The following is a 144179-nucleotide window of genomic DNA, read 5'->3' on the forward strand; positions in this document are numbered from 1 at the left end:
GATATCCCCTGTCGCTCTGAGCTTCACGTATCCACTGTCTCCGGCCTTTTCCTTTGGCCGTGAGTCTCCTTCTTTAAACAGCGATCCGTATTGTTGGGCTCCCTGTGATCCGTGCCCACTTCCAGCTGTCAGAGTCAGACCACACGGAATTCCCCTGGGCCTCGGAAATGTCACATCCACAAAGGAAAGTTTAGGAACATGACTTTTCCTCCTGCTACAGTCTACTATCGAGGCACTGCCACTGCTTCTACAACAACTACTACAGTGATGCTACTTTTTGAATGATATTTTTGTGGGGAATTATAACACCACAGTATGTAAAAACAGGTCGAAATGTATGAAAATTGTACATTATTTGTGTAATAAAACTGTATTTTGCTTATTATATAATTCAATGAAATGTTTGTAAGACGCTATAATATCTGCACACTATTATTTCATGATTGTGAATACTTATATTCACCTTATTCCGCCCCGCCCACTTTTGCCACTTTTTGCGTTGTCTCGGCACCTCGTTGTCCAGTCACTTCCGGTCGAGCGCGAAGCCCGTTCATTTTAACGGAGAACGAGGGAAAATATTCTCCGCTCAAATCTGATGTTTAGTCGATTGATTTGTGTAAAATGTCCGATGTTCATTTGCACCAACAAGTCAACACTGCACCGTTTCTCTGTGCGGCCTGAAATCGGCTTTGTTTTCGTTTAGTGACTGATTTTAAGGGGACTTTTCCAGTCCCATGTTTTTTATTTTTTTTTATGGTTTATTTGGTAGGGACAGTGCAAGTTAATGAACAAGCCACACCGGATTGTAGCCTTAGGCTAATTTTCATCCGTCGTCCCCCATGCGCACGCTCAAACATACATCCTGGCCTATTGTACATGTTTTTAGTGGTAGGGGAAACCGGAGTACCCGGAGGAAACCTACGCAGACACGGGGAGAACATGCAAACTCCACACAGAAAGGCCCCGTCCTTGGTGGGAATCGAACCCGGACCTTCTAGCTGTGAAGCACAAGCACTAACCGCTGCGCCCGCCCCTTTTCTCCTATTTTAACACATAGGAGAAAAGGGGCGGGCACAATTCATGGCGGCGCCCACGCGAACCTCCAGAATGAGGTGAATACTAAATACTCATAATTTCTATAATATTTACAAAGCTTTCGTAACGTTTTTTAATCATTTATAAGCATCAACATACTTGATGCTTTATTTCTGGGACCATGAATATATTAACCATTCCTGATCATCCCTAATCTTAACCAGACACATGCCTTTTAGCGTTCCAAGTCCTGTACCTGTTCCCTTCCCAGCGCAAACCCTTCTCCTGTGCCGGGCCAAGCCTCTATGTCCTGCTGTCGTTCCCTCCGCTATGCTATTGAAGCTCTTAATGAAATATTTGTGATCAATAAATCCACTTAATTTTGCCTCGTTCGGACATTTTACAACAGGAATATTTGTTGATCCTGGTTGGTTTAGCCCTCACTTCTGATTGTGACATCTTTCCCATTCTTTGTTTTCCCAGGCGAGGAAAACAAAGAGGTATCTGCTGAGACACAGCAGGGCCTGGAGGACGTAATGTCACAGTACGTCGAATTTCGATTGGCTGATAATTCGCTGGCTGTCAATCATGTCTACAGCCTGACAACACAGGGGCAGCTGGATCTGTAATGCAGGCACTGAGGAGCAGTTTGCTAGAGGTGTGTAAGGCACTTTTTAATTAGGAAATGACAGTTACACCTCAACAATACCAATATAAGCAACTCAACTGTACATTATACAAATCACTTACACATTAAGACGGCTCACCACTGCTTATAAACGACAATAGTCAGTATAAATGTCTTACTAATGCATCACAAACTGCTTAATAGTGTAGTAACCAATACAATGCGAGAACTTATTACAAAGTGCAGTATATAAAACAAAATTTGCTTTCATCACGCAATGAAGAGAATATTTTGATATTTTGAACTGTTATTACATGCTATGTTATTACAAAGTCCACATTGCTCGTTGGTTTCAACTACTGCACATACTACAGTCCAAGAGCAGGATGTTTAGTGAACCCGTGATCAAGTTAATTGTACACAAATCAATCAGGAGTAATGAGAGCGCGGAGCCGGGCGTGGTCATAATCCACTGCATGTGTTTAACTTGTTTCACTTCACACGCCACGGTTCGCTTTTCCCTTCAGTCAATGACCTTTCCATCTTTAACAGGTCCGGTGCTTGACAGAGAGGAAATTGAGTTTTTTGATCAAGTGGAGACAGCGGTGTGGTGTAGGCTACCACAGAAACCCAGAAGTGGAGGGAGTACTCAAAATATGTTCTTACTCAGTGAAAGAATAGAGGAGCAAAATATTTACTCTGATCTGAGTTTAATGATGTACTGTTCCAATAACCATCACCAATAATATTTAAAGTTCAAGCTACTTCCATGAATAAATGTATCACTCCTATTTGCTCAGTCAATATTAGGCTGCAACAGAAAGGCACATCTGTATAAAACACTTTGAGAGACAGTTCCTCTCGATTCTGCATGTTTTCTGTGATTCACATTACGGTACAGAGTTATAAAGTGATAATAATGGATGTGTTAACCTTTTAAACCATTTTGTTCAGGGTCAGATGAAAGACGTTCGAAGCTGCTGCCTCATATATTCCTGATGTCTCCCCTCTTCTTGCTCCGGCCGTGCGACTGCGGTTCTGTGTGACATTTGTGTAATTAAAGCCAAATGCCCGTGCCTCTGTTAGAGCTGCAGCTGCGTGGCTTTAATTCCATACAATCAAAGTGTCCGCTGCAGCCTCGCACTGTCACAGCTTTACCAGGGAGATCTGCCACAACACGGATAAAAGAGACGTTTATGAGCAGTGAAGATTTTTCCAACTTTGTTACTAATTTTAGTGAAGTGCGGTTGCGGAAAAAACGGCTTGAAATCACTCCATAGTGCACTGTAATGGGATTGAACTGCAGAAAGTGTCATCTTGGCTTTTCCATGGGTTGATCTTTACCACTTGTTTCTGCACTAAGTGAATGGCTTGGGATTGTAAAGCGAAAGCATCTGAAAAAAAAAAAAAACATTTTCTGCTTTGTCCAGTAACAAATATGGGATGTTTCCACTGGCATACCCTACCCAGACCAGTGCCTGGTCAACCAAGTTTGGCGAGCTTTTCCATAACAAAGGCCAGTGCCAAACCAGTCTGACCAGGTATACGTTTTGGGACCGGCCTCTGGCTGTGGCCAAAGTGTGCTAGCCCGTGTCTGATGTGACGTGAACAGACACTGGCCTCTGATTGGCAACGAGAGAGTGATTCTATCTGTACAACGTACTGCTCTGTGGGGGCGTCAAATGCGGGTGTTTGTGTGGTGGAAACAAAAGCATGTTCTGGGTAGAGTCCATACCCAGAACATGCCACGATCTACATCGCGCACGCCACGATATGTGGAATAGAGACTTTCTGCAAGCGTCTCCACTGCAGGCCAAGGCCAAACTGGTCTAACCAGGCATACGTTTTGGAACCGACCTCTAGCTGTGGCCAAAGTGCTAAACCGAGACTAACGTGATGTGAATAGACTGCTTGGGTCTGACTCACTATTAACATGCAGGTATGATGTTGTGAAATGATATTTCACAACATCATACCGCTGTTGAAAAAGGGGATTTTGCCCATGATAGCATTTAGCCGCTGTTAGCATCACGCGTTAGCTAATGCTAGCTAGTGTTAGCATAACTTTAGCTGGTGCTAGCATAACATTAGCGTGCTGCTTGCATTCATAGTTGTCTTTTAGCTGCTTCTTTCCTCTAGTATTTGCCTTGGGCCTTGGCACCTCTGAATAATTCCATAAAACCCACCACATGTTACATGTGTTCTTTTCGCGTCTCCCAAAAACTTTCAGGCCGTCCTGTTGTTGCTTCAGTGCAGTGTGTGCATCTGTGGGGGCTTCGCCCACAATAACCGTGGGCCTTGTGCTTGTGGAAACCCTTGCGTTCTGTGTAGAGTAGATACGTGACAAGGCGAGTCCATGGACCGAGGCGCACGGGATACAAGTGTGTTATGTGGAACCGTGGCTATAGTGAATTATTATGAAATATTCCTATATATTGGGCCGTGTCACGAATCTACAGTTCGGACATCAAAATCTACATCTCCAATCTCGAAAGGTCAGGTTAAGGATTGGGTGGAGCAAAATTTCAATCCCAAACCAAAAAAGACATATTTCACAGGAATAAAGTCGCAGCTTGAGTCACTGCTGCTGGGCGCGCAGATATAAAACCTGTCAGACACATGCGCCAGTACAAGAGCTTATACCATTCCCAATGTTGACACTTGTGGAAAACACACAGCCGGGTGTTACCTGATATTCTGCACCCCCGTGTCAGAGGGTGCGCTTTTCCACAACCTCCTGACCCCTTGGAAGGCTGCGGCTCCCCCTCCGAAAACGCAGAGTACAGGCGTGTTTTTGTTTTTGGCCCGTTTCCTTCTGTTATGACTGGACTACATGTGTGTCAACTATGAAATGAGCTCATGGTCGAACATCAGTGAAGACTATTAGGAGAAGTGTAATTGTTCAAAGGGAAATGTCTCACGGTATTGTAAATACTCTTTACTCACGGACACATATGGAGCAGATGGGGCAGAATAATCCAAAAGTTTCACTATACACAGCTTTATCTTTAGATGTGATGTGGCCATTTCCAAACTGCATGTTTTCGAGTGGAGGTTGCATAACACCCTGAGATTATTTTTGTGCAGTTTTCCTTCACTTTCCAAACCCCCTCGGTGTTGTTACGTTGCAGAAATACAGACGTACACAGGGTTAGCGCTGAGCCACACATCACAGGAGGCCTGTCTCTCACAATAAAACCCTCTTGGTTTCATAAAAGAAGTCGTAACATAAAACGTTCCAGTCTCTTAAAACTGTCTGGTCGTCTCTGGGCTGCTATTCCACTGGGCACAATTATTTCACTTTTTTGGGATCAAAGTGTATAATTTTGAATGCCACAAGTGAAATGAAGCCAATCTGATCCTGTGTCTGGCAAACAATGTTCTTCTATTCTTGACATAAATATGCATCTGAATTCACATCACTCTGTATCTGATCATTGCCAACACTGACCAAGTGGGTTCACGAAGTAATCATACATCTGTATTTATTCCTGTGTTACGTAAGAAAAATAATGGCTTACACTTGCATTGCGCTTTACAAGCTTGACAAGCTTCTCCACGTGCTACTCTTTAGTCATTATTCATTCCTTTGTCACTGGAATTTATAGCCACAGCTGACCCAAACTGACAGAAGTGAGGCTGCTGATCTGCACCATTCAATCACACACCACATTCACACAGGCAGTAGGTGAAGTGTCTTGCTCAGAGACCCAAAAACAGTTTTTACCAGCTGGGGTTCCACTTTGAGCCACTGTGTGTTTCCGTGTGGAGTTTGCATGTTCTCACAGGTTTCCTCCAGGTACTCTGGTTTTTCCTTACACTCCAAACATGTACAATAGGCCAGGTTGAGTGTGAGTGTGATATGAGATGACAGATGGATATTAACCCATGGCTACAATCCGGTGCTGTGTGTTTATATGAGTATTCATTAACATACACCGTCCCGTCCAAATAAACTATTAACAAAACATACATATTATTTGTTATTATCCTTCCACAGAGACTGTGCCTTTCTGTCTTATGGATAACAGAATTTGTCTCGGACCATAAGTGCTAAAAAATAACACATTTTACCACCAGAAGAGAAAAGTATTGGATTCAGCCTGCAAGAAAATACTAAAGAAATAATTAGAAGTGGTTGGAAAAGTCTCTGAACACACTGTATCACTGACTGAGTGGGCAGTCTCTTTTCAGAGAAGAGCCCTTGAGACTTAGTGCAATCGTTAAACTATTCTTAAGTAGCCATTAAATGAAGAGTGGGATTGCCCTGTCGCCTATGGAGCTAAGAGTCAATCTACATGAAAGTGATTTGCCAAGACGTACACACACAAATATACTGCAGCGCTAACGGCTAATGGCTCAAGTGGCCATGGCTTAACGTTATACAGGCTCTAAGAATGCACAGTCATCTCCAAGACCGCTAATACATCCTCCTTAGGATTTAGCAGGCATGATTTAGCCCACTGTCATATTAAGTGAACTATTTTAGACTGAATGAGGCCAAGCATTTAGCCAGTATTTTATCATCACATAACTAGAGCTGGATTTCATCGCCTTATTTCAAAATCCTTTGGTAATTGTCGGTCGTAAACTTTATAAGGTTATGTTTTATGCACATGGGTGATGCCTGATGCAAATGTTACTGGCGTGGAGTTTCTGCCACAAAGCTTTAAAAAAAAAAGTGCAATATGTTTATGAAGACTTAAAAACAGGACTGTTGCCGAGCCCTTAACCAAAGTGAGAGATGCCATAACCACACTGCACATATGACCGTGTGCTGCGGTGTTCCACTTCACACCGGCCAACTTTCTCCTCCCTGCCGCCCCTGAGCCAGCAGACATAAAACACGACACGTAATCACAATGTAGTGATGTGTTAGAGAGCATGTTTATACTTGAGCAGGGACGGGATCGTTGCATGTACAGCAGAGAGCCATCTATGTGTTCCATTGGCCTTTTCAGAGGAGCCACATATTTCATTCATTCATTTAATCTATTCGTAAATTTAAAGTAAACGGCATTCCACGGGGGTATACAAGTGAGACAAAGCAACCACACAGTTCATTGTCATTTATTAACCCCAGCATTTATAGCATGGGTTTTGATGTTCAGACCTGTAACTGTCTTGAAAAAATTCATTGGCCGCTGACCTCATGCGCCTGGATGCTCGAGACTTTGTGAAATGAAAGAAATATGAAAAAGCCTGAAGAAGTGTGCACCCATCACATATTCCCATGGATCTAGACTTTCGGTGGTGACTGGTGTTAGGTGATAAAGCCGTGTTAAAAATAGTCTCCAGCCACTGCAGCTCGATGCCACCACACCCTTGCTCCACAGGGCAGTTTACTAAAACAGCTCCCAGACCAACAAGCAGACAAAGAAGACCTATCACATAAACACAATGGGAGGAGTAAGAGTGGGACGTAACTGCTGAATTGGGAGGAAATCTCTGCGACTGAACTCAAGACCGTCTGCAGGTATTTGCACTGGACGGCCTCATTTTGAAATGTTCAGACCCAGCCCAAACTGTTGAGATAAAAACAAAGTTCGACCCACCTTATCTGAGAAATGGGCTTCAGTTTGCCGACGCAAACCTGCAAACGAAAGGAACATGAGTCACCACAGCTGGTCCCCGACAAATTGTGTAAAGTGTATGGATTTGTTAGGAAACAGGTTAGGTTTGTAACAGTAACAAGCTCTTGCCCTGTTATTTGATCGGTGCCTACTTTATTAAAGCTGCAGCGACTACTTCCAGCCTATAGCACGTGCTAGTTTGGCATAGGTGTTGTGCTCACCTTTGGTGTAATTATTCAAAGGAAAAGCATGTGAATGGTACATTAGCCCAACAAAACATAGCCTGCTTTGAGTGAGGCTTCACCTTAAAGGAACAGGCCACCATTTTTACATACTGAGATATGTTCTTACCTGAGCTTAGACGAGTTGATACGTACCTGTCTGGTCTTTGTGCGTGCGCTCAGTCACGCAAAACGACCAAAGATGATGTTAGCATTTTAAAAGAACTCCATGGAGCTTTTTAACCTGGCACCCGCCAATTATCGTCTCATTCAGGTGATCTGACTACAGATTTCAGGTGGACATACGCATCTTTATTGCCTTTCTATGAATATTGTGTCAAGTTGTGTAAATTAGCGTCAACTTCCCCGTCCGTCTACCGCAGGACAAATGTGCAATATTAGCTTCCACCTCGAGCTTGAAAGGCGAAAGAACAAAGATCCCAAAGATGCTTTGTGACTATGTCTGGTTTCTCTTCCACTTCTTTTATCCATTTAATTATTTATTTATTGCATCACTAAGGTGTTGACTTATCTGTAGAAAATGTTTACACCGTGATTGAATTACAAATAGCCCTTTAATTGAATGCCGTATAATGATATTTTAATTCACATTCCATTCAATACACTTACCAAACACTGTGAGAAAAGCCTCTGCATATGCCAGGATGTTTTAGCCGAACAACAGCTGACCCACAGTGCTCTGGGAGGTAACCCGCCCTCCCACATCCCCGCCCCCCCTGCTGGTCACTCATGAATATGCCTCTAATTGAATTCACTGGAGACAAACAAGTGTTAATTGGCAGGATAACGATGAGCGCGGCCAACTATTCAGACACTGTCCTTCAGAAATCAGCAGCCGAGGCCTCCAGCTCAGCGCGGGCCTGTTCTTCCCAGCAGGAGGGGGTCTGTGGAGGGGAGGGGGGTGAGAGGAGGCGGGACGGGGACGCTAACGCTGCCTTTGTGCCGCTTTTCTTTAGGAGGAAGCAATAAAGCAATAAAAGGCCGCGGTGGTGTGGGCCGAGTGAAGGAGGGGCCCTCTCTGACAGATCATAACTGCTAACAACCAGCGCAGTGAGTAGTGAGTCTCTGTGCGCGCGCCAACCTCTGAATCACTCTCCAATCAGTTCTCACCATTGTCACTCCACCAGACTTCAATATAACTCCTTTTTTTTCCTTCAAGCAAATGCAAAGCAGGTATGAAATAAACAGCCATGCATTATTTACCAGCGCAACTTCAGACATTCTTTCCACTGTGATTTGCAAACGCTGGAACGGCCTCTGGATATCTGATACGCCGGTTTCGTTTATTGCATATGTTTAAAATATGAAGAAAAATGTCACCGCACCGAATTGGCCTTGTTTTTAATATGTAGCTTTATTGAACGTATTACGACCACAACGAAACCAACCGAAATGCTCACAGCATCAAAGCGTGATTCATTTACTTTATTGCAGCCGTAAGCTAATTCAGGAGGGTCAAGAGATCATTTTCAGTTGCCAATGATTCGCAGTAGCTAAAGAGGCTGTGCTGTTAACTAAAGCTTGCATGAAGTAACGGGGAAGGACTTGCGCTGTTCTGCAATATGGCTGAGTGTCGTCTCTTTATCCGTGCTGAAACTGAACTCCTCCGAAGCACTTTCCTTGTTTCCTCTGAGTTGTGTCAAATTTGCGCCGATGTAACCTTGCTCTGAGATATGGCTGCTCTGATCACCTCCTGCAGTCGGACGGATGAGAATAAGTCCTCATCCTTGGGCTCTCCGGAGGGACCAGCAGCGCGGCGCTCAATCACCTCAGCGTGACCCTGGGCCCGGAGACAAGTTCAAAGATACACTCGAGCTATCTGCATTTGGTGCTAACTAGGACTCTGTTATTTGAAGTGGTAGCTCCGGTGGTTCTCGCACTTTTCGCACCAAATAAAGTTAGTGGTTTTCCAAGTGGCACCAGGACTCAACTTAAACTAAATTTTAACTAAATCAGGTCTAAATAAATGCACGTTTTTTTTGTTTCTGTGTTCCACATGGTTTTACTGGATGCTTTTGTATGTCTTTGCCATGTTTTTGGAAGACTTTTTCACTGCAGAGAGTCAATGATGGTCCCGAGGAGAGCAGCTTTTTAAAAGTAAACAAACAGCAGTTTATAAGCTAAAGACATTTGAGACACATTTCTTCTTCTGAAACACTGCAGAGGAACCAAGAGCTCCCCACAGTGGAGGCACAAGAGGCGCTACAGTAAACAAGGAAGGGACTAGCAAGGAGGTAACCGGGCAAGACTCACAGCTAAGCCACGCATGCCTACTATCACTACTGTTGTTCCGGCTAATGGAAGGCCCCCAGCCAGGTTTCCTTGGGATGCTACGGTTTCCTCTACCTCCAAAAACATGCGGGTCGACCCACTGTCGCTTTTGTTGTACTGTTGTACAAATAAAGCACTTAACGGGGACTTAAATAGACCAAAACCTGGACTTTATGATCATATTAACTCATTAACAAAACTGTATCTATCTAAACCAGACCTGGGCAAAGTACGGCCCGCGGGCCACATCCGGCCCGCGAGATGATTCAGTCCGGCCCATAACTTGTAGGGCATAAATTCATAAGCATGTCAAAAAAAAAAGTAAGTCTCTAGCTCATTCCTGTGCGGAGTTGTGATTTTTTATTTTTATTACCAGAGTGCTCACTCCAGCCACTAGGGGGCAGATTAAATAAGAATAAAAGTAAAGAATTCCACAGGTGTCCAGCAAAGGGCACTGGCATAATAAGATATAAAGATATAAACAACACATTGTGTGACTTGCAAGTGGGAAATGGACAGTCTGCCCCTGGGCAGCTGTGGCTACAATAGTAGCTTACTACCACGGAGTGCGGAGTGAATGAATATTGACTACAATGTAGCAGAGACTTGTGACACAGGCTTGTAAAGTGTAAGCCGTTTTTATGAGGCTACAGTCCTGCCAGGCTCATCATTATAGATTATATAGATATAATCTATAGATATTGAAATAATTTATAGATATTGAAAAAAAGTCCTCAATGTATTTTCCCAATCAAAACATTTTTTTTATTTTGGAGCTTTTGTTCATGGACCCCAGCGATACACTCCCGATATATTATACTTATATCCCGATATAAGTTTGAGTTATTGTTGGTGCGGCCCTCCGACTCAATTCAGGCTCCTCATGTGGCCCCTTATGAAAATGAATTGCCCACCCCTGATCTAAACTAATAAATGACTCCTATGTAGCACCAGAAGTACCACTGATAGTGATACATGTTTGAATCACTAAACAGATTCAGCTTTGGAGTCCACTTTTGCAACCATGGAAAACTGCTGGACGACTGAGAGTAAACACAATGACTTACTGGGTACTTCGGTTATAGTCGATTATTAGCCATTATTGTATTTTTTGCTCATATTTTTTTGCTTCTTTTATCTTTGCCGTTGGGTATCTGAAAATAAGTCCCTTGTTTCCTCTGGGGTTTGCAGCGCAGCACTCAATCACGCAGCAGCGGCAGCTTGACCCTGGACTGTGGTCGGAGTTCAAAGCTGCACCATCACCCGCAAGCATCCGTCCAATCACCTCCCTGTCCCTCCAGGTCCATCGCTGGCAACTGTCTCCATCGTCCCATATATCACAGGTGAGCGCTGCCCATAAAGAGGATTACTCTGCAGGAGACTGTGCATCCATTTCCACCATTAAACTGGATTCAGGTGCTCTCCATAGGCGTCCGCTGAGTAATGGATACCCCTGTGCCTTTCACTCGGCCTTTCTTATCTACTGTACAGCTCACACGCTCGCTCAAAGTTAGGCCTCACAATGTTCACATAGAGCTTTGCTAGATCTGAGATTAAGAGAGGAATTTTAGACCACGACCCGTTTCGTGCTGCATTGGCCTCTGCTCCATGGCCAGTTGTTATTACTGCCGTCTTCTGCAGATGTGAGGAGAATCTCGATTTGTTTCAAAAGCTGGATTTTTAATCCTCTTTTAAACCTAAAACTAACTCTCGCTTCAAACGTGGTCAGAACTAGAGAACTGAATTGACGATGCGTTGTTGCAATAGTGCAACACGTCTTTCCTTAAAAGCTTGTCTTCTGTTTTAGACCTGCATTATATACTCTTTATGTACACTTTTTGAGACTCAAAGCAGATTGTTTTGGCACTTTATTTATAGGGGGAAAAAAGTGTTTGTGTCAGTCTCTACCTTCTGATGTCATACATTTCTAAAAACTGCTCTTCCTTGATTTTTACCCTTAAGAATCTTTTCAATGCTCATTGCCATCACTACAAAGCATGTCTTGTTAAAAAGTAGAAGTCATTGTTATTAGTCTTAGTAAGATACTTCACTCCATGCCGTCCACAAGAGTCAAAAGTATTTGTGTTTATTGTACTATTTTGTTGAAAATGAGACTAAAACAGTTGCCGTAGTATCCTGCTAAATATTTCAAGTAACACAGACAGCCATAGACATTGAAATAGTTATCAGCTCATTCCCCCATAAATGTCCGTAATTTCTCCTCCGTCCCTACCAAGCCCTGGTGACACTAAAGCACTAAACACGATGCTTGTCTTATGGGTTTGGCTGTTACTTGAATGTGTCATATGAAGTCATGTCTATAGGCTGTAACATAGCACTCTACAAAAGGATGATGGAAACTTTGGTCAGAAACTGGAAGTCCAGCCAGTCCCGAACCCCCGAGCAGAGTGACTCAACAGGTCTCTGTAAGTGTTAACTGCACCCAAAGGTGGAGTGCGCTCCGTCATCTGTGGAAGTAGAGAAGCGTAAATGGCAGGGATCTTAGCGCAGGTATGGCACAGTGGACAGAACTCTACTCGAGGTTTAGTATGTTGAAACTGAGGGTGCAATATTGTCTGATGATGCTACATTTATTTTTGACAAGCCACTGTTGCATTAAAGCCGCTGTACCTGATATCTCTCTTCTTTTTCAAACAGCCACAGAAGTCAAAAATGAACTGCCCCAAGCTGTTTCTAGCTCTTGCATTACCTCTTCACTACTTAAACATTACAAAAATAACATTTATAGAAAGTGTATATATATATTTCTAAAGTCAAAACCTCTTGCACGCTGACTTCTAATGCCACAGCCTTTTGTGTGTACTGTATTGTGTATATGTGGTGCTGCCATGTGTTTGAAATGAACCGTTCCAGAAGTGTTAAATTATTCCTGCACGAAACTCAATCTATTCCCCCTTCGTCACCGGGTACGGGCCGTTTGATCCTGCCATCTTGGATTAGAGCCGTCCCTCTCTGGACTGCTGTGCCTCTCTCTCTCCCAGTCAGCCTCCTGTGCAGAACACAAACAGCTAAACTACTTTACCTTTTTCTGACCAAATCTTTTGAAGGCCAGAGCAGAAACATTCTCTGGGGGGGGGGGGGCTCAGGTTTATCATCAAAGACCTCCAGTAGGACCAGAGCACTGTACTTGTCATTTACTGAACATGCAGCAAAGGAATGTTGGAGTTATAGCATAAAGAAGAAACATGGTGAGGAGTAATGACTTGTGAAACATTTGAGAATAGTTTTGCTGTAACATACCTCTTACTCTTGTATTCATTTTTAACTCTTGTTTGGAGATACCAGATGGGTGACTTTTGTCTCACATCAAGAAGGTGCTGGTATCGATTATCCCCGTGTTTCCCAACCTTTGTGAGCCAAGGCACCCTTTTTACAATAGAAACATCTCAAAGCTATTGCATCTGTGTTAATTTGGTTAAAGAAGAACTGAGTAACTTGTTTACCTTAATAAATCCTTTTATTAAAGGGGGGTATTATGCAAAATCGACTATTTCAAGCTTTACATCATGTTATTATGTCATTCCCTCATTAAAAACATGCCTGAAGTGTTGCCTTGGCACATTCATGTATTTTTGAGTAATCTGTAAAAACTCTGATGGCGGCCATCTTAGGGACAGGTTTGCCTGAGTCCTCCTAGGAACGCCCCCACCTCCTGGAGACGCCTCCGAGCTTTCGTCACCAGCCGAGTAACCAACCACTGCTCCTCAGCAGAGCCCCCTCCCCACTGATGCCACAGTGTGTGGAGGGGGCGTGTCGGAAAGGGTCAGAGGTTCTTAAAGAGACAGAGGCCTATTTCAAGATATTCGCTACAGCCATTTTGAGAGAGCAATTTTATACAAGGCAGTTATTCTAATTTACTGCATTTACAGACCAACAGAAGGTTTCGTCATCATTGTAGTGTGCTATAGACTGGTGTTTAGTGATTGAAAAAAGCATAATACCCCCTCTTTAAGGCTTTAATCTCCCCCTGGTGTCTCTGGCCACAAAACCACACTTGCAACTTTGCCTGCACCGGGTCGGAGCCACCAATACACACTAATAGAATCACTAATAAGAAGCTAACAGGCTAACGGACAAAGCTAACTGCGGGCTCTTAAGCAGTGTTTACAGCCAACTTTTAGTCTCCACATGGTGGCTTTATGCAAATGAGTGTGCATCTCGCTAGGGCAGATAAACAGAAAGGAGTTTTGAGTGACGCAAGGCACAGCAACACGGAGGAAAGCTGCACATTTTTCCAGCCACAGTTTGTTCATTTTTGAGGATAACTCAGGTCTGGATGCTCTTGTAAGACGTTTAACAAACTGTGGAATACATTTTTGTTTTTAACTTCTACGTCGGAGTCCTGCAGAAGTGTTTTCCTCATTGAACTGACCCGAGTCATACAAGAGAAACTAGCCTCGTGGCCTCACACTGTGCCTGCTTGGTTACGGTATGAGGCCGGGGCAATAAGTCAGGCTCTGTACCGTTCAGTTGGTTTAATATATATATATCAAATGACACGCCGATCAGTCGAAATTTCCACGGTACCCCTGGTTGGGAATCACTGGGGTATCCGACCTGGTAGCCCCTTTCCACGTGGAGTTTGCATGTTTTCCTGCTGTCTGTTTGTGCCCCAACCCGGTGTGAAAGGACAGGTTTGTCACAGTCAGAAGTAGCCCTTCGTCTAATCTGTCATTTTGTAGTGCAGCTTTCAAAGTAAAGTATTGTTCCAGCGGGGAAATTCGTTCCACTTGAACCAATGTCCATCTCCAGATCTTGAGCTTCATCTTGATTGGGTCGGGATTGGGGGGAAAGGAGGAGCCCCATCCACACAGCTGGGAATCGAATTTGGGACCATCCTGCTTGAAGGCGAGTTTGCCACCATATGCCACTGTGCACAATGAGAGATATTAAGCAGACGTACTTAAACAAATACTGTATTTAGTCATTCTTAAAAGGAGATGATTTCAATTAAACTACTTCGCAAAAGAAATTAGAAGTACCAATTGTCTACTTGACATTTTTGTCCATTCTACCCTCCTCTGGGCAGAACACCTGATTACAGAAGACTCAGAAAACAGGGGAATTCCCGCGTCGTGGCGCAGTATCCCAAGGGTTGCACGGAAAACCATGGAGTGTGTAATTACTGGCCTGAAATACACGCTTCATTATAGACCCCACACAGAACCAGTGCCACCGCACCGACGAGGCAAGAAAACTCAAATTATGAATGACGTCGAAGGAAAGAGCTGCTTCTATAATTGCGAATCAGTCTTTAAGTTTTATGCACAGTTTGTGTTGTTCCAAGGTGTCATTTTGCATTACGCTACGGGCACGATTTGGTCCAAAATCCGATTGCAACATAAACCACAAGCACAATAATTAGATTTTTTTATGACTTGTTGAACTTAAGTCTAACGCAAACATTCACTGATCCAGTCTTTGCGTGTCACACTCCATCCCTCCCTTTTAGCCGCAGTGAAGTCATTGAGCCAACACTATTGCATTTATGAGCAATTTGAACACGATAAATTACACCCAAGTAGTTGTTATTATGGATGTTTTCACGGTTTGTGTTGGAAAAGACATGTTCTGTGCATCTTGTGTTTAAATTTTATGATTGGGAGGTGCATCTGGTTCTGTCTGTGTGGGACAAACGGATGGCAAAGTAACAGATCTTTAACATATTTGGAAAGTTTTTGTGGAGGTGTCTTGATGCTGCGCTACATCTTGTGACTCAGCACCACATTGGAACTGAAGTTGTTAAAGTAGTCGGAAATCTCCACCTCTCCGCGTCTCTTTATTCAGGCACTGCAGCCTGGACTGACCTGACGACACAAATTATGAGACAGGTTTATCAGCCTCGCTGTGTAATAGCTTCAGATAAGAGTTCAAATTGGACTTTAGGACACAGGCCAAGACTTTACTCAAAGTTGGAATTGCAGCCGTCAGAGGTCGACACGATTAAAGGAACAGGTCACTGATTTTCCATACTGAGATATTTTCTTACCTGAGCTTAGACGAGTTGATACATACCTGTCTGGTCTGTGCGCGTGCCTGTGGAAGAGCGTGGTAGCTTCTAACTTCACCACGTTTGGAGCTTTAGAAATATACTGGGAGAGGTCAAATGCTAACAACATCTTTGGTCTTTTTGCGTGACTGAGGGCACACAGTTCTTCCATACTGTGATATGTTCTTACCTGAGCTTAGACAAGTTGATACATACCTGTCTGGTCTTTGTGTGTGCCCGTCACCCCGTTTGGAGCTATAGGAATATACTGGGAGAGGCCAAATGCTAACAACATATTTGTTTTTTGCGTGTGACTGAGTGCACGCACAAAAACCAGATAGGTACGCATCAACTCGTCTAAGCTCATATAAGAACATATCTCAGTATGTAAAAACAGTGGCCTGTTCCTTTAACACAATACTCAACCGATACCCACAGACTATCATGCTCACATTCATCCAGTGGCTCTAGTAATCCTGGTTTAAACCGTGTCCACACGAAGTCAAGCTCACGACAAAACGCAAAAACATTTTATCAATCCAGCGAATCATCCTCATGAACCCAGCATTTTAGGGATCGGTAAACGAACATTTTCCAAACCCAGAGTGGAAAGATCTCAAAAAACTTTTTACGTTACGGCACATTGTTACGGCATCTCCGTAACTTTTACTAAAACAGGAACATCACCACGCCAGTGTTGTGTCTGTTATCCATAATCTACAGACCTTTATAAGAAGCTTTACTCCGCTCCTCTATGCTTCACCGCAGTCCACGAGCCACAGGTGACAAGTAGAAAAACACACCAGAGTTAGCCTCCAGTCAGTCTGTGTTTTGGGACTGACAGTAAAAGTCCGGTCACCAACAGTTTTTCTGCTTTATTCCCCTCTGAAGAATAAACTCACCTCTTCGTCTCAACCGTTTCATTTTCACTGTTTACATTCCACAAAAGTTTACTCCGCATGCGCGATTATCTGTGGTATCGCCACAGCGCCTCACACAGGCCTGGTAGATGAAGCGCAGCAGTTTTATAGACATGTCTGGCTTCATTTAATGCACACATTTACCGAGATGGCACCGTGTTTACAGAGAAAGCTTCTGAAATTATTCGTGTGGATATAGCCTCAGACTTGCTCTTGTCCAGGAGTAATCTCAATTCAGGCCTTATTTAGCCCTAATTTAGTCCTGGTTTGGTCCTGGATCAGTTCTTACATTCACAAAAACATAAAAAACTCCTGGACTCCTGGTAAAACAAAGACAATGTACACCATGTGAAATTTCCATTGGTGAAACCTGTACATAACACACACATCATCAATCAGGAATTGCAAGTGTGTTCAGGTCTTCTGTATTGTCTAGACTCCTGTGTTCATCTTCAAACCAAGACGAATCCAGCAAAGAAGTCTATTGTGCTACTAGCCTCAAGGTATGGACAAAAAGAAGCACAACCATTGCGTAAGAGTGGAGTTTTTCTGTTTTTATCTCTGCAGGAGGGTGACCGACTCAAATATTTACCATTTAAAAAACCCTGGCTGCACTGTTATAAGATTAGGCCCACATCTCACACACCGACGGTACAGTGGAAACCAATGGAGTGTGTGTCATGCTGCGCGTAGTCTACAAAAACCTGCATGTTCGTAGCGTCTGGGTATTTCCAACTATCACCGATGCGCTACACAGCCTCCCTTATTTTGGTTTCCGCTTCATGAGCAAGTAGGATGATTTGAAGCTTTCGGTGAAGTTATGCCGGTGGTTCAGAGCGGTTTGTTGGTCAGTGATGCTCTCACCACAAGCCCAATGTCAGCACTAAAAATACATATTTTTACGTTGCTCTCTGTAAAGCAGAGAATGACCTCATCACAACAATGTCCACCACAACGCACTGCACAGGAAGGAAGTCGGTCAGTGAGCGATGTCACACAGTTGATAAAAATATGATGAAAGAACCATAACATATGAGGCAATACAGCAGGAATTATAAAGACAAAATAATAGTTCATCTTTGAGGTTCAGCAGATTTGTTTTACTGCAGAGAGTCCGTACTGGCCATTTAAGGAAACGTTTTTTAAAAAAGTAAACAAACAGCTTTTGAGACCTAAAAATGTCTTCTTCTGAGACACTGAACCACCATACCTGCAGCACAGTGGAGAAGTCACAAGAGGAAACAAAAAAGTGACAAACGAGGAGGTATCCGGGCAAGACTCGCAGCTAAGCCATACAAGCCTTCTATCCCTACTATTGTTCTGAATAATGCAAGATGTAAGATATGTCTCGTGGCAGTGTTAAACTTGAATGTTATGATGTTGCTCTTTCATTGTAAGCATACCTTGAGTTGTATTTGAGTGGGGAGCGCATGTTTGAGTAATCTTTAACACTCATAGCAACTATTCGAAGTGCGGTGATGCCTGCTTCAATTTATTAGTCCATACCCACCCAGTTCGTCTGAGGCCCCTTCCCTGGCCCTAACCAGGACGTGCTGTTCTTGCCCAGGCTTTGATCCGTATGTGTCCAGTTGTCTTGTTTAACTTCGCAAGATCGAACCACCTGGATCACTGGGAGTTTACGCTGTTTCAAGGGGAACATTCTTACTTTTCCCAGTGCCCATCAACCTCAGGTCTGTCTGGTCTCGTCTGAAACAAAATCTTTTGTTTTATAAAAGTATCTCTTGCTGCTTTAATTCAAGCTTTTAGCCCTCTTTAGTTTATTACCGCCCTGAGCCTTCGGGCAACGCTGTGTTCTTGTTTATGTGACATGAAAGGATCAGCCTGCTCCGGTGCTCAGTTTGTCTACATTTCCCGAAATATACAAATTAAATCCCAAATAACGTTTGGGCAATCTATAAATAAAAACAGAACGGGACGTCTGTTGACTATGGTCTACTGAGATTACGTGTTTGAAAGAGAATTTAGAAGTCGGTAAGATACATGGGATGTTTGTGATCATGGGGCGGATTTTGAACATGGGTTAATCTATTAAAGACCCTTTTGAGATTCAGTGTCTTTTACATTGTGTGAACTTGTTTAAAATTGTTGAATTGATTTGACTTTTATCATATTAGGTTAGGGCTGGGCAATTATGGAAGACAAATAATCACGATTATTTTCCCCATATTGATTGATCTCGATTTTCTATTCAATTTTTTGGTTTAAAAGAAAAAAACACGACTTAGCGCAACTTTGTAGCTGATTTTACATGTAAAATCACCAGGTCTTCTCCTCTGGCCGCCGCATGTGCCATCCTGTACTTCCTGTTTGTTTGGGCCGAGTGCTTCCCTGGGATTGACCTGACAGGCGCTGCAGCATCCATATTTTTTTCCAGAATGCGACAGGACTGGCCAATTCTCCTCGATTTAAACGCACCACGTGATTATCGTGATCGACCCTTGTTAAAATCACGATTAGATTAAAACTCGATTAATTGCACAACTCTATATTAGGTCATTCAATCCTTGCAGTGTAGCTAAAACCCTGCCCTGCAAACATGCCTTGGGTTCATGTCCCACACTGATGGTAAATTAACTTCTGCATAAGACATTCAGATTCCAGCCTGTTTTCATCTTTTCTATGTATGGAATAGAGTTATTTCTCCAACAGAGGCTAAATCAAACACTCTCCTTTGGCTGTGGCTTTGAAAAAAGGACAAACTGGCCAATAATCCCTGGGTCATGTTCTCTCAGTGCTTCGGCTGCTCCTCTGATTGACTCCAGTAAGATGTGAAATCACCCGTTTTATACATTGATGGCAGTCGGGTTCTGCCTGTGACTGCAGCTCCGTCTGGGACTGCATTGTGTAACTTGATGATTCATTGGAGCTGTCAAACCTCCTTAAATGTCTCTTCGCTATGGATCTCAGACATTCAATTGTGCAAATGTCAGACGTGTTTTTGAGAAAAGTATTTTAAGTGCACATGACAGGTTGCTTTTTTATTGTAATAATTCTTTAGTTTGACGGGATAATGCCTTTGGTAGGTATTAATCATACTTTCACACCAATGTTAAGTCAATGCTAAAATGTTATCCTGGATTCCCACACACTGTCGTGCATTTCTATCCTGTTTATAACCAGGAGGTTCCACATCTGTCTCCCATCCATTTGTGTGTTTGTCTTTCAAGTCCCAGTGACACCTGTTCAGCCGCATATTTATTGTTGCTCTAAAGGATTGCCTCAGATTTTTCCGGCCCAAGTTACTGTAATTCAATACACACAAGTGCCTTACAAACGATTGGCCATAAAAACGTGACTGCGGGGAAGAGACGAATGAACAATCCTGGTTTTGTTTCAACATGAAAACAGTGGAGCTGAAGTGACTGGACCAGTTAAGATGCCACCGTCTGCGGCTCCGGTCTAAAGTGGTTTTGTAGTTGTTTTTTGAAGTAAAATAAGCAGCAAAACTTCAAAGACTGGCTTTAATTTTAGAAACAGTACTTGCCACGCTTGTAACGAGTTCCAGTTGTAAGTTATAATAAAACCGACCGAACTTTGACCAGACCCTGCACTAAGATGTAAAAATACAGTGTGAGGATTTTAATATGCTCATTCTCATCAGCGAAAAAGTTGTTGTTTGGACATGTGACAGACAATTACACAGACATGTGTAATTTAGATGAACATAGAAGCAAAGGTGCGGACTCTGACTCGAGTTACTTGTTCAATGACTTGATACTTGAGTTGATAAAATGGACAAAGACTTGACTTGGACTTGAACCAACTTACAAACAGTGGTGTAGTCTAGTGGGTATATATATTTTTTTTTTTATGTATTTTTTTTTTTGTGTGTGCATATTTTCCTTTGAGGGGGCACAGTCGGTTGATTCCCCTCTCACAGTGCCTGACTGCACTGTGCAGAGAGAAAACACTGACCACCATGGCCAGCTCTGCTCTGCACCTCTTGTAGGGCGACAGAGAGAGAGAGATGAACAAACGTTTGGTTCAGCAGAGACAGATGCAGTAGCGGCGCAGCATTGTCAGAGTTTATGCAAATTAGCCATTTGGACTTAATTTTGTTTACAGGTATAAGCAAAAACAACACAAAGCTGCCTTCTTTTAAAGTGGTAAATATACTTAACTTATACAGCACTTTTCTACCTTTATCAGGCCCAAAGCGCTTTACAGTGAGGAACCAGTCACCCATACATGTCATTCATGTCATTCATACACCAATGTATGCAGACACTGGAGGCAAGGAGGGTGAAGTGTCTTGCCCAAGGACACAACAACAGTGTGCATTTGCGGAAGCTGGGATTCGAACCGACAACCTTCCGATCACAGGACGACCTGCTCTACCAACTGCGCCACCGTCGCCCATTTCAAGGTGTTATGTGCATCGTTAAAAGTCAAAACTAACCGTTTTTCTAACCCATACATGATTGAATACTTGCCTGATGTGCAGAATGAGCTCCTCTCTGATCACTGCGATTGCCCCTATAATCCTGCATAGTCAAATATATAAGATGGATTTGGGATGGAATATTATTACAATAACCTAGTATTTAACAGTGAGACACTGTGCACTGGCACATGGCTTTGCTCCTGATCTGTCTGACCTGCGCCTCTGCTGCCGATGGGCAATGTGTTGGGTGAGAGACAGAGAACGAGGGAGAGGGAAGAGATGCAGGCGTCCCTTGTCTTGTATTCAGCATGAACTTTGTGCCGGTCTCTAAATGGACAGAAAGCGCCAAAATAACACTGAGTGATCTATATCTTTGCCTAATTTGTAGTGGGCAGACGGTAATCCTGCAGGCAGTGGTTATACTGCATAGACTACACCACTGCAAAAGGCTTGATGCTACTTATTCACTACTGACATTAGCTTTAAAGGAACATGCCACCGTTTTTTCATACTGAGATATGTTCTTACCTGAGCTTAGACGAGTGGATACGTACCTGTCTGGTCTTTGTGCGTGCCCTCAGTCACGCAAAACGACCAAAGATGTTGTTAGCCTGTAGCCTCTCGCAGTATATTCCTATAGCTCCAAACGGGGTGAAGTTAGAAGTGACCACGCTCTTCCATGGGCAGGCACAAAGGCCAGACAGGTACACATCAACTTGTCTAAGCTCAGGTAAGAACATATCTCAGCATGGAAAAACGGTGGCCTGTTTCTTTAATAAAGTGTATGTGATGCAGGGACTTGTTCCCACCTCACACAGTGATGCTTGAACATACAAACCCATTTAAAAAGCTGTTCAGTGGAAATTTCAAGCACTAAGTAGCAGACATCATTCATGTTCTGTTCCCCCATTTACACTCTTGCTTAACCGTAAAGACTCTTCTTCATTTCTCATCTGTAAAAGGTTACACTAATGGCCTAAAATAAGTCCAGCATTTCACTTCCTTTAAACTTGTGCAGCCGCATCTGTGTTGTTCTGTCGCTTCATCATGGGAACATCTTAATTTACCTCCATTTTGAATATCTGTTTTCCTTCTCGCTGTACCTTGCACACGGCGCTCTACAACAGGCTCTGTGAAGACGGTTCGCCAGTCGAAGGTTAATGCCTCCTAAAGAGCGGCCCATTAGCTCTCACTGAGACAGAGGAGAGACTTAAGAGGTATTTATGTGTTGTTCCCATGGCACAGGAGCCAGGTTTGAAACTGCGGTAAGTGAAGCTGGAGTTGGGACCAGACCATTTGTATTCCACGTTATTCCATGATGCGATGTGGATTCTATCACCTTGTTATTACTGTGTTGTAAAATGAAGCAAGCCCCATCCTGTCCTGCCTCTGTGAAATTATCCAAACCTAAACCACATTGACTTTTTTTTATGTCTTTATCTTTGACTTGTAGCTGCAGAAACCAATCGGCCAACACGGTTTACCTCCGTTCACAGCCAGAATGCGCACAAGTCCAGGTGTCCTGCTCCGACACCTCGACGTGGACCCGACACCTTTTAACGCAAACATCTGGATCGACACAGCATCTGGAAGGCGACAGGTCCGCCTTTTCCCTTTCTCTGCCCAATTAGCGCTCCTATACCCACCCCTCAGTATTCCCAATTGGAGCGCCAGGTCGGACACGAGAAAACATGAAACGAAAGCCAATTTGAAAAGTCTAATCTCCTTCTTTTTGAGCTTATTTTTACAGTCCCCAGCTGGACCTGCAGGAGATCGGACTGTGTGGAAGCAATCACGAGCCGCTGAGAAATTATGTCCGAATGTTACAAAGCCCGGAGGAGCGACTGCGCTGAGTAATAAAGACCCCATTGAAAGGACTGAATGTTTTGGGGCAATTGGCTCCAAATGGTTGTTTCATTTGTTTTTATTTGCTAAAGACAAGGTCGCGTCGCTGAAACAGAACCACTCGGGCCTGTGAAAATGTGCTACATGCAGATCACTAGACCTCAAGAGCCACTTCAAAGCTGGCCAAGACTGAAAAAAACACACACACAAAAAGCTGCATTAGAAAAGCCAAGATGTGTTTTTTTTTAAGTCTTTGTTTTGTTAAAGGATTGTCTTACAGCCATGTGCCAGGAATTACCCTGACCCGAATGCCTTTATACTTTTAATAGTGTTGTTGTTTGGGAAATAATGTTTTAACCGTCCGCTTGATCTGGCCGTCGTCTGTGTTTGGATGTTTGGAGAATCACCCACTGGAGGGATTTCCACAACAAAGGAGTCACATCGTTTAAACAAGACACGTTTCCACCAAACTGTGCTGCGTTGTTGACTTTATGTCTATTTATTTGTGTTCGGCGTTTAATCATCCACACGGAGCAGACGGCTAATACATCTGCGTGTTGGCAGAGTCGTTAACACTCTTTCGACACGGCAACAAACAAAAAAAAAACAGTGTGGGTTTGATTCCCAGAACAGATTGGGCTTTTCCAAAAATGCTCCCCAAAAAGTCGATGTGAAAGCAGTTCTGTATATTCAGAGTTCTGCTCATTTTACTATGTCTTACCTTATTGGTTATACTTTATAATAACTACAACTTATTTAGCCTTAAAGGAACAGGCCACCGTTTTTCCATACCGAGATATGTTCTTACCTGAGCTTAGACGAGTTCATGCGTACCTGTCTGGTTTTTGTGCGTGCCCGTGGAAGAGCTTGGTCGCGTCTTACTTCCCCACGTTTGGAGCCATAGGAATATACTGGGAGAGGCCAAATGCCAACAAAATGTGTGGTCTTTTTGCGTGACTGAGGGCACGCACAAAGACCAGACAGGTACGCATCAACTCGTCAAAGCTCAGGTAAGAACATATCTCAGTAAGGAAAAACGGTGGCCTGTTCCTTTAATAAATGATGAGTTAACACATAATTCATCATGAACAATTCATTAGTTAAGTGTGACTAACACTTAATAACTGCTTAACCTCTTAACCCCCGCCTGAACTTTTTTCCCCAGTCCTGCTTTACCCAAATTAAAAAGCTTCTCAACTGGAGCTCACAGCCTCATTTGAAAGCTAAGACCTACAAAACTGATCAAACATTTTTCCTCACGCTGTCGTCACTTTTTTGTCAGACTTTTAATGCTTTTTCTGCTCTTTTTCTACTCTTTCTTTTGTCACTTTTTGTTGCTACTTTGATCCTCATTTACGTCTCGTTTTTGACCATTTTTTTGTTGCGTTTATGGTCACCAGTTTTGTCTTGTTTTTGTCGCTGTTTTGAAACTTTGAGATTTGGGTAAAGCCGAACTGGAGAAAATGCGCTCTGTGAAGATGGGGGGGTAAAAGTTTAACAATGAATAAGTGAAGTGTGTGAAGAACTATTCATTATGAGTTTAGCATCGACTGCAGTAGTTAAGTAGTTATTAAGTGTTAGTCTCAGTTAACTACAGTAATGAATTGGTCATGATGAATTAAACTCTTCTCGCCTGAACCGAGAACATTTCTCCAGTTTGGCTTGAACCAAATCTAAAAGCTTCTTGAAAAAAGCATCAAAAGTGCAACAAAAAAGCCACAATGAGGCAACAAAAACATGACAAAAAAGCCCTAAAGATATGATGCGAGGAAAAAGCTTAGATCAGTTTTCTAGGTCTTAGCTTTCAAATGAGGTGTTACCCTGGCCTATAGGCTGTAACCTTTTAGATTTGGGTAAAGCTGAACTGGAGAAAATACGATTAGTTAAGGCAGAGGGTAAGAGATTAAGTGTTAACTCATCATTTATTAAGGCTAAATAAGGTGCAGTTATTAATAAGTGTTGCCATTTTATTTTGCATTCCCTTATAGACTTATCATTACTTTATCACTAGTTTATGTTACTTGTTGCACAATTGCACCAAGAAAAAAATCATGGTTTGTGAAAGCACATTCTGGTCCCATCCTTGGATTAAGTGTGAGCAATAAAACTGTTCTCCTTATTTTCTTATATATTTGGTATTCTTATCTTTAGGCCAACGGAGGATAATTCTCATTTAGCCACAATGACTTGGGTCTTCTCAGTGCTACTTTTTATAGATATGGGGGGATTTTCTCGTAAATCCTTGTTCCTTTTACTGATCCTGTCCCTCGGTTTGAGAACCAGACAGACAGTCAAAGAAAATGATTCATTCTCCAATACATCTCCTCAAGTTCGCCCTGTCCCCTGCGTCGTCCGCTTTTAGGTTCTCCGTTGCTACTTGTGAAATGTTTATGGCTTTTGACTGTACCATCTTTGACCCCTCTGTCCCCCTGTTGTCCACTCAACACCCTGTCCCGTTGATGGATGCACCCCGGCGGGACGAGGTGGCCCTGTGCTTTCATCAGGAACTCAGACCCCGGCGCTATCGGCCAATGGGACGTCCCGCCTGTGCTGCCCCACCTGAAGATAAAACAGCCATGTCACCACTGGACAGATGAAACAAGCCCCCTCTTCACACTTCATACATCAACATTATACCGCCTGACGCAAAGCATGCTGGGAGGATGACAAGATGGATGTTTCTAATCTAGGCAGTAAACACATAAATTATGAGAGTGTACCTAACCAGGCGCATGGCAAGTTGGATTTATCTGACGCTCGAGCCCATAGTTTACATGCTGTGTTTTGGTTGAATTTACAGCATCTGATCCAAGCCTGCGAATGGCAAATTAAAACAATATACAGTATGTCAGAAAGTCGTTCAACACTGGATGAATTATAACAGCCTGCGTAAGATGTTGCTGTATCTTTCATGTTGATGGAGAGGCTTAAGAACTATTTATGTTTTTGTGATCCCGACGTAGGCTACGGAAAAGTCTTAAGTAGATGGAAAGTTATGAATTGCTGCTCACTCTCTCATTCATCACTTGAAGACGATGTCTGAAGGGGGCCCAAACTTGTTCTCATTGAAGGCCACATATCGAAGTGTATGCGTCATGGAGGGCCACAGATCTGTGGTCAGTGCAGTTTAAACCGAGCTCCACACCTTTATTTAGGGCTGGAGCTTTAATGCCAGCTCTGTCTCACAATATAATTAGAGTTTTTGAAGTTTTAATTGTGTATAATTATGAAACTTGCAGTAAAAAGTACTATCTCTGGAGCGGAATGGCAGCACAGCGGTTCGCGCTTGTGATTCACAGCAAGTAGTTCCCGGGTTCGATTCCCACCTGGACTGGGCCTTTCTGTGTGGAGTTTGCATGTTTTCCCCGTGTCTACGTAGGTTTCCTTCTGGTCGCAGCAGCTCAGGACTGACCCAACATCTGATCTGCTTCATTTCGTTCAATCGAAATTCTCTGATGATCGTCATGGCGACATGTAAACCAATGCAACCTCCCTCTCTCTTGGTACAGCTGAATTTCTGCCTTTTTTCTGCAAACTGCATTGTGGCTTCTGTGTTCCACATTGTTTTATTGGATACTTTTGTACGTCTTTGCCGTGTTTTTGTAAGGTTCAGAGGATTTGTTTTACTGCAGAGAGTCCATAATGGTCCTGAAGAAAGCCATAATGGTCCATAATGGTCCTAAAAGCAAACAGGGGTGCGTACCTATGTTCCCCGGGTCCTATGTTCCCCGGGTACGATTTTTTATTCGTAGGGGAGTTGGTACATTAACCGATCACAAGTTATGAGTAAAACGGCATCAATGTATCAGTCAGCTTAACCCTGACCCTGCCCTAGCCACTAACCTTAAGGATAGTGGGCTGGTGCCTAATCTTAATCAATAGTAGTGGGGGAACATAGGTATCGGGGAACATATTGCTGACCCCGCAAACAGCTAGCTTATCAGCTAAACCCATTGGAGACCTAGAAATGTTTTCTTCTGAGACACTGAAGAGGCACCAAGAGCCCCCACACCTGCTGCACAGTGGAGGCGTCACAAGAAGCGCTACAGGAAACAAGGAAGGGACCAACGAGGAGGTATCCGGGCGAGACTCATAGCTAAGCCATACATGCCTTCTATTATTCTGGCTAGTGGACGTTCACTGGAAAATTAAACATATTAACTGCTAAGCTATTCCCAGAAGATGGTGAAGGACTATTGTGGAGAGGAGGGAGCTGTGCAGGAGGAAGAGGAAGGAGGAGGTGGAGCTGATCAGTGCAGGACACCATGCTCTCAAATAGGGACAAACCCAGGAGGTACTGCACCGCTTCACAGGATCAGAGGAGACTGCAGGCAGCCAGCCGGTCGCAGCTGCCTTCACCAACGCTCTGGTTACTTACAAAAGTCTATTGCAACATTTATTAGTTCTCGTTGTCTCGTTTGCTTGGACAGGACGCTTCAGATGTTGCGGACTCCACTCTCTTCCCGCTACCCCGTACTCTCTGTCCTGTGATTATACATGACCGTTCTCTTCTCCTTTTCAAACACAGCTCCGCCACCTGTCGCCCTTCTGCCACTTAACATAATGTGCCGTGAATGCGCGGCTTGCGTTGCTGTGTTTCCATGACTGTGGGGATTACAGTCTTCAGATGCCCCGCGCTCGTGCCTCTGTTTATTTGCAAAGCCCAGGTCTCTCGCCCGCCTCCCAGACCAGCGGCGTATCAGCTCTAATTACTGCACTCTGAAACAGGACTCCATTAAAGTCAATGGCCTTCATTAAAGTGGTATTAGGGGACAGATGCCTTCGCTGGTGGCAAACGAGGAGCACTTGACCAGACCCACGAGTGCCTGAATAAACAGCTTTCTCTCTGTCTTTTTTCTCCCCTTCGAGACTCCAATCCAGATTACAACCACCTGGCTCCGCGTCCTGCCCGGCCCCGTGCCCCAAACATTTTAATCATGGATGAAATTCATTTATATGCTGCGATAATTGTGTCTAATTGTTTCTTTGAAGGAGGGAGAGACATCTGGAGAACATATGGTGCAGTGTGCTCTGTAAGGGTGACTTTGTGCCCAGCAGGAAGTCCAAGCCCTAATCGCCTCGCTATCAGCAGCAGCCTGTGTAAGACCAGAGAGTGTTTTAGGCTGTGGGGAAGGGTCTGCTGCCACTGCTCTGGGAGGACTGCGAGGAAAGGCCTGTGCAGACTAAAGGAATTCAGCAGCTGGACTTTCAGGGCTACAACTTACCCATATGGACCACAGATCTGAGGGTTCACACACTGGCTGGATCTTGGTTAGTAAAGTGCACACCCACAGACTCCATAGCTGTGTTCACTGTGTTTTACTTGTTTCCAGAGCCCACTGATGACAAGGGACACACCCCTCTGTCTTATTTAGAGAAAGCAGCTGTGATTGTCTAGGATTTTAAATATTGCCTTTTAAAGCAGTACTAAGTAACTCAAAAGCACAGGCCATAAGCACCACTGCAGGTGTCGTAGCATGTTGCATTTTTTTACTCATTAATTGTCTGTGAGAGTAAATACTACGCTGACAGAAAAGACAAAGGGAGAGAGGGATATTGTACATCCAATTACACAATGGAGATATTTTTTTTTTACTCAAACTTGGTTGTGAATACTGTTTAAGTGGCGCTAGCCCGCAGTTATGCACGGCCAATGTAAGTTGTGTTTCAGTCACATGTATTTTTAGATACTTGGCTTTCAAATGAGGTATCACACTGGCATGTAGGCTGTAAGCTCTCCTGTCAATATGATTTGAGATTTGGATATTTAAAAAGCCAAATCTAGCCTTTGCAGCGGACCTGGCAGCCCTGGCGTTAGGACCGATTATCACCCGATCTTTTTACACCAGGGTTGCCAGGTCTCGGCAGCCAAACCTGCCCAACAAAATATCTGAAAAAAAAAAACGCCCAAAATCCGCTGACATACGGCACAGCAGGAATTATCAATGTTTCTGTACTATTTTACAGAGCCATGTGCTCCTGCAATGATGACAAACCGCCTCTTTCTACGTCGTTAGAGCCTTTGGATGAGGTTTTGTCATTTGAAATAGTGATCTTCATAAAGAAATTTGCTAAAAAAAAATGACATTGAAAACAGTAGGGCAAGAAATGCAGTTTACCACAGTCGTAAGAGGTGATTTCCCCACTGATAGCATGAGCCGCTGTTAGCATAACATTAACCACATTGACTTAGTTGTCTATTAGCTGCATCTTTCCCCTTAAATCACAGCTTATACACAGCACAATGTTTAAACCTTTAGCCTATGATTCAGAAGTTCTGTTTACACTTAAGTAGCCACACATGTCCATCATATCAGCCCTCCCATCACCTTGAATGCTGCACTCAGGCCTCCCCTCAGCCGCCCTTACACACCCCTTGTCCCGGGACACACACACAGTTCCCATTGAAGCCCTGATTATTTTCCTGTAGCCCTCTCTTGAGTGATATCCTCATTCACGTAGAGAGGCTGTCAGTCAGTGCTCCCGTCCACACCTCTGAATCCGGGCTGGTCATTGAGTGGCGTTGATGCTGACATGTCACATCTGGAAGCTCTTCTCCTGCATGTGCTGCATAGACATTTGTGGCGCTCTCTCTCTCTCCCAGGAGCCCTGACGGTGTAATAATGTGAAAGCAGAGACTCGGATTGCAGCACTACAGCTCTGGGCTAATGAAGGGGGTCTATGGCATCGCTTTTCCTCAATAGGCGGGATTTGAAAGAGATCAAAATGGTAGCAATTTGCCGCCAGTGTCATGTTCTGCTGCCAGTCTTTAGCACCTCGTTTGTTCTTTGAGGAAGGTCACAGAAGTTAAAGCTATTTTGGAGCGTCAAGGACAGTTCTCTGTACGGGACGTCCCACGGAACAGATCTAAATAATATATGCTCCATGCAAGCGTTTGAGATGTAGAAAGCAGCAGACTTAATTTTTTTGTCGAGGAAAAAATAGAAAATGTCACTAAGGGGTTAACAAGAGATTAATTATATCCATGTTTAGACTATGGAGAGTAATTTATCATCAAAGCAACTAAGTTTAACCACTACATAAATGATGATTGTTGTTTGTTTACTCTTTAGCTTCTGTTGGTTGAGCAGCTGACTCTTCGGAGTTCACTCACTCATGTTGAAGTCTGTATGTTTTGAGGGGTGGAGGATATCCTTACAATGAGAGAGTGAAATAATGGTTAATATGTCTAAAGGCGGATGAGGTCATTTTGTTACGTGAGAGTTTTGGAGCACTGACACGCGGCGATGGAGTTTCAGACGGCAGATCTGTTACACACTCTAAGGCAGGAGCCCATTGTGCACCGTAGACCGGTTTCATTTAAACTGGTGCAAAAAAAAACAACATATCACTTAATCTGTCTGTGGCTGCGGTTGCCAAGAACACTGTCCACTCCTGGTGCGATGGAGACAATGACACACAAAGTCATGAAATTCATTGTTTGAATAGTTGTAATTGAAATTCAGTTGAATGAACTGGAGACTCAGGGATGCACTTTTGTGACTTATTTATTAACCTTTTCAATTACAAATTAAAAGAGTCTTGTTTTACTACTTAGTAAAGCGAAATGTATAAAGTTTGAATGAGCTTTGATTACAAGTAACAATTTCTATAGGCATGTTTTGTAATTTTGTAAAAAGCAAGGCAAGGCAAGTTTATTTGTAGAGCACAATTCATACACAAGGCAATTCAAAGTGCTTCACAGTTGCATAAATACAAGAAAGCAAATAGAATCAATAAAAATATCAACATAAAATTAATCAACTACAGTAAAAGGCAAGTCATATGTCATATGCATGGGCAAAAAGAACTGTTTTCAGCCTGGATTTGAATATTGTCAGAGTTGAGGCCTGTCTCACATCCTCATGAAGACTGTTCCAGATTTTAGCTGCATGAAACTGAAACGCAGCCTCACCGTGTTCATTATTGACTCTGGGAACCACCAGGAGGCCCCTCCCTGAAGTTCTCAGGGCCCGAGATGGTTATACGGCTCTAACATGTCAGAGATGGACTTGGGAGCTAAACCATGAAAAGACTTGTAGACAAGCAGAGCTGTTTTAAAGTCTATTCTCTGAGTGACAGGAAGCCAGTGCAGAGACCGGAGCACTGGACTAATATGGTCGTATTTCCTGGTTCTTGTCAGGACTCGAGCAGCAGCGTTCTGGATGTACTGTAGCTGTCTGATAGCTCGTTTAGAGAGGCCAGTGAACAGGCCGTTACAGTCGTCTAGCCTGCTGGAGACAAAAGCATGGATAAGTCTCTCTAAGTCTGGTTTTGACACTATTCCTCTGATCTTAGCAATGTTTTTCAGATGGTAAAAAGCTGCTGATGTTATTGCTTTGATGTGGCTGTTCAAGTTCAGGTCTGAGTCCATGATTACTCCTAGATTTCTAACCTGATTTTTTGGTTTTAGAGAGAGAGACTCAAGGTGACTAACACTTTGTCTTTGTGCCTGCGGGCCAAAAACAATGCAGATAAAAGCAGATAAAAGTACATACAGCCCCTTTTACGTCAGACATACTCTATCTGGTTTTGATGACTCTTTACTTATTTCAAAGCTGTAAAAGGTTTTTTCAGCATCTGCTTTTAAAAACATGTCATTCATAGTTTTTTTTTTTTTATGGTCCGCTCCAAACTGGTAAAGGTTTAAGTCCTCGCCACAAATTCTGAAATGTGTACTTCCAAGGGCAGAAGAAAAAATGGGCGACGTTAGAGACTCTGTTTTTGTTGGCAGGGGTCACAGTGCAGTATTCATCACGCACTGGCAGGAGGTTTGTCATATACAATCTGTTGGTGTGCCAGTAGTGTTGGACCTGCTAATTACACGACAGTAAAATTAACACTACAGAGCCAAATACAACTGCAGTTAAAATATGTCATGGAAAATATGTATCCATGAGGAGCGAGCGCGGGCTGACCAAATATTCATATATTTTACAATGTTGTAATGTCGCTCCCTGTGAAAGCCATACAGAGTTGTGTTTTGTTTCATTCATGCATGTTTTAGGATCCCGTACTCTCTCTTACAGCTCATTTTATTTCATCACTCAAATTGCTCCAACTCCTCCTTTTATTTATCTCCTCCTATTTATCTGGCCGCTGTTGTCTTCAGTTTTATTTAAACTGTACCAGCAGAAGACAAGCCTGTTTGGGTCAGAATTTAATATTTTCCAAAGACAGGATTATATTATTGGACAAGTTTCGCGGCGAAGACCAATAATTTGTGGCATTTAAGATGATGAAGTGTTTGTTTTATTGGACTAGACTGCTTTGGATGTTTGAGCTCTGAACTGTCTGACTAGACACGTTTGGGTTAATGGAAAACGTGAACGCTCCGAGTAAAACCTCCCAGACATTGGGGGGAACAGGCAAACTCCACACAAACTCCTCACAGGTCCAGGAATCAAATACAGAATGTCCTTGCGCTTGATGAGAGTGTGAATACAAAAAAAACCTGCCCAAAGAGTAATGTAGAGCGGTCATTCCCAACCTGGGGGGCGCCTGGATTTGCAGGGGGCCCCAGAGCTTTGCCTGGTCAGAGGGTCAGGTCATGAGTGATGTTATTTGAGCAAATCATGTGGTTAAAAATGATCAAATATGACTGAGAAAGGACTACATGCGCATTTAAAGGGGCCAGATGCAAGTTAGCCATTTTATACTCACTACTGCCACCTCAGGTCATACATGTAACTGCACCTTCTATATTAAGCTCATGCATGACGGCAATTCGGAACTTTTTGAGTGACAGTGCAGGATTTTAGAGGCAGTTGTGGTGAACAGGTCTGGGCTCATTCTACACATTAGGACATCGTTGGAACATGTAGGGGGAGGAAAATACATAATTTTGACATTTTTGAACTCTGTATAGTCCCTTTTACACTCCCATTCCAGATAAATAGTTTGAAATAGACACTTATAAGCAATTGTTTTAATGTTTTGATACAGGGGCGCACTGGCCATATGTCCATTCTGGAAGAGCACAGAAGGGCCACTGGCTCTAGGGCCACCAGTCCCGCCTCAACTGAGCTTTACCCAAATCTAAAAGCTAAAGAGAAAAGCATCAAAATAGCGAGAAAAAGAGGATGAAAACTAAACAAAAATGTGCTGGAAAAGCAACAAAAAAGTGACAAAAATGTGATGAAAAGGCAACAAAAACATGAGAAAAACACGGACAAAAAATCTACAAAAACGTGATAAAAACACAACATAAAATGATAGAAAAAATAATGAAAAAAAATAATAATAATATGACAAAAATGACGTGACAAAAAGTTACCATCACTTTTGTAGGTGTTAGCTTTCAAATGAGGCGTTACATTGTTGCTCTCCAGTCGAGAAGCTTTTAGATTTGGGTAAAGAATAAAAAATGAATCTAAAAGGAATTCCGTGGAGTATGGTGTACCACAAGGTTCAATTTTGGGACCATTATTATTTATAATTTATATCAATGATTTTGCTTCTGTTTCTATGACCACCTTTCCAGTTCTTTTTGCTGATGATACCAATAAAAAAAATAAAAAAAATAAAAAGTCGACCTGGGGAAAATGCACTCGGTTAAGGCGGGCGGTTAGAGGTTAAAATATGTATTTGTGGAAGTGCACAATTACGCTAATTTGGGCCAGGCTGGTCAGAGTCCAGGGCTGTTTTTCAGTCCCAGTCCGCCCCTGTTTTGATACCTTTGAGGGGGTCAACTGGTGGGCACCGTAATTGAATGATGTGCACCTTGTGATCAGCGTACACCAACAGTGCTGAAGGAAATCATTTGGAAGAAGAGCAGTTTCAATGTAGTTTAATCAATGTGTGGATCTGTAGTCCAAGAGACACAGCAACATCTCCAGCAACATCTCAATGAAGACGAGCTGGTGACACCCCACTCCAAAGTTATGTGGCAAGCCTGTCCTTAGAAAAAACATTCATCTTTCTTCAGGTAAATTCACTGCTAAAATACACAACACATTATTTATTGGGTGAAATGTTCTGCAGTGCGGCTTGACACAAGATCGGCTCCACGTACAGTTTACAGTATGGATGCTGGTGCAACACGGTGACTTTGTCTGCATCCACTTATCCCTCGTCGAACGCTGTTCCTGTTCGGCGAGCGCACAAAGCCACGGATCGCGTTTCAGGACATGCTTTTAATGAAACTCGACCTGAAACACGTTTGTGATTGGAGAACAAAGGCTCGGAGAATCAAACGCGGCTACAGAGGTGACCCGCGCCCAACCGCCCTCGCGGCCCCCCAAAACACCGACCCGACGGAGCATCCGGTTACCATAACAACACCCCATCCAGACCGGCTCACATCTCCGCTTACAATATGTTATGAAAACTCGGTGACGTATGGATAAACTATAGATTAGGCGGCTTATGACTTCCAGAGACGAAGGAAGCAAACAGGCAGCGCTACCGAAGAAAATGAAAAGAACAGAATATGTAGCAGGTGTTTTCTCATCGAGCGTCACACGTGCTAAGCTAAAGCAGGACTTGGGTGTTTGGTAATGTTCGCGGCGGCGCGTTGAACTCTGGGAGAACTGTTGTTTATAATGACACGAGTGGCCTTTAAGTGGCTTGCAGCTGGTCGTCCTCACATCGTGCACTTTCTGTTTCTATTTTAAAATCGGGTTGAAGCGGGACGGCTTTGGCTAATGACCCCAGCTGCACCATCTATCAGCCTCCGAAGGGGGACGTGAATGCGCACCAGACAATTGATCAAAGTACAGTGCGGGTGAACATACTTGACGTTTAATAATCATGCAAAGTTTCAAAGGAAGCGATACCCCTCATTTAAGGGAGCATTTCTTTGTTCATTTTGTTGAGCCGAAAGAGTTCTCACAGCAACTTGGAAATCAAAACACCAGGCTGCAAGAGTAACGTTAATGAAGTTCATTTTGACTTTTAAAATTGTTACGTGATTTTGAAGATTGCCTTGAACCCTTTGACCAGGGCAAGTAGACACTAGAAAACCCATTGGGACTTAACATCTTGACTCCCACCTGAACGGATCCCATTTTCTCCAGTTTGGCTTTACCCTAATCAAAAAGCTTCTTGGGAAAAAACGCCAAAATAGCCATAAAAAATGAGAAGAAAACAAGGATGTAAACGCAACAAAAATGTGACAAAAACTAAAAAAAAAAAGACAAAAATTCAACAAAAAGTGACAAAAAGGCCAACCAAAAAGTGACAATAATTCAACAAAAATGTCACAAAAACTCAACAAAAATGTGACAAAAAAAAGAAAGAAAAAAAACATACAAAAGGTGACAACACAGCAACAATGCGAGGAAAAAAAAAACAGTTTTGTGGGTCTTAGCTTTCAAACGAGGTGTTACACAGGCCTATATAATACACAAAGAGGACAGAATGCATTTGGTTTAGGCGGGTGGTAAGAGGTTAACCATGTGCTGTGAGATGAATTCCAGTGAGATTTTTTGATTTCACAAACTCATGAAAGAGTCCAGTGTCCAGCGTTCGGCTTGGGGACCCTTGTGTTTTGGGCCAGTCCCGTGGCAGCATCACACCGGCCACAATAACAAGCACACGAGGTATGCTGCTACAGACAGACAAACACAACTGATTTTTAAAAAACTGAGTATCTAATTGCTTCAGAGCTTTGTTTTGCCGTGATTGGCAAATACAGAACAATGTCTGCTTGATCCAATCAGCAGCAAATACACCCCAAAAAGTCCCAAACGATTTAAACCGGAATCTTTCCAGATTTATTACTGCACTGATTAAACTTGCAGTGTAATATCAATCTGGCTTTTCCCAGGTTAAGTGGAGCTATCAAGTTCAACTAAGTGAGTGCGAAAGCCTCCGGTACTTTTCTGACTGATGTGCTGCACAAGAGGTCGGATTAAGAGAGAAATGTTAATGCCTTTTATCTCCATATGCTTGAGATACTTCATTATCACGTTTGTCTCGATTAGGCACTTTCTAACAAGTTTCTACAAAAGGGGACGTCTGAAATACGCAAAACGGTCATCTCCAAAAAGTACATTTAACCCTTTAAAGGGCACTCATAAGGGGTAAAAAAAAAAAGGGTGGGGGGGTTGCTGGCACTCAGGAGATGTTTGAACGATCTCACCTGTCATAGGCAAGAGGTTTTTTTAAGTGGGCGGAGTCATTCACCTCCAATATTGTTTGCCTAAAAATAAAACATAGGAACATAAATGCATAGTCCTAGGGTTTATTGGTTCTTTTGTCAAAGAAAATACTGTAAGTATGAATAATAGGTGCAACGGGCATGTGCAAATATGGACAAAACTAATTCACTTTAGGTTTAAGTGAACAGGGCGTATGATCAAATATGGTCCCTGCCTTTTTTATGCTGTAACTTCCCTTATTTCAGTACATCCTCCAAAACCAACACATATGTCATCACTTAGCACAATTATTCACCAATAAAATGTACAAGCTTCATCAACTTACTATGGTTCATTTTCAAGTTAAGTAAAGAAATGTCCCATGGATTTAGCTAGACTTGGGTCTTTTTCAGACTTCAGAGAAAACAGGAAGTTGAGAGCGCGACCAGTCTCTGCTGATTGGTCAAAGCCACAGTAGTGGGCTCTGTTATGTAGGGTGATCTCTTCTGATTGGCTGAGTGAGGACTACATGCTTCTTTACCTTACTGATGTGCAGCAGGGAGGCCATGTGTAAAGTGTGCAGAAACTACCAAAAATAGTCACTTGCCCTATAAAGGGTTAAGGTCAATCATCTCACCTGCAAATGCAAAAGAAATTTCACGACGATTCTCGACTCGACGCTTTCTCATTAGGACCCACACCTGCCTCCCCATAGCTCCTTTGCCACAGTAAACGCTGCTATTATGATGTAAGCCGACTGTGGGGCACATGTATTCACCATTAGCGTGAGCAGTTACAGCACAAATCTCTTTTAAATGATCCGTGAGGGCTGAGAGGTGCCGGTCTATTACCGACTCCATCGGGACGCCTGTGTTTGGTGGTCCACTGCCCCGAGGTCCGAACCGGGACTCTGCACCTGCACCGCCATCGAGAGGCAAAACAAACAGGCCCCTCCGCCTAATGGGGCAGAGAGATAGAGAGAAAGACTGTTTTCTGTATTTACTGTAAAGACGTGAAACAGAGCACAATGGAACCCAGTGGTGCGAGTGGAGGGGTACGGCAGAGGGGCACTGTCGGGGAGAGGGACGTCTGGGCCTCTTTTCTTGGTCAAGTTTGAAGAGATACAAAAAATAAGGATGGACGAGGAAAGAGTTAAGTACTTTCACACTCATGTTGTTGTTGTTAAATATACTTGTTAAATATACTGCAATTTAAAGAGGCTGAAAAGTCCTGCATACACGACACTGTGAGGCCCGAAAACTGTGCGACTGCATCAAAGCGGGACTCAAGGACGCCAAGGTAAAGTGTTTCCGAAACATGAGCAGATCCACATGGTCTAATATGGTACAAGGTTGTTCAAAATGAGCTGTTTTTAGGGATTTAAGGTAATAGTTGGGATTCTTAGAACTACAGTTGCAGAGTGGATGGATTACTTCTAATAAATCTGGTATGGGTTGAAACGCCAGACCTATTCTTGACCTCCTCTACCCTCCGAGGCTTTAGTTACGCTGTAAAATATATTTTTGACTGGTTTATGGTGAGCAAAATGTGCAGTAAATTTTCTCTTGTGTAAATTTTATCTCAATGTAACGCAGCACTGAACGGCTGGATGTTTGTTACTGTGTTTCCTGTGGGTCATGCCCCTGAAGTACAGTCTGGTAAGATATACTGTAGTAGATAACATTTACCTCTGTTGTGTTGAGCCGTTTACCAATGTCACTGTGTGAATTTATGTTATATGAAAAGGCGTACTAAATATGATGCAGTCATGTACAACATATGGACACAGTGGTGATCTTAGGTTAGGCTTAGATTAAAGGCTTTTTTGTAAACTTATATAGCGTAAATCTCCACCACCCACTGTGTACATTGTAAACACAGCAATTTACGGAAAATTAGTTTTATGAAAATGTTACAAACCATTTGTGGAAATAAATGTTGCCATGACAACAAACTCTGCATCGCTGTGTGAAAGTTGTAAAAGAGGTTTGTTAAGAAGATAAAAGTGAGGGCAGTGGTAAAGCAGCTTCCTCCTCTGTTGCTGTTTGAGACCAGACCTTTGGTTATAGACGTTTTTCCATCTCTGGATTAGTGGATACAGCGAGGCTGGTATTGATATCATGACTTTCCAGATGAACTGTTTCTATAAAGAACTGGGTTCTACAAAGGACATTGAAAAAAGCCACAAACTTGTATTGTATGTTAATTTCTTCATTGAGGTTCTTTTTCCCTGAGGCTTCTCTCTTTCTCTTTTCCCCACTATCAACAGCTTGACGTTTCCCATCTGCTTGTCTGTTTCATTGTTTTATATTTCAAGTTTTTCTTTTTGATCAAATCATCCATTTTTTTAAGCCATGTGAGACGACTGTTGTTATGGGCTCTACCTTAAAACGAATGGAATTGAAGATTAATGATTTGACCAGACAATCAAAGAAGGTTATCTTAATCTATTCGACAAAACAACTTCTTAGGGCGTTTTCATACAAGCTCTAGTTAGTTTGACCTAAAGGGACTTTCGGCCCGAGAGCAGCACTTTTGGGTCATTGTGAATCCAACCGCAGCACTTTAAGCCGGTCTAAACAGTGTGGTGTGGTGCGATGTTTGGTGCGGGCTCGTGTGAACACGGACTGAACGCTCCAACATGTGTGAAAACGGCCTTAGTCCCATGTTGTTGAAGTTGTTGTTTTCATTTCTTTGCAGAAATCCTTTCTTTCTTTTTTCTTTATAGCTTTATTGTTAAGGCTAGAGATACTTTTTATTTGTTTGCTATTGAAGGCCAAGGTACTTCGATAGTCCTTGTGTCATCTTTACAAGAACAGCTATCTCCTTACCAGTTCATAGCCTCATATCTTTACTTGAAAACCCACAGTCTCCCACTTTACAACCTCTACTGTATCACTCGACCCAGGCTATTTCCTCCCTTTATGTCCCGCTGTAATTTCTGTAGCTGCAGTTTGTCCTGTCTTCTCCCTGATTGGCCGCCGGAGATAGTTTTATTTATAACAAGCCCGATATTTATGTTGACATGAAGGCTGGACCATAACTCGAGTTGGACCGTCATTCTTCAGGATGAGAAGACGCCCCGCTGGAGTTATGGGATCAAGGCTGATGTGCCGCGACAGCGCAGGATGGGGTGGGGCAGGTACTATACTCCTTATTTTATCAGCTCCACAACAAGTGAACAGTAACACAGAGCGGTGTAAATCATAGCTTAGGCTGACAAGTGGAGAGGAGAGCGGGACGTGTTAAACATGTGCGCCCTCTGTGTCTTTAAGCATGACACGTGGAGAGCAGCGGATACAGTTATGCAACATTTAGGACCAGAAGAATCTGACTATGTTGTTAATTGAAAAATGTACAATGTTATTTACATTTGGCTGTTGGTGTGGGGGTGGCTTTCAAGTACATTCAGTAAGCTACAAATCTTATTGAGTAAAGTAAACTTTATAATAGTTTATCTCGGTAATTTCAGTGGAAGCTGGCAGGGGTGTAAAGCAAATTATCCACACATTTTCTACCCGGGGCTGGGTAACGGAGGCAGCAGTTTGAGCAGAGATGCCCAGACTTTCATATCCATGTGCACTTCATCCAGCTGTTCTGGGGGTTCCCCAGCCAGCTTTGAGACAGTCCCTCCAGCGTGTTCTAGGTCTTCCCTGGGGCCTCCTCCCAATGGAACCCACCCGGAACACTTCCCTTGGAAGGCGACCAGGAGGCATCAGAAACTGAAGCCTGAACCACTTTAGCAGCTCGTCTCACTGTGAGCAGCGCCTCTACTCAGAGCTCCTCCTGGGAGACTGAGACTCTCACCCTATCTCAGCCCAGCCACCCAGCAAAGAAATTCATTTCAAGCACATGTATCCGCAATCTTGTCCTTAGGGAATTGATCTCATGACCATAAAGTAAAGCAAATGAAACAGTAACAAATCCACATCGATGATTTGAAAAGGAGTGCAGAAAGCAATCAATCAGCAATCAACATCCCTTTACAACATTCAAGGTGCCCAAAGTGCTTTCCAGTGAGATCAAAAGTATATAAAGTCTGTCACGCTCATTCTATTGCACATGATTTTAGTGGTGGGGGGCAGAGAAAACCTATGCAGGTACGGGGAGAACATGCACAAAAATAAATGTGTGTTTATTATCATCATAGGAGTACACCACGATAATAAACACACACTCTTTTTAATCTGTGGCCTGACAAAGACCACACATGTGGTTAAGTGATGTCCCAGTAATATTAAAGGATTTTTATTCAAGTCAGAGTGCTTTCTTCTTTAAATAAACACACACATTTATTTTTAATTGTTTAAAATAAATGTTGAATAATTTTCTGTTTGGATGCCTGGTGGGTTTTAGACAACATTTGAATTGAGAATAATTTCCGTTCATGTTCATTTATAACCGTTTCCCTGTAATTGTATTAAGATTTGGCGATAGAGACCATCTGCAGTTTATTTTCACAGTAACATCAAGTCCTTTATCTCTGTATCCCTTTTGACACAAATGCTCAAATTCTTCCTGTGTGTCTGACAAAATGATTGGTGTGTTTCATATCCAACAGAGGTCACAGGTCAACTTTCATTGCTCCGATCATGTGACACCTTCCTGTCCAAATTGTTGTCAAGAGTCTGGCCGTAACCAAACACAGCTATTCCCACACATGCTGATACGGACAAAAATCCACTCACTCCAACTGAGAGAAACAACTTTATTATCACATTTCATTGGGAATAATCATCCCCTCATTATTTCGTACAATCCTGGACAGATCTTTGTAAACTGACTCTTGGACTTGGACAAACAACTTCCACTACTTTACACCATTTTATCATCTGCTGTTATGGTAAGCTGTACAAAAGAACAACAAACTGACCTTTTTTAGATCATCTGCACATCCGTTTTCAATACCAGAGCAAACAGCGCGGACTGCTTTTGCTGACAGGGAGATGAGACCTAAATGAATGAGGCCGTAGCATGGCCTTGATCCTCGGTGGAGCTACTGTCTGTGTGAAAGTGATGACAGTAGGGACACTGTAATGTTTATATACTGAGGGGAAGGGGCCGCGGCTTACGGTCATGGTCAACACCAGGAAACAATGCACTCATTCAGTTTGTTTGACCAATAACTTCCTGAGAGAGAGATGAGGTTTGGAAACAACAGCTGTGTTACTCAAAGGGACCTGTGTATAAAGCTGGAATAGTGGACCAGCGCTGATGTTGTTGAAATGTAATTAATATCAAAGTTTAATTGTATTGTGTCCATTTGTACCTCATCATAAACATGTAGCATTTTAATAATAATAATAATTAATCGGTTTTATATAGCGCTTTTCTGGACACTCAAAGACGCTTTACATTGGTTTATCCATTCACTCCAGACTTGTCTCATTCAGGCATGTTTTCAACATCAATAAATCAAAACTTAATTCATAAAACGCTTTGCAGTATTGTAATTCAAAGTCCTTTATAGATTCAAATCAATTCTTACTTCCTCAGATGCAGCAATGACCACACTCATACTAACCCCACCCCCTCCCTACAACCACACACACACACAGTGTTCTGACAAGCAGGCAGAGTGCAGAGACCGCGAGGGCTCACAGGGTAAAAGCAGCTAGATAAGAAGGTCCAAGAGACACTTGAAAACCATAAATAAAAATTAAAGGGGGGGTATTATGCAAAATCGACTTTTTCAAGCTTTACATCATGTTGTTACGTCATTCCCTCATTAAAAACATGCCTGAAGTGTTGCCTTGGCACGTATTTTTTAGTAAAAACTCTGATGGCAGCCATTTTAGGGATAGGTTTGCCTGAGTCCTCCTAGGAACGCCCCCACCTCCTGGAGACGCCTCCGAGCTTTCGTCACCAGCCGAGTAACCAACCACTGCTCCTCAGCAGAACCCCCTCCCCACTGATGCCACAGACAGCCTGTGGAGGGGGCGTGTCGGAAAGGGCCAGAGGTTCTTAAAGAGACAGAGGCCTATTTCAAGACATTCGCTACAGCCATTTTGAGAGAGCAATTTTATACAAGGCAGTTATTCTAATTTACTGCATTTACAGACCAACAGAAGTTGCATCATCATTGTAGTGTGCTATAGACTGGTGCTATGTGATTGACAAAAGCATAATACCCCTTCTTTAACATTTATCCTAAAACTATCCTTAAAACCAGTTCAATGTGGACCCGCCTCCTGCTCTTTGTCAGAACACACTGCTGTATTTTGTAAAACCTGCAAACTTGACATACTCGTTTTGGAAAGACCGAGGCACTAGAGTGACCGATATGACTGGTGATAAAAGCACAAGAAAGAATGGGACAGACTGCTTTTGTTCTTCAGGTGATAAAAAACTTTTTAGTGATGTTCTTAAGTTGTGGAATTAACGTCAGCTCAAAAGTAAAAATCACTCATGGGTTTTTCCAATGGAGATTAATTAAACCCTGTGGCTTTGGAAATGTTTTTCTCTATAATCCTGTTCACTTTAATCTATTTTACATCTGTATTTCCTGGATTTTGTTACGTCATGGGGGAACACAAAACTGTCTGTGACATTTATCCTATAATCCTTCAGGCCTCGTTCATCACGGCACAAGTTGTGTTCTGTTTTTGAACTGCCTCAATCATTGTTGTGTAAAAAATAACAGTATGTGATGAACAATGGTGTCAAACTTTGCGTGAAAAGAAGATAAATGTTTTGGGGGGCAGCTGGTCCTCTCTGACAGCAGTCGCTCCCCTGGTCTGACGTCGCGGTCACTTATCATTCAGTCCACGTCGAGTAACTGGTATGTGGCCTTTATACATGTGTATGTGTGTGGTCTGGGTTAGCAGGTTCAGCGTGGCTAATTCACACAGGCACAGACACCGAGCGGACGTCCCACCTCACATGTTCTGAAGGGCCCAAACACAGGGAGCCTTTCTTTGACGGGACAGTGACCTTCTCCATCCCACTTGGAGGTGCGTGTGCTCTCATACTGTTATGTTTGTGTGTGTGAGCGGTGGTCACTGGAGCGGGGCCTAAATCAGCACATGAAAGCTGCGTATCTCGGTGAGTCTTCTCCTGCTGCGGTGACAGGAAACAGGCGCGAGACGTGGGCTCTGGTTACCCCTCGATCGCAAACAGGGTTCAGTTTCAAACATGGCACACAATTCAAAACAGAAGAGAACCGTGCTGCAGCGGGGCGCACGGCACAATGTTATGTCACGGCTTTACGGTAAGAGCACTGGAAGTTCCTAGGCACCAATCCGGACATGAAGCCAGTGTTTATGAATGTTGTAAGTTTTGTAAACTTTTTGTTCTCTGTAAAATGACAAAGGTATTTTCTCTGCGGAGTAAAAAGAAAACGGAGCAAGTTCTGTAATGTTTTATTAATTATTTTTAGGATCAAACTTGGTCAGGTTATCAAATTTAGAAATAAACAGCTATATATCATTACGGAGCGCATCATTATATGTGTATTGCATAGACGCACCTGTGACACCTAAATACGTTTGGCTAACCATAGTCTTTATTCAAAATTTATCACAACATGCACTCTAACTACTCCAATAAAAGGCTTAAATGCATACATAATAATAAAACGCTCTATTTTGTGCATCTGTAAGATCCTTTTTTCTTAAAATTCAGAGTATATCTTCTATTATGGACACTTTATTGCAATACGTATCATATCATGAACTCTGTATCGGGATATGTATTGTATCGGGAACTCTGTATCGTGACACGTATCGTATCGTGAACTCTGTATCATGAACTCTGTATCGTGAACTCTGTATCAGAACACATATCGTATTGTGAACTCTGAATCTGGACACATATTGTATCGGGACCCATAGCGTATTGTGAACTCTGTATCGGGACACGTATCATATCTTGAACTCTGTATCAGGACATGTATCATATTGTGAACTCTATTATGACACATATTGTAATGTGAACTCTGTATCAGGACATGTATTGTATCGTGAGCTCTGTATCGGGACACGTATCGTATCGGGACACATAGCGTATTGTGAACTCTGTATCGCGACACGCATTGTATCGTGAACTCTGTATCGGGACACGTATCGTATCTTGAACTCTGTATCGGGACATGTATCGTATCATGAACTCTATTATGACACATATTGTAATGTGAACTCTGTATCAGGACATTTATTGTATCGTGAGCTCTGTATCGGGACATGTATAGTATCGGGAGCTCTGTATCGGGACACGTATCGTATCGTGAACACTGTATCGCGACATGTATCGTACCGTGAACTCTGTATCGGGACATATATCGTATCATGAACTCTATTATGACACATATTGTAATGTGAACTCTGTATCAGGACATTTATTGTATCGTGAGCTCTGTATCGGGACACGTATCGTATCGTGAACTCTATTATGACACATATCGTAATGTGAACTCTGTATCGGGACATGTATAGTATCGGGAGCTCTGTATCGGGACACGTATCGTATCGTGAACACTGTATCGCGACATGTATCGTACCGTGAACTCTGTATCGGGACACGTATCGTATCGCGAAGTTCTTGGCAAAACCCAGCCTTAGTCACACTTTTCCATGAAACATAGGGTTATGCAGTGGCAACATAATGCTTTTGTTGTCTCCAATAATAAATGTATTTTCCTGCCTTTCTCCTTTTATGCTTAATTATCCTGTACAATAACGATTTTGGGTAATTCAAGATACCTAATCATTTACATTAACAGTAGACTTGTGTCATTAGCCATATTTCATCCAAGGCAGTATTAGGTCAGACATTAATGAAGACCCTTCATTTGTTCCTTGGTTGTTTCTTGTCTTTCAGTCTGCACAGTCTCTGAAGGGACTTGAACTCATCTGAACTAGTTCTGGCAAATTGAATGCACAGCTCATTGATTGACTTTGAACTTGTCATTTTAAGTTGTGTTCCTATGCGAAGTGCACCGGAGAGGTTTTCATGAGCTCATAAAAAGACAGTTTTCACGTTTGTGTTAACTTCATTTTCCACTGGGACTGGTTTAGTTTTTGTAGAATGCAGGAATGTTTGGTTTAATGAGTCCTTGGTGGTAACAAGTGAATTCCAGATGAAAACTAACCTTGTAAGTGCTGAAAGACACAATTTCTGTATTTAAAAAAATGGTTTCGTTTGAAAAATGACACAAAACTAAACTAAAATGCATGTTGCTCCACACTGCAGCCCATTTACCTCCCAGGGCTTGGTAGCATCACCAAAATACCTTGGCAGTAAAGGTTATTACCCCCATTGTCCTCTGAAATGTCCAAACATCTCCTCTGCTCTGTGACCGCTGGAGTGTGTCGTCTCCGTGTGAGTCCCACCTTCTGCCCCCGCTGCCGTCCCGGGACCATGGGCCCAGCAGGACCCTGTGTTATTGGTGTTGGGGCTCTGAAAACACAGCGATTATGAGGTCGTCCAGACAATAAGACCCGAGTGGGCGGGACGCAGCGAGGCAGCAGACTGAGGAGAGGCGCATCACTCCACACATTCGCACATTTGTTTTGGCTAGACGACTGCACTCTGCTCTGTCAGCACCAATCACCTCACAATAAATCTCCAGGCAGCGCTGACTGACAGACGCTCAGAGGGAAGAGCCCAAAACACGAGGGCGCCGCGAGACCCAAAACTTTTACACAATGAATCAGATGTTGTTAATGGCAGCGTTTCTCAAAGTTTTCCCACCAATTGCTTTAGAAAATAATAACTATCTGTCCAGTTCATGCTTTTGTTCTGCCCTGGGCCAAGAAACTTTACCCGGAAATGGGAACAGTGTGGATGATGACGGGAGAGGCTAAAGGTGATATTTTCGACAAACAGCTCCAAGGCAGCTGGGGCTAAAAAAAAAGCAGCTTAAGTTACAACCAATGAGTTTGAGAAGGGAATGAATCAACACACATGGCAATTTAAGAAACTTATCAAGCATGTAAACAGGACATTTAAAAAATAAAAAAATAAATTATCAGCTTAAAGCAGCACAAAGTAACTTGTTTACCTTAATAAATCCTTTCCGTAGTCCCTCTGGGGGTAATACAAGTGTTAATGGGATGATTGGGGGGGGTCTTTCATCTCCCTCTGGTATCTCTGGCTAAAATAAACACCCTTGCTCCAACCCGGAGGCCCCAATGCACACTAATGGAATCACGAAGAAGAAGCTAACAGGCTAACGGGCAAAGCTAACTAGCACCACTTAGCAGTATTTACAGCCAAGTTTGAGTGAAAAAATGATCTACATTGTGTAATTGGATGTACAATATCCCTCTCTCCCTCTGTCTTTTCTGTCAGAGTAGTATTTACTCTCACGGACAATTAATGAGTAAAAAACCGTAGCATGCTCTGAGACCTGCAGTGGAACTTATGGCCTCTAGGGGCACGAGTTACTTAGTACTGCTTTAACAAGACGTTATTACTTCATTTTAACTAAAAGCTGTTACTACTTAAGTGAAAATACTTATGTAATAAATAAGTGGTAGGAAAAGTACATTTGTAGCCATAAAAACACACAAATTGCACCTGAATTCACCCAATATAAGGCAACACATCAGGGACAAAACATCTACATTTTTGAAACAGTAATATGTAATTCAAACATATTATATTTTTAGAGCTGTAATCACTAATATAGAATATATTAATATTTTTAAGTAACTTGCCCAAGTTGCTTCTCTCTTTGGAGCCTTTATAGAAATGTGTAGAAAGTTCAGTATTTTTCTTTCAAATGCTGTGGAGTAAAGGTAGTAAGTTCTCAACACAAATGCAACTCAGGTAAAATACAGATCCTCCAAAACTTTACTTTTACAGTACTTATTAAGCAAATGTCCTTTGTTGCTGACCACCTCAGGGGAAGACAGCGTCGCCCTGAGCAGTATTTTTGCTTTAGTCGGGCAGTTTTGAGTAATCCTGGGAAACAAAAGGAAACAAACAGGAACAGGAAACAAATGTCTTCCTCTTTTTAAAGCCCGTAATCCATCACCAGATCCGTTCAGCGCTCTTATACCGTTGTCTGAAAGTGTTTTATTAACGTGCCATTCCCATTGCCACCTGCTGAGGGCGTTCTAGGCCAATTCAAAATCATTTTAATTTATTGTATTTCAAATGACAAAACATATAATATCAATGCTGTCCACTTGACGACCTGCAAGAATGTTTAAAAAGCAAGATCACACTGTACATGACTATACAGCGAGACCTCCAAACCCTGGTGGTCTTTAGGAAGAGTAGTTGGATTTGAAACATTAGACAGAGCAGCTCTGTTTTTCTACAGACTCAGCACAGTGAGATGACGAAACAGCGCCTTGACCATTTGCCCGATATTTACACAATCAGTACACAGCAGCGCTTGTGGTCCGTGCGGTCTGTTCTTTTCTATGCGCCTCGTCACACAGCCTGTTTAAGACTGTGGGGCAGACACGTGAGGTGAGGACAGCCCTGGCGCTCCTAATGAGGCCCCCAGTGACAGCGGACAGTGGGACCTGATGACAGAACAACCTCCAAAGCCATCTCCACCTCAGCGCTCAGCGCTCTGCCACTGCGGCCGATCAAGGTCCTACTTTGCTGAAGAACTTTTAAGTTTGAAGACAAAACTCTATACTAGTTTGCTTCCTGATGTTTCCACTTGATCCACTGTCATCCTATTATCAATGGGTCCATAGTATTATTGTGTTCAAGTCAGTTTCCTGCAGGCATGTTGGAAAGTAAACAGGCGGCATGTTGTTTCCATGTCAAACATCTGTCGGGTTTTTCCACGTCGGAAACGGTGTCATACAATGACCACACATTTGAACCTTTTCTGGAAGTACTCACTACTTTCATTCAATTTTTTTGGACGGATCTTCGGTGCAAAACTTGGAGCTTTACAGTTTCTCTTTATACATAATTGACTGGTAGCAAAAGCCTTTTCACAGTAGTTAGCAAATCTTTGAAGTGTAGGTTCAGTATGATTCTAGCAATGAAAGCTTTAAATGTTTGTTCAAATGTGTATTATGTGAGTGCGTGGGGGCTGGGGCGTCCTTCAGGCTTTGGTGATAGTTCCTCTCCCAATTTCCTCTTAATGAAATAATCCGTGTACCTGCCTGATACAGCGCTGTAGCCCCGAGTGGCGTCTGCGTGTTAAATGAGAACCATGTTGTGCTCTGTCTGCCTGTTCTCTGCTCCTCAGGTTTTTTTTGACTGAGCCCTATGGCCCGGTGTCAAGCATGTGACCTTTGTAGGTTTTTCCAAGACTTTTAAGGTGCACTCTGTTCCCATGGAAATGTGGCCGAAACATGCACAAATATGCAGCACAGAAATCCTTACAAGGCTATGAATGTGATTTTTATTTTCATAACTTCATTCCATTTTTTGACAGTCCAGTCTCTTTTTAACTCAGTTGGTAAGTGTTTGATCTTGGATTCCACACTGTCATTGTGTCCCTGGGCAACTTAACCTGCACATTAATAAAAGGGGAATATGCAAAACCAACTATTCTGGACTCGTATAACATTCCCTCACCCATACAAGTAGTAATTTGCTTCCTTCGACAGTTTTGAATGATCCATTGGTTGTTTCTTCTTCTACTGCCAAAGTGCACCAATTCCTCGAATATGTTGCACCATCCCAGCTTACGCAAATGCACACTGTCGTTGTGTCCTTGGGCAAGACACTTCACCCTTCTTGCCTCCAGTGTCTGCGTACATTGGTGTATGAATGAGAGAGTGATGGGTTCCTCAGCGCTTTGGGCCTGATAAAGGTAGAAAAACGCTATATAACTGGAGTCCATTTACCATAGATTGAATCTAAAATTGTCCTTGCAAATGTAAAGCCCATAAACCAGAACCGAAGCCATTCTGCACTCAGACAGCGTTTATCACAGTATGGATTTGCTAGCACGGGGAAAACCAACATGTCCTTTCCATACGCTGAAATTATTTCACCGTTGACGTGCCCAAAAGCACACAATTGAGTGTTGTGTGTGTGAATGAGTTCTTCCTGCACCTTGCTTTGATCGGCCGACGTGGAAAAGCACCACAGGACGTATAGTAAATAGTAAATACGTGACAGCACAACATTCGAAAGAGTTTAAAATTGAGGCCGTGGTCAACTGAAAACTCCATGGTGGTTACTGTGGTAACTGTCAAACTGCCTTTGTTTTTGGCTAATATTTTTGGCTTTGTTGTTACTGGAAGAATCTACTTGAAACAAAATTTGTCACAAAGTTCAGTGTCTTCTCTATCAGCACGTATAAAATCCGGTCCAGCTATTGGTGACAAGATTCAAAAACATGACAGTGATGTTGGCCAATAGGAAAGCCTTTCTGCCATAAAAGTCATACAGCGGGTTTGTGAATCCAATCACTACCAAATACTTATGAGGTACATTTGTCTTTTTGGAGACAGAAATACAGAGTTATAGAGTTGCATTGGCCTTGCCCTCCATCTTAGATTATGACATCATCCGTTGTTTAGAACTTGAAGGCTACCTATTGAAGCCTTTTATTTAGATATTTTTTATGGAATTTCTGATGGATGCCCTTCAACACCCAACTCTCCATTTTTACCCATGGGCCTGACTCAGATTGACAACACAAAGACCCTGTCAAATTAATATTTTGAATCTACACATCATGTCTAAATTCTCTATCTCTATCCTCAGAGGCATTCCCCAAAAGGAAAAGCCTATATACCTGTAGCTTTGGCGAGGATGGGCTAAGTCAACACAGAGGTCAGACGAGCGTGCCCCACTCATTCCTAACGTGGCGGTGGTTTGCCAAACACTCCTAATGGCCCTCTGCTGTGGGCGTGGCTGTAGTCTGGCTTTGTCCCCGTTTTCGTGGATATGTATGGCCAGGGTCCGGTCCGGGGGAAGTAACTCAGGAAACCACAGCTTCCAGTAAAAACATGCAATTATAAACGCATAGGCTGGTGCTTTTTGGGCCCGATACACCCAAGATGGCGGTCAGAGAGGAGGCAGGAACATGACTGATGTGGAGGACATGATCACAGCGGTAACGGGTCAGTTGGAAAATCCCATGAGGCAATTGGGTAAAAATGGTGACAGCTGAAGACAGTGACGTATCGTGAGCAGAAATAAGAAGCAGAGCGAGCGAGGCATAATGTCGCCGGATGGTTTGGGCACGCGGCTGACAATTATAAACTCCGCCAGTGGAAATCCCAGCCACTGCTACTGTTTACAAGAGGCAGTAAAAATGCCACTGTGTTTTGGGAGCGCGTCAAAATGTCCTCGAAGTCTGGCCACTAAAGAGGCAGGCATGAAGGACCGAGTCAGCAATAAGGAGCGGAGTGACTGATTGTTGGAAAAAGAAATGATTGGAACCATAAAATAAAGGGTTTCGACATGATTAAGATCTAGAATGATTTGAATTATTTAAATCACAAGATCTAAATGAGATACAAAGAATTGACCCAATGGGAGAAACACTTGGGTTTATTTCCTCAGGGCCCATATTAGAGATGCTCTCTTTGGATGTCAAAATACTGGCCGAATATATGTATTTATGAATTATTATGTATTAATTAAACCGATTGTAAAATAGGGCAGAGTTTTGGGATTAAAGTTTGTTCTTGCACAGAGAGATCACGAAACAAGGTACAGGTGAAACTCGGAAAATTAGAATATTGTTCAAAAGTGCATTCATTTCTGTAATTCAACTTAAACTGTGAATATAATATATGAGAGACTCATTGCATACAAAGTGAGATGTGTATAGCCTTTGTTGTTTGCCTATTTGTTATCATTGTGATTATTATGGCTCAGCTTGTAAAAACCCCAAATCAAAAATCTCATAAAATTAGAATATTTTGACAATGGACTGTAAGCCATAATCATCACAATTATAACAAATAAAGGCTTGACATGTCACTTTGCATGTAATGAGTCTATATCATCAATTAGACTCACATTTTAAGTTGAATTACAGAAGTAAATGAACTTTTGAACGATATTATGATTTTCTGAGTTTCACCTGTATATTGATATCTTATCAATATACTCACTCAATCTGAAGGGCCAACAAACTGAAAAGAAAGTTACAGATGAATGGGACTGCGCTGGGTTAATCCATATACAGGTCTAAAATAGTGTCCAATCAGGTGCTCTTCAAGGACATACAGCAAATGTTGATTGTCACAATGCCCTGACAACAAAGACAAATTGAAGTTGAAAAGTGTTGGCATCCCCGCCGTCAATAAAGGACTTAATAGTTACCATGAGAAGGAAGGTCTCGGCTCTGTGCCACATTTACAGTTTTTTTTTTTTTTTAGCTTAGAGTTGCTACAGACTAAGCTCCAATGCATCATGCACTGCCCTCTGTCAGACTGGAGGTTCCAAAATGCTTCATGTGGCCTGCATTGTCCTTTTATAACCATAATAGAAAAAAGAGAAGACTCAGCGGACTAAAGTAGTTTTATGCTCTTTGCTCTCTGCAGGTAATGTGTGTGTGTGTGGTCGAATGGCTCTCCTTGAAATATACATCTAATTTACTCACATGTCCCATTAAAACACCTGAACCTGATAAGGCCTTAAAGTGTGATGCAAAGTGTGGCTTTGAGCTCAAACAAAAAAAAAGAAAATCTTCATTATTTGTCATTCCCAAAAGAACAGAGGCTTTGGATTAGCCAGGAGGATGTAGCATTTATAATCAACTCCCAATCACGTCAACACTTCTCAAACACATCACCAGAAAACACAGGAGGAAATGAGGAGAGTAGGCTTTATCTATTTCCAAATAAAGAACAGTAAAGTGACAATCACAGTCCGCCGTAAACAATGAGAGCGTTGTATCAATCAAAGGAACAGGACGTGACAAAGAAAGGGAATAAATCAGGTTTGGTCCAATATGAAGAAAACAAATATTAACATAAACAAAATCAAAACAGAGGTTTTTATAAAAAGTAACTTAATAAGCCATTACACAAATAATAGCACTTTGGTGTTTGTCCCAAATCAAACAGGGACCCAACAGTAACATGTTTAGCACCAGTTTCAACAAAGAAGTGAACAATATGCTACAGGCACATTTTAAGTGTTTGTTGCTGACAGACTTCGGAAATACTTATTAATACCTCCTTGTAACAATAACAACGTTTGACACATTAAGGCACATCTGAAGTGAATGTGAAATACTCAAAGAACTGGTACCTCTTTGGTTTTAGTAAACATCTTGAAAAGGTGGAGCTAACCACTGTTGATGAACAAGAGAATAGCAGCAAAAACATAACAAAGGTCTTATTCTAACATAAAACACCAACACATGGCATTTGCTGCAACAGACAAGGTTGCACAATGCACTAACCAAATGTTTAGCAATAAACTGCATTAAGTTGTAATATTCAACTTTCTATAGGCCACATTGTGGACCTTGTACCTTTTCAATACTTTACAGATTAAATAACTGTCTCAGAAGGAATAGAGTGGCCAACTTGATAAAGGTCAATGTCAGGACACTCTTACACTAAGGGCAACGGAGAGTTACCAGTTCTATTAAATTAAATTTCATGTTTTGTAAAGTCAAAGACATGGTTTGAACCATCAATGAGACAATTGTATCTGAACTGGAATGCTTCTTTAAAGTGTAAATGTTTCAGGTTTATATAAAATAATAAGAAAATAGCTTACCTCCTCTTTGATCTCAATCTTACAGTATACTTTTGCAGTTTATATTTGTAAGTACTTAACCGGTAAACAAAAACCTTCTTATTCAAACACAACAGTAACATAAACAATAATAATACATCTCTGAATACAGTACATTTAGAAGAAGCAGGAATGTCATGAGCAGAACTGAGTAAAAGTTGAAAATGTGTTAATCCAGAGCCTTCTTGAACATTGTTCATGGCCTTCTGCTCATGTACTTTTACACAGTGCTGCGCCCCTGCCCTGCTCCAGACTCAGCGACTCTACATGTACATGTAACAACATTTTGTTCGTCCCAATCTCCTGACTCTAAACAGTACAAGAGCAATGACAAATGCGCCGCCTGGCTCTGCTTATCCTAAAGCTTTCCATATATTTATAATAGCTGTGTCTGTGCTATCTATCCATCTCCATACTGTGTATGTAGGCCGCGTATGAAGTATGAGAGTGAACTTTATCTTTGGCATCTCGTATCATTTGTGCTGAAATATGGGGCCTAGCTCTCCGTCTCCCCGTGCACGTTCTCCATGTGCACTTTGAGGTAGTCGTTCCTGGTGAACTTCTTGTGGCACAGCTGACACTCTGCCATCGGACGGTTCGGGTTGTGGGTGAGTTTGTGCCGACTCAGCATCTTCTTCAGGCTGAAGGACAGGTCGCACACCTGGAAAATAGGCAGATCAAAAAGATGATCAGACTACTTTTTACCCACAGGTATGAAGTGAAGTGCACTTAAATGGGAGTAAATGATGTAAAATTTACGTTTGAGCTCACTACAATGTTATGAAGTGGTTCCTTCATCAAAAACATACATGGACTTTTCTTTGGCTTCTTTCACGCATGTAATTAATGTCTCTCTGTGAGCTTTCTTTCTTTTATTGATTAATCTATCTTAAAAACCTCGACACAGAAAGGCCCATTCAGTCCGGGAATCCAACTGAGGGCCTTCTTGCTCTGAGGCAGTAGCGCCTCAGAGCAAGAAGGCGGCGGTGGTGAGGCGGCGGCATCTTTTGACTTAAAAATGTACATTACTCGCTTCCAACGAGCCTGTAGACTTTCGTAGTTGAGCGGTTACTTAGCGATAGCAAAACTGCAACTGACAACTCTAAATTGCTCTTGGTGAATAAATGTGAGACAAAAGACTCTCTGAACAAACTCAGCAACCACTTGGCCACTATCGAGTGTCTGACAAAGGCCCATAGGCTGTGGGATAAGCTCCAGCACCCACAACTCCGGAAATATGCAGAGCAAGAGAAAGAAAAATGCTTGTGTGTGTGTGAAGGTTGGGGGTTAGGAGGATGAAGAAACACATGTTCAGGTAACGCAGTTGTAAAATACCTCTTGCATTTTGACATCTGCTGGCTTGTGATGGTGCTATCCTTCTTTTCCACTCGAGCATCGGCATGTTTAAGAGCCTTATCTCTCCTGTTAGACGCACTCAAACTGCGGTCCAATGTCTTAGTCACACTCGGTGCATTCTGGCGTCGGAAAGCGCCCTGTTTTCCCAGCCGAAGCGAGCGGGGAGAGCGTGCAACATAACATCCATCATAAACGAGCCATTTTACACTTTACAAATGACTGTTCCGTCCTCGATCCATCACGCTAATCCTCCACTGGTCCGTGCAAAAACCCAAGTCTGACTCTGGCTCCTCGGAGTGGCCCAACGTGGGTCCTCCTCGCCCCATCTGCGCACAGCTACGGTCCCGTGAATCACATCCAGAGACATAATTTACATGCGGGGGCGAGCCAGAGGTGGGAGCTGTGAATGGGAAGACTTCCTTTGATTCAAATCCTTTCAAACAAGCTACAAATGTGGAGCAGTAAAATATTTAGAAATGTAAAAACAGTGAGGGAGTGATAGGGGCCCGACAGGAGCCCCAGAGCCCAAATCCTGGTCCTGCAATGGTCTTAAGTCTGGTCTTGATATAGGTCTCCGCAGAATGTTTAATGCTGTTTTGACAGACGCTGCATTCAGGGCCTTCTAGCTCATCTGGCAAATGCTCCGATCCTCTTTTTGTCTGCGCGCAAAAATAAAATCCACATGTTTTTTTCATTTCTCTTTAATAGTGCAGTGAGGAATTATTTACATGAACAACCAAAGAGGATCCAGATGAAAGTTGGATGTCGTAGCGAGACACATTCTGGACTAACGATCGCCGGGAGATGGATGGGAGGCTGATCTTGTGGTATTGACGACAACGGGGTAAATTTCTTTGGGTCGAAACTCAAAGGGATGGCACGGTGTGAAGCCAATGTGAATGTTCCATCGCGTTTGGTGTTAATAGGACGAGCGATGGCGGGAACTCGGTAACATTTATCTGAATTAAGGCTCGCTTAAGAGTTTTGGGGAGGCGTTGGCAGACGCTGAATTTGAGAAGAAAGAAAGAAAGGCCGTGTGGTATAGACAGACGAAAATAGCAACTGTCAAAGCGCCGTCATTTTTCTTCTTCGATTTTGGACGAAGCCAAACTGGAAAATGACGCCACGCAAAGGTCTTAAGTCACTCTTTGAGCCGGTTGCAAGTCTGGATAATGATCCGCCATCAGGGAGAGGACTGCACCCATCTCACAGGCCAGGCAGTCCTGCCAGGGAGGGGGGGAGAAGACTACAAGGTCCAGATACAGGCCAGGTCAAACCGACTGAAAAGCAGCTTCATCCAACGGGTCTGCTGCCCCTATTGTGTATATATTGGATATTTCTCTGTATATAGTTTGTGTAAGGTCTCAGCTGTACAGAATATTTCAATCGTAGACAAAGGTTCTAAAGCCGTCATCTGTTCTAATATTTGGTTGGACCGTCTTTAGCTTTGATTCCAGCACACATTCGCCCTGGCATTGTTTCAAGAAGCTTTTACAATATCAAAAGATCCAGTGTTGCATTAAGATCTTGTATTGATGATGGAAGAGAGTGACCACTGTGCAAAGCCTTCTCCAGCACATCCTAAAGACCATTGTCGTCTTAGAATAAGCCCGTGCCGTCAGGGAAGAAGAAATCCATTGATGGAAATAACCTGGTCATTCAGGATGGTCAGCTGATCTCATTCTTTGAGCACAGAGTGTGGCTGAACCTCTGACCAACTGCAGTAACCCCAGATCAAAACAGTTAAATCCAGGTTTAATCAGAGTTTTGGCAAGTCTTGCCTGGTGGTGACTGTGCAAAATACAACACCTGTGCGCTTGGAGTGTGTCACCAAACCCAGTCTAACATCTGATGGGACTTCACATCTTTGGCCCTTTGAAGAAGAGAGTAGGATGACTCGAAACGATGGGCAACTATGTACAAATGTCCTGTTGAAATGTTTTTAACTTTCAATGTTGTATCTACCTGGATGAGATCAATCTTTGTAAGAATTAGGTCGTGATTTTTTTTTGGTCAGGCCTGCCAAACAAAGATTATTGCAGCTGACAAAGCTTCTTGTCCAACACTCAGACTACCATGTACAGATGATAACCGCTGAAAAATCTTTGTCTGTTTTTAGTGTTTGTTTGGGGGTTTTTGCACCAGGGGTTTGAGATTAACACAATTTCCATTCTCTGTATGTGAACTGAACTGATTTCAAAATAGATGATCCATTGTGGAAAATAGAATAAGGGTGGAACCAGCTCCACCCATTCACTCTCTTTAGGAGTTAACAAGGCCTGAAAACTTCTCATCTTAAACATCAATTCTACCTCTTACATCTGTATGGGTGGGCTTTTTGGTATTACTTTCTTGCTGATGATTGGGTGCATGCTTTGTTTGTTCTGCTTTCTGATGGCCGATATGTCTATCCCATGACATTCACTGAGAGTTTAGTGAGTGAAATTTACTCTCTGAAAAAGTGACCCAAATAGACAGAGACCAGTCTAAAACACAGGCATTTAAGAGTCTGTCAGTGCCAGTTACATCATAATTATCTGCAAAGTAAACTTCCAATTAAACCCAATCTACCCTCGGCTTTCTAAATTAAGAAAGCAATGTTCATATTTGGAGTGAGTTGATGAGATAAGTGTGGACCATTATGACTGGTGCAGCGTAATAAGCCTGTGGTAATCTCAGCCTGTGATTCTCTGGCTGTGTTTACAGAGCGCAGCTCTCTCCTGTCTCCTGAGAAGTGAGATTATAATCTGCCTCTGGACTAGTGCCAGCGCCGCCACACATCACACAAGAACAAGAAGAAAGCTTTAGGAAAACAGCAGTAAAAGAGAGAGAGATTAAACAGATCTCAAACTGTGGTACCACTGGTGATGCTTTGGCTTCTTCAGGTGGTTAGAGCCTCAAACTTTGGTAGAGCAGATTCAATAGCTGGAAATAGTGAGCAATAAAGCCTTAATCTGTCAATAGGTTAGGTTAAGGAAAGCCATCCTACATGCTCTCACTGGGCATGAGAATGAAAGGGGTTTCCGTGGGAATTGGTGTGAATGTGGTGGATACAGAATGAAGAACATCACAAATAACTTTGAATGCAGAGAAACTGACAATACTAGCGTATTACAAGCGTGTTTAGTTCACTCACATCACATTGGAAGGGCTTCTCCCCCGTGTGGGTCCTCATGTGCTCGTCCAGACCTCGCTTTTGACTGAAGGCTTTGTTGCATTCAGTGCATTTGTATGGCTTCTCCTGCAAAGATACAAAGCCACAAAAATAAATACATTTGTTGTCATGTTTTGCAGTAGGGCCTTTGCCTGGTTTGGAGCATAAGATTATGACCTTGTAATGAGCCGAGGGAAACTGTAAATGAAAATTGTTTCACAAAGAAAACCAATATATAATTGTCTGGGGCCAGATACTGGGCTTTTCCCTTCACAAGGTAAATACAAAATGAATGTGCTACTCGATAAAGTCGTGGAACTTTCTTCACGCCCTTGTGTTGTCTGTGTGGGTTTATCCAACACTGGACTGACAGATTGCACAGCCCCTGCAGTCGGGAGGAAATGGCCAGCGCAGGGGCCATCAAAAACACATGGATTCCTCAAAAAAGAAAGAACAACACGGTACAGAAAATCCCTTTGAACGCGTATCGGAGCGCTGCACTGTGGGGCTGTCGAGTATCAGCGCGGAGCCTCCACACCTCATCAGTTTACCCACGAACATTTCCTCTGTGCCATCGGAGGCCCAGCTATATGTCAGTCAAAGACGCTATCTCGCTGCGGGTGTGCACCGAAAAACCAGTTACTGTCCCGTGTGTGGATGGAAAACAGAGGAGTGCTCCAAGTCCAAGAGGAGAAAAGTAAGGGAGGAGATAGGAGAGGCTGACCGGATTGGTTACAAAAACTTACAGTAGATTTGTAAAGCTTTAATAGATCTAGTTAAACCAGTCTTTGTCATAATTTCTTGTGGAATCTGCACAATCACAATCTGCCTGTGTGTGGATGAAAAACAGAGGTGTGTCCTTAAGTCAAGAGGAAATTTTACCGTAAAGAAAAAAGAAAAAAAATGTCTGGGAGAAGATACCGGCAGCCCATTCCCAGTGTCAGTCTAGCGCTCTGGGAAGCTGTTTCTGACAAATCTGGCTGATAGCGAAAGGCTCGGGCCATTTAAAGCTTAGTTGTCATGGGAACGGGGTGAATGCAGGAAGTAAAGGGTCCTGGGAAAGGAGCTATCAAGGGGGCGGGGCCAGGAGCAGCCCAGTGACACGAGATACAAAGGGGAGGTAAAGATCAGGTTCAGAGGGAATGTGAGCCGCGCATGTGTTCAGTTTGCAACTGTTTGTGGCACAATAACACACAACAAAACAGAGAGAGAGAGAGAGAGAGGCCTGAGGAAGGAGTCAGGCTAATGGAGGGACTTGTTTATGCTTCCTATGTTTCTTATGCCTGGTTACTAATTCTAAAGTATTTGCTGTTTAAGATTGCATTATCCATTCACACTTTACACGGTTGTTTTACGCTACATGCCCCGGGACATGGCTGCCACTCTGACACCTCCAGTCACTCATGCACTCACCTAGATCTGAACCATTAATCTAGGACAATTGGAGATAGTTAGACCTTTCTTCTCGCCAGACAGACACTCGTAAACTCCTGCTGGGAGTCTTTGTCTGCAACTAACAACACAGTGGTTAGGGTTGGGAGGCACACTAAATTGTAGCTATATGTGTTTGTATATACTGTGCCAGACCAAAAAGAAAAGTAGTCATAATATAGTCCTTGTAATATTTTTGTTGGGCCGCCTTTAACTTTGAGTACAGCACGGATTCACTGCAGAATTGTGTCAATAAGCTTCTGCAATGTCAAAAGATCTTGTAATGATGATGGGAGAATGTGACCACTGCGCGCACTGATGTCATTCTTCGGTAGGGCTGGATATTGTTCAATGTTACCAGTCTGGTATCGTAAAAAAAAAAGGCTTAGTTTCTACTGGTATTGAAAAAATAAAAGCATCGAAAGCAGGTACCGGAAAGAAATATTCAATCTTTATTGTCAAGTTGTGATGCTGTTGGTCATCAAAATGTAAAAGTAAAAAACAAAACAAAACAATAAACAAGCTGAAACAAAAAAAAAGTGGCAAGATTGGGAAAATAGTGAGAGAAAAAATTTGGGAAAATTTGGGAAAAATTTGTGGGGAAAAAAAATTTAAAATGGGAAAATTTGGGGAAAAAAGTGGCAAAAAGTTGAAAGTTGGGGGGGAAATTTGGGGGAAAAGCACGTAGAATAATTGGGGGAAAAAGTGGAAAAAAATATGGAAAATTTAGACAGAAATTTGGGATATGACATGAAAAAATAAATTGATATTAAGAAAACTTGGAAAGAGCCTTTTCAAGTAAATGGAAGTTTCTTGGTTGTTTGACCTCAAATAAATGATACCAATGCAAAAGAAATTAAATGACAGGAAAAGGAATAAATTAACATTATTAATCTGTTTTATGGTTCTACATGACAAATATTTTAGTACAGGTATCGGAAAAAGTATCGTTCAGGTATCGGTATTAAAAACATCATTAAAGTAGTGGTATCAAAAAATATTTTACAGCACCCGGCCCTTCTCTTTGGACACATAGTGTTGCTGAACCCAGACCTGACCAACTGCAACAGCCCCAGATCAGAACAATGTCTATGGCAAACATCAAATCACTCAGAGGAATAATAACTCAGTCTGATTTCTTCCCACAGAGGACAGCTCCATATTACCAAGGAAAAACAGCAGAAGCAGCAGGTCAAAGGTCAGAGTGCACATGGATGGATAGGTTTGATGCCGCGTACCCAGAATGCATCATCGTGACCCCGGTAACATTGAACATCTGTACCTGCCCACCTCCGCTCTTCAGCAGCTGTTCACCCCGCGACCTTTGACCCGACCTTTCCTCTCGATATTGACCACTCTCAACACAGAGCCCGGCTATAAATGAGGGGGAGATGTTTGTTTTTCTTTCTTCCTCCGGGGCACGTCATCAGTGTGTCATGTTGAATTTGCTTGAATTTGTAAAAGCAGCGTGACGTCTGCAGTGTTTTGTGGAGCAAAAAGGCTTTGTGGGGTTTTGAACTAGAGAAACATTAAACAATCTGTAGACTATTGTTTTTTTTTTACCTTAACCACAGTTCTGGTCTGGATTGCCTCCTCTCAAACCAATAACAGTCATGTTTTTATTTCATCCATAACATTCTTCTGTTTCCTTATCTAACTAAAAACGTGTAAGAGCTGCCAAAGACATTTTTATCTACAACAATATTACATTATAGGAATGGAGATGGAGAGCTATTGTCTCTAAGATAACATAGGAATTGTTACAAAACATGCAACATTGGATTATCAGAAATTCATTAACAAATATACAACATTTGACCTTTAAAAAAAAAAGAGTATGATTGATATTTAAGCATCTTTGTAACTGCTGAGCCACACATTAACCAAACCAAATGTTGACGGAAAACATAATATACTTTAATTTATCCACAAACTCATTAAAAACCTTGATAATTTATTGTTTTTTCTGCCTACCATGGCTTATACACGAGCAGCACATCAAATGTAATGCTTTTAATGCCATTTTAATGCCCAAACACTGTATTTTGAATGCCACAAACTCAGGCCACAAATCATATATCATTTCTTAAAGGCACACTGTGTAACATTTTGGACTATGCTGTTGCCATCAGTACAAAACATGCTCCTAATGACCAGCTCAACACAGTCAATGCTTTTACTGCAGTGGGTTTTCAAAGAATGGATTTGGATGAGGACCTAAACTACTTAACTCTCAAATTCTGCTGACTTTAGTCACATCACCATGGAGACGAGCTGGGGACGTCCCCACTCTCGGTAAAGCCACAGTCATGTCTTCTGAGAGCTGAGCCGCTCACAGCAAACATGTGCTTTACATGTTTGTTTGTGCATTTATGAGGTATTTTTCCATGATGAAAATATCTGTCATCAAACATAAATAATGCTTGTATTTCAATTTTATTTATTGGGTAAAATTCTACACGGTGTGGCTTTAAGATTTTCAAACATTCCATAAAACAGAAGAATGAGAAGAAAAATGTCACTATTCAAAATTTCAACCCAAAGTTGAATGTGTTTCTTTTTTTTTTTACGTTTGACAAACAAAAGTTGTCGAGAAATGTAATTATTTCTTAAGAAATTTAGATTCAATGCCAACCGCAATCCAACTTAATGCGTTTGAACGAAAGGCCTTGATTTAGATACAACTAATTTAATGACTTTTTCAATGCTTTTTAAAGGGATATTTCAGGATTTTTGACATAGGATCTCATTTCCTAGTTATCCAGAGTGTTGCTGATTTCTGGAGATATTTTTTTTGTGATTTATGCAGTTCTTCTGTTTGGAGGGCTACGTAGCGCTAGGCTAATGCAAGGCTAGCGCATTTCTACGATATCAGCTAGCCTGCATTAAAAACAGTCTGACACACTCCACAGAGCACCAGAGGCAAATCACTTATAACGGCAGACTAACAATATAAATGTTTGTGTCGATAGAATAATTTTAACCATTTTGCATTTAAAATACCTTATATTTGAGCAGCATCTGCTTCGTGGTTGTATAAGCTATGCGGCGGCGGAGGGATCTGCTAGAAAATAGTCCCTCAAAATGTGATCATTCATGTGATGCAAGGTCAGTTTTATTCCAAAAAATATTCTATCGACAGAGACATTTATATGGTTAGTTTGGCGTTATAAGTGATTTGCCTCAGGTGCACTGTGGAGCGGGTCAGACTGTTTTTAATGCAGGCTAGCTGATACCATAGAAATGCGCTAGCCTTGCATTAGCCCAGCGCCACGAAACTCTTCAAATATAAGAACTGCATGAATAACAAAAGAAAAAATCTCCAGAAATCAGCAACACTCTGGATAACTAGGAAATGAGGCCCTATGTCAAAAAATCCTGAAATATCCCTTTAATGCTCTGTATTACTGACAATTAGAATAATAAGATAAATGTACTTCTTTCAATCTCAACAATATGGATGATCATTTTTTTTAAATTCTTCATCTAAACAGCACTAAGTAAGCTGTAAGGAGAGGTATTATTAGCTGGGATTGCTCCTGACGCATTTGTCAATTTGTACGGTCCGTGTTCCTCCCACGGCCTGAAGACCTGCATCTGTGACAAGGTAAACTGGCTAATTAGCGCGACTAATGTCCGGCTTTCAATTAACTAGCATTGCCTCAGCTCCTCGAGACGTGTCAAAGATAACAGGCATAAAATGTGTACAAGCATTCGACTAAAGCATAACTCTAGCTCTAAACACGGGCAGAAATGTGCATTGGATTAGCGATGTAACACGGATGGGAGCGGAAACTTCACTTTCCTTTCAACTTCTGTCTTGTGGGATTTCCGCGGCAAATCATCTGAACACTTTGTCTGCTCTGCACCGTGTTTTCCCAGTTCAAACTTCTTGGGAAACCTCTCCATATTTCTTTCATTCTGACTTGATGCCAACACCAAAGATTCAAAAAGTGACAGTTTGTGGCAGGAATAAACTCAGCTCTTGGTAATAAATAGAACGGTGGAGTTTTTCATTCCTATTATCACATTTCTCTGTTAATCTCCAGTAGAGTCAAATGTGTATCTCAAGCTCTATTTTGACAACTTACAGTGGGACGGGGCAAACCTTTTCCTCAGCCGGTTATCAGACACATTTTAATCAGTCTAAGTGTGTTTTTGGATTTGTGTAAAAGCTTTCCTAATTTCCGGCTCAGTTTGCCAGACAAAATACTACTAATGATAATTATATGCCTGCAAATGTAAATCATTTTTGGTTAAGTAGAGACTGGGATAATCTAGCCCAGCCCTCACAGAAATTACGATAAGCCTAAAAATTCAAATTAATATTGGCTTTTAGAGCAGTCAAATTAAGTTAGCCAGGGAAAGGCAGTACATTCTGTTCTTTGTAGTAAAAAAAAAAAAAAAGAGAGACTCCCTACAAGTAAATAATAAGTGTCAGAGTCAGCCACGATTGTATGTCTGCATTTCACTGACTTATAGAACACAAGTCAAGTCTTACTTCAATTTAACATTAATAAATACAAAAGTAAAGTCCTCAAAACTCCCTAACACTGAGAAAAGGGGATTTTAAGTACTAACTCCTACAGTACTCTAGTACTCTCTAATAAGGACTCGATGTTTCATGATACTTTCAGGTCCAAGGGGGCCATTGGGGAACAGAAGTAGGCTATACAGACAGTATCTCTGGAATCGCCCATATATGGTCATGTTTGAAGCTGTTGAGGGGAGAACAAAGAAGAGAAAAATCTTTCTATAACTAGGCCTTCTCCAAAACTACTTTAACAAATACTGAATTATGACTATAGTTTTCAACCCAATAAAGATACAAAGACATGGAGAGGAACAAAAAGGTTCAACAGCCCATAAATGCTACATGCTAACGCTAGCTATGACTGACGTTTTTTCGCTTCTGCTGAACAGCCTGCTGTGAAAAACATCCATGGGCCGATTTAGACTTGACTTTATTTGTGTGTGATAAATGTGTGGCTAAAAAAGAGTGAAAAATGTGTTTCCCAAAACATACTTCCTTGCCCCTCATCGAGGCCACACCCCCTTTTATGACGCGTTAGGATTGAGGTCGGGATCTGAGGTGGAGGAACGCGGGAACATCAGGTGGGTTAGGGTTTGGATAACAGGGAAGCCATCTGTGACTACACGTCTGGAAGTCTGGAAGTACCGATGTCCCTTGGTGCCAGTATTCCCTCTCCATAGAATAAAGGACATGCGGCTTTTGCATAACGCCTAAAATGTCAAAAATGTTTCAAAAGGAAATATGTAAACATAAAAAAAATACTAGACTCCTATTTTAAAGCAAGTTTTTATGTCTGAATAAGTAAAACCCATGAAGTCTGCAGCATATGTGAGGCATGTGTGCATTAACCTTGTGTCTCCAAAATCCAAATGTCATTAGTCCAAATGTATGAACAGTGACTTCATCTTGCTCTGCTATTTGTCACCGCTCAGCCCATATTTCAGACGGGACAGATCGGGAACGCGGGGACCCCAACTCCAGCTCATTTAATCAGAAACCCACTACTTCAATTATACCTGTCGGCTTCAACTGTACCTCTGCTATTACTACACTGGGGCAGGGCGCGGTGTTCTGGACAGCTTTACAAATGGACAAATCCCTTAAATGAGCCGCGCTGACACAAGAGCGCTATCGCCGTCAAGGCTGAATTAACCCGTGATGGAAGTTTGTGATGAAATGCATATTAAGTCTCATTTATCATCAGGGAAACGCACGTCCAGATGTGTAAAAAAAAAAAAAAAAAAAGGTGCGGCTTGGGTTAAAGGCTACACCGGGGCGAGGAGTGAAACGATCTCATTATGGACCTACGATTTCCTCTCTCGTCCCATTGGCTATATCAATGTTTAACCATGTTTTACAGCAAGAGTGGGCATCTAAATACGTGTTTATTTTAGTTTAAATACACCCATAGGTATGTTTTAATCCATAGAAGACACATAGACATACTGTTACCTCTGCTCTGCTTCTCTGGATTTCGTCTTAGTCTTGTAACTTTTTTTTATAATGGGACGTGGTGTCAAATGTTACACTTACCTCATGTCTGACCGGATATGGGAGGGTTGAATGTGCAGTTTCTGAAATGAGCCCTTAAAAGTGATGATATGTCTGCAGAGAGGTGCCAATTGTCTCACACCAGCCACGATAACTACAGTATTCTCATGTTGTGTGTTTCTGAAGAGTCTATAATAATGTCTGATGATGAGGACAGTGACATTTCTCCACCGTTTTCTGTGTATTTGTCCAAGTTGTGTCTGATTACCGACCTGCTGGTGAGTTGGGGTGGGTTAAGTCAGACTAAAGTCACAATTCAAAGCTCGATTATGTCATCGTTCTGGTTTTCTGCGTGTGTGTAAAATGGTTCTGTTGCTGCTTTTAGGGCACACAAATGTATTAACACAATGATGGGAAAAGGGATCTTTGTATCATTTACCAAATATTTATACAATCATCACAAAAAACATCACAAAATTCTAGCCTTGTTACTTTGTATCGACTCATCACTAACCTAGAATAAAAACAAGACATGTGCTTACCCGGGTGTGTGTTCGAATGTGCATCTTCAGCCCGTCGTTCTTGCTAAAGGCCTTGTCGCAGTAAGGGCACTGGTACGGCCGCTCTCCTAAAGAACAAGGACAAAGGAAAGAGATTCAAAATGTGTATTGACAGATGTGAAGGTCGTCAGCTGGAGCAGTAAATGAACAAAAGTACAACATGTAATATCCTGCAGAGGTAGAAACACAATTCAATACAGTGAGTTAATTGTTTAACCCCCGCCCGAACCGAGGTACATTTGCCACAGGTAGGTATTACCCAAATCAAAAAGGTTCTTGAAAACAGTGCCAATATAGGAACAAAAACTTGACAAAACTATGAAAACTTGACAAAAAACTATGAAAACATGACAAAAAACTACATTAGCACAACAAAAAATGACATTAACACAGCAAAAAAACATGACAAAATGTGACAAAAATGTGACAAAAATATGACGAAAAAGTGACAAAAATATGACAAAAAAGCGACAAAAATATGACAAAAAGTGACAAAAATATGATAAAAAAGAGACAAAAAAGTGACAAAAACATGACAAAAAAGTGACAAAAATATGAGAAAAATTGGAGAAAAATGTGACAAAAATCTGTCAAAACCAAGACAAAGAAGCAACGAAAAAGCTGCAAAAATATGACAAAAAAACTACAAACACAACAAAAAACTATGAAAACACGACAAAAAAGTGACCAAAATTTAAAAAAAAAATGTGAAAAAAACGTGACAAAAATCTGACAAAACCAAAACTAAAAAGCAACGAAGAAACAAGAGAAAAAGGAGCAAAAATACGGCAAAAAAAACTTGCTGTCCTTACAACAAAAAACTACGAAAATACAACAAAGTATCTAGGATCAGTTTTGTAGGTCTTCACTTTCAAATGAGGCGTTTAACTGTTGCTCTTCAGTCGAGAAGTTTGTCGATTTGGGTGCACTAAAGTGCACTCGGTTATGGCGGGGGTTAAGTTGTTCGTCCCGTGGTTTCAGTCTATGATATAGAGCATGAGGTCAGATATGTTACACGCACATTCAGAAAGATTTAGGACATTTCGCCAGGAGGAGAAACTCCACGTTCGCTCTCATGTAGAAGACAAAAGCAAATATGTGAAAATTAGCATCTGAGCTACGCAACAAAGCGTGACATCCTGGTTCACAGATGGTCCGTGCGTTTTCTCCTTTTGTTTTCTGATCAAACCCAGATTTTGGGGCATGCTACTGCACATCGTTCACTTTTGCCTGAGCTGTACCTATGCATCCAGGGCCTGTGCTTTAGGAACACACCGCTGCAGCGCGCCTTGTCACGCATGGATCAAACGCTGTCCGGCCAAACTCCTCTAGATCCTATCGTTGCGCACGGCCAGACGGCAAAGAGGAAGTGACGGGCTGCCAATCAAACACAGCACGGACATATGGACCTGTTTACCACCGGCCCGATCCACTGTGCAGATAGCAGCGCCACACTTGATTGCTAATCTCAAAAACAGCAAGTGATGTAACCGCAATACTTTGAAACAGGAATAGAACAGGGTCAATAATAATGCAGTTAGATAGACTCTCTATCCATAGAAGTGCAACCAAAAACTACTGAAAAAGGACGCTCCATCATTAAGCAGACCATAATTTTCAAGCAATATGGGAAAGAAAAAGGATCTCTCTGCTGATGAAAAGCATGAAAGAGTTGAATGCCTTGGAGTAGGTATGAACACCTTCGATAATTCATGAAAGATCAAGCGTGATCATCGTACTGCTAAGAGATTTGTGGCTGATTCAGAGCACACACAGGTTTGTGCAGATAAAGGCACAATGAGGACGGTTTCTGCCAGACAAATACATCAGATTAAGAGAACAGCTGATAAACTGTCTATCCGGCCTACCCTAAACTGTTAAGGCTGTGGCGTCAGTAAGGAGGTGGCGGAGTCATATTTGGGCCGAGAATCATGTGGAGAGAGCTGGTCGGCCCCTTTAGGTTCCCTGAAGGTGTGAAAATGACCTCTGAAAAATATGGTGGCTATGGGCATAAAAGGAGAGAAACTCATGATGTGGACCCCATCCTCCCCTGACCTCAACCCTATTGAGAACCTTTGGAGCCTCAAGCAAAAGAACTATGAGGGTGGGAGGCAGTTGACATCCAAACAGCAGCTCTGAAATCCTGCAAAGAAATCCAAGCAAAGTGTAACTTGACCTGTTAAGATATTTTGGATTGATACGACCATTTTCAGTTCTTTACACCCAATGTATTGAAATGGTGTTGTACATAATCATTTGGAACAGTACATTTTAAGTTGTTTATTATATTTATACTCAAAACATGCCACTAAATGGGATGCGTGCTGGCTTAGGTCATTGAGGAGCTTTTGAAAGAGAGTGGGATATCAAACACAAGATGTCTGGTGAAGTATAAGTTTGTTTGTTTGTCTAATTGAATCCTCCACTCAAACGCCTCCCGCCCCGACGATGATCCAGGCTTTTTCCGTGTTGCAAAAATCAACATTGTCTAAACACAGACATCAGTTACGTGTTTGTTATTACGCGCCAATCTCGTAAAAAGTCTAATCTGTCTTTGGGGCCTGATCGCTGCACAGATACGCTCGCGGCGTGTTATTGATGGGGGAGATGTTCTGGGCCTTCAAGTGAGAAGCTTAATTAGCTGTGTTTGCCTGGGATTCACAGTGCGGAGATACTTATTAAATCAGAACAAGCGCGCAGGGGATATTAGATCCATCTCTACTCAATAAACAGAACTGTGTTAAAGGGGAACATACATTTACAAATCAGCAGCTCTCTCCTCTATGAGAAAGATCTAGTGTGTTTTAACCAAAGACAAGTCAATGAGATGGACGTGGTATTTGCCTCGGGGATAAGAAAAGTCAGTCGAACAGGCCCTGTCTTGGTCATTGTTGTTAAGCCAAAAACACAACAGATTTAACCTCTTATCCCCCACTTTAACCGAGCACATTTTCTTCAGTTTTTTTTACCCAAATCTAAAAGTTTCTCTATTGGAGAACAACTGTGTAACTCATTGGAAAGATATGGCCAACAAAGCTACATTTTTTGTTGCGTTGTTGCCACGTTTTTGTCACATTTTAGAAGCGTTTTTGTCATGTTTTCGTAGTTTTGGTTGTCATGTTTTTGTTGCTTTTTCACTGCTTTTTTGCCACATTTTAGTCACTTTTTAGTTGTATTATTGTTGCTTTCCGGGTATGTTTTTGTCGTTTTTTTGTAGCTTCTTTTTTGTTTTGTCGCTCTCTTGAGGCTTTTTTAATCACTCTTTTGTCACATTTTTGTTGCATTTTCCTCCTCATTTTAATTGCTATATTGACACTTTTATCAAGAAGATTTTAGATTTGGGTAAAGCTAAACTGGAGACATTTAATGTGCTTGGTTCAGGCAGGGAGTTAAGAGGTTAAACAGTCCGCCAAAGAGCGTACGATGTCCTCTACAAGGGGGGACAGGCAGTTTAACCACTGGTCTGACTTGGAGCACTCAAATGTTCACCTCTTGTCCATTTTCTGTAAGGTCGCTTGTAGTTTTTAAGATTTGAAGCAGATTACATCCTCATAACTTTTCATAAAGCACTTTGTTTACATTGTATGCACTCACCACAACAAAAATATCTCCAAAACACTGACACCAGTACCACCATTCACATGACATTATTCTCTCTTCATATTCCTCCATATTGTTTCCCTGTTTCCAAGGAAGCTGATGCCACATTTTAACTGTGCGTTCACTTAATATGCCTTGTATTCTCTGCTGTTTTATCCAGAAACCTGACGACAGCTGCCACGCTGCAGATGCACATGTCGGGGTCTAAGCCTGACCGTAAACCTCCATAACCCTCCATAAAGTAGCAGCAGAGGGCTTCACAGGGGCACAATGTGGGCCGCGGTGACGCTCAGTAATAAAGTCTGACCTCCCCACCGGCGCACACAGGGTTAACGGGACATATGTGAAGTGATTACGCCCTCGACCAGGGGCATGAGCTCAGGACCGTCCCCAAATCCCCCTCTGTGCTTTCTCTGCCTCCAGGAAGCCCTTTTGTTGACAAACAGGCAATCTGAATCCCAGATGTGTGTTTAGAGTAAATCCATCGTCTTATGTAGCATGTGAGGTATCGGGTTAAGGCTCTGGTTTAGCCCTGGGACGTCCTGGGGAAGGCATTAACATTAATAGGACCAGGAAACAGGGCTCTCGGTGCCAGGGTGGACTCTGTGGCTTGGATCAGGTCTGTCCCGGGCCATTGTCAGCTCATACCAGCCACGCCCTGCCAATAAGTGCGCACCAATTCACCTACTTAACCTCCAGCGCGGCTGTGGAGCTGGGCTTCATCTGGGAAATCATGGCATTCATTACTAACCAGAGCAGGATTTTCAACACATTATCAGGGATCCACCAAATTCTTGCCTGCCTCAATACATTTCTGGTGCAAAGTAACAAGCTCTCACACAACAGTCTTGGAAATGTCTTCAAAAGCTAATTTTTTGACACCCATGTCTCCAAAATGGGAAAGTGCGTATCATAGATTGTAGTTTTCATAATGAAATAATGACACATATCAATGCTGTTTAGCTTGACGTAGCATTAGAAGTGTTTTGGAGAGGTTCATTAGACGATTGTTGTCCTATAACGCAGTGGTTCTTCGGGAAATGAAGTGTGGGTCGCAAGATGATTTTTTTTTAGGGCCTCATTTCCTAGTTATCCAGAGTATTGTTGATTTCTGGAGATGTTTTATTTAATTTTTAAATTCATGCAGTCCTTATATTTGAAGAGTTTAGTGGTGCTAGGCTAATGCTAGGCTAGCACATGTCTATGGTAACTAATAGCCTGCTTTAAAAACCTCTTCAAAATCATGGGTAGTCTTCCAAACGTTGCCATATCTGATTTGTAGAAAGTTCCTTTGTGAATTCCACGTGTAGTAATGCCGGCCGCAGGTAAACAAACTACTGTAGATCCAGTAACCGAGCAGATCACTCCGCCGCTGCGTAGCTTACAACCAGGAAGCTGATGCTGCTCAAATATAAGTTATTTTAGATGCAAAATGGTTATATTTCAAACATTATTCAGTCATCGCAGACATTTTTAATCGGTAGTCTGGTGTTATAAGTGATTTAATGTGCACTGTGCTTGGGTTAGACTGTTTTTAAAGCAGGCTACTAGTTACCATAGACATGCACTAGCCTAGCACTAGCCTAGCACCACTAAACTCTTCAAATATAAGGACTGCATGAATCAAAAAAAATATCTCCAGAAATCAACAACACTGGATAGCTAGGAAATGAGGCCCCATGTCAAAAATCCTGAAACATCCCTTTAATATAGACTGCAGTTGCACGTACAACCTGAGGTGGCGAGTAACAAAATGCCAACTTCCATCTAGTCCCTTCAAAATGCTAAATACATTTTATAAAGGGGGGTCTTGAGTTGTTGGTTGAGTGATTTTGGGGGTCACGGCCTGCAAAGTTTGGGAACGCCTGCTATAAAAAGTCGTCTACAACTATTAATAAAGCAAATACTTCTTGTGACGCCAGGCTGCATGCTAAAGAAAGGAATGGGCATGAGATGTTTCCATTGTGTAAAGAGTTACAAAGTGTGTCAAATAGGCGTAACATATTACGCTGTAACCCCGCAGCTGTGCTTCCAACGATGTGGTCATAAAAGGTAATAAAGGCTGGCGCTTGAACACTATAGTCTGCTGACAATAGAGACTGGAAGGAAAAAAAGGCGTTCTAAAAGTAAAAACGTACGAAGCATTTATAACACTTTTGTACAGCTATAGTTATACATAAGAAACAGTCACTCTCTTATTTCGCAGAACATGCATTTTTGACTCCGTTTTCCAGGGATACTATGACTGGAAAACTCAATGACTACTGTATATTCCATCTTCAGCAGGTTTTCCAGAGCGTGTGGTGGTGCCTGTAAAAACCAGAACCACTACTTACACATATCATATCTCCCGCTTAAACAAACCCTCCCCGGCTTTTCCATTGGACAGCATTACCTAGAATAACTCCGATAGGGGCTTTATATGAAATTAGGTACAAATAAATGCTGGAGTTGAGTGAGCTGAGGGGCTACATTCCTGCTCGGCTTGCGTGGTCTGGTGTCTGGGTGTTACTGTAACTGGAAACCGTCCACTTACTCCTGCAGATTGGGCCAGATTGTTTGGGGATTATGTGGGGCTTTATGTGCGTGGAGGAGAGATGCTAACTGATTTAGCATGTGTTGAAACCATACACCGTCTTTTTGACCCCCCGGGTGTCTGCCCCTGCCTCCTCTCCTCCCTCCCCCCCCCCAGTCCTGCTAATCGATCCGTTTGGCAGCGCCTCTACGTGGTATGGATGTATATAAGTCTGGTTAGCAGATGGGCTAGCTTTGTCGCCTTAGTAGCTCAGGGCTCGAGTCTGAAAAGCATTAGTGCTGTCCGTCACATATTAATTTCCAGCTTCCTCCAGTTTGGATAGCGATAGTGGCCCGATACGGTCGCTCTTTCTGCCCCGTCCCACGTGCCGACAGGGGCTGCGGAGGTAACACGATAGTTTTGGACTTGATAAGGAGGCGCTTTGAAGAGCCATGGGGACGCTCTATCCAATTTTTACACTTGACCTTTCCGTGAGAGCCTGAAACAAAGGTTTCAAGCAGATTTCCTGAAGCAATTTTCTCTGACTTTACAATAATGCGTAGGGCAAAAGTTTTATTGACATGTGAAAATTGTTGCAATGAATACAGATGTTTTTCTTTTGATGAAAATAGAAGGTCCAGCACAAGTGACAAGGACAAAATGAATACATTTAGTGTGAATGCAGATTATTGTTTCTGGCTTTAAAAGACTTTTTAAAAGACTCTTTATTTAGAGTAAGTAAGTCAGTTTACTCACTTAGGTCAGTGTTTCCCAACTACCTGGGGGTACTTGGAAGGACCTCAAATGAGAAAAAAAAGTTGAAACTGAGTAGAATTTCAATATTACTTTCAAAGAAAAGTTTAAATCATGTTTTTCATTAAATGGTTTGACTTTGAGAGTATTTTAGCTACAGTTTGAGCAGAACACTCAACTAAGTACTGAATAATCTATGTTTAGTTGCTCACTTTGTTAAAATGTGGACAAGATCCTAGCTTTAGGGGGTACTCGGAGTATGAATTAATGCCTCAAGGGGTACGTGGGACAAAAAAGGTTGAAAACCACTGACTTAGGTAACAAGTTTCAATTATCTTTTCAGTTTTTTGGCCTGCTGGGTTTATTGAACATTAAAGGAGGTGAAGAGCTGTGAGTGGCAGCACATTGACGAAGCCAGGACTCACAACGCTTAGGAAGGCAATGAACCTGAGTGCAGCCACACAATGCTGAAAATATTCTTTCTACTGATGGAACCAATAAGGCTTTGCTGCAAAAAGCAGTCAATTACCTGAACTTGAAAAAGTTTGAGTGCCAGCATGAACATTTCAAGACCAGTGCCTTGGCAGAAGTCAGTGCTCTGTGGGAAATGTAATGAAGACCTGTTCGGAAACAAGGTGCTGTACCTGCGTCACATCTTAGCACCTGCTCACAACATAAAAGCCCAAACAGCTCATTTACACATTCACACTGCGACTTTGTGATTTCCCTTAACGAGACTGTGCCCATGACAACAGTGAAGACAAACAATGGCGAAAATGAAGTGGCCGATTCCCTCCACGTGTTCATGAGAGGCCTGCTTTGTTAGTCAAACACGGCCACAGGTTTTGCTTTTGAGACCAGCAAAATACAAGTAAAAGAACCTGCCTGTTTCATCCTCATGCAAAACAATATCTCCAGCGTGAAGTATCGGTAGGCAATGCTAAAAGCTGAATTAAATCTTTGGACCCTAGACTTACATTTGGCCCAATACACCATCCCGTATTATTCCCACGTCTTTGATTCTCAAGATGATATGGCTGTTGTCTCTATATCAAATCTGTGTGATCCCCAAACTGATTTAGACTTATTTAGATCAATATGAGACCTCTTGTGGATTGTTAAGACACATAAAAGTCATTGTGTTTACCATTGTTTCCTTAAATTACTCCCAAAACGATGAACACAGAAATAACAAGGTGCTTTCAGCAATCCTCCACTGGGACACGACAGTATGTTAAAGAAAGGCTAAGTATTAGGGCAGATGTCCTCGTCGGGAGCTGTCCACACAATCTCCTGTTCAGTGTGAAGAAACACAGAGCACAGTTTTGGCCTATCACTGTATCATTTATATAACTTAATATTAATATCACACACACTCTGCCAACAGCCATTAGTCTGTGACCAGGGTCAAAGGAAATGCAGTAATTTATCATAACTGACATTTTTATGTACTTAAGTAAATGTGCTACGAGAAAAACGCTATCACAGTTAGCTGTGATTTAGATTTGCTAGATATGTTTTTTTTTATTTACAATGTACTTTTAAAAGCTATACCGTTTCTCGGGGTATGTGAACGTCTCCAGTTTGACAATCTGCCATAAAAGCAAAATACGAACAAGTTCATGGTGATGAGCTGATGATGTCCCGCTCTCAGCGAAGTCAGGTCTGAGTCAGGAGACAAGCCTGAAACTGTATGTGTGGAATAAATGTTTATTTTACACTTTAAAAGAGGAAACCCCCTCAGCTTAAACAACCCACTCCAGTGTAAAACAAAAACTCTTCTTTGATATTGAGTGAGTTCGGCACGGTAGCGCCTCTGCTTCACAGCTAGAAGGTCCGGGTTCGATTCCCACTATGTGGAGTTTGCATGTTCTCCCCGTGTCTGCGTAGGTTTCCTCCGGGTACTCCGGTTTCCCCTACCACTAAAAACATGTACAATAGGTGAATCCGCCAGCCAGATGTATCTGATCACCAGCCTGGCTCCACATCCGGAGATGGGTCCCCGGGCACGGTGCCGCCGCCCATCGCTCCTACTGGTCGTCCAAGCGGCGGCAAAGGATGGGTCAAATGCAGAGGACAAATTTAGTTGTACAGGTCTTAAACCCTTAACCTTAAGCTATGGCTTAATAGGTTTTTGTGATGGATGGACGGACGGACGGATGGAAAGCAGACAGACACCGCTCGATTGTCTCATGAGGGAAATGTGGCTGACAAGTGAGCATTTTCTCAGCTTTCGTTTATAAAAATAAAACGACCCCTTCACCTCTAAAATTATTTAGATTTTCTCTTTTTGATATTTATTCATTGTCATCCACCTTATTTGTTATATGTATTATTAATTGTTTTTCATTTATTCTTGTTTTCTTTTTCCTTGCTTACTAATGACAACAGTTAAACAGAGAGGCCCTTGTTCTATTGTTTTGTGATGTGATGATTTCATGAGCAACTCTTTTGAAACGTTTTCCTTTGTATAATGCGCTTTATAAATAAAGTGAATTGGACAATTAACTAGTAAATAAATAATAAAGAAAAGAAGCAACAAAACTACTGAAATAGTTTTTGGCTACATTCCCATTCGTCTAGTATCTTGTATTTTCTTAATAATTACTGAATCCTTGGCTTCTGTCTGTGTGTCTCTTTCCACTCCCGCCTGTGTCTCCAAACTGAGCGCAGTGGCTTCAGCGTCGGCCAAAACAAACAGCTGTATAAAGTTAGCACTCTCCGTCAGTAGTCCATTAGTTTTATTCTGTCTCCTGTTCCTGCTTGTTAAATTAAGGAGAAAAGTGCGCTGCGTATGACTCCAAACGTAATTTATGGTTTTTCAATGACATGAAATACTGTTGGAAGGAGCACTTAATAACTTCACCTTTAGATAATAGTACTTTGCTGAAGTGGTAATGTGGCACCAATAATAGTAAACATACTAAGATTAAGCTATAATTTTGTGCAAATGGCAAACAAGGATGAAAGTAGCTGCTACTAGAGTTCTTCTGTTGATATTGTAATTGCTACGACTGCAGTGGTGCCATCACAGAAAACCCAAATGTACAGCTACAACTACCACGACTGCTTAGCAAGTCGAGACTTAACAGGGACATATAGTCGGGACCTTGCAGGCCACCATTTTTCCATACTGAGAAATGTTCTTACCTGAGCTTAGACGAGTTGAAGGGTACCTGTTAGTATTAGCCTCTCCTCCTCTCCTCTATGGGGCCAAACGGGGTGAAGTTAGAAGCGACCGAGCTCATCCACGTTTTGCCTATTTAAATACTTTTACATGAGTAGTTACACTATCCAGTGTAGTTACACAAAATGAAACATGTCGATTTTCTAATCGGATAAAAGGGGTACTATATTGTAAGGCGTAATAACACTTTAGGAGCACTTCGATATCCGTGCAGTATCTTCACTTTACTGCGCAGACGTCAAAGTGCTCCTAGCGCCTTACAATTATAGTGCTATGGAAATTAACAATGGTGTTCGAGAGGATAGATGAAAAATAGGCAGCAGTCTGGATGTCTTTTACAGGAAAAGTTTATTTACCATTGGTACGGGATAAATACCCTCTCACAGCATCAGACTGATACGCAAGCAAACATTCAGTAGCTGAGAGTGGGCGCCTGAGCACCACAGTCAAGGCTATGACAGAGATAGTACGACTGTACAGCTTGACCCAGTATGATAAATAGCGATTTAATGTTATCCTCTAACATATAGTACCCCTTTTTATCCGCTTAGAACATTGACATGTTATATTTTGTGTGATGTGTAACTACTCACGTAACTGTATTTAAATAGAGAAACCGTGAAAGAGCTTGGTCGCTTCTAACTTCCCCGTTTGGCTCCATAGAGGAGAGGAGGAGAGGCTTACACTAACAGGTACCCTTTAACTCGCCTAAGCTCAGGTAAGAACATATCTCAGTATGTAAAAACAGTGGCCTGTTCCTTTAAGTTCTGATGGCCGTGATTGACATGTGGCTGATCAGAGACATGATCAGTCTGTATTAGAGCAAACATGGAAGAAAAAAAGAAAAGAAAAAAAATTAACGGGCAAGTCATGAGTTTGCTCTTTTGAACAGTAAATGCTTAGCTTTCCGGGCTAATTACTACTAGGCCTGATATCACTAATATTGATGTTTGCCGATTTATCAAAAACCTGGCTCGTGAAGTGATAAAGTTAAACTATTTACCACCAAATGGGTCAGAAATACTTCAGTCGAGCACATGAAACATTTCCCTCAACAGCAGCATTTACTACAGCGTCCTCATGGGTCCATCTCTGTGCCCAGGCATGACACGTGTATGAAGTCAGAGCGTGGCGCTGCTGTCAGCCTTTCCTTTGGCACAAATAATCTTCAACACCCCACTTCACTTATTTACCACTTCAGTACGGCGGCCAAAAAACGGGGGAGGGGGGGGGAAATCCACTCCGCTCTAAGCAAAACTACTCTTGACTAAAACGGGGCCAAAGCGACTCACTGGGAGATGAGAGAAGCATCAATCATGGGCGCTGGGTTGTCAAAGTCCATGACAGTTCATAATGTATGCTGTCGCTGAGATCATGACAGCTAATTTTGCGCCACTTCGAATAATACATCTAAGCGCGACATGATGTTCTAACCCAGTTTAATTACAAGCTAAATATACAGCTCGTGTCCTTGCAACTGCTTAATACTTTGGGGGCCGCTGTTTGGGGATTTTTTTAATGCTAATTTCAGCTGCCCAGTATGTGTTGGTAAAGTGATAGGGGAAGGAAATCTCCAAGGAGCCCTCACAAAGTCCTCTGTGTTTAGCAGGTAAATAATCAATGCTGAGCTGTTCCTGTGAAGCAGGAAGACAAACAACACGGAGCTTTCCTGCCGTCCCTCCTGAAAAAGCTGCTGATTTACAGGTCTGTTCGCTCGGCTGGTGGCCCGCTTTAATGATCACCCACTGAAAAAAGAAAAAAAAAAGCAAGACACTTCGCGACTTTTACTTTCATCAGCGGAGTAGTAAACCTGATTGTTAAAATGTGCTGTGTTAGTCATAGAGAATTGTTTCAATTACTTGTTAGGGAGTATAGTCAGTTATAAAAGAGGAGGTTTTATGTCTTTGCATCATTTCCTCGTGAGGATATCAGACAAAAAACAACACTAGAGCCAGTGTTTCTCAAATTGAGATACCGGTAACAATTGTATTACAAGAACTTTTCCAACTGTCAGTTTAAGATATAGATTTATTATAAGACTGAGGCGTCGGGGTTACTTCTTGCCATTTTAGATCTGGATTACTTGGATTCAGTCCCAGTTTAGACCCAATGAGCTAAAAACACTGCTTAAAGGGACTAGGTGCAAGTTAGTAATTTTTATACTCACTACTGCCACCTCAGGTCTTACGCGTAACTGCAGGTTCTATATTAAGCAATTCGGACCCGAATGAACACCTATTTGAGTAATAGTGAAGGATTTTAGAGGCAGGTGTGGTGAATAGGTCTGAGCTCATTCTACATATTAAGACATGGCTGGAACATGTAGGGGCAGGAAAATACATAACATTAACATTTTTAAATTATGCATAATCCATGAACCTAGAAGATAGATGTTTTGGAGAATGCAATCTTTTGTTGTGGCCCTCTCCAATATTGTCTTAGTTTTGATGTATTTTTACCTGGTGTGCGTTTCGTGTTCAGTCATGGTTTTGCGCAGGTTTGTGTTTTGCTGCTTCTGTCTTGCTTTAGGTTAGAGTTTCATTGCGGCCATTGGTTCGGGTTTGTCTTGAGAACTGACAGCTTTGGGTCAACTGGGCACATAAATGGCCGATAGGGTCAGAGTCTAAAATTTCATTGGTCAAATGGTCACATCTGGAGAGCAAAGTGGCACTGTTTAACACCGCTGTCAACCCCAGTGTGGGCCACCAACAGGATCTTGTCATAACAGAAAGGGGCTGTGTTTGGTCGTAGCTCAATGTCGATGCTGTCGTGACATATTAACTCTGATTGAGGGAATTTATTTCTTGGTTTTGTCTTGGTACTTGTTTCTTTTTACATTGTGGCCTGCGTTTAGAGCTGTACAGTCCTTGCCTTGCCTGCCAGACACTCCTCCTTTCTGTTCAAAATAAGAACCATCTGAACAGCTCCTATCATTTCACGATTTTACCCACATCAGTCTAATCACACACCGAGAGGCGGGACTTCATTCCCACGAGACGCGGAAGCCGTTACCACTCTCTACCAAAACAATAGAGATGGCGTGCGCGGCGAGTGATACGATGTTTTCTTCTGCTCTTTCGTCTGTTTTAAATAATTAGGGAAAAAACGTAATCCCTAAAACAAGGACAGAAGCAGCAAGAAACAGCATTCGAAGCGTTCCTCGTAAATAAGGACGTTTTTGGAAAGGCTTCATGCCGCTTGTTGCTGCGACATATCGCATTGGTTGATGCCATCTGTCAATCACACCCACCGGGAAATCGCTGAGACCATGCTTGCTCCCAGACTAAATGTCTTTGAAATATCTATGAAAAAGCATGTAGTTTGGCAGGTCAGGCAAGTACAGTCCAATAACTCAATTTAGTTCTACATGTTTAAGTTGTATACCCATTTTGTAGTATCAAATTACTCTGCCTACACTGACCATGTGCACTGCCTGACTAGCTTGGCCTTAGCCATCCGTAAACTCCAGTCAATTGAAATTTCCCTACATGTACGTGTGGATCTGATCTCAGTGGCTGCGTTACATCGGTTGAATTTCAACCTACCATCCAGTGATCAGGGGATGCGGGTGTTGTAGGTGACTTCAAGCATACGCGGATACGAAAGTAAAGGAAGCTCTTCAATCCGTTCTGGCTCAGCTCCCAAATATCCAGAAATTGAAATTGAAGCCTTGGAATACGCAAGTAATGCACCCAAGAGTTCTGATAGAGTTATGATGGCTGCTTCACTTAATCACACTCAGCACAATCAGTGCTGTAAATACGGCAGATTTAGCTCAGAGCTAATTTCCATCCGCGGTCCCACAGTCTAAAAACATACCAAAACAGAGCATACATGAGTTAGGTAGTGCATACACCACAAGTTCTCAACTTGCAGAGCTTTGGGTTCCAGCTTCAGGCCACAGAAAATGGTCCTGAAACTAAATTTGACTGGCACCAAGTCCTTTTCCTCCATCACAAATCCATTGTAATGTGTCTGCGCACATTGTTGCTCAGGGGAACCGCCAGCACGTTAAACCTAAACCTCTCCCTTCCCTTTCTCCGCTCGTTCTGTCTCTGTCTGTTTCTCTCCTCCTCAACAAAAACACAACAAACTCACAAACCCAGTCTATAGAAGGAGGCGACAGATTTACAGCCAGTCAGGGTCAAGGGTCACGTGGCTGGATGCTTTCTTGGAGTGGCATTTTTTTTTTTTCACTTCTTTTCTTTTCCTTGGAGGTGTCAGCTCCGCTCCCACACCTCCCCCCAGCATTCCTTCCTTTTGTTTATTCTATATAAATACAATCAGGCCCGCGCTGGTATACATTGGCTCTATGGGACGGTTTGCCCCGCGCACACACACTCGCGTATATGGCCACGCACAAACTCAAAGGGCTTACAATAGGAGCTTGTCAAAGGCACGCTGTCATGCCACCTCTCAAATGTACACTCACACAGACACCTGGAAAAGGATTCGCTGCAGCACAAAAGGTAGGATGTGACAGGGCTGAAGCTAGCGCTGTGGACTATTCAAGCACTCCGGCCTCGTGTCCAATTCATACAATACGTTTCAGTTTAGGGGCACGAATCTTTTCATGGCACTGTCCAAGTATTTTAGCACAAGTGTGGACGATCTCAAAATGCAAACTCGAGCCGACACCGCAGGATTCAGTTTGGAAAGCCTGGGAAAGCAACACGGACATGCAAAACATTTGAAAGTGACGGTACAAGACGAGCTGTCAAAAAAGTCTTTCAGTCTCATCCTCTTTGTGCACGTTTGACAGCCATATTGTATAGACTGTCTCAGCCCCCGCACAAACGTACAGCATGATTCATATAGTCCTCAAATGGCCAAACTGGATGAGGAAAGGGGTTAACTTTTTCTGTTGCTGATGTTGCGGATTCATAAAGACACGGAAAAAGTAGCTGCAACATCAACTCAAGTAAAAGTAGCAAAGTATTTGGTGGAAATGCTTCTTAAGTAACGAGTCATTGTTCGGTCGTATAAGTCTGAGTGTTGATGAGAAGTGCATAATTTTTATGTTGGCAATAACACAAGTTGGCATCAGTGCCACCTGTTTAACTCATCTTGGCTGAGCAAGATCTGTTCTTCCATTTCAGTGTCGTACCATAAGACCAACTATGTCCCAGCACAATGTCCATGCACAAGCCCTACACAGAGCAGCCTACAAAAGGGAAGTACTGAAGTTTTGAGCTCAACTGAGCCCCTTAAAAAGTAGACAGGCAAAAAGCTCTCTCCCACCGTCCCATCGGCGTGAGATCCATTTGGAAACTTGGAATCTTAAAGCAGTACTAAGTAACTTGTTTATCCTTTCCGCAGTCCCTCTGGGGGTAATACAGGTGTTAATGGGATGATTGGGGGGAGGGGAACTTCCCTGCACCGAGTCGGAGTCACCAATACACACTAATGGAATCAAGATGAAGAAGCTAACGGGCTAACAGTCAAAGCTAGCTGTGGGCTAGCGTCACTTAAACAGTATTTACAGCCAAGTTGGTGAAAAAACATTATGTCCATTGTTAATTGGGTTGTGGCACAATGTACAATATCCCTCTCTCCCTTTGTCTTTTCTGTCAGCGTAGTATTTACTCTCACAGGCAATTAATGAGCAAAAAAACGCAACTTTCTGCAACACCTGCAGTGGCGCTTATGGCTTCAAAGGGCACGAGTTACTTAGTACTGCTTTAATACTGCCGTTCCAATTAAATAACTCACCTCCTGTATTTCACCTGTTAACCCCCACCTGTACCAAGTGCATTTTCTCCAGTTGAGTGGAGGGTAAGAGGTTAACTAACTGTAATGATCTGGAGTTGCTGCAGTTGGTCAGGTCTAGGTTCAGCAAAACTATGTGCCCAAAGAATGAGATCAGCTGATGACCTGAACATCCTGAATGACCAGGTTATTCCATCAATAGATTTCTTCTTCCCTGATGGCACGGGCATTATTCCAAGATATCAGTGCCAGGATTCATGGGGCTCATGAGCCATCATTTTGGATTGGCCACCACAGAATCCAGATAATCAACCCCATTGAGAATCTTTTGGATGTGCGGAACAATTAATGCAACACTGGATCTTTGACATTGCAGAAGCTTATTGAAACAATGCCACAGCGAATAAGTGCTACAATAAGTGCTACACCACATTTTAAAGAGGTCAAACGAAATATTGTGTGACCCTTTTTTTTGTAATGACCTTTTAACGGTCAGGCAGTGTTTCTTTCAGGGGTTTTCTTCAGCTGAACTCAAAATTGTCTTGGTACCTTTTGTCGTAGGAAAATACTCAACAACCTCCAAAGTGGTAAAAGGTCAGTTGTCATAGCAATTTAGATTTAAAAACAAAATATTTCATCAAATGTCAGCCATAACAGTAAGGTGATGTGAGTGAAACCCATCTATAAAGCGTCTGACATGTAACAGTGTGGACATGGACAGTATGTTAATGGGATTTCACGCTTCAGTTCTGTGTCACGTTTAGCCACATTAGTAGTATGGAAGCGTAGACGGCCTTTTCCTGCAGAAAATGACAATAAAAGAATACAACTTTTAAATGAGCATTGTGGAGGGAGGGAAGGAAGCAGGGGGGTGGCAGAGAGGGTCTGGTGAATGAAAGCTCTGGGACGTCCCGAGTGTGTGTGGTCGTGCCAGGCCTGTCCCCGACTGTTGGTCGGGAAACGGGCAGGAATGTGTAGCCGTCCTGTTTAAGGCCCTTTAATGAACATCCAGGGCTCCATTTTTTGTGGCGGTGCACACAGAAACTGAAGCACGAGGGGAAAACGGCAACGCTGGAATTTTCTTAACCTTATTATAGCTTTGTACATTTGCACAGAGGAAGTCAGGCGCGGGGCAGTGGGTGTGCGGTCAGCAGAGAGAGGTGTGCACTGGACAAACAGAAATTAAGTAACTGACAACATGCTGTGTTACGTAAAGATACTATTTTGACTATACTGCATACCGGGGTGCCCAACTTTGGCCTGGGAGCAACATGCGGCCCTCAGACTGTGGACTCCGACTGAATGGGCAGAACTGTGGTAGAAGTGTCCACAGGAAACCGTATCTAAAGCCTGGGATGCATGAGGGGATTTTTAAGCCTTAAGTGATTTTAAAACGTACCAAGTCCACAGACATGACATTTGTACTGTTAATAATCTGTTACGAGTATGAAACCACAGACTAAAGGATTCTGATCATGCACTTGCTGATAGGAGAAGTTTGCAATATGCATGACACACCAAAAAGAGTCCAACTCGACGGCATCAACAGTCTGTACTTTCATGCACTTGTATCTGCAGCAACAGTGACACTAGTAAACACATGTGGGCAATGAGTTAGGCTGGGTTTAGAAAAGTTTAGATGCTACTGGTATCGAAGAAAAAAAAAAAAAAAGTATAGAAACCATGTACTAAAAAAATATATATCTTTAGCCACAAAGTTTTGATGCTTTTGGGTCCGGGGACAGCATTAAACTAAGTTACGTTAAGATCAAATAAATGATACAAATTTAAAAGAATTTGTCTGTTATGGAATAATTGGACAATATTGTTCTGTTTTTTGGTTATAGATGTATCATAACCCAACTTTAAAGGAGCTAGATGCAAGTTGACCATTTTATACTTTAAGCTTGTGCAAGACGGCAATTCGCTTCTGTGGACCCACCACCTGCAGGAGGAGTCTTAAGGGGTTGGTGCAATGTGATTTGAGCAGCTCCAACAGCTGCCCCCACGACCCGGAAACGGAAAAGTGGAAGAAAATGGATGATGGATGAAGGCAACTTTTTGAGTGACACTGCAGGATTTTAGAGGCAGTTGTGCTGAATAGGCCTGGGCTCATTCTACACATTAGGACATGGCTGGAACATGTAGGGGGAGGAAAATACATAATTGTAACATTTTTAAACTCCATACAGTCCCTTTAACGATTTAAAATACTGGTATCAAAAAAATGTAACGGTGTCCAGCCCACGCGATGAGTGAAGAGGATTAAAGGTAGCTGTGAGTCGTCTTATTGACAGTGGCTTGATGTGCACAAAGTATGTTTTGTGAGTATATTATTTATTTTATAGGTATAGATTGTATACAGACTGCATGGCAAATTGATAAAATGCATTATGGAGAATGGAGAATAAAATTAGGCACACAAAATGATATACAAAGCCGCAGGGTTTTACTTATGAAAACATAAACAGTCCTAACATCCCTAGAAAATTGGTTATGTGTTTACAGTGTGAAATAGTAAAGTTCATTCGGTTCAGTGTATCCGGTGTGTGTTGTGATTTTGTAATGTGCGCCGTTATAATGACAGGTTGAGAAGTTGATGATTGACGACTATAATTATGACGATCAGTATCAGTTTGTTTATCTGTAACTGTCAGACAGACATTTCTATTCAGAAGTAAATGTGTTTTTCATTGCAGCTAACAGTGATTGTTGGTGTGTTTCAGTTTCAGACGACTGACCTGTGTGGCTGCGGATGTGGACTCTGAGCGTGCCGTTGCTGGCGAACTTCTGTCCACAGTACGGGCAGATCTTCTCCTTCTCTCCCGTGTGAGTCTGAAGTGATAAAGCACACATGGTTTTTGTTATGGACGAAATCAGAAACATGATTTTGAACTGAAGTTTGATTGAATGTGATGGCTTCACTATATTCTCTCTGGAACATCACACAACACATCAACACAACAGCCATATGTTTGTGACCAACAAAACAACCTATTTACAATTAAGACATTTAGAAAGTTGCATTTATTTTTTATTATGAAATCGCGATTGTGAGTAGATTTTTTTCTTTTTACTAAATTTCAGTTCACTGTACATTTTAAACCCAACAAGGAGAATTACACTAAAAAGTATCTTTAGTGTAAATATACTGTATGTTCTCACGGGGGGGGGTTTACATAGCCTGGCTTGGGACAATCCTCTTTATTTATCTGTATTTATTTCAAAGCTGTACTTCCAGATAAACATCACGGCATCACCAGCAGTAGAACAATTGATTTCTGCTGCTGTGCTGTCAAACATAACCTTCTCAAAGATTCAAAGCTCCATAGATACCACTGCTCCCCTGACCTGAACTCCATCTCCATATTCCCCCATGATGCACCAGGGCTGCAGTATGGGATGGAAGATGTGGACACAGAGGTGAGAGGAGAGAGGATCAAAGAGCAAAGTGGAACTTCTCAAACCTACAGCTACTTATGATTCACACTCAAGGCCAGAAAGCAGTGTCTTTATCCTGGCACATATGTGGTACTTTGGTGAAATAAACATCATTTAAGGAGTGTCATTTACCAAGCTTTTGCTCAATGGGGACTTTACAATATCGGCTATTGGCCGATCTAACGGAGATAAAAGCCGATATCTCCGGGACCGAACGTGGTGGCCTCAGGGGAACAGTGAAACATGGCAATGAAAATTGGTTAGCTACAAGTTTGTTAAACACAAGTTTCACCAACTAAACCTCAGTGAATATGGACATGCAGCACCTCATTTCGAAAGCACAGAACCTGGAGAATACAATGGCTGAGTTAGTTTTAACCTCCACCAGTGTATTTTTGATTACAGAGCAAAATGCCGCGGCTAGCAGCAGTAAGCTGATGCTAACGGCAGCATGCTAATATTAACAGCAACTAATCAAAGCTGGGACAGAAACTAGGATTGAATCACCTAAAGCATAACTGATGGAGTATTTATGTTTTTACAGGATTAAGACCACAGACATTTGGAAAAAAAAATAATTGGTCAAAAAATCACCCAAAAATCCCAAAAGCCTTAGAAAAACCCATAACGGTCGACCTCTAGTCAGCAGCCAAGTCATTTGCACATTTTCAACTCACACATATTTCTCTCTCTAACACTGTAATACAGACAAGTTAGGTACAACAAGCCCACAAAAAGCTAAATGCGATTTTCCAGCTTGTACTCGCTATTTAGCACCTGTCTAATAAATGACCCGCTATGTGTTTGACAGCCTTTCAACTGGCCCTATCGGGGATATTGTGTGAAAACTTGGAAGTGGAACTACAGGACACTTTGTTTTAGCTGTTTCACACCAATATTGCATTTCCTGCTCAACAAAATGTGTGGTAGTGATAGAGGTGTGTTTGAGATTATTACCAAAATACCTGTAAAAAGCATAATACCCCATTGTTAAATACAAAAAGAAAAACCCTCTGTGAAATCACTTGTACATTCAGTTAAAAACAAAACAGCACTGTCTCAAAGTATCATAGAATGACTTTGTTTGCATAAATGTAACGCTAATATTTTTGCTGTGCGTGTGACCCAAGCTGGCCTGCTGACAGTATCAAACAGACACTGGTCATTTTCACGTGGGAACACATTGCACCAAAGGGATTACATATTGAGTCGTAGGTAATCATCAAAAATGTTCCATCCGTAAGCGACTGTAATTATAAAGTTCTATCTTATCTTGGCCAAACGCCTCCGCAGTCATTTCCATTGAGGCGCCAATTCTTCTGCAGTGGCACTGACAAACAAGATGCCACCTCACTGAGCCACGCAGCAAGTACATGCATGCACACACACGCAGGAGACTCTAGTGTAATGTAATCGGGACGCACAAAAAAACATTTGGCTGTTAGAATAAATCATAATTCATGAGGATACGCTATTGCTAATGAAAGGTTGGCAAAGTAACCATTAGAGGAGACGACAACATGAGCCTTAATAGTACATGACACAAAGGGGGGAGGTTTCTGGGCCAAAAGACTTGCGCAAAACTGGTTATAATGGACATTTAAGACCTTGTTTTTCCGGTGATATTTGTTCATTACCCTGTTATTTGCTACAAGGGTGAGAAACTGGACGTTTTTGTGCCAGCCCCAGCCTGCAGTAATGTAATAACTACAGACTTGCGCATATTTAAAGCATTAGTAAAGACTTTATTTTTTACAAAACATTTACAAAGCTGCTGCATTATTTGTTAATCATCTAAAGTGATTAACTTTATCGCTCAGACCATAAATTTGTTTAGGCTCTTTAAAGCAGTACTAAGTACCTTATGCCCCTAGAGGCCATAAGCGCCACTGCAGGAGTCATAATGTTGCATTTTTTTACACATTAATTGTCTGTGAGAGTAAATACTACGCTGACAGAAAAGACAAAGGGAGAGAGCACATCTAAGTACACAATGGAGATATTTTTATTCACTCAAACTTGGCTGTAAATACTGTTTAAGTGGCACAAGCCCGCAGCTAGCTTTACCCGTTAGCCAGTTAGCTTCTTCTTTGTGATTCCATTAGTGTGTATTGGTGACACCAACCCGGTGGCAGCGAAGTTGCAAGTGTGGTTTTCTGGCCAGAGACACCAGGGGGAGATGAAAGACCCCACAATCATCCCATTAACACTTGTATTACCCCCAAAGGGACTACGAAAAGGATGTATTAAGGCAAACTAGTTACTGCATTACGCTCCTTTTCCGTAACTAGCACTGACTTGTACCCAACCTGAGCCAGACACAGTTCATAAGGTGTAATAAATGTTTTTCTCACCGCAGCAAACCAGTCACCGTGATGTTGTAGGTTTCCTGTGTCTGGAGTATAAAAAGAGTGTTTCTTTCTCAACCAGTGTGTTTTTTATTCCGATATTGTGACATTTTGATCTGTGATGTCGATTCCTTCCTTTAGCAGAACTTCATCCATAATGTTTTTGCCTCATGTTGCTTACGTTCGCACTTTTAACCACTGTTTTGACCAGTCTTCTCTGTTCTTCGTGATACCACCGAGTTTTTGTCTCCTCAGAAACCAGACTTTGATCAAAACCCCATGCAGTCCCCTTGTTAGCAGCGGGACCGTTCAGACGCCCGTCTTCAGCCCTACTGTTCTGGGACAACCTCTGGGACATTTTCTTTTGCTCTGTGCCAAAAAGCTGCTCGATTTCAATCTTGATCCGTACCCACCGCCGGACGACATTGTCAAATCTAGGCCTCACAATCCGAGCCCAGGTCTGCTTTGGCCTTTGAAACCCTACTGAGATAATGCACTAAGTGCCATTTCTAATCAGCACAGGAGCTGAATCCAAGACTCCGTGGGCAGCAGTGGTCAAGATGGATGGGCCTGCCAGGTCTCTAAGCCTGTTTTTTACATCAGAGCAGTAGCTGGTACCAGGGAGTGCAAAAACAATTCACTTTTGATTCGTTCAGTGAATGACAAGTAAATGTGAGTGCACAGCAGCAGAGGTTAGTGCTTCTGTCTGTCACCATGGAGGCCAGAGCTTTGAATGTGAGGTTTGCAATAATCTACATGTCTGAATAAGTGAATGAAAGTTATTACTATCCTGCCCAGAAATACGACTCACATTTTAAAACCACTATCTTCTTATGCACGGAGAAATGTATGCTGAAAGCTTTGGTGAAAAGTAAAAAAAAATACAGAAATGTGTCAGAAATGTAGCCTCTCCTTCTCTCAACTATAGCTCCAAACAGGGTGAAATCCGCGCAGTAACTACTCTTGGTATTATTACGCCTTACAATATAGTTCCCCCTTTTATCCGCTTAGAAAATCCACATCGCTTCGTTTTGTGTAATTATACTTTGTAGAGTAACACTTCATGTAACCGTATTTAAATAGGGAAAATGTGGAAGAGCTTGGTAGCTTCTATCTTCACCTCATTTGGAACTAGTGGAGAGGAGGAGAGGCTAAATGCTAACGCCGTCTGTGCAGTGCTTACGTGATTGAAGGCACGGGTAAAGACCAGACAGGTTCTAAAGAACATATCTCAGTATGCACGGTGGCCTATTCCTTTAAATAATATTCAGTTAAGCCTGAAAAACTGCAAGGAATTTTTCTCTGTGATAGTTGCCTATTTGTATGCAACGCAGTGTATTTTGTTATTCCCACAGCAATGTATTGAATTACACAGTCATAAATCTAGGGCATTTTACAGATACAACATTGTAACAAAGTGTTGAGCAACCATAAAGCCACTTTATTAAAACTATGACATTTATTCAGCTATGTTAGACTTTATATGAGCTTTGACAGAGAATCCAGTGTGAAATATTGGCGAGGGGACAAGTACATAAACCTCTATTATATTGCAAACTGGCTGGAGTCGGGTCAAAACAACAATAACAGCAATATTTTAAGGCATTTTTTTCCCCATGAGTCCCCGCCGCTCACCTTCTTGTGGCTCTTGAGCACCGACGGCGTGACAAAGGCCTTCTCGCACAGGTCGCACTTGTATTTCTTGTGTCCGTCGTGCACCACCTGGATGTGGACGTTCAGCGTGTCTTTTCGCTTGAACGTGGCGTTGCACTGGTCGCACTTGAACGTCCGCTCACCTGCAGCAAAAGACGCACAGTTGTTACGAAAATGAATGGGAAAAAATAAAAAGAAGCCCATTTTCTGCCCTTTTGCCAGCCTTTTGTTGTCGCTGTAAAAAAACACGGTCATCACGCACAGCAAGAGGGGACCCAATTTGAACCGGACGATTGTGTTCAGAGGAGAGGTTTTTCATGGCGCCGCACAAAGGCCTTCACAATGGGCCGGTCCTGGTTTTAGGCACAAGTTGTTCCTTTACTGCGAGTGCAAAAAAACCTTGGGCAAAAACAGATTACCCTCTTTTGTGGACAGTTTCTCTAAAGTTTGATATTCACAGAAGCCTAAATATTTCAAATAGATGTGTTATTTTAATGAACTATCTGCCCATGAGCATAAAGACAGTGATATAGAATTCATCCTACCATTAAACAAAGAATATACATTCTGTTTATTGGCTTCCTGTACATCATAGGATTAGGTTTAACCTCTTAGCCCCCACTTGAGCACATTTTTTTCCAGTTCAGCTTTACCCAAATCTAAAAGCTTCTCGACTGGAGATCTTACAGCCTACACTGCAAAAAGTAAATATCAAGCATTGCCTTACATGACTTGAATTGAGGAAATGTGTCTTGTTTAGCGCGGTTTTCACTAATTTAGACATTTTTCCTGATCGGACCAAGTTTACTTTGCTTGTTTGAGGACATTTCAGACCAGTTCTAAGGTAAATCTCGCTTGAAATAAGAAAGTAAAATTGCCAATGAGACAAGACAAATTTTCTTACCGCATTGGCAAAGAAAATTACCTGAAATAAGGATGAAATGTATTGAAACGAGTCAGAAACATTTCAGAACAAGTGAAATAATCTAGTATAATCTAGTAGTAGTCAAAACAACTAAAATGTGGATTATTATGCTCAAATTGAGATGTTTATGCTAATCTAGTTCATTACTTTTTGCAGTGTATAAACCAGCGTAACGCCTCATTTGAAAGCTAAGACCTGACTTTTTTCCTCACCATGTTCTTGTCACTTTTTTAAATGTTTTTTCATCACATTTTTGTCCCTTTTTTGTTGAGTTTTTGTCGCAGTTTTGTCTTTTTTTTTTTGGGTGTGTTTTTGTCACCTTTTTGACAATTTTTTTTCAGTTTTTTGACGCGTTTTGGTCACAATTTTGCAATTTTTTCATCGCTTTTTTTGGTGCTCTTTTGTGGCTTTTTTTTTCTTTCTTCGTTTTTGTCACATTTATTATTCATTTATTTTTCAGCCTCGTTTTCATTGATATTTTGACACTTTTTTTGCAAGAAGCTATTAGATTCAGGTAAAGCCAACCTGGAGAAAATGTGCTCGGTTCAGGTGTTAAGCTTTTACTCATTGTTGTTAAATGTCTCCATGGCAACGCTCCTCTGTATTTGTCGGCGCTTCCTTTGGCTCACGCTCCTACGATCTCCTCCCTGAGATCTACTGATCAGCTGCTGCTGGAGGTTCCTCGCCCCAAGCGTGTGACGAAAGGCTTCCTCTGTAGCAGCTCCAAAACTGTGGAATGAACTGCTGATCCAAATAAGAGCTGCACAGACGCTTCAGACCTTGCTTAAGACACATTTCTGAACAGGTTTGAGATAAGTTTTAATGCACAAAATGTTGTTCTCTTTCTTAATATTACATTCAGTGCCTAGTAAAGCACTCCAAGGCACTAACTATTGTTCACCACTCCACATTTATGGTCTAGCCTTGTCGTCAGAGCACTAAAACGTGTCCCAAACATTTCAATTAATATCTCCAAGGCCTAAATTGCTAGATCTCTGCTTCTATAGAGCAGCCACTCTTGTTGTAAAGTGGTTGTTTCCATTCTGCCGCGATCATTCAGTTTCCACAGAGCGGCAGGGAGAGACAGAGCGCCTATGTGTGTGTGTTTGGATACGAGCTCCTGTTACCAAGGCCAGTGATGGTCAGCTCAATAAAGTGAACAGCGGTGAAAGGCGAGCCCCATTGTCTTTAGATTAAATTGAAACGTTCACTTGAGGATAATTAATGTCAGCCATGTCCTCGCTGTGCACACTTCTCACTGGGTCGGAGCAGGATGTTGTTCTAGTGTCAAACACGGGCCTGCACTGTCATTCACCCGGCCGTACAGGCAGAAAACGTCAGCTCTGAAGCAAGAGGCAGTGATACTTTTGTCTCGAGTTACATTAAGCTAATGAGTTTTCCATTTAAAACAAACCTTGACGTAGCTACAAGACGAGCAAGACCATTACGGAGTATCCTGAAATGACCTCGACATCTTTTTTTGTAAGTTACGTGAACGAAAAGATTTTTATTTTTAAAAGGAATACTGCGCCAACATCCAGATGACAATATGGCCAGTTACCTGTGCCAATATTTCAAGAAAAAAAAAAACTTTTGGCTGAAATTACCTGTTGGAGAAATAACTAAGTCGTCCGAGAGAGAATAAATGAAAACTAGCAGATGTCTTGTGCTGGATAATAGGGTAGAGGTCAGATCCGGACCCATGCGGCTCCCCATCCAGACCCGAACCTTGGATCCGAACTTTGGACCTGACCGTGAATCCCCTCAGACAAGCGGCTGCATGTGCTCTCTCTCTCTCTCCCTTTCCCTCTCTGACTGCACCAGAGCGATATAACTACAGCCCAGATGAACAGAAAGAGAACGTGCTGTCCCTGAGGGGCAATGAATTGCATTATTTTCAAAGCACAGTAATTATTATTGGATTTACTAAAGGCTTAAAAATCCCCTTATAACCATGAATTAACCCCGTATGTTCTGGACCTTTGCTTGACACATTATTTTTTTCATTTTGGCCCTTAGTGAAATTGAAGTTTATTTACCTTCAGTACAATTTAAGACTGAAGAGGGATAAGTAATCTCAGTTGTGTGTCATAATACACAAGTCAGCGCCTATAGCGAAATTTATGACTATACTGCACAAACATATAGCGCTTTTCTACCTTCATTCGCCCCAAAGCGCTTTACAGCATTCACTCTCTCATTCTTACACCAGTGTACGCAGACACTGGAGGCAAGGAGGGTGAACAGGCTTGCCATGACATATGACACTGACAGATCATTATCTATCAGTTCCCACTCAATAAAATGTTTGCATTGGTTGTTTGTTTGTTTTTTCTTGGTATGTCACTAATGCTTCAATTGCTGTACATTTTGACAGTTTGAACTTAATGACTTCTAGTAGTTCCGCTTTATTCCCCTTCATCGAAATCAGAGCCTCCCTCTCGTCCCACATACGGCGCACATGTTGATACTGTATCCAAATCCCGGTATTAGATTGCGCGCCTCCTGAGACGAGCGCAGGAAATGCCTCGAGCTTTTACAACCCTTTGTGTTATCTCTCCGATACTTCTGTCCTTCCACCATTTAAGGTTCAGGGCCAAAGCGGTCGCAGCAGAAAGACGCCGCGCCAAAAGCACGGGCAGCACTCTGATATCTGCCCAGTGGGAGGCGGCGGACACAGCAGGGGATTATGGGATATCTAGGGTTATTGTAAATACAGATTAAAGACTATCAGTGAACGAACATGCTCTGGAAATGCATTTCATCCATCGTCCTCCAACATGTCTGAGGGGAAAGTGCGTGCATCTGGACACTGGATTAGGCGGAGCGTTTACAGATAAACCAGAGCAAATAAAAGAGCATTGTCGTCTGATATTTGGGTTACTGGGGGCACGAGGGAAGAGAATGATCTTATTAAAACTGAAAAGGACAATAAATCAATCCTTGTAAAATTATCACATTTCAAACGTTATACAAGTCGTCTGGAGCGGACGGCATTTCCCAGGACGCTCTGGCCAGATTCAGGCCTTGTTTTTGCCAGCGTACTTTCAAACTATCTCTTCCTTTATTTCCACAAACCCTGATGTGTGTCTTAGTTGCCTATTTACTTATTTGCTTGGTTTAGTATCTTTTTTGTGTTTTTCAAATATCAGGTAGCGCTGACAAACTGGATGGACTTATTTAGGTTTTCTTCCAGTTTGTAACACTCCAAAGCAAAACAACAATATTCTTTTTTCTTTTCTGTTATATCTTCCGGACATAATTGGTCTAAAGATACTGCATGTATAAAGCAGACAAAGGCAATATATTGTTATTAGAAGAACACACCTCCTCAATCTAAAACTGCAGACAACCATACACTGCAAAAAGTAAATATCAAGCATTGGCTTAAAGGGACTATACAGAGTTTTTTCTCCCCCTACATGTTCCAGCCATGTCCTAATGTGTAGAATGAGCCCAGACCTGTTCACCACAACTGTCTCTATCACTCAAAAAGTTGTTTCTTTGGGTCCGAAGTGCCGTGATGCACAAGCTTAATATAGACGGTGCAGTTACAGTTAGTAAAATGAGGACAACATGTATTGAAACGAGTCCAAAAACTCTCAGAACAAGTGAAATACATCTTAACCACCATTGAGACATTTATACTAATCTAGTTGATTACTTTTTGCAGTGTAGTTGTTTTCTTTCCCCTAAGAATACCACTGCTTTCCTGTAGAGTTTAATGTAAAGGTCATACAGATCAACCTGTATCGAACCTGCCAGCGCACACTGCAACTGAGAAAATGGCAAATTAGAGATAATACTCCAAAAGTAAAAACATTTCTTGCTGGAGTTGTACGGCTTAAAGTTGCACTATGCACTTTTTTATGTGGAAAAAAGAAAATGTGCGTATTTGACCTTTTAGTGACTCAGTGGCTGTATAGGTGCAACATGGCACCTTTGCTTTCCCTCACAGTGGCCTCTATAAAATGCCAGAATCAATTGTTTTGAGGGTTTCTGGCAAGTTTCTGGTACGAACCCCTAAAAGCAATTGATCCTGGAGCGTCATGCAGTCCACTGTAAGGGAAAGAAAAGGTTCCAAGCTGCCCCCAAAATGCCATGGAGTCACTAAAAGGTCAAATATGCACAAATATAAAGATATTTTGCATTGTGCACCTTTAATGGATCCCAAATGTATTCCTAAACTAAAATATGATTTAACTTGGTGGTAATCCGTTACAGAAATTCAGCTGTACTATTGAAATATTTCTTTTTTTTCTATTTTTACTTATTTTTTATTTGATCCCTTTATGTTTTATGCAAACTATTTTCACACTAAATCTTACGCTTCTTTGCACCACTATGTTGGTACAATGTTAATACTAAGTTGTGGTGTTATGAACTCAGTGCGACACTTTGTAAACTTTGTTCTGGTCAAATGTGTTGTATAAATAAAGGTGGACTGAACTGGATGAAAGGAGGAGGCCAGTTCTGTCAGATGAAGTGTGCACCTCTGTCCAATAGGTCTTTGTGTGATGCTGGCTCTGGCAATTGTTTACATAATCCTCACTTTGTTTTCAAGCGGCCGTTACTTTGCGGCAAAGGCCTTCACAATGACAACACACTTCGCCACAGAAAGGTAAGGATTTGCTAAAGTAAACTCTCCAGCTCAATGGCACTTGATGTACTTACTATTGTGGATGAGGAGGTGACGCTGCAGTGAAAACGGGGTCCTGAACAGGGCCTTGCACTCCTCGCACTGAAAGGGCCGCTCCTCCGAGTGCGTCTAAAAGAGCGGGAGGGAGAGAAAAACGGCTGAATCAGCGAGTTTCAGAAGTGTAAGTGGAGCCGCAGCCCTCATGGCACTGCTTTAAGCTCTGTGAAGGGGATCAGGATTTGGCCTCCGCAGATGAGTTTGTGTTTGTTGACTTGATGAAGACGGGCAGCTCCGGGGGCTCGGGGTTCAAAGTGCTTCTGTTTTGGAGCCCCGCCCCTCCCCTCGGCCTGATCTGTCTGAATGACACCTCAATCCCAAAGGTAAACACCCGGGACGCTCAGGGAGGTGCAGGACAGAGACCCCACAGACGCACCAGACACGGGCTACAGAGTGATTGATCAGGCAGAAACCAGAGCCACGGCAAAGTGAACAACAAGTCAGGAACAGGAGCTGAAGCTGTTTGCTGCCGATGCTTTAGGTCTTGACCCAAAACAATCAGTATTTATCCACTGAATAGTCTAATTCATAGGGTTATTCAAATCTAAACTCACCTTCTTGTGATTCTTGTAGACGTTCCGATGAGCGAACTCCTTCCCACACAGTTTACATTTGTATGGCTTGTCTTCACTGTGGATGATTTTATGAGCCGTGACCTGGTCCAGGCGCTTGAACGACCTGTTGCACACCTCGCATGTGTACGGACGCTTCTCTGCACGAGCAAAAACAGATTTAAAGTGCCTGCGATGCTACGCGAGGCGGGCTGAATGCGCCGTGTTCCTGCTCTTACCTGAGTGCGTGATCATGTGGCGTTTGAGCTGATTGGTGGAGATGAACTTCTTGTCACAGTCGTGGCACTCGAATATCTCGTGTGTCTGTTGTGTGGACAGATAGTGAGTTACCTCCCTGCTGATAATAACGGGGAACAGTATGGCCAAATTATTCTTCCATCAGATTTCAGTATTATTCATGAATGCTCAAAGTCAGTTCAATCTTAGGCCTATTTTGGGCATAATTTTGCATTTTATAAGTGTTTCCTGGATTGATATTGCAATAGTATCTCATAAAACTGAAATATAGTAATCTCTCCTCATATCATGCAGCCCTATACGACAGTGAGCGAGTTAAGGTTCTGCTGACTGTAGTTAACAGTAACTAAAGCCAGTCCATCGCTTTGCATTGACAGCGACAGACTGAAAAGCAATTAATGTGATGAAAAGTTTGGGCCCTGGTAATTGTACAATGAATGGTTCCCAGACGAACAGCTACAATAGCATATGCTAATGTCGAGGCTCCCTCTTGTCACAGCGGCTAATGCAGGAGCTTGTTCAGCTAAACGATGATAATGGCGGCTCTAAGCTTCTTTGGAGCGACGCTGTCATTGTCAGGGCTTAGATTGTTCCACTGAGGAGTCGCACTCGGCGAAACGAGGGTTTAATTAAAGCCAAGTCCAAAGTTTTCAGAAAATGTGTTTCAAAACTGTGACGACTTTATCAACAGCTGCACAAAACAAAATTGCTTTTTGAATATTTTAATTAGCAAATTGCAAAGACCGTGATTATTTGGGCAAAACAATGTCATTTGCAAACTAAAAATGTCTAGCATGAATTATTTTCTGAAGTAAAAACCTGCTAACGCCTTCGTTTAAACATGTTTTAAAAGACTCTTGCATCAGTAAGTAGATATTTCAGGAAAACGAAAAAAAAAAAAAAGTTAAATTATGCATCCCTAGCAACATTGATGAAGTGACTATTTTTGGTAATTTCCACACACATTACACATGGCCTCCCTGTTGCACATCAAAAGAAAAGAAGCATGTAGTTCTCACTCAGCCAATCAGAAGAGATCACCCTACATAACAGATCCCACTACTGTGGCATTTGACCAATCAGCAGAGACTGGTCGCGCTCTCAACTTCCTGTTTTCTCTGAAGTCTGAAAAAGACCCAAGTCTGGCTAAATTCATGGTACATTTCTTTACATAACTTGAAAACTAACCATGGTAAGTTCTGTCCAGATGTTCGAATAAAGGACTTTGAATTTGTGTACACGGAAGTGCCTCGGATTTTTCTCTTTGACTGCTTCTACATATCTCCATAGCAAGTCACTTTTCTTTGTTTTCACTAACCATAGTAAGTTGATGAAACTCACAGATTTTATTGGTGAATAATTGTAAGTGATGACATATGTGTTGGTTTTGTAGCGAAATAAGAGAAATTACAGAGGGAGTGAAAAAGGCAGGCATTATATTTGATCATTCTTAAAGTTTAGTTTTGTCCATATTTGGACATGCCCATTGCACTTATCATTCATACTTACATTATTTTCTTGACAAAAGAACCAATAAACCCTAGGACTAAGTTTTTATGTTGCCAAAGGTTATTTTTAGTAAAAAATTTTAGGCAAACAATATTGGAGGTGACTGACCCCGCCCACTGCACGTAAAGCACAATCACATTACAAAAGCTCTTGTCTATGACAGGTCTGATCATTCAAACATCAATATCACACAACGCACCACCCTTAAAATGTGTTGAAAAATGTTAAAACAGAACTTAATTTGTGTTATGTCCCCCAATAGCATTCTTAATTTGAAATTATTTATTCAAAGTATTTCAATGAGTGCCCTATAAAGACTTAACTTGAGCAGATGTTTTCTTATTTTATTTTAATTTTATATGAGATTCAAATGTGCATATTTTTGAGCCACAGTAACAGTTTGAAATAATGCTTTGACTTTGGTTCATAATTCTTTGAAGAATTTTTTTTGAACTTCTGAATCATAGAAGTTCAGGACACTGGTCTGTTCCCAGAGTATGAACTAAACATTTGCTGTTGCACTTTCCAAAGTCGCCATGAGACATCACTTAATGTTTGCATTTGATTGTAAAGCTAAAACAATACACAATGAATTGCCTTGAAATTCTATTTTTATGAGACTTTGAGCCTAAAGTGGAAGGTGTGCAGTTTGTTTGCAATCAGGAAGAAGGCCACGAGTTTGGATGAAGAGGAAGCAGCATTTGTAGAAGCTGTAATGGCACTAAAATTAGGTATAGTACTAGTAGAAGTAAAATTAGTTGTAGTTGTAGTAGTTGCAGTAAGATAAGTTCTGCTCTGAAGCTTGAGCATCATTAAGGGCAACGGGCAAAGGTTGAACTTGCTCTCAGCGTATTTCTGTCTGACATAAAAAATGAAGAAGTTCCCAAATAGCTCGGAGATTAATTCATTTGACAGAAACAAACGAGAGGCCCTTGATTAATTTGGATGATGGATTTTGACCAGAGCAAATTAATGAGCAGCATCACGAGACGCGTTCATTAATTAGGAGCATTCGTCATTGTCTTTAGTTACAGGGGTAAGGCTAAAAAATGGCTACAAAGAACTCATAACTTGTTCTCAGGTAATCTAAAGTTACTTCAAAATACTAATACTGAACTTTATTGACATACAGTTTTCAGGTGATTCATGGTTATGGCAATACTGGGATGTGAACTTGTTTCGTTTATGTAATAGGTTATTTATAGATATTGTCCAACTATCGCTTACATATGGGGCAAATATAAATCCTCAGAATGAGCATTAGAAAGTACAGAGCGAGACGTTGCAGTAGAGAGATGACGCTGAACTGTTTGATCTGTGAAAATCCGCTCAGACTAATGCGGAGTGACTGGTCTGAGCTGAGGAGGCTTTACCTTTCGATGCTCCTGAAGGTTCAGAGAAGATGAGCACTTTCTGTTGCATATGGTGCAAGTCAGTTTCCGCCGCGCGCTGCCTGAAAAATATGAAAAAAGTTAGACATGTTTAAGAAAAACATACGTCAACAGAAGTTCATTATTTTACAGTATGGAGTGGTTGGAGTACAAACTTTTACAATTACTTTCAAAATGCTCCATGCTCCAATTGCATTTTTCTATAGTTTTGTCTGAAGCTTAACTCAAGACTCTCAGACTCCTCCCGCCCGTGCAGTGAGTGGTCTGGACACCGCAGTGAAACGTGTTGAGGAGAGAACAAAGAGCTACATAGACCATTGATGATCTGCGAGGTCACAGTGTCATAAGTACGAGCGCCGTACAAAGGAATAGCAAAGGTTTTACTCATCCGCCAACACTTTTTTTTCATTATCACCCCCATTTTTATTTTGACACCCGCTCTGAGTCACATGACCACATCTGTCAGCCTGATGCACTTCCTGACGCCCACACGCTCCAGCCGTGATCGCACCGCTAAAACCGCTAAAAACGCTAAAACCGCTAAAACCGCTAAAACTGCTAAAACCGCTAAAACTGCTAAAACCGCTAAAACTGCAAAGGCTCTGGTCTAGTGGAGCGGGAATCAGTGGTGTTTTGTGTGCACGTGTGTGAGTTACAGGTATTTAGGCTTTGGTATAGCTCACGTTTAGTCCACGTTTACTTCTTGATTTATTTATTGGCTTTTTGCTCATTTAGTTCTGATTTGGTTTGGCCTGGTACAGACTTTGTTTAGAATTGGTTTAGACCTAGTTAAGGGAAAGACACTACAGGCAATTTGGTCTCTAAACATATGAACTTTCACCTGCAGGAAACCAAAAAAAAACTAATCTTCACAATGACATGTTTAATAATTGCACAAATTCAATGTTTCTCCATAGCTTTATTTGGGAAATTGTCATTTCAAGGGCAATTTTTGCTCAAACTGCAATTTTCTCACATTGGTGCGACAACATCTCAGTAGAACGTCAGTAGAATCTATAGACTTCAAATTTTCTAGCCTTGGACTGAACAATATTTATTTTAATCTTCCAATAATAACCAGCTAATTTTGAAACAGAACAAGAAATCCAAAATCCCCTCTGAAAAAGTATTTCGAACAAAATGTCAGCAGAATAAAACCGTAAATTTGAACTCGATCCAATATTCAGATGCGGGATGTCGCCCAAAAATGTTATGCTTTTAGGGCATAACATTTCTTATTTTTCAAAAACTTGTAATACATTTTTCCCAGTCATCTACAACAAAACATTTCAAATTGATATCTTAAATGTAAGAAAAGTTTCCCTCTTTGCCTGTCTCAGTGTGTTTAAAAATGTTAAAACTAAGTATTTTCCACCCCCTACATGTTCCAGCAATGTCCTAAGATGTAGAATGAGCCCAGACCTGTTCACCACAACTGCACTGTCGCTCAAAAAGGTGTTAATTTGGTCCATCATGCACAAGCTTAATATAGAAACCGCAGTTACCTGTAAGACCTGAGGTGGCAGTAGCGAGTATAAAAATATTAATTCTTGTTTTGTCCTTAATGCCAGTATTATAACACTGTTTGTTTGGGTTCATAGAACAATTAACTTTGAAATATGTTATGAACTTTGCAACCGTAATTTGCTATTTCCTCTACTGGGAATAAACCACCGGTGGCAAGATCTCAAAGTGCCCTCCTACTACACACAAATGTTACGCTATAGTCGGCTAATAGAAACACAAGATCAAGCCCCTGGTCTCCAAACGTTTTATATATAAAACCCTAAAGCTAGTTCTGAATGGCCTGTGATCGTGCTTTTAGTTTAGCACTTCATAGTTTTATCATCTCTTCAAATGTCAATCCTAGATGTGTAGATTCTTGACTTTAAAACATAAATCCTTAATCACGATCGCCTAATTGAAAATCAAATCTTTTCTGAGGCAGTAGTTAGTGCGACAAGTCAAAGACTGCTGCATGCATCTCGAAAATTAACCCCTCGATCGTTCTTTAAAACTCTACACAGCCCTCGCATTTCCCCTCTGCCCTGTATCTGATACTGAACAGCCGTGCAAGGCCAATTATATGAAAGAGTGCACCGCCCCAGAGCACTCCGGTCAGCAGTTATGAAGCCCCAGTAATTAGACAAGTGTCTCAACATGGCTGTGATTTTAAATGATCCCCGGTGAGCACTGGCACTGCACTTCCTCCAGAGCTGAGGCGGCTAATGGACTATTAACTCCATGTGATGTTTGAGGGAGAGGGGAAAACAGCCTGTATGGGAATATGAGCGGGACATGAGTGGGATATGAGCGGGCACGGTGAATGTTTTACTCCTGTGACGTCAACCAGGTCGCAAATGAACCCAAACTTAGCTATAAAAAATATTAGCTTTCCGTGTTTTCTTTCCGTATTAAAAAGGGTGACACATATTTTAAGTTCTCTCATGCACTCATCTAATTATACACTGTCATTAGTGCAGTTTATCTTGCACAAATATTAGTTTTTTTTAGAAGTAGTGGGGTGAGTTGTTGAAGCATGTCTTTTTGGCATCATAAGAATAAACCATTAACCATTCCTCTTTCAAAAGCAAGTGCGCAGGAGTGTGTATTGTTAGTATCAGTTTAAACAGAGCATAGACAGTGTGAGAAAGCCAGTCTTTTACCTGTGTGGACGTTTCCTTTATGCTTCTTCAGGGCATCTTTGCTCTTGAATCTCTTCCCACAGCTCTCAGCTTTACAGATGAACCTGGCGTCTCCTTTACAGGCTTCTTTGTGCTGCTCATAACTGCGGGAAAAGAGAGAGGACGTTCGACATTTTGCGTAGAAAAAAGAGCTCTAGGGAGAACTACTGTGCGCTCACCTGGACTCGGAGCTGAAGGTGTTATGACACAGCGAGCACTCGTGAGCTTTGGAGTCGCCCGACGGATCCAGCGATTCGGAGCAATGCAAAACACTGAAGAAGGATTTAAAGTCAAAACGCATTAGCCATCTGGACTTTAACATGTCAACATTTAATACTTTGGAGACAAAACTGCTTAACCACACCGTAGATTATGTTTGAATGAAAAACACTGGACTCCTTTTGTGACGTTTGAAAGACAAGGCGATGGCGCGGAGTCAAAGAAACGATACACGACAATGGTTTTAAGTGAGTGATGGAGTTGTAAACTTACTGGCGCTGCAGGGCCTGTTTGATGGGGAACTTTTTGCCGCAGTTTCGGCATTTGAACTCCTTCTCCTCCGTGCTGGGCCTCTGGTGCAGGCTCTGGAGGTGCGCCGCCAAGATCTCCTCGCTGGGAAAGCTGCTCTCGCAAAGCAAGCAGGGGTGGTCCTCCTTCTTTATGACCAGCTCTGCCAAAAGGGGGTCGTAACGAAGCCACGGATCAAACATGGAAATCATTTCTGCGGCTGTTCCGAGGCAGGGACTGGTTTAACTTTTTGGTCCCTTTAGAAAGTTTTCATCAGTCACTGTTAAGGATTTTCACAACCACATTTCAGAGATCGTGAGGCAGTTTATGGCAAAGAAAAATAAAATAAAAATTGTAGGAGGCTTTAATCATCTTATATCTATTTGGCACTGACCACTAATGGTAATTATCATAAAAGTAAAGTTTTTCTTAGAGCATATGATTTTATGTTTTTTCTAATTACCACTTTGATGAGGTAATGTCCGTGGTGAGTATTCATCATAATGTCACATCACTGAAGAGGCAATTTTATGAAGAAAAGTTGAAAAGTTGTTTTAAACATAAGTGACAAGGAAGAATGATGAATGCAGCGCCTATGAATGTGCAGATACTAAGCATTCATAACTGCCCTGCACTAGGTCAAAACTTTGAGCAAATTCTTAAATCTAATTACAGTATGTTAACCAACTATATTAGTCTGAAATGAGTAATCTACTCTAACTTTCACACGCACTTTCGGAGGAGGGTGGAAGTCACCAACTATGGGCCTTGAGTGGTAAACATGAGTCCAGGTTTAAAGAAGAACTAAGTAACTTGTTTACCTGAATAAATCCTTCTCGTAGTCCCTTTGGGGGTAATACAAGTGTTAATGGGATGATTGGGGGGGTCTTTCATCTCCATCTGGTGCCTCTGGCCAGAATACCACAATTGCAACTTTCCCTGCTCTAACCCGGAGGTGCAATACACACTAATGGAATCACGAAGAAGACGCTAACATGCTAATGGGCAAAGCTAACTGTGGGCTAGCGCCACTTAAACAGTTACAGCCAGGTTTGAGTGAACAAAATGATCTCCAAAAAACATAACATGCTACGACACCTGCAATGGCGCTTATGGCCTCTAGGGGCACGAGTTACTCAGTTCTGCTTTAAGTCAGGATGAGGTAAATAAACTCCAAATCCAGTGTAAAACGTACCCATTTCGACCACATGTTTGGCCTCTTTGCTGCTCTCGTCTTCATCCCTGACGTCCTCTTCGTCCTCCTCCTCTTCCTCCTCCTCCTCCATGTCGCTGTCCAGAAAACCAATCAGGAGCTCCGTGTCTGTCTCTATGTCGTCCACAGCCAGGTAGAAGATGTTCTCTCCATCCTAACACGGCACGAAAGATCACCATTAATCGCGTTTCAGCGCTGGAACCATGTCAGAGTTGGATTGTTTGTTTGTCTGCTGGCGAGGTAGAAGATGTGGTCAGGGTTTTGGAAATATTTTAAACATGGGTAACTTGGCGGGAAAGCATTTCTGGTTCATGACAACGTGTGCTGTTATTGAGTAGAGAACACTGGTTTTTATCTGAATCACTGAAGTCTGTAAATGCTCGGGCTGAATACAAGAACACTCCTTAAATCAACATCAAGTGAAAACGCATCACAAAGATCGTGCAAAAACATTATTAATATTATTGCAACATAATAGCGCACACGAAGGCTGTGCAAAACAACAAAGAACGCATTTTACTACAAAAATGAGCTGGTATTTCTTGGATCAAACCCGTATTAAATCTGTTGGTTCAGCTTTTAAACCTATAAATGTAGTTATAATGACTAAACATTATGCCTGATTGTCGAAACCCTCAATCCCTTTAACGGCGATCTACAATAACTTACTGTTTAGTTTGGCCCAATGTTGAACTCATTAGACCCAAAAACAACAGCTCACCGAGGCTGATTGAGGTCAGGGGTCAAAAGCTCAAACCGCTTAAAAATGTTATCATTAACTTTGGCGTCTTCTGGGTCACGCTAATAAAATCAGCGCTCGCGTTTTAGCTACGGGATTCTAAATATACATAAATAATGATTACAGAGGGGAAAGCCGCACAATAAATGTCAAAAGTGATAGAAGACAGAGCTTAAAACACACACGGACGACCCCTTAACGACCAATCACGACGGACATTTGCAAATTAATAGCAGCGACTTCGCCCTAAGACCTCGGATGTTCGTCTTCGCTTCATTTCTGCAGCGATATTATTCATCTGCTTTTGAAAGGAATAATCCCTTTTATCTGCGAGAGCGGCAGAGGTGACGCTGCGCAGAGACGAGATGTAAGGGCAGTGCCTATAGTGACTGTCAGAGTGTTATGGTTAGGGCTTAAAGAGAGACTTAGAGATATTTGGTCAGGACGGGCCTGGATACTGTTGTTTACGTAGGAGTTGTCAATAAAGTGTCTGTACTACATATGCAGGGAAAGCCAGAAATGCAACTTTGCAACTTTCCATGCCTAAAATAATATAATAACCAACAGAACCACAAGGGGCGAAACCTCACATCGTCGTCCTATTTGATTTGGCGACTATTGTGAGAAGCTTGTGTAAGGAAATCCAAAACGTTTGACCCAAGTGATGCAGTTTAAAGGCAATGCTACCAAAGACTTTTGGTTTTGTAAAAAGTAATATAAAACCGTGTACAAAATTCTATCTCTTATTCTTCTGGCATTTAGCAAATAGAAATAATGTTTAAAATTCTAATTGATCTAAAAAAAAGAAAAGAAAAGTTGATTCTGGTTTCATGTCAGACAGTGAGAAAAAAATTAAGTGTTATTCGCGAGTATCGAAATTAAAATGAGAATTTCTCTAAACCTTTAGCGCAGCGTCTAAATCAGTGGTTCCGAACCTTTGTTATACTAAGAGCAGCCGCTAACTCAAGGATCCTGCTAAAACTTTAACAAAGTGAGACACTAGATACAGATTACTCAGTATTTAGTAGAGTGTTATGTCCAAAATATACTGCAGCTAAAATACTCTCCAAGTCAAACCTTGTACTGAAAAACATCATGAAAACCAGCTTTACTTTTAAAGTAATATTGAAATTCTCCTTAGTTTCACCCTTTTTTTTAAATCTGAGATTATTCCCCCAGATCCCCGACATTCAGCCTGTGTTATATTTTATCTTTACGCTTTTACCCTTATGAAAATAATAATAAGAAAATAATGATTTAATAATAATAAATAGGCAATAGAATATTATGATTAGCCATTTCTAAAGGAAACAATAATGTATAAGTAAAAAAAAAAGAAGAATCCGAGGCACTCCGATACCTGGGTAAAAGTCCTTTATTGGATGGACATAGGGATTCTTCTTTTTTTGTACCTGTGCTTAAGTTTTGATCCTGAAGAGCACCTGACCTTCTTTACAGACTATTCTACCCACTGAAGCGGTCACTTTGTTCCTCTCAAAACAATAATGTATAAGATCTGCTCTTTGTTCATTTGATTATTTACCCATGAGGATTTACACTGGACGCTGTCTTTCAGCCTTTACTGATTCACCGTTTGGCTCAAACACACTACAGCTCAGGAGACGTGGCAGCGGTTTTACCGTGGGTCCTAAAATTCTTACAATCTTGACATCCCTAGTTAAAACCTTACGTATCAACCCAAAGAAGGTCAGGAAATTGTAACCAAGATCCTGGCACTTCACGTGGGCTGGATTGGTCCCCGGGGCTACACCACTGCGCCTGTAGAGCAGCTCAGGGGCATCGGTTGAAGGATGGGTCAAACACAGAGGACAAATCCCCCTGTGAGGACGATAAACTCTACAAATACAACGAGCTGAAGTGGCAACAGTGGTTCTGGACTTGGGATTAGTACACAATATTATTTACACATAAAACAAAAACCTATACTTGAGTAACATTAGATTTAAGAAAACTCTGTACTTAAACCCTTATATAAGTGCAGATTTTGAGCATTTCCTCCAACTCTGCAGTTTGTGCTTAATCGCTTTCAATGAACTAACACTGAAATGAAGATGTCTTTTTCCTTTCAGGACGACTTGCCGCTCGTTTAGGGATTCATTGTCCAGTGAAAAGAAAATATACCTGAATGGCGGCCAAGTTCTTCTGCTCTTGAGAAGGCGCCTGGTGGACGAACCTCAGCCAGTTGGCGTATCGTGGGTTACTGGCGTCCAAAATATACAGAACATCTCCTTTACTGCCGCGGACCTGAGAACACATGAGAGGATCGGCTTACCCACTCTGTGCCTTTGTCCTGTTACATCAAAGTGTCTGGCTTCTACACATTAGCACCTAATCATCCGGACTGAGCTCTGCCTCACAGTGTGGCAGCTACAGATAACTCCATTACAGCCTTTGTGTTCGCACAACAGGGAAATAAAGATGTTTTCATCCATTTATAGGCCCGGGCATTTGTCCCAAATACTGTATTATTGTATGATTCATATGTTTTATCTCATACAAACATGCACCTTACCCTAGTAAGAACAAAAAAATATCCTCCTTGTAAGAAAGTACTCAAGAAACCACAATAGTAAAGTGAAGAGTGGTTTGTGCAAGAAGGTCCCACATTCAATTTCTAGGCTGTGTGAGTCTTTCTGTGTAGTTTATATGTTCTCTGTGTGTGGGTTTCCCTCCAGGTGCTCAGTTTTCAACCAAAAACATGCGCAATACACTTACTCTCCAGCAATAAACTCCTGACTATGATCCAAGACCAAGATCTGGAGATGGGAGCCCGAGACTTGCACTGCAGCAGGCATTGAAGGATGGGTCAAATGCTGAAGACACATTTCCCCGCAGTAGCAATAAATACTTAAACCTTAACCTATTGTCTTTACTTTTTGCAGCTGAAAGCCTCTCCAAACCATTTTAAATAACTGCAAACCTAAATTGGTGTGTGAGTGCAAATCAATTCCTCCACTCCCCACTAGTGTTTCTCAAACTGTGGTGTGGTGGGACGTGTGATGATTCAAGCGGTATTCCTTCTGTTCATCCAGGCTGTAATTGTGTGTACTATGCTGGACTGTGACCCTGTGCAATGAATCTAAGCATTGATCAGAAAACAAATAATGCAGAACCATAACAAACTTTGCAACCCTGTTCCTTTCTAAATAATGATTCATAATTACAGATTTGATTCCATTTCTACCAACAATCCACTTCATGCACAATGACACATACCTGACAAAATCAATGGCTTTGGCGCATTGCAGTAGGAAATGTGCGACGCAGTAGGACAATGTGCAATTACCTCCCACATGAGCCTCGTGTCAGAGCTCTCGTCCAGTTCACTTGGCAGCTTCTTCTCACCAGCGAACGGCCCAAACTTCTCTCCCTTAGGATACGGGAAAAAAAGGTCATGTCATCATGTCAAACACTTTTCCAGGAACGATGGTAAAACTACTGCAAACTCCAACGAACTGTCCGTAACTGTGTTTTTGGACTAAGACAAACTGGGCAGCAGTGGAAGTGTGCTTGATGTGACATGGGAATAAGTCAGTCAGTGTGCGTTTCCTATGGAGCTTTCCAAGAGTTCCTAGAGTCAGGGGGCGTGGCCTAAATGTGTTTTAATGCGCTCGCGCTCGTGTTATCTTTAATGCAGTTGACAATGACATCAGCCCGTGTGACAATACCTGGCAGCACTTCTTTAAATGTAGCTAAAGGTATTTGAAAATAGTTGGTGGATTAATTCTCCTGGGATTCTCTACAGATGTTCATGGAGTGTAAGCCGCTCCACGTATTAAAACAAGACTAATAGGTTGAAAGAGCAGTGGTCGGGCACAATGTAGCCACGCTGTGCACGAGGCAGTCGCGCGACCCTTCCTCCGACGTGAATACTATTGTTGTGAAGCTGCACGAGCCGAATCACTGTAGCTACGTGGCACTTCACGTCAGAGCTGCCCGGGGCTCTCTCTCTCCCGCTCATGTTTCTGACAACAACCAGGAGGACTACAGCGGATTAAACGCAACAAAGTTACAGAATATGGAGTTAGGCGAAGTTTTAGCTGCGGTAAAGTGAGAAAAACGCCAGTTCAGGAGTAAAACAAACCTTTTTCACTCGCCTCGCAGTGTAAAGACCGATTCCATCCTGGACCTTAGACGATTTGAGGGAAAATCTGTCTGGCACGTACATACCCAGCATTGTCATTTCTGAGATACGGCTCCTACATTGACATTAGTTGGAGATCGCGCGTGTCAGCGGAAGTAAATCTGCATTGACAGTTTGATTTAAAGCGTAGATTCTTCGTGGAGAGGTCCAGGTTGAACTTCTGTCTCTTCTGCAGCAGGAAAAGTAGCCGCGCTCTGATTGGTCCAAAGTTTGTAACCAGAAGCAACGCTTTTTCTGCAGCGCTGCCTGTCACGGTCTACGGTCACACCGCTGCTCAGCTGGAACCGCTGGACTGGAGCTAATGCCAGTACAGCCTATGGTAACTTTGTGGTCCGATTTATGTACGATTGTTGTTGTTGTTGGAAATAGGCTATTGTTCAGCTACTAAAAGAAATGTAGCTAAAACTATTGAGTTAAAAACAAATTAAATACTGTGGAGATAACGAGCAAAGTTGGCTACAAAGAGTTGTAAGGTCGTCTCATAACCAGAAAGTTGGCGATTCAATCCCAGTTTCGACTAGATACTGTTATTGACGTAGTGTCCTTTGGCAAGGCACTCCGCCAGTCTTGGGGGTAAGATATTGCAAAAGTAGCGAGTTACAAAATATTTTTTTCAGTAAAGAATATAAGATAGTTACTTACATAAAATATGGTATGTAATTAATCAAAACAATTCAAGTAATAATAATAATAATAATAATAATAATAATAATGATGCATCGGTTTTATATAGCGCTTTTCTGGACACTCAAAGACGCTTTACATTGCATTATTCATTCACTCCATTCTCGGTGGTGGTAAGCTACTATTGTCGCTACAGCTGCCCTGGGGTAGACTGACGGAAGCGAGGCAACCAGTCTGCGCCATCGGTCCCTCCGACCACCACCAACCACTCACTCACTCACTACATTCGCTAGGCTTCCTGGTGTTACTAAACAGTCTCCCATCCAAGTACCGACCAGGCCCTTCCCTGCTTAGCTTCCAAGGTCTGACGGGATTGGGCATCGCAAAGGCGGTATGGCCACAAGTAACTCGTGTTAAGTGCATTAAAATGGTTTGTATTTGTGCACAAACAAAAAATACCAATATTCAGTTGTGTGTAGCTAATGAATGGGAATAGCGAAGGAAAAGGAAATCTTTGACTGCACTTTTGCTCAATGGCATTATTGCTTTTTTAATCATCCATCCATCCATCCATCCATCCGCTTTATCGGGGGCCGGGTCGCGGGGGCAGCAGTCTCAGCAGAGACGCCCAAACTTCCCGATCCACACACACCTCCTCCAGCTGTTCTGGGGGGACCCCGAGGCGACACCAGGCCAGCTCTGAGACATAGTCCCACCTTCCACGAGGCCTCCTCCCAATAGGACATGCCTGGAACACCTCCCGCGGGAGGCAACCAGGAGGCATCCGAAACCGATGCCTTAGCCACCTCAGCTGGCTCCTTTCGACGTGAAGGAGCAGCGACTCTACTCCGAGCTCCTCCCGGGTAACTGAGCTCCTCACCCGATCTCGAAGGGTGCGCCCAGCCACCCTGCGAAAGAAACTGATTTCGGCCGCTTGTATTCGCAATCTGGTCCTTTCGAGAATACAAGCGGCCGAAATGTGTTTCCTTCGCAGGGTGGCTGGGCGCACCCTTCGAGATCGGGTGAGGAGCTCAGTTACCCGGTTTTTCAGTTACCCAGTTGCTCAGTTTTTAATTATATTTTTGCCAAAAGTAACTCAAAGTAGTGTAACTCAGATACATTTTTGAAACAGTAATATGTAATACAAACATATATACAAACTGTAACTACTAACTAAGAGTACATTAGGCTACAATTTTAAAGTAACTTGCCCAACCCTGCACGCTGCACACCTTGCCTATGCTGATGTGAAAGTGAGTGTTGGTGGTTGGAGAGGTTGTTGATAGAGATTGGCAGGGCACGTGTCATTCACTCAGCCCCAGGGCAGCTTTGGCTACTACAGCTTGGATCTTTTGAGAGTGAATGAAGAGTCTGAGTACTGAGAAAAGTGACACTGCATTATTAAAGCCTTAGCCAATGTGAATTTGCCCAAAGCAAAAGCTCCAGCAATCCTCGAGATTGACAGAAAAAGAAGGAAAAAGAAAAGTACCAACATTGTGATAATGGAAGTTATTTCCACATAGACCTTATAACGCCTTATTTCACTACCCTTGATAGACTGGGGAAAACGTGTAAGTGAGCGTGTAAAAATACATCGATCCACACACACAGGCCTCTGCTGGTTTTGATTTATCAGACATTTGAGTCAGAAACCACTCTGTATCAACATCTTGTGCACACACTGACCTCTTGACTCACCGGGCCGGGGCAAAACCACAGTTTACCAACATTCAAATCTGCAGAGACTCACACAACATGAAACTGAACCACCTCTGTGCCTCTGCTCCAAACATGAGAGATGACTGATATAATACATTATGCATTGTGTGGCCTTTAAATAGTAGATTATAAGTCCTGCGATCTCTGCACACCTGAAGTGAGAAAGGACAGGTATGTTGATAAGACAAGTTACTGTTTTGTCTGACCGGCATGATAGTGGATTAAGTGGATTTTTTGGTTAATACAAAAAGTACAGAAGCTTTGTCATGCATCCACCCTCACATGTCCTCTCTGTCCGACCAGTGTTTTCAAACTGTGGTGCTGGTATCACAGGTGGTACGTGGGATGCTTTAGGCGGTAATCAAGCTCCTCTGCCATGGCTTTTGTCCTCTTTTTTTTCAAGTCCAGGTTTAACCCCTAGTTTACACTGTGTTCCAAATGATTATGCAAATGACATTTTTCTAAGATTTTCTAAATTGTCAACTCAAATGAGAGTCAGCATAATTTTCAAGTCTTTAACTGGTAGAGGATCATTTAAATGTGGTTGAAAAAATCTCCCAGTGAAAACAAATGAATGTGTAGCATTAGGGGCTCATACTTACTGAAATCAAAAGATATTTCAATCAAAAACATCTTTACAAGTTGAAGTTATATTTTACCATAGGAGCCCTTGTGTGGTAGCAGCTTCAAAATTCTTAAATCCATTAAACGTGTGAGTTTTTGGAGAGTTTCTGTTTGGATTTCTTTGCAGGATGTCAGAATAGCCTCCCAGAGCTGCCGTTTGGATGAAAACTGCCTCCCACCCTCATAGAAGTTTTTTTGTTGAGGCTCCAAAGGTTCTCAATAGGGTTGAAGTCAGGGGAGGAGGGGGTCCACATCATGAGTTTCTCTCCTGCTGCAGCCTCTAGAGGGTCCTACACCTTGACGTTCGGGGGACTCCAGAGGCACCAGCAGCTTCAAATACCTGTATGCTGCTTTGTAGCATCTGTTCTAATAATCTGATGTGCTTGTCTGGCAGAAACCGTCCATATTGAGCCTTTATCTGCACAAACCCGAGTGTGCTCTGAATCATCCACAATCTCTTATCTGTACCATGATTACGCTTAATCTTTCATGAAATATCGAAGGTTTACATACCTAGACCAAGGCATTCAACTATTCCACGATTTTCATCAGCAGAAAGACCCTTTTTCTTTCCCATATTGCTTGAAAATGATGATCTGCATAATAAAGTGGAACACCCTTTTTCAGTAGTTTTTCCCTTACCTGGTCTTAACTGGGCATCCACAAGTTTCATTATTTTTTTTTATTTTTTTTTTACCTTTTTGACACAAAAATACAATTTGCATCATAATTTGGAACGCAGTGTAGACCTGATTTAGCCCAAGACCTGACCTGGTTTTGACGACTTTACTATGATGAACACTTCCTGGGCGAATGAGAGCCTGCACAAAATACTTCAGACTGAATCTATTGAATGAGTGATGCTTAAAAACTGTTTGTGGTCACGTTCAAGATGTTATTTTAGCAGCGGGTTGGTTGACAAAAGGCTGTTTACTGCCTCTCCACATGTGTTCCTCACGACATGGAAAAACACTGTATAATTGAACATGTTTGGAGTAAGTTGAAGCTAGCGACGCAGACCTAACATTAGCTAACATCCTGTCATCTTCATCGGGCCTCACCTTGATTTGTTGACTCTCACTTAGCGCTGCCAGATTAGGTCATGTCTCATCCCTGTCTGTTTGTGTACTCTGTGTGTTCGAACACCTCCTCAGAAAATGTCTTTTCCCTTTAATCAGCCTCACGCCAGCGTTCACTTGGTTTTGTTTACTGCGTCTTCAGCTGGTGTTTATGCCCATCACTTCCTGTTTGTGGTGGTAGCGTGGGCTCTGATTGGCTGAGGGCAGGGCTGTAGTTTGGGGGATTACAGTGGAGGGTGAATTATGATGCACATGTTTAGCCCAGAGTCAATGGGCTGGTGCTAGCTCTCTGTCTGAGCCTGTGTTTCCTGACTCTTCTCCAGACGCAGCATATGCAAAACTGTCGAGATGTGATGTGAGCGTAAAATAAGTTATGTAATAAGTCTTTCAATGCGTGGCAACTGTAAATCTTCAAATGGAAAGAGACTTTTTACTTGCGTGCGGCGGCTGACCTCTTGGCCAGGTCACCTTAAGAAATTAGATAATGAGATAAAGATTAATTCAGTGTAATAGAGTATAAATCAGTCAGGTAGAGTATGAATTAGTCAGCACTTAAAGCACTAATGCCCCTAGAAGCCATAAGAGCAACTGCAGGTGTTGTAGCATGATGCAATTTTTTACTCATTAATTGTCCGTGAGAGTAAATACTACGCTGACAGTAAAGACAAAGGGTGAGAGGGATATTGTACATCCAATTACACAATGAAGATATTTTTTTCACTCAAAATGGCTGTAAATACTGTTTAAGTGGTGCTAGCCCACAGTTAGCATTGCCCGTCAGCCTGTTAGCTTCTTCTTCGTGATTCTATTAGTGTGAATTGCGCCTCGGACTCGGAGGTAGGGAAGTTGCAAGGGTGGTTTTATGGCCAGAGACACCAGGGGGAGATGAAAGACCCCCCAATCATCCCATTAACACTTGTATTACCTCCAGAGGAACTACGAAAAGGATTTATTAAGGTAAACAAGCTACTTAGTACTGCTTTAAGACTATGCATTTTGCTACCGACCTCCTTATTTCCTAACCACATGCAGATTTTATATGAATATTTCCACACATTTTTGCCACTTATTGTTCAAACATGTCCTAACAGTTGGGATGAGGTTTTAAAGATGTTGTAATGCTGATGACCACTCTGCCCCCATGCATATCTCTCAGTTTTGATTATAGCCATAAAGCTTTGTGGACACCTTCACAATTCATTTATCTACAAATTGTCCTCACGCGTCACTCATTGAGTCACCATGGAAACGCTAACCAAGTGGAAAACATCCACAATGGTCTGCAATGACTCTGGGTTGGTTGATCCATTGTCGGGTGATTTATCAGCTGAGTTAGCCTTTCTGTTCCCAGCTTGACTTGACGTAAATTCTAAAGATATCTCTCAAAAGTAGAGTTAATGATTATAGCGCAATTAACATACTTTGCAATTGTTATTTACAACTATTCAAATTTAACTCTAGGCACATTTTTTAAACATCTCTGGACTTCAGTCATGTGTCAAAAAAAAACACTAAAGGCTTAGGATGCTGCACCGTTTCAATCCTGTTGTTTTTCCCTGGTGTCATTGAACAGACTTAGTTAATGACAGGTCTGATCCATGCAGCTTTGAGAGGTTTGTTGTCCGCGTGCCCCACCCAGCTCTCTGGTCCCAATAAAATCCTGGAGTTTTGACTCTTACCTTTGTCTTCTTTGGTCCGTGTGGATTTTTGTCGCGCTGTCTGTCAGAGCTCTGGTTGATGAGAGCAGGATGATAAAAGGTCATAACCCCCTCTCCCCCTGTGCTGTCTGAAGACCCCACACATTAACATTCATTCAGTTGTCACTCAAACAGCTCTGATCTGCCACACCTGCACAAAAGACCCACAAACAATCTCAAGGGTTTACACTTAAGCCAAAGACTTTTTCAAATATGCATAGCACCATTATAAACTATAGGTTCATCATGATTAACTATGACAGAGTATTGCACTGTTGTCCATATTTCACACAAAATACAATACCAGACTTGTGTGTTGCAGATGGAACTAATATAAATTGAACTTTGAATACACGTAAAACTATTCGATTTCATTTCCAAACCTCATGAGATGAAGCAGACTGGCACGTGAGGTTTGTTTGTTTATTTATTTGGTCAGAACAGGTTGCACTCACAAACAAACTCTCATTCATCCTGGTGTATTGTACATGTTTTGTTTTTTTTGTGGATGGGGAAGCACCTTGAATGACAATAACATGTACTTAAGCACAACATGCAAACTCCACTCAGATAGAGCCACCGTGCCGCCAACCTGCTGACAACAACCAGAGTATTTGTTGGTTCAATTCCCATTTTGCACTCAGTGAATTGACTTCACCACATTGCCTCGACCAGTAAAGTCTGGGTTTGGAAAGACATCTGCATAACAAAAACCTGCCATATCTGCAATTGTTTCCATGTGGCAGTGTTGTTTTATATACGATGATACATTTGCATGATCAAGATATGCAAATTTAATACAATTAGATTTGCATATTTCTGGTTGTTCAATTTTCCCCATAGACATTCCTTGAGCGAGTTTGCTTTGGATTTCATTCACCCAGAAATTGTCCATCATAGATACAGACGGCATTTGTGGATTTGCCCATATATGGTCATGTTTGAGGGGGAAAACAATTTGGATACAAATCTAAACTTTCTCTAATTATTCAAAAACTACTAAGAAATGCTGAATGATGAATATAGTTTTCTACTAAATAAAAATACGAAGATATGGGGAGGAGCAAAGTGGTTCAACAGCCCATAAATACATAAATAACGGAGAATGCTAACATGATGCTACATGTTAGCATTGCATAATGCTAGCGCCAGCTACAACTGCTGTTTTTTTTTCAATTCTACTGAACAATCTGCTGTGAAACATCCATATGGACCTGATTTAGCATTTACTTTATTTGTATGTGATAACTAAATTAATATTTCACCAGAAAATGGTAAAAAAAAAAAAGTGAAAAACTATGTTTCCCAGAAGACTCTATTTTCCCCCTCTGCGAAGCCGCGCCCCCTTCTATGACGCGATGCCGTCTGTATCTATAGTAGATATTTTCTATTATTGTTGACGGAACTGGGTAACTTCAGTTGAGGAAGTGTGAGCTCCATCTTCAGAGGCTTCTTGTAGTCAAATGTAAGACTGGTTATACACATGCTGGAGGAATTTAAACCCTTGCCATAGCCCCACCTACTTTTTGTAAGAACTTCCACAATGGAAGTCTTTGCGGTGGGCCGGGTTCTGTCAGGCCTGTGTCTTGGGTCTCTGAGTGAAAGAAATTCCTTGAATGAGGTCAGATGTTTTGCAAGAATGATCTCCGTCAGCGTCAGCCATTTGAGGTTGAATCGCGATGATAAATCTGTGTGTAGGTAAAAACCTTTGTCAAGCGGTGACAGTGGAATCATTGCACCCAAAGGACCGACACAGTGAAGCCACTATACCACACTGTGAAACTGCTCGTGTCTGCTCTGCCAGTGCGGCCTTTGAGGACCAGACGCAGCCCAAACCGCATCGAGGACACGCCGATGGAACAGACGTTGAAATAAATTCTTCGGGGAACCTTTTTTTTCAGAGTAAATATTTTCACTGGGGGGAAACCTCAGCTTGGCAAATATACAAATGGTCCCATACTGGATTTTTCCAAACAGCGGCGCATTTTTTCTGAAATCTCCCAAACTTGATACTGTCGATGGAGGGGCCAGACCACCTTTTGTTTCATGTTTCAACAAAAAACCCCGCAGCCCCTTCACCACAGCTCCCTATTTCAAGGCTGTCGCTGAATAGACCCCAAACCATTTCCTGGAGCGTGGAGGTCACGGGATAACTGCTGTTTTCATTTGACAAGCCCGGGTCGCCAGCGCTAAATCTAAGAGGCGGGGTCTGCAAAGCTTTTGAAATGACTGTACTGATGAAGCGTGAGAAATGACAAGCGCTTACTGTGATGTGAGGAGCGCAGGAGAGGGCAGGGACCACCCCAAAGACGCAGAGTCAAAGTGCACGCAAACACATAAACACCCGGCTTTATATAGAGCAGCAGAGGAGGGGAGCTAAAACTGTTCAGAGACTGTGACTTTCATTACCGCATATCATCATCATGTCGATTTTAAAGCCGAATTCATATACAGATGTTACATTTCAGACAGGGGATATAATTTAAAAAAAAGAATGCTTTACACTTATATATAGCACGTATAGCACCTGTCTTTATATTCTATGGACCTCACATTGCATTATTTATTCACTATGGGGTGTTCTAGACGCAGCTGCCCTGGGGCTAATGAAAGCTTTGCTGCCAATCTGCGCTACCAGCCCTGCCGACCTTCCTGTCACTCAGAGAATAGAATTTAAAACAGCTCTGCTCGTGTACAAGTCTTTTCATGGTTTAGCACCGAAGTCCATCTCTGACATGTTACAGCCGTGTGAACCATCTCGGGCCCTGAGAACCTTGGGGAGGGGTCTCCTGGTGGTTCCCAGAGCCAGGACTAAATACGGTGAGGCTGCGTTTTTTAGTTTCATTTAGTTAAAATCAGGAACAGTCTCCATGGATGTGTGAGGACAGGCCTCAACTCTGAAATGTTCAAATCTAGGCTGAAAACTGTTCTTTTTACCTGTGCATATGACACTGAAATTGATTTTATCGGTTTTCTTGTAACTTTACGCAACTGTAAAGCACTTTGAATGGCCTTGTGCATGAACTGTGCTCTACAAATAAACTTGCCTTGCCTTATTCACAATTCCGTAAACAAATGCTCTACAAAGTTTTAAACCAACATTTTATGTAGCGTGTCGCCGACTCAGCACTTCCATTGGTCTGTAAAGAGCTCGTGCACAGGTGGCACAGACTGAAGCCGAACAGAATTAAATGGACCTTCCCAGGAAGTTCACACGGGGTCCCCTAAAGTGAACAAAAAAGAACAAGAGGATGAATGTGAGTGATTGGTGGTGGTCAGGTAATTTGTTGACGCAAAATGGAAGCCATACTTTGATTGTTCGTCTCCAGGGTGGATAATGCCCACAAAAGTATTCAACACTGTGTGAATGAATAGTGAATGCAAATTTCACACTTTGAGACACTAGAAAGGTGCTTTACCTGAAAAATGCATTATTATTATTACTACCCAGAAGAATAGTTATTGCTCAGTAATTAATGTAATTTACCGACCTCTAACCAGCTCACACAAGCACTGCCCACATCTGACCCTCTTTAATAGAATTCTTAACAGCCTTAAATCCCTCTGACCTTACAGTAAGATTATTTGTGGTTTAAATAAAACTGTGATTCAGAATCACTTCTGCCGTCTTCACTTATCCGAACACCGATCATCTGGGGTTGGGCTAATCCCGCATGCTGTTGCTCTCTGGCTCTCCACCCTTTTCCTGGGAACGGGCGCTCAGTCAGAACGGGATGGTTTGGACAGCCGCCTCTTGTTCCTGCAGATCCTGCCGCTAAATGACAAATATGTAGAGCTGGTTTGGAGGGCGGCCTCGACAGTGATCTATAACGCACCGGATTCACTTTCTTTATGGCTGTTCTTCCCAGCATGGGGGCCGACTCTGTTCGAATGCATGAGCGCTAAAGACAGGCTTCAATGCATCAAAAATCATTTAAAAGGTTCAGAGTTTGGCTTCAGAGCAACCTGATGCAAGACTTAACTTTAAAATAATGACCTCTAATCGCATCAATGTTTTATTGACACAAAACAGAACAAACGATCTATCCATTTATGGCTGAGTAATCTTGTAATAAAGTCCAGTAAAACATTGCTATTCTCCAACGAAGTGTCTACTGTCTATCATGAAGCAATTTATTTGACTGAGGAACATGCTTTGCTTATTTCACTCTGCCATGAGATGACACACAGCAACATTTGCCTTCTGTATTGTGGGAGACGGTCTCCAATGATCTCTGTCCAGGCACTGACATTACATGTGCACATTTCTGCCTGTAGTAAGATTAGATTTGCCAAAACTGGATTTTGAGCATCATTTCCAGCTCTGCATGAACATCATTTGGGCTTTACTTCATTTATTTTTGTCGCCAACCATTTCAGAGTGATCAAACATAAAGCTAAACCATTCAAGCTTTAACACGTCGACAAAGGTTATATTTGTAAATGTCAAATACGTTTGGGCATCTTCTATATTTGAAAGATCAAATCCCCACTGTCCTTTTCAACAACATATTTCACAGCTGCGCACTATGAAAACGCACCTCCAAACTTAGTCTTTAGCTAAAGTGCCTCTGCTGGACTATCAGTGCTTTGCAACAGCAGCGATTCACAAGAGTCTATTTGTTTGAAGTTATTTAAAACTAAATGATCTTGATGTATATTGGCCAGGCGTGTACCTAATCTTGTTGTAATGAGGGTGTGATGCTCTGACTGACAGTTTGGCAGGGCGCATAGTCTCTGTGATTATCAGATCAGAGCTTGTTAATCTTTGTTTTGGAGCCACTGTTGACTATAGTGGTGGTTAATATGTAATTAAGCATTTTGTCACGCGAGATTTCCCTTAATTTCACCTTTCAGCTGGGTAGCCTTAGGTGACAGTGATGACGTTGAACTTGCATTTCTGGTATGGAGCAGTGAAATCGAGCCAGGATATAAAATTACTGCTATTAAGAAATTATACCAACTGTAAGTGCTATGTTGCCGTTCAGTCTCGGAAACTAATGGCTGTGTTTGCATATTATTGTACAAGATGATGTGCTGTTTGTGTTTCTCATGTTTGAGCAAACATTCAGGACGTCAACAATAGGAAGAGTTTTTCCCAGGACCTTCAAACTCACTACAAAACCAGTGGGCTGCGATTGAGCCATTCCTAATGTAACACCCACTGTCTATCCGAAGTAACCATACCAGCTAGAGCAGTGGTTCTCAGCTGATATGGCATTGAGACCCACACACACCCTGTCTTTTCCTCAAAATATGTTGTTGAATAAGCATTAAAGGAGCCAGAAAAGCTGAAGTTAGGAAGATTACAACCCGATAAGAGTCATATTAAAGGAACAGGCCATTGTTTTTCCAGACTGAGATATGTTCTTACCTGAGCTGGGACGAGTTGATGCGTAACTGTCTGGTCTTTGTGGTGCGCTCAGTCACGCAAAAAGATGTTGTTAGCGTTTAGCCTCTCCTCCTCTCCTCTATGGGGCCAAACGGGGTTGAAGTTAGAACCAAGCTCTTCCACGTTTCCCCTATTTAAATACATGAGCGTTTACACGATCTAAGTATAGTTACACAAAATTAAACATGTTGATTTTCTAAGCTACGGTAGAACAAATCTCAGCATGGGAAAAACAATGGCCTATTCCTTTAACAGACTCAAGTAGTGATGCTATTCATGAATGTTTGAAAAAAAAAGTTTTCTAGAAACGGCTCGCGACCTACTGAAAACAGTTCAGCAACTTTGAGGATCAGTTGAGAACCACTGACCGACAGAATGCCAAAGCTCATTTTAGAGATCTTCGAGGCCTAAGTATAGTCCGGTCAGGTTATCACCAGGATATGAGACCAGGTGCTTCAAGCTGGATCCAAAGGTGTGGTTCAAAACCAGCTTTGGCCTGTGCATACTGTTATACTTCAAACAAGACACTTCATTTCAGTGTGTGTCCGCTCTGCAGTGTGTTTGTGAGTGCAAATGCAGGACAATGGATGCAATTTAGTCGATGGCTACAATACGACGTCTCATGTGTGTTCATTGACATGTATGGCGTTGCATCGCACTAATACCCAAACCGTCTGTCTTCTTCTTTGCAATTATAAATGTCTGTGGGTTCTTTTTGCAATGTTTTTCAAAAAAGTTGTTCATTTAAGGCAGTACTAAGTAACTCTTGCCCCTAGAGGCCATAAGCACAACTGCAGGTGTCGTAGCAAGTTGCGATTTTTTTTTAACTTATTAATTGTCCATGAGAGTAAATACTACACTGACAGAAAAGGCCAAGGGAGAGAGGGACATTGTACATCCAATTACACAATGGAAATATTTTTTTCACTCAAACTTGGCTGTAAATATTGTTTAAAGTGGCGCTAGCCCGCAGTTAGCTTTGCCCATTAGCCTGTTAGCTTCTTCATGATTCCATTAGTGTGTATTGGTGGCTCCGGTCCGGTGGCAGTCAAGTCGCAATTGCGGTTTTCTGGCCAGAGCCACCAGGGGGAGATGGAAAACCCTCCGATCATCCCATTAACACTTGTATAACCCCTAGAGGGACTACAAAAAGATTTATTAAGGTAAACAAGTTGCTTAGTTCTGCTTTAATGTCCTGGGTCCTCCTATAGAGTAATTAGCCCCTGCCCCTCCGTATGACAACACTTCTGCCCTCTACCCTCCCCCTTCTCAGTTTATATCTATCTAATGTCTGAATCCATTAAGCACAAAAGAGCCAAATCCTATAACAGCGGCATTATAGACATGTTTGACCTTTGTTGTGCACATTTTGTTTAGTCTGTGCTCTCATAAGTAGATTATGGCTTAGCGTGGAGAACACCGGCTCCATGAGTGCCACTCTTCCATATCATTGTACAGTATTGCAAAGCGACAGCCCCAGTTTCATTGCGACCACGTTGCCCGATCAGTAAAGTTAACATTTGGGCTTCTGTGTCAGTTTAAATTGAGCCCTTGTAAACAGCATACCTCTGCATCATCTTGAGTCTCGGATAACCACTCGCGCATCAGCCTCTCAAGTCTAATCTAGTGGCAGTAGTCAGACCGACCCGACCAGGAATTGGAGCCAGCTCTTCCGTGCGCTTCTGTGATTACTTGCACCACTTATACCCGCGCGCTACACGTCTGTCTCCACTCCCCGCGCACACGTGTATACACAAAACCGGGACTTCAAAGCCGAGCGCTCATTACCACGCGCAGGATAAACATAGACAGCCCTGCAGATGGTTAGCCCCGGAATACTGGCTTCACTGTGCGCGGATGTTTGCGTGTGTTTCAGTGAATGGAGTTGGCAAAAAGCGCGCGCGTCTGTGATGTTTCTTTCCATGCAGAACCGAGTGGAGCTGACCGGAGGATTTGCAAAGAGGCAGACCTCATTCACACATGCGGGACATTTCGACACAAACTGCACATTTGTTTCTCCTGGAGTGGAGGAACTTGTACAGTCATCTGTTGGTATTAGCGTCAGTGTATTTGTGTATTTCAATGTAGGATTTCCGCAATGATGTCATGAAAGAGCTTTTTCACCCTTGCGTGCAGTTGGAATGTCACAGAAAGAATATTGGCCAAATTAATCTACACATTTGTTAGAAACATTTCAGGTGACAAAGCAATAACATCAGCAGCTTTTTACCATCTGAAAAACATTGCTAAGATCAGAGGAATAGTGTCAAAACCAGACCTAGAGAGACTTATCCAAGCATTTGTCTCTCTAAACGAGCTATCAGACAGCTACAGTACATCCAGAACGCTGCTGCTCGAGTCCTGACAAGAACCAGGAAATACGACCATATTTGTCCAGTGCTCCGGTCTCTGCACTGGCTTCTTGTCACTCAGAGAATAGACTTTAAAACAGCTCTGCTTGTTACAAGTCTCTTCATGGTTTAGTACCAAAGTACATCTCTGACATGTTAGAGCCGTATGAACCATCTCGGGCCCTGAGAACTTCAGGGAGGGGCCTCCTGGTGGTTCCCAGAGTCAGTAATAAACACGGTGAGGTCTTCATGAGGATGTGAGACAGGCCTCTACTCTGACAATGTTCAAATCCAGGCTGAAAACAGTTCTTTTTGCCCATGCAGATGACTGAAAGTATTTTATCTGCACTCTTGCCTTTTACTGTAATTGATTCATTTTATGTTGATGTTTTTATTGATTCTATTTGCTTTCTTGTATTTATGCAACTGTGAAGCACTTTGAATTGCCTTGTGTATGAATTGTGCTCTACAAATAAACTTGCCTTGCCTTGCTTTGCTTGATATTTTACTTTTATTGAAAACTTTCAAATTTGAAGGCGGTATTGCATCACACATAGCCTAAGTTGTAATTGTAAATGTTTATTGATCGTGAACTATCGGCTATAGTAGTCATTTATTATCATGTCAGTATTGCTTCCTGAAACTCTATTTGGACGTTACGAATACTTTTGGAAAGTAGGGAATGCGTCTGGACCACAGCTCACAGTTTAAAGTCTATCTTGTTTCAGTTATAGAGACTTTAAAGGCCACTGTTTTTCCATACTGAGATATGTTCTTAACTTTAACTGGTCTTTGTGTGTGCGCTCTGTCACTAAAAAATGGTATTATACTCTTATATTGTTGTAATATTAGGAGCACTTCGACTTTACATTGCGGATGTTGAAGCGCTCCTAAGGTATTTTCACACCTCACAATAGAATTCCCCTTTAATCCGCTTAGAAAATCGAAATTGGATCATAACTTCACGTAACTGTATTTAAATAGGGGAAACGTGGAACAGCGGGGAACGTGGTCACTTCTAACATCACCCCAGTTTGGAGCCATAGGAATATGCTGGGAGTGGCTAAATGCTAACAACAACGTTGGTCTATTTGTGTGACTGAGTGCACGCACGAAGACCAGACAGATATGCATCAACTTGTCGAAGCTCAGGCAAGAACATAAATCAGTATGTAAAAACAGTGGCCCTTTTAACTTTGAACAAACAAACATCAAATTTTTGTTTCTGAAATACTTTTTTTTTGTTACTCATCAAAAGTTTTTTTTATGTATTGTTTTTTCTTTCATTTCAAGACATTGTAGATTCTCACTGAAGGCATTAATTTATGAATGAACACATATGGAATTATGTTTTAGACAAAATTCTAAAACATTATTCCAGTTTCTCTTTTTCAAAATAGCCTCGCTTTGATTACTGTTTTGCACTTTTGACATTTTCTCAATGAGCTTCACGAGGCCGTCACCAGAAATGGTCCAAGGATTGTTGAAAACCATTTCAGGGGACGACCTTATGAAGCTCATTGAGAAAAATACAGAGTATAAACTTTTTTTGTTTCCTTCATCATCCCATGTGTTCATTCTTATCTTTAATGAGAATCACACAAGGTAACTAGACATGAAAATAAAGAAAAGGTGATACATTGAAAGCGTTCCCAAGCTTTTTGAAAGGTGCTGTATATTGCCTTGGGTTGCAAACTAGTAACTCGAGCTTTTTATTGCCGTTGTTGTGAAATGTGTTGTTGCTTTGATTCCAATAAGCCGCAGCTTGACATCAGTTGGTAAAAATATCACAAATACCCAACACATTTTCTGATAGTCTCCTGTGAATGCAACATACGCTCGTGAGATTTGCTTTGGATTTTACACAGTGTCCCTTTTCAGAATCTGGTCGTAACATTAGGGTTTATTGGTGACGGTTTACAGGGCTATCCATGACTCTGGAAGCTCCTCCGTATTATTTCGGGGCACCAGCAGGTTAATCCAAACCAGGTGGGCCCTCCTTATATATCCCACTTGAGTGACAGTGAGTTTTGGTGGTGAATCTGGACTGTAGCTATATCCAAAAGTCGGGGTCAAAGATGGAAACGCAACCATTCACGAGCTGCAGCTGCTTCCCCTGGCCACAACAGAGCGGACAGCCCCGTTCACCTGAGACTGCTCTTAATTGGTATGAAAGGAGACGTGTACAGAGTGGGTCTGGACTTTGTCTTGACGTACATGCGGTTTACTGGCCCTAATGGTTAAACAGGGCTCCGAGCCACCCATTGTCCCAGCTCGCAGGAAGATTGAATGTACTCCCAAGAAAACTTTTGGTAACTGTAAACATGCTCCATTTTCATGTCTAGCGTAAGTGCAATTTGGTCGCACTTTACTTTAATAGCCCAGTGATAACATGTGGTTGTAAATAGCGTGTTGATTTGGAATAACAGGGAACAAAGCATTTTACAGCCCAGGGTCCATATTTTTAACAAGACTAACCGTGTTTCCTGGTAATTGATCATCTTTGAGAATTAAAATAGAGTTTGAAATAGTCACTTCATTGGTGTAAAACAATATCACCCTTAAGTAATCATCAACCTCTTAACCCCCACCGGAACCAATCACATTTTCTCCAGTTCGGCTTTACCCAAAAGTGTCCAAATAGCAACAAAAACCAGGATGAAAACGCAGCAAAAAAGTGAAGAAGAAAAAAAAGAGAGAGAGACAAAAACAATGACAAAAATTTGACAAAAATGTGTCAAAAAAAGTGACAATAAAGTGATGCATTACACTGTTGCTCTCCAGGCAAGAAGCTTTTAGATTTGGGAGCCACTGGGGACAATGCGCTCAGTTAAAGGAACAGGCCACCGTTTTTCCATACTGAAATATGTTCTTACCTGAGCTTAGACGAGTTGATGCGTACCTTCTTCTTCTTTGTGTGTGCGCTCAGTCATGCAGAAAGACCAAAGATGTTGTGAGCATTTGGCCTCTCCCAACATATTCCTATAGCTCCAAACCAGGGTGAAGTTGGAAGCTACCACGCTCTTCCACAAAGACCAGACAGGTACGCATCAACTCGTCTAAGCTCAGGTAAGAACATATCTCAGTATGGAAAAACGGTGGCCTGTTCCTTTAAGGTGGGGGGTAAGCGGTTATAAAACATGAAACTCCATCAAGTGCTTTTTATCCAATGGAATGCTGCTTGATGACAGAGAAGGACTAAAGTTAAAGTAGTACTAAAGTAGTAATGAATAAAAACAAAAGTTTTCAATAGTTTTTCAAAGCCCATTGGATTTGTTTTATGTGGATTCCGTTTACTGTTAAAAAGATTACCAACGCTGTATTTCTACTTAATACTGCAAAGTTATAGGATGTCAGAAGAACAGGGTGGGCAATCACTGGCAGAATCATAGTTGTGACATTTTCATATCAATGGGTAAAAGTGGACATTGTTATTTGTAAATCCTAGTTTCAAAACCTTTACCTGGCTGTCTCCTGTTCTTCATGAGCCTTTTGCCACTAAACACGCTATTAAACCCCAGACCTTGAATACTCGAAAGGCAAAAACTGTGTTAGAAAGGTGACGGGACTAACCAAACCTGTGCAACAGAAGCCCTCATGTAAAAAATTCTTGGCTAAACAAAGCTGTAGATTTGAGCATTTTTTTTGTTTTATTTTATTGTTTCATTTTACAACATCATACAACATTACCTTGATATGGACACATGGATTGTTACATATGGTCCAGGAATCTTAAATTTAACGTTGCATTTATAAAATAATTTTGCCAACTCTTTATCTGTACATTAGAACAAAATGCCCATGCTGTGGTCGGTACATTTCCTTGTGGCCACATTTGTATTTGATCAGAGAAGTACATCTAGGCAACCGAGCATAAACACATCACAGAGCCCCTTTAAGTTGAAGCAATTGAAAGAAAACACATGGGCTTTCTGAAGATTTTGAAGGTAAAAATGTACTTCGAATACCAGCGAACATCATTGGAGATAAGATAGCCGTCTTTTCAAAACAGAGAGCTAACTACTCCAATCTAAAACGCACTGACTTGTCCTTGTTTATCTATCTGAATCGGTAACACATGTATCCAATGACAAAATAATGCTGTTTTCCATTCGTCGCTTATAAGCCGGACTTAAAAATACATTTTAATGCATTTCCAGGAAGTTAAATTACACCCACTAGCCATTTCAGAGATCACGTTCTGGCGCGAGTATCGAGTTCCGCTTATGCAACTCTTTATGCGTCGGTGTCCCATAAACCCATAAACACAATACTAAGCCCCGGCGCTCTTTTCGCTGGCAGCCATCTTGGTAAGGTTAACCGCTTTAGCAAAAAAAGAACATGACACCCGAAGTGACACAGGGATTACTTCTTCTATATTTAGTGTTTATGTACATGAGTATTGGCAGGACAGCTCTGTACACGTGACGCACACACACAGCGATATAATAACATCTCCAGCACAGAAGAAAACATTTACAGGTGGGCGGAGGAGGTACTATGGGGAATGTCTCCAAAAAGAAACTCTGGAATATCATTGCAAACAGTCATCAAAAAAAACAAAAAAACAACGTATATAAAATAATTTAAATTCCACCTAAAACATGAAGTTTGCGAGGTCTATACAATGCAGGTAGCTACTGTATCTCCCTTCAGGTGTGACGGACAAAAGCGTATGTCATGCAGCAAACAAAAGAGACACGTCCAATGATGAAAAATGATCTCCGTTTTTCCTTTTTTTTCTTTTTTTTTTCGAGATAAAAGTCCCCCCGGTGGCGACGTGATGTCATTGCAACAAGTCTGGTCACACGCAGCGCACCCCTGCCATCCGATTCCACCGTCCCATTTGTAAACTTAAATATACACAATAGTCACTGCCACAAGCCCATCAGCTGTGTGAGTAGTCAAGTCTGTATACGCTCCTTAGTAGAATATCACTTCGAGTTAAATAAACTTATTTAATATATATATTTATAATAGATTTATCTTTGCAGAGTCATTTTAGCAGTACTTCCGTGTTTTCACCAGTTTGCTTTGATATTTGACCGAGTGGCCGCTGTGTGCCACCACGTAAACGTCCAGCAGGTAGGTTTTCCCCGCTTCTAGCCCGGTGATGGTCTCCGTGGTGACCGCCTTCTGCAAATTCGGGCTGTGGAAGTACTTGCACAGGACCTTCTCGGACTTCCTTCGCGTCTCCGGCCCGGCGCACTGGTTCTGCTCCCTCCGCCTCTGCTCCTCCCCGTAGTTCTCGTCGACCTCCTTGCGGTAGATGCAGTACTTGTTCCGGTCCTGCGTGCCGAGCCAGGCCACGGTGGAGGAGGAGCAGGTGCGCAGCTTGTCGAACGCCTTGATCCTCGTGTCTTCCGGGAGGGAGGGGAACGGCTGCTTGCTGCTCGGCTTCGTGGTCGCCAGGACCTTGAGGGTCGACGCGCCCTTCCTGCTGCCTCGGAGCCTGATCAGGTACTTGGCTTTGGGCTTGCCCCTCAGCTGGAACTGCCGCACGCCTTCCACGTTCTGGGAGAGCAAGAGTTTACCGTCCCTCCTCACTTGCACTTGCACCGTGTCGAGGCAGGCGTGGACGAACAGCGTTACCCGTTGGTGCGACGACACAGGGGCGAAGCGGAGGAACTTGCTGCCCTTCCTTTTAATAAAAACATCCGTGACTTTTCCGTCTTTCAGCTCGACCGTCTTCTGCCTCGCTTCTTCTTTCGTCCTGGCAAAAGTTCCCACGTATGCCGTGCTAGTATTGGTAGCCGAATTGACTGCAAAGACGTCAAAGTAGTATTGCGTATCTGGTTTCAGGTCCGCGATTGTAAAAATGTTCTTATTCCCGATGCAGAGTTTTTGTATATCGGATTGTTTTGGCTTGACCGTGTACGCCCGGGATATCTTGTTACTCGTAAGTCCTCTATCTTTCCCAAGACTATTTGAAGGGAAGCCGAAGTGAGCGAAGTCAAACGGGCTAAAGTCTCTTCCTGGTTTGGGAGCGAGCATGAACGCGTCATCGGAGCTGATCTTAGCTTCGGCGGCGCACATGCTCTTGAAGTTGTGCTCCTTGTTGATGACCACGCAGTACTGGACGGGCTGCCCCATGAGGAAGCCGGTCGGGGTGGGCTTCCAGGCCAAGGTCACAGTGGTGCGTCCCAGCGCGGTCACGTCCACCCGCGGGTCGTAGGGGAGCTCGGGGTAGGGCTGGTCCGACTCGGGGGTGGTGGTGGCGTAGACTTTGAAGTTGCTGTCCTTCTCTGTGGAGAGGAGCTCCAGTTGGTAGAGGCCGGACGGGGTGCTGGTCGCCACGTAGGACTCAACGTCGTTCCCTTTGTAGGTGAAGAGCTCGGTTCCCTCGTCCACTGTCACCTGCTGCTTCTGCTGGTCCAACGGCTCGGGCTCCCCTGCAACATCGAAAGGACAGTGAAATTAAAGGTTTGCTTGGAATCATTGAGATAACTGAATGTATGAACTTAAAGCCATCGCACTGAATCCCAGTTCAGGGGATTGGTCATGTGGGCTAAGAATCAGATGACTACCCTTCTTTATAATTTACCAGTTGCACATTTTTTTCATATTACAAGCTTTTCCTCAGTGTCTTCGTTCAGTGTTCTCCTATTGTCTACCTCATTTGTTTCCTTGTGTCCACTCAAATCTGTAATGACATTCTCTGTGTACATTGTAGAGACATACTTTTTTATTGTAGCACAAAGTAGAAGTCTTTAGCCTTGTCTTAACTCTGTCAGTTCTTTTTTTATTTAAATACACCAGAGTCCACAACCTTTGAGCCATTAACTGTGTTTGCAAGAATTTGAAACAAATGACCGAGACGTCACACAAACACCCCCAGACGACAGAGAAAATATTTTTGTGAAATTTGAGATTCTCTTTCTACTTTCCACAAACAGTTCGAAAGGTGTTACCTGTGATTAACCTGTTTTCATAATCGTATGTATATTGTCTAGCATTTCAACACTTTAAGTGGCTAATGTGTTGATGTTGAAGGTCAGAGTGAAGCTCTGTAAGCCTCATGGACGATTAGCCCTTCACATGGCAGCCATGTTTTCAGTGCAAACATCCCTGAAGATCACAGGCCTGTCCTCACACTGGGCTGCACAGAGAGGCCTTGTTACTGCTACATACGAGAGACAGTTTCTGCTCTGACACCGGCCTCGGAAAGAAGTCATAATATTATGTTTGTCAACCAGAGAGTGTGCTCAGCGGTGTGCTAAAAATTAAAGCCCAAGGATCTGCTCCCTGAAGAGACAAGCAGCCAAAGAGCGCAGAAACAGGAGGAAGGGGTTAGCAAGCTTAGCTCTTAATGCCAGACCTATGGGCGAGCACATGCTGCCCCAAAGTGATCATTATGTTTCTGCGTTTCTTTTGAGGTGTTAATGGCCCAATAAATCATTCAGTATTTTTGATCTGACAGCAGCAGAGAGGCACAGGTGCTGTCATATTCACATTCAAACACAAGCACTCCTGTGTTGAAACCGCGGCGTTGGCCCTCAGGAATGTACAAAGCCAAGAGGACACACGCCAGATGGAGAAAGTTTTCTGATGTCAAGAAAAAAAAAGAGACAGACATGCAGTATAAAAGGAAGCAAAGAATTAGTGCTGGGTTTACCTGAGGAAAACAAAGGCAGCTTAAGTAAAGGGAGCGACGCTTTGATTCACCGACAAGAGCTCGCCTCTAAATTATAGACATGAGAGAGACTTGGGCAGACTTCACAAGTGGTAGGAGCAGACACTACGACTGTGGCTTAATTAAAACCTATGGAAACGCCAGGCCTAACATCACTCTGGTTAACTGAGCGTGTGTGGGGGCAGTGTGTGCACGCTCCTAACGTGTTATTACAGAACTGCTGCTCAAACAGACGTCTCCGAGTGTTGCTCAGAAGTGCACTTCAAGTCAGTATGATGTTCATTAAGAAACTCTCGAACATCAGCTGTTATATTGTTCTCTCGCCCTGATTGGGGGATAACATTTATATAAAGACAACTTGATTCTGTTTTGCACAAAGGTTATTCTTGCTTTAGTTCCAGATTTTGTTCTGTGGCTATGATGTGATGCGTTATCAACAAAAACGTAATACAAAACATTTTCCTTATCTTTGTTTCAACAATTTGGCAACAGAAAAAAAATGACAGAAGACTTAAAAAACATTTGTCCCAACTTTAATGATGTTAAATGATCTGGGGTCAATTGCTGGTTCTATGTGATGATGTCACCGGACCCAGTGAGGGGCAGGAGCCAGTTTTTCCTATTAACTACACTTTCACAAGTCATATCTAAAAAGAACATTTATGAATTACAAAAATGATCATTAATATCAGTCACTGGGTCCATGCTCTCTCTGAACAAGACCAAAAAAATCCTCAAAAACAAAATAATTTTACCTCTATATAATATTGTAGACCTTTAGAACGCGTGATGTCACCTGAAACCCAGCAATTGATGACGTCACAGTCAAATTGGGTTATGAAGTTGGTTGCTACACTACAAAAAGTAAATATCAAGCCTTGTTTTGAGTGGTTTTCACTCATTTAGACACTTTTCCTTATCGGACCAAGTTTACTTTGCTTGTTTGAGGACATTTCAGACCAGTTCTAAAGTAAATCTCGCTTGAAATAAGAAAGTAAAATTGCCAATGAGATAAGACCAATTTTCTTACCCCATTGGCAAAGAAAATTACCTGAAATAAGGACGAAATGTATCGAAACGAGTCAGAAACATCTCAGAACCAGTGAAATAATCTAGGACAAATGCCCAAGAGCTTCTTAACTAGTCGAAACAACTAAATTTTGGATTATTGTGCTCAAATTGAGATGTTTATACTGATCTAGTTAAATACTTTTTGCAGTGTATGTGTTTGTACTAGGGCCTGATCGATTTATCGGTTGGTCGATATATCGGGCCAATATTTGTATTTTTGCAACATCGGCTATCAGCCTTTTTACTGTCCGAAAAAGAACCGAGCCCGGTAAGAGCTTTTAATATGAGCCGTTACAACTTCCAAGGCCTCAAGGGAGCGAAGAAACATCGGTCACAAGTTTGTACACTTATCTGATATATTTTGTGTTATAGACTTTTGCGAATAAATTCAGAACCATAAGAGATAGAGACTTGCCATTTTTTGTTTTGGGTTGTGCTGATTTTTGATAAGCTCCCCCTTATGTACCTACTAAACATGAATGTCCTGAATAAATCCGCCCTATTCCCCCCATACAGCGCCCCCTGCTGTCACAGCTCAACACCGACACGTTTAGAAGCATCATCCACAGGATAGTCGAGATGTGGCCAAAAATATCAGTGGTGCATTGGTCATCAGCATTGGTCGACCACTAATAGACATATTTCTGTATATTTATATAATTGAAGCCTTTACTACAATAATAAATGTTTAACTACAGGCTATTTGAGAGATGAAAAATAAATAAAAATTACCCAAAAATCCATTTGGGTCGGGCCCTTGTTTGTACTCTGAGGAGTTTCAAATGTAACGTATCTAAGTGCATTACCCCTCTATAGTTTCCTTTAAATCCATGGTTCTGAAAACCGTTCTGTGGTGGTGTTTTGCATAACACATTTTGAAAGTTGAGTTGTACCTGAAGCCTCTCCGCTGGCCTCCTCGGGCAGCTCCTGCAGCACCAGTTTCCACTCGAGGGGAGCGTCACAGGGGGTCACGGTCACAGACAGAGGCGTGTTGTCCTCCTCCACCACGAAGTAATACCTACGCGTCGAAATCACTGTCAGCATTCAGCCACATTTCAGCCACCTTTTTTTTTTAATCTATTGATATAAAAGACTTATCGGGCTGTGAGGGGAGTGCACTGCTGACCTTGGACAGAGACTCGGTTACCACGGCTACCCTCTCATCAATTATTCAGCTTTCTGCTTCAACGCGCAGATCCTGTTACATGTGCTGTTTTTACAGTAAGTGCCCATCAGCAAGTTTAACATATCCTTGAGCTTGAATAGAGCAGTCAGAGAAAGTGGTGTTGCTCAAGGAGAAAATTTGTCTCAGGAACACTATCGCTGTTTTTGTATAAATGTCCAATCAGCACTATAAATATTGTTTTCAAATTGTGGGTCACATTTCTCTTTTCACCACAGCAAATCACCCGCCTGCCATACTTTGCACTTTGATTTATGTTCTACGCCACATTCCCACCTTCTTTATTGATATATAGTTGCAATGAAGGTGACAGTAATCAAGTGGTTATAGGTTATAGATTTAAATGATGTAATTCAATGCCGGGTCAAGGTACATCCACATAAATTTGAGGTGTTTCATTCAAGCGTGTGTGTAATAATCTCCCTTTTCTCTGAGCTTCCCTGTCTGTGCACCTTCACCAAACTTGTTATTGATCCTATAGAAAGGCTAAACTCTCTTCCCCGTACAGATTAGCATGTTCGCCTAATACTATCATCAAATGTGAACGCTTGCCTTTTCACTCATAGGAGTAGATTGCACCCCCAGCTGGAGTTTTATGTAACTACATGTAGTTCTTGAGTACTAGGGGTATTTCAGAGACACACATTATACTCATAAGTGGTTTCAAGAGCCTGATTGAAGCAAGAATGAGGACACTGAACTCACCTTTTGGGCGTGTCCCTGAACAGGTAGCCGCTGATCTCCGCTCCGTCGGGGATCACAGAGGAATCGTGAAACAGGGACTTGTCACGGATTTGCATCTGGAACAGGCCCTCGTCCCGTGTGGGGAGTTTCTGCGCCGCCGTCCCACCGAGCACCCACAGCAGCGCCAGCACCGAGCTCCAGCCTGCGCACTGCCTCATTCTGTGAGGAAGAAATGAAGACAAATACATGTTAAATGCTGGGCACATCCTCCAGACACTGTCGTATTAGCGGGTAAAGAGACTTATCTCGTCTACGACAGGTGCAAAAGTATAGAAGATTATAGATGTTTGTTTCTGCTCAGACCTTCTTGACTGGAGCTTAAGCTTATAGGCTAGAGTAACGTCCCATTTGAAAGCTACAAAATTGATTTAAATGGATCATTTTCTTTGCATTTCATCATTTTTTTTTATCATCTCTCTTCTTGCATTTTCGTCACATTTCAGTTGGTCTTTATTACATTTTTCCTCGCTTTTTTGTCATGTTTTTGTTGCATTTTCATCACCATTTTGTTGCTTTCTTTGGTCACGTTTTCACTGCTTCTTTTGTTGCATTTTCGTCCGATTTTTGCCTCGTTTTTTTCCGCCGTTTTGATGTTTTTATCAAGGAGCTTTTAGATTTGGGTAATGCCAAACTGGAGAAAATGTGGTCGGATCAGGTGGGGGTTAAGGGGTTATACTACATAGAATCACATGCATTTTCAGAACTAGAGTACAGGACTAGCAGGTTTTGTGCAAGATAAAACCTTATGGAGACAGATTCACATTCATCAATTCACATTGCCCATTCAAAGTTAATTTCAAAAACGTTCTGGCTTCCACGCTGCTAATTATCTGTTTCCCATATTGATTTGGCACAGGTTTCATCGTAAATATCCTCACTATTGCATCAATAGGCCAGGACCGGCACGAGGATTAAGCTGGTCTGTGATGCCTCAGTCAAAGTGGTAACTCCAATACTTTGCTTTACGCCTCTTAGGTATAGATTAAAACAATATTGACGTGAAAATGTGGAGATGTTGTGCAATGGTTTTCCTACAGTGCGTTTGAGGATGATCTTTTTTACAATAACATTTCCTCAAAGAGCTTTTACCTTAAAGCCCCCTGTTGCAGTGATTAACAGTACATTAAACGTGTCTGGAAAGGCGCTCTCCATCTGTGCGATCCCGTGAGCGTCTAAAGGGCAGAGCCGATGTGAACCGCAGGCCACATCCCGAGAGCGGATTAGATTAAAACACACATGTGCGAAGGAAAAGACATTAGGGAGCCCCGGGGAACCACAGCATTTGATATCAAAATCCCCAAATCTGTGTCATTTGCTTTCACGCGCTGCGTCGTGGAAAAGGGGGTTTAGCGCGCAAAACTGGACCTAAAGCTCCGACCGTGGCCTCGCTCAACCGATCCACTGTCTATTGATTTCAGCTCATTGATTGCAGTGGATGGGAACGGCAAATCCCCTGTGATTTAATCAGCGTAATGACGGCAGATTAGCCAGATACTTTACTGCCGTTCGGAGCTGGAGAGATGGTGTGTCCTCTTAACGACCCCTCCGCTGCTGCTCTGCGCTCAGCCCCCTTTTGTCCGTCCATTATCAGGTTTTCTCAGCAACAAGTAATCTCTTTTCTCCTTCACACTTGTCCCACACACACACACACACACACACGGCCTATCACCCTCTTTGCTCTCAGGACGTCCAGGAAAAAGTGGCACCAGTATGTGAAACCTGAAGCATTCACTTGCAAATGCATCGTCTACGTTTTGTGGGGGGAAACAGCCTGGATTTGGAAGTCAAATTAAAACTCAATTACTGCTCATCTATTCACAATCACGGGTTCGTATAACATTGTATGCAGACAGTTGAGGCAGGGCTGCAGACGAACTAATGTTTTGTTTGTCTTTTAAGGTGCACAAGAACATCATTTAGGCACACAATTTAGAAAGGCCTCAAAGGCTTCCTAAAAATGTCAATCGTTCAACATTACATTCGATGCTGTTTGCTCTTTCACTTAATCTTTCTTGACCAAACTTTTTATATAATATAATTTACAATGAGCTTAAGAAAACATGACCTACATGACCATTATGATTTTCGGCAGTGACTTCCGATTGATACAAAAAAATAGACAAATAACAACAACACACTGCATATACTTCACAATAGAGCGGGAACTAACGATTATTTTGGTAATCCATTTTTTTTTTTCCGATTAATCGTTTAATCGCTTGGCTATACTGAAAATTTTAATTTTTCAATATTTTCAACAATTAAAGTTAAAGTGGCGCAACTTGAGGACATGTTGATGGAGGAAACTTAAAGGTGCATTATGCAACTTTTTTATGTAGAAAAAAAAGTTTATATTTGTGCATATTTGACCTTGTAGTGACCCAGCGTGTGCACGAGTGGTCAGCATGTCGCCTTTACTTTCCATCACAGTGGTCTCTAGGACGCTCCAGGATCAATTTTTTGGAAGGTTTTCACAGCTCTCTCCAGAAAACCTACAAAACAAGTGATCCTGGAGCCTTGTAGAGACCACTGTGATCGAAAGTAAAGGCGAAGTGCTGACCACTCATGCACGCGCTGGGTCACTATAAGGTCAAATACGCACAAATATCAACTTTTCTTCAGCACAAAAAGTTGCATAATGCACCTTTAAAGGGGCTAGATGCAAGTTGGCCTTTTTATACTCACTACTGCCACCTCAGGCCATACGTGTAACTGCACCTTCTATTTTAAGCTTGTGCATGACGGCACTTCGGACCCGAAGTAACAACTTTTTGAGTGACAGTGCAGGATTTTAGAGGCAGTTGAGGTGAACAGGTCTGAGCTCATTCTACACATTAGGACATGGCTGAAACATGTAGGGGGAGGAAAATACTTAACTTTAACATTTTTAAACTCCATATAGTCCCTTTAAAGTGAATGTTTACGAGAGGCTAATTCTGCTTTCTGATTGGATGAGACACAGACAGATAAAGTAGGTTTTCATCAATAATTACATGATTGTCATGTCAGTTTTGCTCTATTTGAATCTGTGTTTACAAGAAAACGATGAATCGATTACTAAAATAGTTGTCAATTATTTCAATAATCCATTACTACTTGTTGTTTCAGCCCTACTTGACAAGAATCCAAAAGAAAATATCATGTTGCATGAAAACATCCACCCAGACTGATCTCCCTCTGTACATGAGGCAATGTGGATGCGGGTCTTGCCCAAAGACACAATAGTACACAGCACACACAACATTTTTATATTGCAATCTCTGCTTTCCTCAGCGAGTCACCTGCGTCTATGTGATATTTGATCATATTATTTTCCAGTTGGCTTTACACTGATGCCCTTGTTAATGCAACCCATCCTTTTTTATCAATGTTTGGGATTTGCACGAGGAAAGTTTGGTTACTGGAGCCATGAATTGAACTGTAGAAAACACGTTCCTAGAAACAGCGGCCTGGAAAAGCCCTTGTCAGTCATCGTCAGGTTGTGTGTGCGTCCCGTGTAGCCACACGCCGCCCTGACGCAGCAGAGGCCTGGGCCCGAGTGCTACTTTGAGGTTTGACTCACACAGAGAGGGGAGATCCTTATCGCTCCGACTTGTCTCATTCCACTTCAGAAGCGTGTCGCCCTGAACAAAGACAAGTCTATTAATACTCGGGACAGCGCTGTTCAGAGCCGTCTCTCATGCCTACCTCTCCTAAACACTTCACAGGCGCGAGCAGGACCCCGCCCCGCGCTGGTGCCACTCAAATACAGCGGGCGATCAGTCACACAGGAACAGCACGTTTGAGCTGCCGCGGGACGATCTCAAATCAAGTTTCCTTCTGAACTTCTGATAGCAGCAACTCGTACTGTTCATGATTTGGTATAATATGATTCAATCACTTAGTTTTAAGATAGGATAAAGGTTAAAGGTGCACTATGTAACTTTTTATATGAAAGAAAAGCTTGATATTTGTGCATATTTTACTGCAACTTGGTGCCTTTGCTTTCCCTCACAGTGGCCTCTTTGATGCTCCAGAATAAAGAGTTTTGGGGTTTCTGGACCATTTCTGGTACGAACCCCTAAAAACAATTGATCCTTGAGTGTCATGAAGGCCAATGTGACGGAAAGCAAATATGTCATGCTGTACCCATAATGTCATGGGTCATTAAAAGGTACAATATGCAAAAATATTAAGATGTCTTTGTTCACTTAAAAAGTTGCATAGTGCACCTTTAAAGGGACTATAAGGAGTTTAAAAATGTTAAAACTAAGCATTTTCCTCCCCTTACATATTCCATCCATGTCCTCATGTGTAGAATGAGCCCCGACCTGTTCACCACAACTGCCTCTAAAATCCTGCACTGTCACTCAACAATTCGGGTCCGAAGTGCCGTCATGCACGAGCTGAATATAGAAGCTGCAGTTACACATAGACCTTAGGTGGCAGTAGTGAGTATAAAATGACTAACTTGCATCTAGCCCCTTTAAGGAAAGAGTAGGAAACTGTAATTTTGCCTGAGTAATGAGCCTGAGATAGAAATAACTTAAAATCAAAACTTGCAAGTAAAGCTATAAGTGTAAAAATGCAAGAATTTTCATTGAACAAGATGACAGCAGTGTGCCACAATAACCTAGTGCAGGGGTGTCGAACTCGTTTGGGCCAAGGGCCAAATATCAGCTCCCACGGCAGGTCACGGGACGCATTTATTGTAATGAACTTTGGCCTCATAAAAAACAACATCTTACACGTATTGCACTTTATCAGCCTGTGTCACATGTTTCAAAAAGAGCCACATAAAGTTATTATTCATTCACTCCACATATGGTCAGCCCACCCTGGAGCAGACCATTTACCACGTGGCTATAATGTGCTGTTTATATCCTGATCTCTTATTATGTCAGTGCCCTCTGCTGGAATTCTTTCTCTTTTTTTAATTTAAGCTGCCCCCTAGTGGCTGGAGTGAGCAAACTGGTTATTTCGTTAAAAATCCATAACTCCGCACAGGAATGGGCTAGAGACTTACTTTTGTTTTTGACATGCTCAAGACTTCATGCTCCTCAAAGGGCCGCATTAAATCACGTGACCTTGACACATGTGACCTAGTGGTTCCAGCCATAGCTTCAAGTCCTAGCACTGACATACTGCTAAACGTCACCTGTTCTTCTTCACTAATATGCAGTCAAAAAATAAGCTTCAAGGAAAAAATCATGAAAAGAACTTGATGACTGTTGAAAGTCAAAGAGTTTAGGAGCTTGGTTTTTGTTTGCTACAACCCTGACCACCGCTAAAGTTTAGATATTTGAAATGACTGCATGTCACTGTAGGCAACTGTTATCTTAAATGTTTTTTTCCCACGCTGAATATAGTGCGACCTTTATTACAGGCCGCTTACAAACCAAGCGTATTTGATTTACTGCCCTAACCCCGCACAAGCCGCGCTCATCCACGCTGCGTCTCTCCCACACGCCACCCCCCACATCCCACAATGCACCGCTCACGGATGACATGTGCCTGTTTCCCGGGGCCGCGTGCGGTTTCACAGAGCGGCGCAGAGTCAACACGGTCGCACGCCGCCCCTTCATTTCGCCGTACGTGCGTCTCCGTTTCTCATACCACACCGCTCCGCTTCCAAAATAACACTTCAAAACGGCACATGTGGAACAAATAAAGGCCCATGTTTAATTAGAAAGAGCAGGAATGTTCGGCGGCAAGTTGAGGGGGGATAATTTGAAGGCAAGGTCGCCCGCAAAAATGGTGTCAACTGTGTTTAAATATACATGGGTGAGTTTTTGTCATTTGGCTGATTTGTGGTGGGAAGCGCTGTGTAAGCCGGGGCGGCACAACTAATCACGATCTGATCAGAACTGCCATTTCAGAGGTTTGCAATTAGGAAATCATTATTGAGGCAATGTTAAAACAAAAGCATAAACAGCTACATATTGTGTCTATGGGTTCAAATCAAAAACCTTAGACCTTAATAATAATGGCGGCTTAAAGATGGCCCAATCTCCAACTTTAAACTAATCAGCCCCACCCATTACAACAAAGACATGGCACTCTTACAGGTAAAGCTTTTTCGACCCTGCCCGCATTCAGAGTGATTCCAGGCCTAATGGGAAACCGAGTGCGGAGCCAAAACGGTCGCTATCTTTACATCTTTTGGCCCGCGTCACTCTGACATCAATCAGAGTTTAAGAAATGCGCTTTGCTTGGATGGACGATTACAAGAAAAAATAAATAAACCAATGAAAACAGAATTTGTGCAGTGATGAATCATTGAAAAACAGGATTACAGTGGAGTGAAAGCATTTACAGTGTTGAGAAAACCAGGCGAGTCTGGACTTTCTTTCGTGCATGAATGATGTCATGGCGTTAACCGTCATGTGCAAAGCGAGCAGCACGTGCAAAAGCATTTTTTATTCACGCAATATTCTCTTTACAAAGTGTACGGTATTAGATTTGTGGCCCTGCTACTGTCATACAGGCGACATCAAATGGGAAATTAAGTGCAACATGCCAAAAAAATTGCAGTTTTATTTTTCAGCTCGCACCTATTTCGCACCTGTCTTGATAAACGACCCCATAATACTTAAAGGCACACTGCGTAACATTTTTTTAATCAACATAAAACATGCTCCTATTGACCAGCTCGACACAGACAACACAATTACTGCAGGGGGTAATCAAAGAATGGATTCGGCTGAGGACCTAGAACCTGTTTAAGTCTCAAATTCTGCTGATTTTAGTCATCATCTCCATGGCAACGAGCTGGAGACGTCCCCACTCCTGTAAAGTTACAGTCGTGTCTTAGGAGAGCTGAGCCGCTCACAGCAAAGGCTCATGTTTGTTTGTACATTTATGAGGTATTTTTCAATGATGGAAATATCTGTCATAAAATAAATGTTAATATAAATGTTAAATGTTAATTATAATGGCTAATATTTGTCTGATTGAAGCTGTTTTTCAAAGCTATAATTTATTTATTGTCCCCATGCAACTCTACTTATGGAGCCAAAGCTGCCATGGGGCTGACTACAGACACATGGCAGCTAATCTTTGCAAACAACCTCTCCAACAACCAGAGGTGGACGGAAACTAAGTTGATTTACTTAGGTACTGCAGTGAATGGCCCTAAACCAGATTTATTTTCTATTACAAACAATGAAAGAGGAAGCCACTGAACATATTTGTAATATCCCAATTATTTTGTAGGGACGAGTTTACGATCACATTTCACAACATCACTTTTCAGGCTCACTGTCTCAGAAACGCAAGAAAACTGGCCTGAAAGTTCATGAAAGTGATACAAATGCTTTACAATTAGATGCAGTGTTTTTCCCTGTGCATCTAAATGTTTGAGTTTAAGGTATACTAAAGGAGGACTTTTTGTTGTTGTTGTTTTGTTGTTTTGTTGTTTGAAAAAAAATCGGGTATCGTGCCTTTAAGTAAAGTTTTTGAAGATCTCTGAGCGGTGCTTGATTTGTACTTTCTTCTTTGAAAACCAAAGTATTTACAACAGCAAATACTGTGGTGCTTTGGAATTTCAACATGCATTTGAGTAATATTTGATCAGCAGTGAATGTACTTAACTCGAGGAACAAAATCAAATACTTTGGCCTTCACTGCCAGCATTCAATGACCTTCTCTAACAGTGCATTCACTCGGGTAACTGGGCGAAGTGTCTTGCCTAAGGACACAACGGAAGCTGGTTGGAGGTGGGTTCAAGCTCAAGTTAGGTGTAAGATGACCCAGCTGAATCACAATTGGTTCTAATTCAATTAAATACTCTTACATATTGTACCAGATGGCAAATATTTGTGTTATATCTCAAACTCCACACAGAAAGGCCCCGTCCAGGAGGGAATCGAACCCGGGACCCTCTTACTGTGAGGCGTGAGTGCTACCCGCTGCGCCACCGTGCCGCCAAAATACACTTTCATCCATGGTTGTGCTTCTCACTGCGTTAGAACATCTACGTCCAGTGCAGCCTCTCGGTTTGTTCTCGTGTGTGCATAAATCTCCCCCTGACCTCCGCTTCCTCCGCGCTCTCCTCTTTTCTCTTCAGCTCCTTGTCAAAACCCATAAGCCTCCTTTGAGACGGCCACATGGTGCTCATTAACGACAACACGGAGGAATCAAAGACAGTTTAATTTCAACACAAATAAAGAGAGATTCCTCCGGAGCGGCACGCCAAGAAATCCCAACTCCTGTGTGACGATTTATGATAGAGGCTTCCTTATTGCGCTTCATCACGACTGCCACTGCTCGGGCCAATATCTATTCCAACGCTTCGCAGATGAAACTATCTCCATATGGAAAGACGTACACGGGACTGCGCTGACTCGTGCGGGGCAGGTTTGGTTGCTTTTGGATGGCTCAAACGGGTCATTAATGATTTGGTTGCAACTGTGGTGAAGGGCCGGCTGCCAGGACGAAGCGAGGTCGTGTCTGGTATGTCCATATGCGTAAGTGTGTCCAAAACCGGAGTAAGAAAGGAGGGATACGCAGGGCTAAATTATCTGTCTCCTGGCCATCCACAACATCATTCACAGTTCCTGAGCTGTCCACCTCAGCAGCAGCAGCAACAGGAAAACTGGCACGGAAAGCACAATGGAAGAAAAAGACCAGTTTCCTCTGCCACTCAACTGCAAAGTCAACCTCCCTGTGGAGCTCGTGGACTAGTTGTTGCAGAAACCAACTTGAAAGCCTAAAAATATCTTTGTTTTTTATCTCCATGCCCAATCCATATCGCCCATGGGAGTTTTTGGGAGCAGGTGCTTTCAGACCAAGCCCATGATCAGAAGCGACCATAAGTGTATCCATCATCTCACACAAGTCAGCGAGGCAGGATTCTCTGCCAAACAACAGCCTGCCAGAGTCAACCCGTGAGGAAAAGCTATTATTATTCTTGAACTAGCAAAAAGTTGTTGCAGCAGCTCATAGTATTGTAGGTAGTAGCAATGGTGATGGTAGGAGTGTCAAGTTCAGAAATCTCCCTTTGTGGTTTGCTGCTCTACTTTTCGGTCATATACAGTAACTACGGCATTCAAAGGTATTGGAGAAGACTTTGCAGAATGGGAAGTTCAAGGTTTCGGATTACAATAGATACTGAACGTGATACATGAAGTACTGAGATATACAAAAATGTATGTCTCAATATTTTCGTCGACTTTCTCGATAGCAATATTTTTGCAAACCATCCGAAATGTGCCAAAATGTGAACCCTGGACAACAAAAGGGCACACACACAATCTTGTACTTCTATCTTAGTGAGGACACTTGTAGACATAATGTATTACCCAGACCCTAACCCGAACCTTAATCCTAACTTTAATCTTAACCCAATTCTAACCCTTACCCTAAAACGACATCTTGACCCTCAAACAGTCCTTCAAATAAGTGGGGACCACCCAAAATGTCCTCACTTCTCAAAAATGTCCTCACTCTGTCCAAACTGGTCCTCACAATGTCGTAAGTACAAGAACACACACACACATTTTCCTTTTTTTTTTTACCAAACTTTTCTCTTTTTTTCACATTTTGCCCTATTTTTTTTCCCTTTTTTATCCCTATTTTTTGCATTTTTGTCCTCCTCTATCACCGCCCTCCACTATTTTTCCTTTTTTTTTTTTCATTTGACACTTTTTCGCCACATTTTATCCACATTTCTAGACACTGAATACACACTCGACATTGGAAATTTGCATATCATCCAACAGCCATCTTGATACACTCTTGTAGACGATATATTGCCCACCTCTAACGCAATAACCTGCTCACAGACGGCACAATGTGATCTTGTGGGATAGACAACAAACTCTAGCCCAGGCAACTCATGTCTATGCTATAAAATAATGCCGTCAATACAGGAAAGTAATGGTTTTAAACAAGCACCACAGATGGGGGTCCAATGAGTTTACCTTCTGTTTCAAAAACCATACAACCTTAAGATTTAACTGCACTCTTTTTCCCCACAGTAAATTAAAAACTTGCCCTGGGTAAAACAGTCCATTAGTTGGGTGCATTATGTAACTCCAGCAACAGTGAATATCTGGTTAGTTTAATGGCATTAGGTTTTCTCATTTGGCAGAGTGCGCCTTTAATGTAACTCACTTAAAAACAAATGTCTGCCTTTCCTTTTTGTAGACGCCTCTTGCGTGTGGGAGCCTCCTCAAGACGCTGAGCTCTGTCTCTTATAGGGCCATTTCAACACAAAACCATTCAATCTAAACAATAAGCATAATTTAGGGCATTTGTTGTTTGTCATCAGGTCATAGATCGGGATAAAAATGTATCTAAATCAGAACTTTTGCACAGTATAAGTCATATGTTTTTGGTTTAGCGTCACCTACAAGTGCGGGTCACTCCAGGACCTCCAGACTGGGACCATAATCTCATTAATGTAAAGCAATGAATCAGAATTGGCCGCTAATTGTGTTGTAAATGTAACCCGGGCAAAAGGGTCAAGTCCGATTTGCTTCCTGCCTCTGAAAACCGGTCCCTTTTTTTTTTTTTTTGAAACAGAGCGGGGGGCGTTCCTGACTTATGCGCGAGCCCATTGTGAGCGCCGGGGGGAGATTATAGATTAGGAGAAGCAAATGGCCCATGGGAAAGTCACCCACCCACTGCCCATCATCAGGGGCACAGGGAGGAGGAGAAGAAGAAGAAGGCACTCGGGGATGGGCCGTCCCGTTTGGTGGGAAAAAGGCAACAGTCCCGTTTGAGGATGTGGTGTTTGTGAGTCGCTCCGTATAATGAGGCGGCTATGAAGGATTAGATGTTTGGAAAGCAAGTGGCAAAGTGTCTTAACATCAAACACAGACTTTATCGTCATTTTATTGACTTGAAAAGGGGTAAAACTTTATTCACCCAGGTCGAAAACAATGAAGCAGCCAATGACATAATAAATGTGATTACTGAATAGGGGGAAGTCAATGCAAATTGAAATCTAAACCAAATGAATACAGGACAAATAAAGCGTAGGATTATTCACTGGCTCAGTAATGCATTTAAGTTTGGTGTCCACTGATTTTGGACATAGTTTACACCCCTCTTAGGCAGCATTTAGTCCTTTAAGGCCCGGTTTTGCCCTGATTTGCTCTTGATCTAGGCCTGCCGGTACTTGGAAGGTCAAATATTGAGTGTGAAAAAGCAAAAAGCATGACAAAAGCAATCCAGATCTAAACCTGCAACCAAATGTCTAAACTACTTCCAAAACAAGCAAAGCCGTCTCTACAAACAAAACTTTTACCAACAAAAGCTGCCGTGCAATCACTGAATCCTTGATAACCTCCAGTTTGGTCCAGACTGTATACTAAACCCCCTGTCCTGTCAGTGCAGTGCGATGCTGTGGACGCGGAAAAGGGCTACAGCAACACAGTGCCGGATTCTTTGAGCCTGGAGTTTTCATATGCAAATGACGGTTTAGTTACGGTATGCAACGCTTCCCATTTTCTCCAGACTTTTTTCCTCCGTTTTTTTTTTTGTGTTGTTGTTGTTTTTGTTTCTTGGCTCATTCTCTTGGGAAACTGGTGCACATGTTTTTTTGTTTTTTTGTTGCAGGCTTTGCAGCAGTGCAACGTGTGGCTTTGCTGAACACAGTTATTCCAGATCCCTCAGAAGGCAGTGCATGTCTTTCATTAAAAAACACCAACTCCCCAACGTTAGCCCGCGGGCATCGATCTCAAACCGGCGAGTGGTGAAGTCAAGGACACTCACAGATAAACCCTAAAGATGAGTCTCTTTGCCCCTTTTTGTAGGTGCATAGGCAACACATTCAACACTGATTTGCCAAAAAGAATTGAGTGGTTCGGTGGCAATTGTCAGAACAGTTTTTTGCCAGTATGAAGATATTCCTGAATGCTTTAGTTTGTACTATATCTCCTCATGAAACTGGATGGAACATTGCAAGCATTAATCTCTTTTATAAAGGCATGCAACTGCTTTTATTGTTTGGTTTCTTGAAGTTACATTTCTACAAAAGTTAGGGTTTCCTCTGCATTCTTATTGAACACAAATATTCTACTACAATGACAGTAAAAGTGCAATTAAGTTTTCCCTGCATTATGCCTGTACGGTTGGAATTCAAGGTACTGGACATGGGTTTGGGGAGTTTCGAAAGTGCAGCGTTTGGATCTATTCACAGCTGGAGTCTGTTCAGTTCAGTTCCAGTGGCGCGGCTCCTGTCCACTGCTCTCCAAACTGCAGACTCTGCTGACAAGTCTACACTTAATCACCCATAAATGCGGCGGAGTTGTCAAATGAGGCGTGACAACATAAGAGATCTCCTGTTTAAACTCATTTGGAAAAAGTCGTGTCTAGTTCAACCCGACATCAGATGCGTAAAAAAGGACGCACGCAAACTGTCACTTTGGACCAGAAAGTGCACAAGCGCAGACAACCAATAATGGGAAACTACAAAAGCGCGTGGAAACTAGAATAAAGAACATTTAGTGAAATATATATATGGTCGTGCTGCGTTGACGCGCATATATAACTTTGAACTTTCTGGAGTTTCCCAAAAACCGCAAAACCCTCATCCTCCTTTGCTCCTCTTCTTCTCCGGTTCACTTTTTTGGCAGAAGATTCAAAGCCAATCCGCCAGTATGCATTTACTGTACTTCATGAAACGCTTTGAAAAGTTGCTCAAATTGTTTTTTTTAAATCTCTCAGCACGCAATGCTCCAAAAATATAAATAAAAAACCGCTCTGCTGTATTTTGGATACAGTGAAATATCAACCTTTACGCGCAATTAAAGGGAAATAATCTTACCTTCCACTTTGGATGTGCCGACTCCGATGTGGGATGCCGCTTCTTGTTCAACTCCCCCAAAAAAACAATAAAACACTTTGAAATAAACCAAGAAAAGTTGCGTCAAAGTAAAAGACGAGTGAATGAAGCAAATCAGAAGCTCGTCCTGTCACTATGTCCAGTAGTTTCCTCACTTTGAGCTTCCCTCGATTCTCGCCGCCTCCTGTATCATTCAGAGTATTTGGTGCGCCTTGGCAGTTTTTTTTTTGGGGGGGGTCTGGTCTCTTGTGGACACAGGCGAGTGTGTGCGAGC

General features: G+C 42.2%; 2 protein-coding genes across 2 annotated transcripts in view; both read right to left on the minus strand.

The window, feature by feature from the left end:
• Window positions 1-52865: 52865 nt before the first annotated feature.
• prdm5 (PR domain containing 5) lies at window positions 52866-107073 on the minus strand. Its single transcript, XM_079574921.1, has 16 exons — window positions 106957-107073; window positions 106159-106242; window positions 104994-105116; window positions 102095-102266; window positions 100885-101062; window positions 100572-100664; window positions 100375-100496; window positions 97691-97770; window positions 94790-94874; window positions 94554-94711; window positions 93978-94071; window positions 88361-88521; window positions 83678-83771; window positions 65155-65240; window positions 57139-57243; window positions 52866-53307 (listed from the first exon to the last, which is right to left on the minus strand). The coding sequence occupies exons 1-16, from the start codon at window positions 107053-107055 to the stop codon at window positions 53143-53145; spliced, it is 1899 nt and encodes a 632-aa protein (XP_079431047.1). The 5' UTR covers window positions 107056-107073; the 3' UTR covers window positions 52866-53142.
• A 17084-nt stretch (window positions 107074-124157) lies between these two features.
• Window positions 124158-144179, minus strand: part of ndnf (neuron-derived neurotrophic factor) — a 20229-nt gene continuing 207 nt past the window's right edge. Inside the window, exons 1-4 of the mRNA XM_079574935.1 lie at window positions 143888-144179; window positions 131095-131292; window positions 130100-130224; window positions 124158-126894 (exon numbers count right to left, since the gene is read on the minus strand). The exon at window positions 143888-144179 is cut by the window's right edge and continues 207 nt beyond it. Of these exons, the coding sequence (XP_079431061.1) occupies window positions 125504-126894; window positions 130100-130224; window positions 131095-131291 (1713 nt within the window). The 5' untranslated portion in view covers window position 131292; window positions 143888-144179 and the 3' untranslated portion in view covers window positions 124158-125503. The remainder of the gene's footprint in view (window positions 126895-130099; window positions 130225-131094; window positions 131293-143887) is intronic.

This window comes from Gobius niger (assembly GCF_951799975.1).
Source record: "Gobius niger genome assembly, chromosome: 17".
Lineage (NCBI taxonomy): Eukaryota > Metazoa > Chordata > Actinopteri > Gobiiformes > Gobiidae > Gobius > Gobius niger.

What these genes read in the sequence shown, in the direction of transcription:
- prdm5 (XM_079574921.1), bottom strand. Translation starts at nt 107,055, where the DNA reads ATGACAATGCTGGGTATGTACGTGCCAGACAGATTTTCCCTCAAATCG. An exon ending in CAAACATGTGGTCGAAATGG is followed by an intron (nt 101,063 to 102,094) that starts GTACGTTTTACA and finishes CCCTTTTGGCAG; the next exon opens with AGCTGGTCATAAAGAAGGAG. An exon ending in TGCTCAAGAGCCACAAGAAG is followed by an intron (nt 83,772 to 88,360) that starts GTGAGCGGCGGG and finishes TTATCACTTCAG; the next exon opens with ACTCACACGGGAGAGAAGGA.